Raw genomic sequence first — 142,199 nt, 5'->3', positions numbered from 1 at the left:
ACTGGTTTAGAAGCAGGATGACTGGGACAATCTCAGGTATTTGCTAGGGGGTCCTGTGCTCCAACCTGAGACTAGGAATGGGCTGCTACCTCTCTGCAACTCTGACCCCAAGAGACTCTCATCTCCAGCAGCTGTCCAGGTGGCATTTGCTGCTTGGCCTTCAGGGAACCAGGGAATCGTGAGCTTTTAAAGAGAGTTCAGCCCTGCTTCAGTGAAAGTGACATAGTTTCCCCCCTCCATACCCTCAAGATCCAGCCATTCCACTCTTGATGGGAGGAAATTCTCCTCCTCTAGGTCCTCAGGCAGGTGAATTCTGTGAGGATCCTTTGCCTTACATTCTACAGCTGCCAGGGGGGCAAAGAAAAGGAGCATGCAGGAGATGAGAGGGTGGCCTTAGAGTTCATTCTAGCCCTTCAGGTGTTTGTTTGAGACAAAGTCTCACTATGTTGCCTTTGGTAGAGTGCTGCGGCATCACAGCTCACAGCAACCTCCAACTCTTGGGCTTAAGCGATTCTCTTGCCTCAGCCTCCCAAGTAGCTAGGACTACAGGCGTCCGCCACAACGCCCGGCTATTTTTTGTTGTTGTTGCAGTTGTCATTGTTGTTTAGCTGGCCCAGGCTGGACTCCAACCCGCCAGACTTGGTGCATGTGGCTGGCGCGGTAACCACTGTGCTAGGGGCGCCGGGCCTAGCCCTTCAGGTTTTAATGTTAGTAAGTTTATACTGAGTACCAGGGCACAGCAATGTGCTGTGGCAGACCCGGAGGAAAGGAAAGGGAAGAAGGACAAACTTTTAAAAGCACTTAGTATGTTCTCAGCATTAGGCTAAATTACTAATTTATGTTTTATCATTTTTTGCCTTTAAGGATTTGGGTGTCTAATACACTTGCAGAAGTTTATAATATACTTTCACTCAGATTTTTCCTTTACTGCCCCCCCGTCCCCCCCCCCCACACACACACACGGCAGGTAAAGAAGATGGGCAGCGTTACAGTGTCTCTGTTTTCCCCACCTGGCGTGCAGGTGGAGGAGACGGAAGCAGCCGACCTGCTCTAACAACGCCAGGCCTGACGCGGAAGGTGCCATGTCCAGGCCAGACCGCGGAGCGGCGGGGACGCGGCCTCACCCGCCCTCCAGGTCCGGGTCAGTCCAGCCTGCTCCCCGCCTGCTCTACGCCACTCTTGCTTTGCCACCGGGTCTTTTTCTGCCGGGTCAGTGTATCAAGAGATTCTAGGAGCTTCGGCAGAGATGTTTCTGCTCCGGAGGACCGTGGGATGGAGTTTTTTCTTACGGTGAAGACAGCTATCCTCTCTTGGCCTTGCGCCTTCACGTGCACTATCTCCACCTTCTGCTGTTAAGACCTGGATCTCGATCGATCTGCCTCTGTGGGAAGAGGGCCGTTTGGGCTGTGCTGAGAGATTTCTGGGCCTCATAGAGCCCTCCAGGTCTCTCAGGAGAGCCGGACAGGCCTCTAGGTGTAATTATGTATACCCACCCCACCTTCCCTTTCCAAACGGGAGCGGGGTGGTTCTGGGAAGGGAGAAATCTGAAGACGTGACCTAAAAGGGAAGGACTTTTATTTTAATTAATTAATTTATTAATTAATTAATTTATTTATTTTTAGACGGAGTCACCCTGGGTAGAATGCTGTGGCGTCACAGCTCAGCAACCTCCAACTGTTTGGCTTAAGCCATTCTCTTGCCTCGGCCTCCCAAGTAACTGGGACTACAGGTGCCACTGTGCTATGGGTGCCCAGCCTGGATGTTTGTTATTTAATGACTGTGACGACTATGTAGATGGTGCTCTATTTTAGAGTTATCAAAGAATTCCTACACCCTCCCCTCATCTGTCCTACCAACAACTTTTAGAAATGTTTTGTTTGCACCATTTGAAAGGTGAGGCGCCTGAGGCCCCCAGAGGTAAAGTGATTTCTGGAAGGTTGTACAATAAACTCAGGAGTCTAGACTTGAACCCAAACTTCTGAGTCAAAATTCCACATCCTTTCCACTCTTTATTATGCCTTAATTCCAACAGGCAGCAGTTCTCCCCAGACTCAGATCTTTGCACCCTCCTGTGCCTAACCACGAATTTCCTGCTCAAGTGCTCACCGCGAGGAGGTAACAGTTTCCAGGAGCTCCCTGAACTCACCAGCTGCGGGGTCCAGGGAAGTAAGCCCACATGCCCACCTGATAATTCTGAGTAGCTTCTTCTATCAAGCTGGCATTATGGGATTTGTGGTCTTTGGACTCACGACACAGAACACAGAGGAACATCCTGCCCACAGAAGTAATGGAGCCTCTCCTGGTGCCTCAGACACATTGGCTTTTCCCTTTTGGGCTGTGTCTTAGAGAGATCTAGAGTTTGGATTTTCTCTACAAGATTCACCAAAAGCCAGTTGGACTTGAATATGTTCTTCCTCATGGAACTGTTGTAAAAGGGAAATCTGAAAAAAATTGCCTGACCCTTCCCCACTCCAAGTGATGCATCTGAGCCAGAAATTGTGCCTGCAGTGGACGGTGACAGGGTCCTGCAGAATGTCCAAGCAGATGGGGCAGATCACATCCTCCTGCAGTTTGATGGCAGAGGATTGACTGGCCATGACAGAGCAGCAAGGCTGTTTCAAGGTTGTGGGAGGATAGGCGACTGCTGTGAACTGTGGTTCTAAGGGAAAGGGAAACAGAGGAGGTGGAGGTCAAAGATTCTACCAATTAGTTGGGGTGGAGGGAAGAAGAGGAAGAAAAAATTAAAGAAATTATAGAAAAGAATTAGAATGTAGAAATATTCTAAAGAGGGGAAAACAAGTGGGCAATTCTACCTGAATGTGCTGCTTTGAAAATGAGGTAAGTTGTGTTGAACCTTGGACTAAAGATATGTTTGTAAGGCAATTCACTGACATGAGAATGACCAAGGTACCAAAATCCACTCACAGAGGATTTCTCATCAGCTTCAGGTAGGGAGTGAGATGTATGCGATGCCTGCTGAAATGTCACAGCTAAACTTCACCAGCAATGCCTCTGGCATCTTGTATGCAGAGCTTAAACCTTGCCAGAGAATATAGAAATGAAGGAAAGGGTAATTTTCAACCTCAGGTACCTTTTTTTTTTTTTTTGAGACAGAGTCTCACTATGTCATCCTCAGTAGTGTGCTGTGACATCACAGCTCACAGCAACTTCAAACTCTTGGGCTCAAGTGATTCTCTTGCCTCAGCCTCCCAAGTAGCTGACACCACAGGTGCCTGCCACAACACCTGGCCTTTCTTTTTTTTTTTTTTTTGGTTGCAGTTGTAGTTGTTTAGTAGGCACGGGCAGGGCTCGAACCTGCCACCTTTGGTGTATATGGCTAGCACCCTACTCACTGAGCTACGGGCGCCCAGCCAATCTCAGGTACTTTGACTCAAAAAATTTTGCAGAAAGGCGGGGTGCAGGGGCTCATGCCTGTAATCCCAGCACTCTGAGGCGGGTGGATTGCTTGAGCTCAGGAGTTTGAAACAAGTCTGAGCAAGAGTGAGACCCTGTCTCTAAAAATAGCTAGCATTGTGGTGGTGCCTATAGTCCCAGCTACTGGGGAGGCTGAGGCAAGAGGATCACTTGAGCCCAAGAGTTTGAGGTTGCTATGAGCTATGACACTACAGCACTCTACCCAGGGTGACAAAGTGAGGCTCTGTCTCAAAAAGCAAAAAAAAAAAAAAAAATTGTAGAAATGTGGAAGATATAATCACCACCTTGGGGAATTTTCAATCACGAGGAGAACTAGTCATCCTTAGTTCAGTGGGAGAAGCAAGGAATTTCCTTTCTAAGAGGTTGTTCTCTGTTTTTGTACATTGACCCTGGTGGGTCTTCTGCTTCCCCACAACATCTGTAGCAATCTGTCCTCTCCTGGGCTTTTTTTTCCCCTGCATGTCTTCAACACTAATGTTTGCATGCCCATTCTTAGTTTTGCCTATTCTTTGTTTATCTGTGTTTCTTCCTCCTTCTTGTTATATCTCTGATCCCTGACTTAACTTCCTTCATAGCTTTTGTTCTGACTAGGAAAATGTCAGCTAGTGTCATCTATACTCCCTTCAGTAGCTCAACACATTTATGTCTTAACCTTAACTTCATTCTTCTTGTCTTACCAAAAAAGGTTCTTCTTCCCTATGTCTCCCTCTGCATCCCAGCTTCCTGCCTCTCTCCAGCGCCAGTAGTTTGTCCCCACCAAGAAGAATACCGTTAATTTTTTCTTTCTTTCTTTTTTTTTTTTTTATGAGACAGTCTCATTTTGTTGCTCTTGCTAGAGTGCTATGGCATCGTAGCTCACAGCAACCTCCAACTCTTGGGTTCAAGCAATTCTCTTGCCTCAGCCTCCCGAGTAGCTGGGACTATAGGCATCTGCCACAATACCAGGCTATTTTTAGAGATGAGGTCTCGCAGCTGCTCAGGCTGGTCTTGAACCTGTGAGCTCAGGGCAATCCACCAACCTCTGCTTCCCAGAGTGCTAGGATAACAGGCATGAGCCACCATGCCTGGCCCCAATACCCTTAATTTTTATCTGATCTTAATCTTAAAGCAAATGGGGATTGTGAGTGATTTTGCCAGAGTAATCATACATCTGCTTTGCCTGGAATAGTCCTGTGTTTCACTTTGTCCTGGTGTGATTATTAATAGTGATTCCTTTCATCTTTAGAAGTGTTTGGTTTGGATGGTAAATTATATGGTTACTCTAATTATAGCAACTGTTGTAAGCCAAATACTTTCAGAAATGTTATATCTCCAGGCTTTTCTGTTTGCTTGCTTTAAGGTCAATGAACATAGTCTAACATTTGTATAGCGCTCTGCAGTTTCAACACCTCTTAAACTGCTGGCCCCTGCAGGCAGAATTTAATTTTTGACAGGTTTTGTTTGACTGGCATGATGATTTAAAAAATAATGATAATTTGAATTCCTTTAGAGAGGGTAGCTATTTTCTCCACCACTCCCTATTAACTAATGTCTCCCCACGCAGGGCATTTGACCTTGTGACCCTGATATACAGATTTCTTTTGTTTATATTACTTCATTTAAGTTTCACCTACAAGAAATTATGTTTATCCATTCTCAAACAAGGAAATGGAGTATGCTTCAGAATCCCTTGGAAAACTTGTTAAACACAGATTGACTGAGTCTCTGTTGGCAGAGACTTTGTTTCTATAGGTCCAAGGTGGGGACTTGATAATTTATATTGTAAACAAATTCTCAGGGATGCTAGTGCTGCTTAAAGGTAGCCCGCACATGGAGAACAACTGATACAGAGACACCACAAAGTGTTTCAGTTCATCCAGCTCATAAATGCCAGAAATTCCACCTGTTTGGTTGTAGTTGTCATTGTTGTTTGGCAGGCCCTGGCTGGATTCAAAGTCACCAGCTCCTGTGTATGTGGCTGGCACTCTAGCTGCTTGAGCTACAGGCGCAAAGCCTATGTTATATTCTTGTAACACAGAAATATTTTGCCCAGAGCCCAGCACAGAACTCTTATAACGCCTCACTCTGGGAACACATTTTAATAAAGATACATAATGGGCTGCCTTGAGAGAAGGCCACTCAGATGCCAAACTACTTTGAAATCCCAATTCAGGAGGTGTGGCTGAAGCTCTGGTGTTGGCCCTGAGAGACTCTGGAATACAGGAGAGCTGCCTTCCAAATGCCAGGAGGTCTGTGGTGGGGCTCTGTCCCTCCTATATTCTCAATACTTCTGTGCATACTGTTGTGGGCTGAATTGTGTCCCTCCCCAATTTTCTATGTTGAGTACTAGCCCCTAGCACCTAAAAACGTGACTGTATTTGGACATAGAGCCTTTAAAGAGGTGATTAAATTAAAATAAGGCTGGTAGGTGGGCCCTAATCCAGTCTAATTTATGTCTTTACAAGAAGAAGAGATTAAGACACAGAAAGGCATCAGGGATGCTCCAGTTGAGGAAAGATCATATGAAGATGCAGTGAGAAAATGGTCATCTGCAAGCCAAGGAGAGAAGCTCCAGAATAAACAATCTTGATCTTGAGCATCCATCCTCCAACTATGAGAAACGAATTTCTGTTGCGTCCTGGCAAACTAATACACAGGTGTACTCCCATATCCCAGTGCAGCGAACAAACTAGAAAAATTTCTACCCACTGAGAAGAGCCATACAGTAAATCAACTAACCAAATGAGTCATAGAAGATAATGCTGAGATAAAAAACAAAGCAGGACGGCCCGGCGCCTATAGCTCAAGCAGCTAAGGCCCCAGCCACATACACCAGAGCTGGCGGGTTCGAATCCAGCCTGGGACCACCAAACAATAATGACAATTACAACAACAACAACAACAAAAATAGCCGCGCATTGTGGCGGGCGCCTGTAGTCCCAGCTACTTGGGAGGCTGAGGCAAGAGAATCGCTTAAGCCCAGGAGTTGGAGGATGCTGTGAGCTGTGACGCCACAGCACTATACTCAGGGCGACAGCTTGAGGCTCTGTCTCAAAAAAATAATAAATAAAAATAAATAAGTAAATAAAGCAGGAAAGGGACATGAGAAGCCCTGGTAAGGTTCCAATTTTTAACAGTGTTGCCAAAATGGGCCTGAGAAGATGAAAATGCATCAACTTGAAGGCATGTAACAGCAAGAAACCAACAGTTGTTACTGCTAATTGAAGGAATTGTTTTTATACTTTCCTGTCCTTTCCAGATATATTACAAGGAACATACTTGTTTTTACAATTAGAAAAAACCCATAGTAAATCTTACTTTTAAAAAACCTCACACCTTTGATTAGCCCTCGTTTTCTACAGAATAAAGGCTAACCTCCTCCTCCACGTGGCTCCTGCTTTCCTCCTAAACTTATCTTTTCTTCCTCAAGACTATCTTTTCCAGTTGGAATGATAGTTTGTGACCCTGATTTCCCAAGGAGGTGTTGCCAAATTCAGCAAATAAAAGGACAGGACACTATGTTAAATATTAATTTCAGAAAACAATGAATAATGCAATATTTGAGACATGTTAAATTATTTGCTGTACATCTGAAATTCTAGTTTACTGTGAGCATCCTGTATCTTATCTGGCAGAGCTATAAATGATCCTCCTTCCCCATGTGCTAGAATAATCTCTTTTCTACCTTCCCCAATTGTTTCAGGTAACCAGAGGGTGGGGAGGAGGGGTGAGTGTGGGTAAGAATGAAAGACGAACCTATCAAATCTTATGTTAGTGTGAGATATCCTTAGGAGAAGGGTGCAGCAGGTGTAAGGGGCATGGTTGAAAGGGTTCTTATTTGACCTTGGGTTGTGACTTTCCTGTAGATAAAAATTGCACCTATAATTTGAGGACCCTGACCCAAGTGTCAAGTATAGGTGAATGTCCAAAGTTTTCCTAGAAAACAAACTCTATTTTATAATAGTTATAGAGGACATTCATCCAAATTTTCCAGCTATTTTAATTCTGGAAAATTCCCTTACTTAATGTTTTTAAACCAAGAGTGTTTTTAAATTGTTTTTGTTGCTCTTAAAATATCTTTTTAAATAATGAACAATTTAAGGAGGCTTTTTAAATGGACAGCTTTTGTTCCAAATGATACCTCTTCATCCATTTGTCTGACCTATTCTGCTCCGATGGTCCCCTACCCCATTCTTTAGCTCCAGAGCCCTGACAGCAACTTAAAGCTGATCCCTGAGTCAGACTTGCAGTCCTGTCACAAGATCATTCATCTCTGAAATCAAGCTTCTGCTGAGTCTGCAGGGTGGGAGACCAACATTCCCCTCTCCCCTGCAATACAGCAATGTGCTCTCGTCCAGAGCAGGCACAGAAGAGCTGCTGGGCCCAGGCTGCCAGAAAATCATGGGCTGACATCCAACCATTCTAATGCACAAAACTGGCAGCAGTAGCCAACCATCCCAGCGAGTCCATGTTACAGATGGACAGCGGCAGTGCGACATGGCACCCAGGGGCACTAGTCTAATTCCCTCCTGGAACCAAATTCTAGAAAAAATTTCCACTTAAAACTGTGAAAATAAAAATTCTTACCCATGACCATGGTTTGCCATCTTGATGTCCTCAGCACTTACCACAATACTTGGCACAAAATAACTAATTTTTCAGTTGTCATACTAAACTGAGCCATTTTTTACAGGCTTTCTATTTACCAGTGTGACAGAAATCTTCAGACAGTATTGTTAGGTGAAAAACAGTGTTTGGCATGCAAATTTTTGCTAAATAAAAGGGAGAAATGCTGATATATATGTATATATATACATACATACACATACATGTATTTAGTTGAACTTACAAAAACATTGAAAGGATGTACAAAAAACTAACATGCTTACCTGTGGGTCAGGGATGAGGGGTAGTGGAAGATGGAGTGAATAAGGGCAAGGTGGTTGCAAATCTTGATGTACACTTCATATATTATTTTTTGAGCCAAGTGAGTATACCACTTTATATTATATAGCTAATGGAAGGGGTTCAGCAGTGTACCCAGAAACAAGACCAGGAAAGGTTCAGGCCAAGTTTACTGAAAGGGGACTAAGGCCACCTGGGTAAAGATGGCAGCTGCACCAAGAGTGGTTCGGGGCTTGTTTTTATACTGGGTATAAGGGGAGGAAGATTTGACAGGTTGCTGGAAGGCTTTGGCAGTGAGGGTCTTTCCAGGGGAACTCTTGGGGAGGAGCCAGGTGGGCCTTTTGTTCTGGAAGGGAGGTGGTGAAAGAGTTTAGGCACCCAACAATTAAAATATACATAATTTTGGCTCGGTGGCTAGGGCGCCAGCCACACACACCCACCAACCACATACACCACAGCTGGTGGGTTCAAATCCAGCCCGGGCCTGCCAAACAACAATGACAACTACAACCAAAAAATAGTTGGGTGTTTTGGTGAGTGCGTGTAGTTCCAGGTACTTGGGAGGCTGAGGCAAGAGAATCACTTAAGCCCAAGAGTTTGAGGTTGCTGTGAGCTGTGACATCATAGCACTCTACGCAGGGTGACAGCTTGAGACTATCTGAAAAAAATAAGTAAAATATACATATTTTTGTTTATTTGGGTTATATCATTTTGTGGTGGCAAAAGCTGAACTGGGAGCTATTTTCTCCATTTCTCCTTTATTTACTCCTAGTATCACAAACGAGCCAATAGGCCACTATTTTTGAGTTTCCATGAGTTTATAACTCTAGTGCCCATCACGTCTCAGTCTAGATTTCCTTTTGTTTCCCCAAGTCTGCTTTGCCACTTGTTATAGTTTCTAGTTCTTTGCCAAATTCTTCAAGCGTGTCTTTTATCTTTTTAAACATACATAGTTGTTCTATGGTCTGTGTAATAATCCCAGAGTCTGGAGGCCCTGTGGGTCCCCTTCTATTGCCTGTTTTTGCTGCTTTTCTTACCGGTCATCTCTCGCCTCTTTGGTGCTTGGTTACCTTTGCTTATTGGCTGGATGTATTTGAGAAAGTACTTGTAGAAATAGTTTGAAGCCTAGGATGATGTTATTTTCTTTCCAAAAGCATTTTTGTTTTTGACACTAGCAGTTTAGAGTCACTTTAAACAATCAGTGCTTGCTTGAGATATTCTGGCTTGAGACTCAACTTCTAGTTCACTTAAGCCTTAAAATGCAGCTTGGATTCTCCAACTCTTTGGGATCAGCAAATGTCCCCAGGACAGAAGCAACCCTAAGTTTCAGGCTCACCTCCATGGATTCCTTTCCTTCCCCAAATTTTGGCTCAGCAATTCCTCACTAGCCCTTTGAATTTTTTATTTTATTTTTATTTTGAGAGAGAGTCTCACTCGTGTCACCCTGGTAGAGTGCCATGAAGACATAGCTCACTGCAATCTCAAACTCTTGGGCTTGAGCAATCTTCTTGCCTTAGCTTCCCCAGTAGGTGGGACTACAGGCTACAGCTAGTAGCCCACTACTAGTGGCACTACTACTAGCCCAGTAGTAGTGCCACCATGCCCAGCTAGTTTTTTGTTTTTCAATTTTTAGTAGAGATGGAGTCTTGCTCTGGCTCAGGCTGGTCTCCATCTCCTGAGCTCAGGCAATCCACTTACCTGAGCCTCTGAGAGTGCTGGGATTACAGTCATGAGCCACCTTCCACCACTGTTTTGAGTTTTTTAGAAAGATACTTTTAAGATATTTTATCTAGCTCTTTTAGTTGTCTTCACTTGGAGACTTGGTCTGAATTAATAAGTCCATGAATGGAAGCAGAAATCCTTCTGATCCAGGCCTCAGTTTTTCAGTAGTTTGCTCTTCTCTGGACTTTTCAGAAATCTCTCTCCCCCTTCCTCCCTCCCTCCCTTCTCCCCCAGTAGTAAAGTCTGAAGTGGACTTTTCCTGCATACAAGTACACTGTTCCCCTCATCCTCATTCCTAGTTGGATGAGAATCCTGCATCTCACACGTCTAATTTTCTGCAAAGAGCTGGAGTCAGAGCAGTCCTCCTTACCAGGCTCAGAAACAAAAAGCCTGTCTGTACATCTGTTCAGGCCAGGGCCTCTAAAATACACACACCAAAGCTTCGAGAATTGCAGCTCTAGTGTGTCGTCAGTGTAAGGAGTTCCTCTGTGTCACAAAAGCCCCTGATAGATCTCAGTTTGCAAACCGGGATGTGAAGAGATTGGAGCTGCACAAAGAGGCGGAAATGGCGTCTAAACAAAGCTTTTTCATTCCATTGGTTTTGGGTGAACTGCACTTGGAGATTTTGCTAAATGGATCGGTATGGGGTGACTTGAAGGACTGGAGGTCCGCAGAGAAAAGGTTTGGAGGCCGTTTTCTGAGGCTGTCTCTTGTAGAAAATCAAATACAAATCTTTCCAGAGTCACTTACAAAAGTACTTGGTTTCGGTGACCACTTTCGGGGCCTTTGGGGTCTCCCTTTCAGGGTCCTGGGCCTCAGTTACAGTAGAATGGAGATGGCCCTTCTGTAAGAAGTCGAAGGCGCGGAGGACCCAAATGAGCTGGCAACCCCAAGTCCGCTGGGGCAGGAGAGGCCAGAAGGAAGCCGCACTGAGACTCCACAGAATAGTCCGGTGGTGGAAAGAGGACAATCCGGCCCTGGCTGCGGGCTCAAGAGCTGAGATAAGCTTACGGCTCTGAGGGCCAAGCAAAGAGTGGGGCCTCTGGGAGGCGGTTAGGGACAGTTGGGATGGTTGCCGCGCGGACCACGCGCTGAGCACGCTCCGGAACTAGCCCGGCGCGCGCCCCTTAGCGCAAGCGACCCACGGCCTCTTAGAAAGCGGCATTTGAAAAGCAACCGATGCAGGGTAGAGGAGGAGTGATCCTTACTATATTGCCCCGATTTTATTTGAGAAGGACCTTTTCTTAAATTCTAAAGCAAATGTTCAATCATGAAAGTTACACAAAAGTTGGGAGAGTGGGACTGGAAACACCCCAGGCTTAAATGCACGTTGAAAGTTTCCTGCAAACTACCGAGTGCAAGCCTTGCCCCTGGAATTCTGAAGCCGCTGGGAAGAAAGGAACTGAAAACAGCCTGAGCACTGGGAGCCACAGCCCACACCGCCACCACTCCAGGACGGTTAGGATCTTTCAGCAGGGACGTGCAAGGGAACTGACCGCTGAGCACACAAGGCCGGGCCGGGTCTGGGATTCTGCGTTGCAACAGTCCCTCCTTCCGCTGAGCCCTGCTTCCAGCGCTACTAAGCAACTTGTCCTCGGTTGCAACCTTCTTCAAGGCTTACCATAGGAAATCCGTTGTATCTGGAGCGCCCGCCAGCAGCGCATCCCCACTGCCCAAAATCAGTTCTGGAGGAGCAGGGGAGACGGTCCAGGTTTGTGGAGTTTTAAGCTTACCCAATGCTGGGCGTTTTCAAGTCAGAGGACACAAAATTTGACAAATAAAATTAGAAACCAAAGTAAATTTTAACTTAGAATGAGAAAAGCAGTGACAAATTGTAAATTTTAAAAAGCTGGCAAAAAGGGCGGCGCCTGTGGCTCAGTGAGCAGGGCGCCGGCCCCATATGCCGAGGGTGGTGGGTTCAAACCCCGCCCCGGCCAAACTGCAACAAAAAAATAGCCGGGCGTTGTGGCGGGCGCCTGTAGTCCCAGCTACTCGGGAGGCTGAGGCAGGAGAATCGCCTAAGCCCAGGAGTTGGAGGTTGCTGTGAGCTGTGTGACGCCACGGCACTCTACCGAGGGCAATAAAGTGACACTCTGTCTCTACAAAAAAAAAAAAAAAAAAAGCTGGCAAAAAGCTTGGTGCCCATGCTCAGTAGTTAGGGCACCGACCACATACACCGAGGCAGGAAGGTTCGAACCTGTCCAGACCTGCTAAACAACAATGACAACTACAACAACAACAACAACAACAACAATAGCCGGATGTTGCGGCGGGCGCCTGTAGTCCCAGCTACTTGGGACTACTTGGGCTGAGGCAAGAGAATCGCTTAAGCCCAAGAGTTTAATGTTGCTGTGAGCTGTGGTGCCAGAGCACTCTACCCAGGGCAACATAGGGAGACTCTGTCTCTTAAAATATAAAATAAAATAAAGTCAATCTCCTAATCAATCCACCGAAGCTACTCTTTAGGATGGGAGCTAAATTTATAAAACAGTAAGAATGGGAGACCGGAGGTAAAGGTAACTTAGGACTAAACTAACCAGACCAGCTGTGTCTTGTTAGTCCACCAGTCAGAACTGACTGATTCCATCTTATCATCTTATCCTCACTACACGTGCTTTCAAGGTCAGACGCAGCTTGAGCTGGGAAGTTCAAGGTTTCAGTGAGCTATGATTCAGGAGACAGAGCAAGAACCTGTCTGAAAAAAAAAAAAAGAAGGAGGAGGAGAAGGAAAGAGAAAAGCTGACAAATACCACAAACATCAAAAAATCCAGAAAAATATCTCTAAGTGCCTAAACCACTTTTTCTAATATTTCTATTAGAAATATTAGAATTTTTCTCTTAGAAAAATACTTCTAAGTGCCTAAATTTCTTTTTCATTTGACAACACTTTCTAATACATTTTCTTGGATAAGAATGAATAATTTGGCATTTCCTTTAGCATGTTAACCAAAATCTGTTTCTTTTTATTATTGAAAGCTTAGAAAATTAATATTTGTTCACAATCATTATTGTGAATAACATGCCAATTTTTAGTGCTGTTAATTTGGGGGAAGACTGTCAAGAGTTTACTATGGGAGTCTAAGGTTTTAGTGCCTTTCAAGTTTTCCTGGGCAGTGACTAACTTTATTTTTATTTATTTATTTTATTTTGTTTATTTATTTATTTATTTATTTATTTGGAGACAGAGTCTCACTATGTCACCCTTGGTAGAGTGCTGTGGCGTCGCAGCTCACAGCAATCTCAAACTCTTGGGCTCAAGCGATTCTCTTGCTTCAGCCTCCCAAGTAGCTGGGACTACAGGTGCCCGCCACAATGCCCAGTTATTTTTCAGTTGCAGCTGTCATTGTTGTTTAGTTGGCCCGGGCCGGCCTCGGTGTATGTGGCTGGTGCCCTACTGACTGAGCTATAGGCGCTGAGCCAACTAACTTTAAATACTCCAATTGCTAAAGGTCATTGACCTATTTATTGCTAAGTCCTTGTTGTATAGGTATATGATGAGATCATCTTTGTAGATGCCAATATTTTATGCTAAAATGAGGAATTTATATAAGTTTCAATGTGTTCAGATGGTTCATTCTTTTTTTCTTTTTTGCAGTTTTTGGCTGAGGCTGGGTTTGAACCCGCCACCTCTGGCATATGGGGCCGGTGCCCTACTCCTTTGAGCCACAGGCGCTGCCCTATATGTTCATTCTTTATCGAGTAATTATCAAAAAATCTAGGCATCTGGGCTTGGTGCCTGTAACACAGGGGTTACGGTGCCAGCCTGGTTCGAATCTGGCCCAGGCCAGCTAAAACAACTGTGACAACTGCAACAAAAAATAGCCTGGTGTTGTGGTGGGTGCCTGTAGTCCCAGCTACCTGGGAGGCTGAGGCAAGAGAATTGCATAAGCCCAAGAGTTAGAGGTTGCTGTGAGCTGTGATGCCACGGCACTCTACCAAGGGCAGCGTAGTGAGATTGTGTCAAAAAAAAAATCTAGGCATCTGTTTAAAATGTATTTCTTTTCTTCAAAAGTTACTGGTTTGGGCTAGAACTAACAAAATATACTCAAGTTTATTTTTTGATGCTAGAATAACTTATATTGACTTGACTTCATATAGAAATATGTAAAAAAAAATCATTTTATTTCATGATGTTTGTATAATTCTATATGTTCCATTGTTAAATATATTCCAGAAGAAAACTTTCATTTTGATTGGATTTTGATGATACCAAATTCTACACTTATAATGTTCTACATCTAGGAGTTAAAAGGATTTATTGGCTCCACTGTCCATAGACTTCTGGTACCTCATGTCATAGAATACATTCTTATCCTGATAGGTCCTTCTGACCTTGTACTTTAGGCTCTGGTGTCAAGTGAGTTACCTCAGTTGGTGGTAGAAGTTGTTCCCAGAAGCCATTTCTATATCAAGACAGCTAGCAATGATGGCAGCCACTGTTACCCTAAATATCCATTACTATAAGGCACTGCTGGACAGGCTCCAGTGAGGCTGAATGAGCCTACGTGCCGACCTCTGGAGATTGTTCACTTCCAAGGCCTCCTGTCATTGACAAGTTGGGGAACTGGACTCCATGGTACTGGTCAAGGACCCAGGGCACTCTGTGCACTCAGTGAAGCATTAACTGACTGCAAATTTAGTCTAACTAGAAATGCTTTGAAGATACAGCCACCTTGAAAACAAAACATATTTTGACTTTGTGACCTGCAGGGGGGTGGGGGCATCTGTTTAAATGTCTATACTATGCTGATTAATAACATTAGTTGATGTATACTTTTGCTGTGAGGGTATAAAAATGACAAAGAGAAACTGGAAACTAGAACAGTTCTTTGAGATATCTTCACTGTTTTCTGGAATTGCTGGTTTTTCTGTCAATAAAAGTGTAGCTGTTGATCTCTCATCCACTTCTCAGTTGATTGGCTTCAGTGACAGGTGGACAGCATCCTTGGTCAGCAACAGCAATAACTTGACTATATATGGAAGTGCTTATGAATCACATTTCTTGATAAGTGTAAGCTGAGATCTTAAAGCTGCGGCCCACTAAGAACAGACAAGGGCACTGTCAGGAGTCATGCCTCTCTTTGATATACAGAAAAGGTCGGGCCTTAATTTAAATCTCCAGTTGACAATCCAAAGTGCTGAACAACCCTACAGGAATCCTGCTCAATGCCATGCTTTTGAAAAAGAATGGATAGAATGTGCATATGGAATTGGTACTATCCAGGCAGAGAGAGAGTGCAAATAGAATTTGATGATTTCACAGAATGTGTAACTCAGCTGAAAACAATGCAACGCATGAAAGCCATCAAGAAACAGCGGGATAAGCTAATAAAGGAAGGGAAATATACCCCTCTGCCTCACCACTTGGGCCAGGTGGAGCCTAAGCCCTAAACAGAGAGCAGCAGCTGATGGCTCGAGGCTGATTTTCATTCTCCACTGGAAAGATTATTTATTGAAAACTTCTTTATCACAGTATGTAAAAAATAAAGGATTGTTCCATAAAAAATAAATGTAAGTTGAACTCAATTTCCCCTTAGCTAGATCAATGCCACCTGATAGAAGAAAAACTATGACAGAGAGGAGGTGGAATAGAAAGACACCAATCCTAACTGTGGTTAAAATATGTTACATTTAAAAGTTTTATAAAATACTTAGTATTTTATATGAACACATTGCTAGAGTCTGTTGCAGGACTTTGGAAAGGGCCAGTGCAAGGGCTGAACTTCATCATACATCTCTGCTCACCCCACTATGCAGAAGGGTTGTCTCTGAAGTCTTCTCTGCTGGGATCCCACTTCAGGCTGACTCTCACTCTGCCTCACTGTCATCACTCTCTGCATTTGCTTAGTCCTTTTGATTCTTCTCTATGCTTCAGTGAGTTTGGAGTTGGAGGCTCATAAATTCCCTTATTACAAGAAAATGATTAATTGTGTGACCCAATCCTTTTGTGTGTCAATCTAAGTACTTACAGTAAACAAGCCCCTCATACACGCTCCACTCAGAGGAAGGACGCATTCCTTTCTAAAACCTCTCCATCCAAACATCCACTGTTCTATCCGACAGCTATTTTTAGGACTCAAAATAAGGATTATCAACTTGGTGAATGACTAATAGCCTCAATATATTTCAGGCTAGTTATTTTTGTTTTTATTTCAGATTAATATGAGGGTACAAATGATGAGGTCACATTGTTTGCATCTGTTAGGTAAAGTCCCTATTGTGATTGTGTCTCACACCCAAGAGAGACATATACCCTTACATTGTGCCCATTAGGTGGGAGCGCATCAACGCCCCTCCTTTCTCTCCCCTCACCCTCCCGCCAGCCTGAATTGAATTGAGTTTTTCTCTTGTGTGGGCATATATTAGTTCATCTACTGGCTTCCTATTAGTATTGAATATATTGGATACTTGTTTTTCCATTCTTGTGAATTGAGTATATTGGATACTTGTTTTTCCATTCTTGTGATACTTTACTAAGAAGAATGTGTTTCAACTCCATCCAGTTTTTCATTTTGTGGTGAGAACACTCAAACCCTACTCTCTTAGAAATTTTCAAAAATCCAGTACATTATTATTAACTCTAGTCATACACAGTAGATCTCTTGAACTTAGTCCCAGCTACTTGGAAGGCTGAGGCAAGAGAATCTCCACCCCCGCCTTTGGTAACCACCATTCTACTCTGCTTCTATGAGTCAACTTTTTTGCACTCCACATATAAGTGAAATCATGTGGTTCTTGAGGCTGTTTCATCCATGCAATGGGGTCAAACTCAGAGGTTTCCACCAAGAACTTCCTGCGTTTACTAGCAACTCTCCAGAGTTCTGCTGAGTTCTTTACATCTCTTGAGTCTCAAGTCTTGAACCCCTGCCACTGCTGTATCCTGTTTTTCTGAGGACCATAATTGTCAAACATAGAGCCCAGCAGCTTTTCTGTGATTTCTGTAAATTGCCTTTCACTCAAGGTAGACTGCTTGTCCAAGAATAGATGGGGTAGAGGACAGATTTCATCAAAGGACACATTTGCAGAGCAGATAACCTAAAATTCACTATTAGGCATTTCTGTTTTTAAAAAATTCTTTGGCTACTTCTGCCACAGGACATATTTTTGCTGCCAAGTTTTCCTCTTAGTCCTCCTGCCTTCTGCTGTCCTGTGGGCTCCGTCTCTCTCCTGGGCTAACCCTCTTCCTCTTACACAGTTTTATGCTTTTTCTTTCTTCCCCTATCCCTGATCTACAAATTCCAGGCTAACTTCCCACAGCCAGATATTTCTTCCTCTGAGAAATTACACTGCTAGTTTTAAAGGAAATAACCCAATGCCCTGGAGTTTTGGCAGTTCCAGTCGGCCTTCCAAAGGTGAAAGGGAGAAGCTGTGTCCTGCCCGCTGGGAGACAGCGCCACCTACTGCTCACTGGAGACGGCTGCCCCAAACACCCAACCAAACATAATCCAGATACTGGAAAGGCCAAGGATGCCCCGGAGTTTAAATTTAACAGGGAGATCAAGGCCAGGAATAAGGATCTGGGATGGCTTTCATGCTGAGGAAGTTTATGGCACCTGCATACGGTTAACAACTGTGCAGGAGCAGAGGGGGGATCTGAAGATTCCCTTCTGCCTTCGAAGTCCATTTAGTTCCACATCCCGGTGCTAGGAATGAATGAATATCCCTTTAAGGATGATCAAAGAAGTGAGAGGGAACCCAGGAGCCAATGCAGAGGGTATTTTCAAGGTGAGGACTGTTGCTGATCTAACGTTTGAGTCATCAGTTTGGATGTGGATTGAGAAAATAATCGCTAGCATTTGAGTTTAGGATTTACTTGGAGACCTTTAAGAGAGTGGCTTAAGGTGCCCAGTCCTGGGCTAGGCATAGGAGTATATAGAAAGATGGAAAGACAAAATCCTGTCCCTCAAGGAGACAAGTATGAGCCAAAGGCAGGGAAATTGGCAAAAAACAAATGTTAATAAATGAGATGGTAGTTTAGGAAAGACAGATGAACATGGACCTGCAAGTTCCTCCACCCCTTTGTGTAAATTATCATGGGCCCCTCCTCTTCTTCCAGGCCAATGCTACCCCTGAGGGAGGGTCTCAGCTCCCACTCACTCACCAGCTGCTATTCTTGTTTTGTTGTTGTTGTTTGTTTTTGTTTTTGTTTTTTTGAGACAGAGTCTCACTATGTCACTCTTGTAGAGTGTCGCGGCGTCACAGCTCACAGCAACCTTTAACTCTTGGGCTTAAGCAATTCTCTTGCCTCAGCCTCCCAAGTAGCTGGGATGACCGGTGTCTGCCACAATGCCTGGCTATTTTTTTGTTGCAGTTGTCATTGTTGTTTAGCTGGCTCAGCCTGGGCTCGAACCTGCCACCCTCAGTGTATGTGACTGGTGCTGTAACCACTGTGCTATGGGCGCTAAGCCCAGCTTCTCTTCTTGTGCAATGAACAGACTGCCCAGCTGTAAGTGGAGGCCTTGGGATGAAGAATGAAGGCTGAGTTGCCAGGAAAGTTTCACACAGGAAACTGGGACTTGATCTGGGCTTCAACTGATGTGAAGGATTTAGAGTAGCTTCAAGATGGGTGGCCAGTTAGCTCAGTTGGTTAGAGTGTGGTGCTGATAGAGTAGCTTCAAGGAAGAGGTAGGAGGCCTTTTCTGCTGGGAAGAGGCAGAACAGAGGCAGGAAAGTAGCATAAAGGAGAGGGAGAAAATGAAAATCACCTGTCTCTTGATATATATATATTTATACACACATACATATATATAATTGTTTTACCACATGAAAAGATACTTCTCTCTGTTTGTTTTGTTTTTTTGTTTTGTTTTGTTTTTGAGACAAAGTCTCACTTTGTCACCTGTGGTAAAGTGCTGTGGCATCTTAGCTCACAGCAACCTCAAACTCTTGGGTTCAAGTGATCCTCTTGCCTCAGCCTCCCAAGTAGCTGGGACTAAAGGCACCTGCCACAAGGCCCAGCTATTTTTTAGAGACCAGCTCTGGCTCAGGCTGGTCTCAAACCTGTGAGCTCAGGCAATTCTCCTACCTTGCCCTCCCAAGTGCTGGGATTACAGGTGTGAGCAACAGCACCTGGCCCCGTTTAGGATTTTGAAGATTCCATTATGTAGGGCAGCACCTGTGGCTCAAGGAGTAGGGCACCAGCCCCATATACCAGAGGTGGTGGGTTCAAACCTGGCCCTGGCCAAAAACTGAAAAGAAAAAAAAGAAAAAAAAAACTAAAAAAAAGAATGCTTTAAAAAAAAAAGAAGATTCCATTATGTAGGCACAACTGATTAAATCACTGGCCACTGGTGATTAACTCAGTTCCCAGGCCTCTCTTCCCTCCTTGGAAGTCAGAGGTGGGGTTGAAAGTTTCAACCCTCTAATCACAAGGTAGATTCTTCCTGCAACCAGCTTCCATCCTCCAAGGTCACCTCATTAGCATAAACTCAGGTATGTTTGAAAGGGGCTTAGTATAAATAATAAGAGATACATTTGCCTGAACATAACCCCATTATAAATTGAGGGGCATACGGACTTAGGATGGATGGATTTTTAATTTTTGACTTTGTGATGGGTTTACTGGGATGTAACCTCATCATAAGTGAAGGAACATCTGTTCAACAGTTTCAGAAACTGAGGACCAAATATATGGTGTATATTTTTAAATTATATCACAATATTACACAACCCTACAGCAAACAGTGGTGAAATGGGATTGAGGTAAGAGGCCATGGAGAGAAGTTTTCAACAAGAATCTTGACTCTTTGGCTCGGCGCTCATAGCTCAGTGGTTAGGGCGCTGGCCACATGCACTGGGGATGGCAGGTTGGAACCCAGCCCAGGCCTGCCAAACAACAATGACACCTACACCAAAAAGTAGTCAGGTTTTGCTGTGGGCGCCTGTAGTCTCAGCTACTCGGGAGGCTGAGGCAAGAGAATCACTTAAGCCCAAGAGTTGGAGGTTGCTGTGAGCTGTGACACGACGGCACTCTACCAAGGGTGACCAAGTGAGACTCTGTCTCCAAAAAAAAAAAAAGAATCTTGGGTCTTTAAAACCTTAAGTGGCAGCCCTAAATCTGACTTCCATGGAAGGGAGAGAGGCCTGGGAACTGAGTTAATCATCAATGGCCAGTGATTTAATCAATTGTGCCTATATAATGGAATCTTTTTTTTTTTTTTTTGAGACAGAGCCTCAAGTTGTCTCGCCCTGGGTAGAGTGCTGTGGCATCACAGCTGTCAGCAACCTCCAACTCCTGGGCTCAAGTGATTCTCTCGCCTCCATCTCCCAAGTAGCTGCGACTACAGGCGCCCACCATAACGCCTGGCTATCCCTTGGTTGCAGCCGTCATTGTTTGGCGGGCCTGGGCTGGATTCAAACCGACCAGCTCAGGTGTATGTGGCTGACGCCTTAGCCGCTTGAGCCATAGGCGCTGAGCCTATAATGGAATCTTTAAAATCCATCCTGTGAGCTCACCCAAAGTCAATGCCAAGACCAGCCTAACTGGAGGGAAATTGGAGGACAGTGAGGTGGGCAGCTGACATTCCAGCATCATGAATAGGTGTTACAATTCTGTGATGCTTGGATCCCAATGTTCCCTAAGCTGGGGTTCTAGGGTCCCCATTCCACAAGTCTAGTCTTAGTTCCCATCATGTTTACGTCAAAGGTCCAAGACTTGTCTCCTCCCCATGAGCAAACAAGCCACACCCTGCACCAACCAAAGTCCATCTCTCCTTCCCACTACCCTAGATCATGGGAAGTTTTATTTTCCTGGTAATTCAATGTTTCCAGGAACAGGCAAGTCTCTCTACCTCCTCCTCCCCAGGTTTACTGACATACGAACGTACACATGTATAATTGGCACGACTTAAGAACCACTCGCCTGCTGGCCATCTTCCCAGGTCTGCAGCCTGAGGAAGTTGAGGTAAGGTACTAAGAGAGGTTTTTGGGAGGAGGACCAGGCAAGAGATGTAACATGAAGCAATGAGAGTGAATGCACAGTATTTGAGGGAAGTGACAGGGGGTGATTTCTTCTTTGGGTTATCTTTGGAGGTGGTTTGACAGGAAGAAACAAAGTGGCCTCAAACATTATATGAGTCTCCGGTCTGTTCTATGTCCTGTTCTCTTTCTCTTCCTTTTGTTATGGAATCCATATGACCCTGGAAGGGATGGATTTGGGAAAATGATTAGCTGCTAGAGATGCTGCAAATGATAGGTAGTAATAATGGACAGCCACATAGTGTGACAGTGTGGGAGAGAACAGCCACAGACTCCTGCCAAACTCTCTCAACTGACAGCAAAACAGAGGAGAGTCAAATTGTTAAGTTTATGACAGTCTGGCTGGCTTTTGGACATGACCGTGGCACTCTTGCCTTGTAATTTGAGGCCATAAAAATATTCACAGAAAGCTCTTACGAGGGAAACAGAAATGATTATTGGATCACCTGCTTCCCCCAGGTGTATGAAAAATAAAGACTTCAAACTTAGCAAATACGGAGAAACCAGAGGGTGCATGTCAAAACTGACAAGGTATTTCTGAAATTTGTGCAGAATCATGGTTTGTGTGGTCCATGCAGCTGCTCCCTTGATGGAACTTGAACAGTTGCCTGAAGTTGGAGGCTAAATCCTGTCCGCCAGGCTGCTCCAGGGCTGCCTTCTGCCTATGACAAGACATCTGAAGACCCAGCAGAGGAGTCCTGTAGACAGGAGGCTGGTGGGGTGAGGAGGAGGCCATGCTCCCTTTATGCAAGGAGACCCAGGAGGGAGGAATCTGCCCTATTTGCCAAGAGTGCCTGAAGGAGGCGGTGAGCACCGACTGTGGACACCTCTTCTGTAGAGTGTGCCTGACCCAGCACGTGGAGAAGGCCTCGGCCTCCGGAGCCCTCCCCTGCCCCGTCTGCCGGAAGCCCTATTCTGAAGGGGTGCTGGGGACAGGCTATATCTGCCTCAGCCACCAGAAGAGGGTGCGCATGTTTTGTGAGGAGAGGGGACTGCTTCTGTGTATGGAATGCCTAGTGTCCCCTGAACACAAGTCTCATCAGGAGCTGGCCATTGAAAATGCCACCAGCCACTACAAGGTATGACTGGATGACTGCGGCCAGCCCCTGTCCCTGTGTCCTTGAGCCGATCCTTCCTACATGTTCATTATGCCTGACCCCTCAGAGAGGGTCCACAACTGACCCCTTTCTTTGTTTCTTCTGCTTTATCCTCTTTTGGACCCTTGTCTCTCTTTTTCTGTGTGTATTTTGCTACTGACGTTAGAGTTTCAGTGCATCACTGTGAGTCTGTCTAAAAGAGGATACTATCACTGTGGTGTCCGAGATCCAGGGAGCAGAGGCCACTCTCAGTCTGCTCATCTGTAGAATCAAGTAGATGGACTGGATGACGCAGATAATGTAAAACTCTTTTAGGACTAAGACTATTTGGCTCCCAAGTTGATAATACTAGAAACTTGGCTAGAAATGTAATCAGATTTTACACACACTAGTAATTCCTGTGAATCTATTGAAACCTGGAAATTAGTGCGTGATTCTCTTTTTCCTGCATTTGTCTTTTCTTTCCTTTTCCTTTTTTTCTATAATGCTTTTTATCTTATTTTATGAGGTGTTTATCATAAAAGTTGCATATTTTTAGTGATAAATTCAGTAACACTGAAAGGTATAAAGTCAAAACTAAACATCTTTCTTCCTCTCTCCTTCCACTCTCAGCCTCCAGAGGTAGCCCTTGTTAGATTTTTGTGTATCCTTCCAGAAAATTGTGTGTGTGTCTAAATGTACTCTTTAAAAAGAAAACTACACAAAGAATTACCTCTATATTTTTTTCTGTAACTTATTTTTATCATCTAAAAATGTCTTGGACATGTCCTCACTTTCTATCAGTATGTATAGATCTCTTGAATTCTTTTCCACGACTGCCTGATACTGAAGTGTATGAATGTACCATGAATTGGCAAACATTGCATTATTCCAGGTTATTGTTTTTTTGGTAAGATTACACACAGTGTTGCAATAAATATCCTTCAACATATATTTTGGAGGACTTAGATTTTTCTGAGATATATTTTTGTGAAAGCATAAGGGAGGAATTTAACTTTACTGTTTCCAAGTTACAGTCAATTTGTCCTATCAGCATTTATTGGATAATTCATATAGTTTCCCTACTGATTTGGATGCCAACTTCATAATATGCCATCTATTCATTTTTGCTTGAATATTTTCTTGACTCTCTATTTTGTTATATTCTATTTCTACCAAGGAGTCAATCATTTTAGACATTGTACTTTTGCAATATGTTTTTTTATTAAATCATAGCTGTGTACATTAATGCAATCATGGGGTATCAGGTGCTGGTTTTATATACAATTTGAAATATTTTCATCACACTGGTTAACATAGCCTTTCTGGCTTTTTCTTAGTTATTGTGTTAAAACATTTATAATCTACGCTTAGTAAGTTTCACATGTACCCTTTGCAATATGTTTTTTTTTTTTTTTTGTAGAGACAGAGTCTCACTGTACCGCCCTCTGGTAGAGTGCCGTGGCGTCACATGGCTCACAGCAACCTCTAACTCTTGGGCTTACGCGATTCTCTTGCCTCAGCCTCCCGAGTAGCTGGGACTACAGGCGCCTGCCACAACGCCCGCCTATTTTTTTGTTGCAGTTTGGCCAGGGCTGGGTTTGAACCCGCCGCCCTCGGCATATGGGCCTGCGCCCTACTCACTGAGCCACAGGCGCCGCCCCCCTTTGCAATATGTTTTAATGTCAGTTATTGTGATAGAATCCTCACAATACTTTTACTTTTCAGATTTTTTTACGAATATTTATGTATTTTTATTTCAATTAGCTTTAGAATTATTTTTACCACCTTTCCCCCAACCCCAATCTAGTTAACAGTTGATCAGTTGGAATATTGGCAATATTTTTGCTTGATGTCTTTTTAGCCAATAATAAAAGCTGAATTTCCAGAGAGAATATGCTATGATACAGGAAGAGAAAGAGGGAGTCCAGATTGGAGGTAACTATGAAAAGATGGAGAAATAAAAAGCCAAAGAGACAAAGTTCGCTTTGATTCTAACATCATTCCCTCAAGGTGCAGTGTCAGCAGGAGAGTTGGGACAGGCATGAGATAGAGAAACCTATTCACTCACTAAGTGATTTTTTTTTTTTTTTTTGAGATGGAGTCTCAAGTTGTCACCCTGTGTAGAGTGCCATGGTGTCATAGGTCATAGCAACCTCCAAATCTTGGCCTCTTGCCTCAGTTTTTTTATTTCTAGTAAAGACAGGGGTCTCGATTTTGCTCAGGCTGGTCTTGAACTTGAGAGCTTGAGCAATCCATCCACCTTGGCCTCCCAGAGTGGTAGGATTATAGCATAAACCACCGTGCCCAGCCACTAAGTGACTTTTTCAAGTCTGTAGTTTGTGCTGGATGGTAGGTATGCTAAGTACTGTGGGAAGTAATCCTTGTCAAGTCTGTCCTTAAGTAATGACAAGAAACCTAAAACAAGTAAAATAACAATATTTTTTAATTAAAGCAAAACTTAATAATTCTTGCTGTGTGTTAGGAATTGTAGTACAAGCTAGGAATCCATGAGATGCTGCCATCCCTACTGCCGGGAACTTGTGTTTTAGTAAGAGAGATAGACAAGAAATAAAATGAATTATAAGTGTTTAACGAGCTAGGGGAAAGAAGAAACAAGGCTCTGAGATGGAGAGCAATGGGTGACCCATGTGAGTGTGGGCAGCGAGTGCCTGATGGAGGAGTGACAGTGAAACTGAGACCTGGAAGAAGAGGAGTGCACCAGTGTGAAGACTGGGAGGCAGGGAGCACGTGCAGAGGCCCTGGCCTGGAGAAGTCTTGTTGCACTTGAAGAATTTATCATTAGAGTTTGAATCAACAGGATTTACTGATAAACTAGAAGTGAGGTGAGGGAACGAGGAGGATCAGAGATGACTTCATGAGTTTCTGGTTTGAGAAACTGAGTGGATGATGTGAAAGATAAGGGCTTAGGAGAACAGGTTTGAATGAAACACCAGAGTTTCATTTAGAACAAGTTAAGTCCAAGTTGAGACACATCAAAGTAGGATCTTAGATATGCAGGTGGATATAAAATCTAGATTTCTAGTATTTCCAGAACGTAGAACAGGGATCTATCTTATCAGAATAAAGATATTACTTAAGTCCAAGAGAATTGATGCTCTATCCTCAGGAAAGGAGTTCTGGGGCAAGATCCTGGGAAAGGCCGTGATTTAGATGTAGGTAGAGGAGGACCAAGAAAAGGAGACTTAGGATAAGCCACAAAAAAGGCAGGTGTAAAATAAGGGGAGTGGTGTATTTTAAGCAGTGGTAATAGATTGTGTTGAATGATGCTGTGCACAGTAAGATGATGGCTGAGAAGTGAACCTTGACTGGGGATACACTGTGTCACTATAACAGCAGGAACAAAAGGAGGTGTCTGCAAGTGGAAGGAATTTTGCAGTTTTGGAGATAGTTTGGGTGTTCTGGGGTTTATTTCCTCAATAATATACATGTGAGGAAGGAACATTACCAGTGTGGGTAGAAGTCTGGATGTGAAAGGTTTGAAAAGAGAGATGACTGTGTGATAGAGTTTGGAAAAGCGAACCTTTGAGAGACACTGGCTAGTGTTGGCAAGCAGTTTGAGCACCAGTTTGAAGCTTGAAACTAAGGGATTTAACATGTTTCAGGAGGATACTTGAGGACAGTCAACCAAAAAGTAACGGCATATTTTACCCAAAGATAGGGAATTGTGTGAAAAATAATACAGAGAGGGAGAAGCAAGAGAGTTGAGGGTGTTTCTGAAGAAGCGATTATAATGGGGGATCCAGCGTGTGCTTGATGTTGGCAGCATAGTTTTGTAATTAAGGGGTTTTTAAATGAGTTTTTACTATGTGTTTACTTCTCTGATGTAAAATTTGTAAATTAAATATTATAAATTATATTCTTTTTAAAGGAATTATGTAATCCCTGGCTGTATTCTAGAAAGACAGAAGAATTTATAAATCTAGAAAGTCATATTTGTGTATCTGTTTCCTCACTGACCAGTGTTGATGTCAATCATTTTAATGTGTTTTGCTGATTTAATTAAGAGTGTAACAGTGACTTACATTGTTTTACTTTGCTTGATTATAATGCTGGTGATAAAGTCTTTATCTGTGAAGACTCACTGGCTACATTTTCTCCTAGCATCAGGGAATAAATTCTACACGATTGCATCAAAGTACTTTATCTTTTGGATAATAAGCCACATTAGTTATGTTTCACCTATGTTTTTCATTCTGTTATTTCTCTTCTTTATAATTGTAATTTTGGGGCAAATATTTTAGAAATTTGCATTTATGTGAGTTCCATTAATTTTAACAACATAAGCTCCACATCTTTTTTTCTTTTTCTTTTTCTTTTTTCTTTTTATTTATTTATCTATTTATTTATTTTGAGACAGAGTCTCATTATGTCACCCTCAGTAGAGTGCTGTAGCATCACAGCTCACAGCAACCTCAAACTCTTGGGCTTAAGCGATTCTCTTGCCTCAGTCTCCCAAGTACCTGGGATTACAGGCGCCCACCATGACGCCTGACTATTTTTCATTGTTGTTGTAATTGTCCTTATTGTTTAGCAGGCCCAGGCCAGGTTCGAAACCAGTCCTGGTGTATGTAGCTGGTGCCCTAACCACTGAGCTACAAGCGCCAGCTCCATGTCTTGAATACTCAGAAATTTATGTCATATGATTATACTGTTCTGTTTTATTTTTAATTCAATATAGTGTGTTGTATGAAGAATGAATCCATGTTAATTTTTCCTTATTCTGGTATCCAGTTGTCCCCAAATCCTTTTTGTTACAGTGAATTCTTTCCAAATTTATGTGGCGGTGTTTGTATTTTTGTTTCTGGCTTGACATAAAAAATTCTTATGATAAACGATTTTTTTTTTTTTTACTCCAGTTCATTAATTTTTTTTTTTTCTGTTTTAAGGTTATTATTAATGTAAGGGGGTTTTGTTGTTTGTGGGGTTTTTCTTTGTTTTTATTTTTAGAGAGAGATAGGATCTTGCTCTATCACCGCAGGTAAAGTGGAATGGGCTGGTCATAGCTCAGTGTAACCTTAAATTCCTGGGCTCAAGTGGTCCTCTCAACTTTGACTCCCAAAGTGCTGAGATTGCAGGCAGGAGCTGCTGCGCCCAGCCATTATTATATAGTTTTGATACTTGTTACTTTATGGCTCATCTTTAAATCTAGCAGCATCTTTGCAATTTAATTTTTTTTCTCTTCCACAATGATTAACAGGTTTTTATTAATACCTGATATTTTTGTTGACTGTTCTTTCAGATGAGTGCTCTCAGACAAGGTTGCTAAGCCTTATAGAGCATTCCCTAAGATTTTAATGGTCATGGCATTAAATTTGTTGGTTACTTTAAGAATCGTGACTTTTGGGGGGTTCTTTCATTTTCTCAACCAGTAGCTGGATATATCACAAAGAGTTTTCCTTTACATATCTGAATCATGTTAACTTGTCTTTATTTAAACCTCAGGTGCCCTAACTCTATTTAAGAGTACCTGTATATTTTATAACATTGTTTTTTACCAGTTTGGACTTGTAGATTCAAATAAGACTCTTTGTTGAGGTCATATATTTATGCATATATCCTTTAAGTTAATATTATGACATTTTCTAGATCACATTCATGAGGGAAATATCATTTTTATCCACATTGGGAAGCTATTTGTTCTGTAAGGAGCGTACATTTTGAAAGTTGGTAATATTGTTTAATGTGTCAGAGATAGATACTTTTCATCTAACAACTTTTATTTGTTAGTAAGTTGAGAACAAATGTATGTTGATGTTGCCAGTTTCTCATGTTTCACTGTTATTTAATGACTTTTTTTTTTTTTTGAGACAGAGTCTCAAGCTGTTGCCTTGAGTAGAGTGCTGTGGCATCATAGCTCACAGCAACCTCCAACTCTTGGACTCAAGCAATCCCTTGCCTCAGTTTTCCTATTTTTTAGAGAAAGGGTCTTACTTTTACTCAGGCTGGTCTTTAACTCATGAGCTCAAGCAATCTACCTGTCTTGGCCCCCCAGAGTATTTAATGACTTTTTATGAAAACAAATTTTTTAATGTGATTTCAAGTGTGAAATCACAATTTATCTGCTATCTGACAGAGTGACAAACTTTTAAAAATATTCTTTAAAGCAAGACAGGCCTTGGACTACTTTCTATATTTCAATTTATCTTTTTTTTTCCTCTAAGGAATGTCTTTTTTTTTCTCTAAGCAAAAAGTTAAAGAATTTTGCTAGGATTTTGGTTTTGTTTTTTGTTTGTTTGTTTTTTTTGGGGGGGTTGTTTTGTTTTGTTTTTTTGAAACAGAGTCTCAACTTTGTTGCCATCAGTACAGAGCCATGGCATCATAGCTCATAGCGACCTCAAGAGATCCACCCACCTCGGCCTCCCAGAGTATTAGGATTACAGGTATGAGCCACCATGCCCGGCCCCAAGAATTTTGCTTTTTAATTCCAATGAATGCCTTATTCTCATGATATAAACCCATCAAATATCATTTTAATGAAAAAAGTTGATGAATTAAGTATTTTTTTAAAACAAAAGACTTCACCTTATTCATTTTGAATACTAAAAATGATACGTTTGTGTTATCTACGATGGTTCCATGTGTTTATCTTTATTGCCGTTATGCTCTCTCTCTTTGTTTTCGTTTCTTTGCACAGCATCTGTAGTTGAATGTATTAAACTTTAAACTTCCAGATGATAGGACTGTGGCTTTTTGAACTGGACCTTGACAAGCCTGATTTTGACAGGCAGAAAAAATATTCCTGGCAGGGGGAAGTAAGAGATAAGCCATAAGGAGGGTGGCTGCACAGGTGTGTTCAGGAAACGGAGACAACCCTGTGAGCTGGTGAAGAGAGTCTGGAGCAGCAGAGAGAACACTGGAAATATAAATTAGGCAAGACCCACAGCGATGCTTCTGTTGGCCAGTTATTACCTCCCACTCTGTCTATGAGTTTTTTATCCTCTCTCTGATGGGAAATGCCTGCAGGTAAAACCCAGTGACATGGCACATTTTTAATACCTTTCTGGTGACATCATTGTCTCCTCTGCTTACAGAAGCTGTTTCCTGAATGCCCTCGCTGGCCTCTCACACACAGTCCTGGGATCTTGATTTCAACAACAGTATCTCAGACCATCTTCTCCATCCCTTGACTTCTACATGTACATCTCCAAAATATAAAAACAAAAATTTTTTTGACATGAGGTGGGAAGGATTTAGTTAATGAAACATACTCTTCAGTTAATAGTTTGTCCTTATCTTTAGTTCACAAGTCCTTTTCTTGTGTTATTTCTTTTCCATTTTATCACAATTCCTCTCCCATCCTCCCTCCATGGACAACCATTAAAGTCATTTGTTCTTTTTTTTATATGTAGAAGATTTGGCAAAACACATATTGCTGTATTTTGTGTTTGCATATTTAATTCACAAAATAGCATGATATTGTAGGCATCATCTTATTTCTTGCTTTTTCATTACACACCAAATCTTTGAGATCAATCCATGTTTTGTGTCAAACAGTCTTTGGCTTCTGACAGCTTCACAGTATCCCAGAGAGGGATCTGCCACATTTTACTTAACTATTTCCCCAGGAATGGACTTTACATGACCCTAATTCTGCTGCCACAAAAAAATGCAGTAGTGTGCATGTCCTCTCACGGCCTAAGTGAAGAATTCTCTAGTATTTATTGACCCAGAAATGGGACAACTGGATCACAGAAGGAGCACACGTAGGTGCCTGGGACCCTCGGTGGAAGGACTGAGCCAGCACACATCTCCAAGCCTGGGGTCCTCATGCACCTCCCCTACTCTGGGCATATCCAGTTGTCCAATTTTTATTAATCTGAAAGATGTCAAATAATATTTTACTGCTGTGTTAATTGCCATTTCTCTAATCTGACGGTTCTCAACCTGTGGGTCACGACCCCTGTGGACTGTATTAAAAGTTGGCAGCATTAGGAAGGTTGAGAACCACTGTTCTAATCACTGATGAGCTTGGGCATCTATTCATCTGTATCATATAGCCTTTTGCAGTCTCTCTTCTGTGAATTAACTGTTCAGACTCGGTAGATTTTTCTGTTGGGCTTCTATCTTCTTGTTGACATAATAGGTTTACCTTTCTCTATTCTGCATATAACTTTCTTGTCGATTAAAGACATTGAAGATATCATCTCTTAACATCTCATTTCTCTGTTAATTTTCTCCATAGTGCTGTCATTAAACACAAATACTCAATGTAATCAAATTTTAAAATTCCCTCATGGTTTGTGTTTTGAGGGGATTGTTGAAAACAACTTTCTCTACACTCAGGTCTCAAATCTATACACTAACATTTTTTTTTATTTGTTTTATAATTTTACCTTTCACACGTAGGTCTTTAATCCATCTGGAGTCCACCTTCTCATATAGTTCTAGGTAGGGAACCAGTTCTACTGCTCTATGATTGGAAGGCTGTTTTCTCAAGTCCATCTTGTACAGATTCTGTCCTTTCACACTGATTTGTATGCTGCTTTTTCTTTTTAAATTCCTTTCGAAAATGAGTCTGAGCTCTCTCTTTCATTTTCTGTTTCTTCTTGCACCAGTACTATTGTTGTTACTATGACTTTGAATGCTTTTTTATCTGGTAGGGCAAGTACATTTTGCAGCTCATTTCACAATGGATTTCAAGAAGAATGTTTCCAGGGTCTTTTGTTGACATCCTCCCCTTTCTTCCACCTCGATTCATTACAGGCCTATGCTGATATCAGGACTAGCTTTGTTTATGTTTGCTTCTCTTATAGTTTATCAAAAACCTGAAAGTGAACCTTTTTTAAGAAATTCAAATCATCCACTCTATCCATAGTTCGGGGACACACTGACCTTTCCAGATACTGATTTAAGATTGAGAGAGAGAGAGAGGCCAGGCTTGGTGGTTCGCACCTGTAAACCTAGCACTCAGGGAGGCTGAGGTGTGAGCATCTCTTGAGCTCAGGGTTTGAAACCAGCATAAGCAAGAGCAAGACCCCATCTCTACTAAAAGTAGAAAAATAGCCAGATGGGGTGGCAGGTGCCTGAGGTCCCAGCTACTCGGGAGGCTGAGGCAGGAGGATGGCTTGAACCCAGGAGTTTGAGGTTGCTGTGAGCTAAGCACATGCCTGCCTGGGGCTGTGGGTTTGCACCTAATCAAGGGTTCTTGCTGGCCTTGCTGGAGAGCACCAGGGAGGAGTGGTACCAGAGATTTGCCACCTCCTCTTTAATGCATTTCTCTCCAGACTGGCTTCACTTGTTAATGTGAAGTAGTAAGAAGTGCCAGAAGATTGTCATGTAACTTTTATATGTTGGGAGAAAAGCACCCTGAAGTCAAGAAGAAATGGTTCTGATACTGTTGTTTTGGTGTAGTTTTAAGACTTAAAAAAAAAATTATTCATTACCTTTTTCTCATAATTATCCTTTAAGTAAAATCTCAAGTTCCTTACACCAAGCATGACACCTGAAAGGCACTTATTTTTAGGCAGAATGTTATATTTGCCTCATCCTGGCTTTCAGAACCCCACTGTATTCCGTCGTCTCCTCCCCGTGGGTGCCACCCTCACCCCCAGTCTGACAAGCAGGTGTGTCTGTGTCTTTAGGAACGACTCAACCGCCGGAGCAGGAAGCTGAGAAAGGACATTGGAGAACTTCATCGGCTCAAGGCTCAGGAGGAGGAGAAGCTGCAGGCTCTGCAGGTGGGTTTCTCGGCTTCCTGGGGAGGACCACCTTGAGTCCTCAGGGGCCCTTTCCTGTTCTGCACGTCTGTCCCCGGAGCAACCCTCTGTGTGGGGGGCTTGTAAAGGCTGAAAATCGGGGTGTTGGCCTTGGCGTCAGGCTTTGCCAGCCGAGTGACATCTGGCAAGATAAGCCCCTGATCTCCATGTGACTTACATGCTAAATGAAAACCAATCCTGGTAGAGCCTGCTATACCTGGCTCACAGTAAGGATCAAAGGAGGCAAGCGTCTCACAAACTGAAAATTACACCAGCCACAGCTCTCCTTTCTGTCTCGAGAATATACCTTTCTTTTCCTTTTGCTCACTTGAGCATGACCTCTCTCTCCTTACCTTATCACCTAAAAAGGGCTAAATGCAGGCAGTGAGAAGGTGTGGCCAACTGACGTGTGTGTCCGTGTGTGTGTGAGTGTGTGTGGCTCTGTATGTGTCCTTGTGTGTCTCTCTACATGTACATGTGTTATATATGTGCCGTGTGTCTGTATGTATATGTCTGCATGGGTCTAGGAGTGTGTGTGCTTCTGGGTGTTACACGTGTATGTATGTATACATGCATGTATGTGTGTCCCTTTAAGCATGTAAATGTGTGTGTTGTGTGTAAATGCATGTATGTGTATGTATGTGCATGTGTCTGTGTGTTTGCATGTGTATATATGTGCATGTATGTGTGAAAATGTGTATATCTGTGTGTGCTTAGGAGTGTGTATGTATGTGTGTGTGTTATGTGTATCTGTGAGTGTATGTGCACATGTGTGGTTCTCTGTGTGTACATGTGTAGGTGTCTGTGTATATATGGATAAATCTATGTATGTTGTATATTATGTGTATTGTGTACATGTGCGTATGTGTGTATATCTGTATCTGTGTGAGTTGGTGTGTGTACATGTGTATAAGTACATAAGCATGCATGCGTGTTTCTCTGTCTCTGCATGTGTGTAGGTGTGTAGTCTGGGTGTGTATGTATGTGGGTTATGTGTGTGCATGTGCGTTCATGCATGTGTTCCTTTGTGTGTATTTGTATGTATTAATATATGTCTGTCTCTGGGTACCTGCGTATATGTGTGTGTGTTGTGTGTCTGTGCACGCATGTGTGTACCTGTGTGTATTAATGCATGTCCGTGTTAGTGTGTGCCTGTGTTTGTCTCTGTGTATGTGGGTATGTGTGTCTCTGTGTGTGTGTGCATAGGTGTGTCTGTGTGTCTGTGTTTCCCTCCAGGGTAAGACATGGCATCTGTAGATGTTCACAGGAGTGTGAGGTGGGAAGGAGAGCTGTCCCTGCCTTTGTGAGGAAAGCAGCTGCCTCTGCAACACCTACACACGCAGAGGGAGGGGAACGGAGGAATCTGCACCCGCACTCAGATTTTCAGAGACTGGCAGGAGGGAGCCGTCTGACACTGAATCTTGCCCGTTCTGTTGTTTCAGGTAGACCATGAGAATCGCAGGCTGGAGGCTGAGCTGAAGAGCCAGCACCAACTCAGCGGACAGCTGGATGCCCTCCCTCAGCAGCAACTGGACCAGCTGGAGGAGATGTCAGCAGAGGTGGTCAGAATCCTTGACATCTCCAGGGCAGTAGCACAGCTCAGCAGCCTGGTCACTGATCTGGAGAGGACAGCCAAGGAGCTAGATGCCAACACACTGCAGGTGCAATCCTGAGGCGTTTCCCAAAGGCTGGGATTCTCCCCAAATACTAGGTGTAAGAGGGAGGGGCTCATGTGATATGTGGTGACATGTGCTGGTGGTGACTTATCTCAGACCACATAGTGCTTCTGCAGCAGAGTGGGTGCAAAAGAGGGGTGATATCACCTCATTTCTCAAGGTGGCACACCAGAGTTGCCTCCAAGAGTGAGTTGGGAAGGGCATTTGGAAATGATGGGAACTCGTGAACTGATTGTGATCCTTACTCTCTTTCTCTCTCTCCTAGAATGCCAGTGACTTACTGAAAAGGTATGAGCCGTCCTTTATTCCTTCCCACATGTGGACACATGTACAAACCCACGCAACATAGATGCACACAGGGCCTCATGAGGTCAAGGAGACCACTTCTCCATTAGCTTTTGTATCTTCATGCTACATGGCCAGTGGAAAATTCAATGGAATATCTGAATACAATGAATTTATGAAGGATTTCTTTGTTTCTAGGAGTGCTCCAGAGAAATTAGAGGTTATTTATCCCGAGCTGGAGAAAAGAGTCAATGAATCACTTCTTCAGCCATCCTCTGCAGCTCTGACCTGTTCATGCCTGGGCCACCTCATTTCAGACTCACCTCGGACTCCTCTCTGTCCTTCTTCCAACCTGTCCTGTCCCCGATTAGGTGTACCCAGTGCATCTTCAGGAACGCCATCTCCTGAATGCTTCCCCATTTCCTCATACCTACAGACGTCACCTAATGCCTGACCCTCTGACTCTTGGATAATAGCCCCTGCCTCCTTCCTGAATCAGGTGATGGGTGGGCCTGCCACTGTGGCAGTCAGAATCCATGATCTCCAGGACCATTTGCAAGGTCACCATTTTACCTGTGGACTGGTGGTAGTGCCCACATCTCACGATCTCATATTAAAATAGGAGTGCCCAGACATCTGACTGGCATGAGCCTACAGGTGGTGATGCCACCTCAGCACAGTGAGCCCAGCAGGTGCATTGAAAGGAACATTCCTCTTGAGCTCCTGTAGCATCTGTCATCTGTGCCACTCACCCAACACTCAACCATTACTGTTGTGACAGATGGACTCAAAGACATCCACCCCACGAGCCTTGCCTTTGGTATTTGTGCCCCATGTGGTCCCCTCTGCTTCAGTGTGAGTGAGATCTGTGACTTGCTTCTTATCAATGGAACATGGCAAAGGTGATGGGGTGTCCCTCTGGAGACTGCATTTCTCGAATTGGACTCCTCTTTGCTAGCAGAATCACTCTACAGACTCTTCTTTCTGTCTTGATGAAGTAAGTGGCCCCATGGCAAGGACCTGAAGGCAATGCCTAGGAGCTAAGAGCAACTTATAGTCTGCAGCCTCCAGCCAGCAAGAAGCAGAGGCTCTCAGGCTTGTGGCTGCAAGAATTTAAATCCTGGCTAGGCGCAATGGCTCATGCCTGTAATCCTAGCATTCTGGAAGGCTGAAGTGATGGATTGCCTGAGTTCACAGGTTCGAGACCACACTGAGCCAAATCAAGACCTTGTCTCTAAAAATAGCCAGATGCTGTGGTGGGCATCTGTAGTCCCAGCTACTCAGGAGGCTAAGGCAAGAGAATCAATTGAGCCCAAGAGTTTGAGGTTGTTGTGAGCTATGATACCATGGCACTCTACCAAGGGCGACGAAGTGAGACTCTGTCTCTTACAAAGAAAAAAAGTCGGGCAGTGCCTGTGGCTCTGGGAGGGCACCGGCCCCATATATTGAGGGTGATAGGTTCCAACCTGGCCCCAGCCAAACTGCTACAAAAAAATAGCCAAGCGTTCTGGTGGGCGCCTATAGTCCCAGCTACTTGGGAGGCTGAGGCAAGAGAATTGCTTAAGCCCAAGAGTTGGAGGTTGCTGTGAGCTGTGACGCCACAGCCTACTACTGAGGGCGATAAATTGAGACCCTGTCTTTAAAAAAAACTATATTCTGTCAACAACCCGAGTTGAAAGTAGATTCTTCTCCAAAGCTATGTGCAAATTTCTGAACCATGGGAACTTTGAGACAATAAATATGTGTTGTTTTAAGACAGTAAATTTGTGGCAATTTTTAGGGATAGGTAGATTACTAACACCATTGTATATCAGTAATTTGTACATATGTCTCACTTCTTTGGATGAAGCAGTGCCTGACTCATCCTTGGTGTCCAGTCAAATTTTAAATGGATACATGAATGAATTAATAGAAAGTCTAAGGGCCCTTGGTGATCTTCCATATTGAGCCGTCAATCGTCTTTTAACTAGATTTATTGAGCTCTTGATGAAGTAGTCAGTACTATATGAGGCACTGAGGGATATAAAGAATAAAACATGCCCACAAGATGATACCATGTGGTAGTGCAAAGAGTGAAAACCCAGGAGCCAGACTTGAGTTCAGGTCCTAGTCCTGACACCTAAAACCTCTGAAACCTTGGGCAAGTTACTTAGCTTCTCTGAACTCTGCACTACTCCCTCTAAAAGAAGGATAATGGTACCTATGGCCTAGGATTGTTGTCAAAATTAAATATCATATTATGCAAGCTAGGTGTCTGCTGCAGTACCTAACATACTATGATCATTCAAATATGTTAACTTGGTCTTTTATTTTTTTGAGACAGAGTCTCACTTTGTTGCCCCTAGTAGAGTGCTGTGGCATCAAAGCTCACAGCAACCTCAAACTCTTGGGCTCAAGCAATTCTCTTGTCTCAGCCTCCCAAGCACCTAGGACTACAGGTACCTGCCACGTCTGGCTATCTTTAGAGATGGTCTTGCTGTGGCTCAGGTTGGTCTCAAACTTGTGAGTTCAGGCAATCCAACCAGTTCGGGCTCCCAGAGTGCTAGGATTATAGCCTTGAACCACCGTGCCCAGCCCTTAATTCAGTCTTCAAAAAAATTGCACCACCACCCCCATCCACAAAGTATAATCTAGATGTGGAACCAGGACAAACTCAAATGGAATAGTAAGAGAAAGTGTGTCTGCATTAAGTGTCACAGATTCTAGGCACTCTGGGAATTCAGAGGAGAAACACAAGGCTGGAAAAGTCAGGGTAGTTTTTGTAGGGGACCTGGGGATTGGACAGGTGAGAGAGAACATTCCATGCCAGGATAACCACACAGACGAAAGCAGGGAGGTAGGAAAAAGCCACAGCATGGTGGTGCCTGTATCTCAGTGGGTAGGGCACCGGCCACATACACCCATATTTGCGGGTTTGAACCTGGCCCAGGGTCAGCTAAACAGCAGTAACAACTGCAACAAAAAAATAGCCGGGCGTTGTGGCGGGCTCCTGTAGTTCCAACTACTTGGGAGGCTGAGGCAAGAGAATCGCTTAAGCCCAAGAGTTTGAGGTTGCTGTGAGCTGTGACACCACAGCTTTCTACTGAGGGTAACATAGTGAGACTGTCTCAAAAAAAAAAAAAAAAAGAAGAAGAAGAAGAAGAAAGAAAAGAAAGAAAAAGCCATAGCATATTTGCCCAAGTGTGAGGAAACTGATCTGGTTAGTGTGGAATTTTCCGGGATTGGAAAGACCAGAAGTCTACAGGGTGGTTGGATGATACCACTGACAAAGTGAGTCATCAAGGTTTTTGAGTCAGTAGTGAAGGGAAAAATAGTGTTTAAGAAAAATCAGTTTGGGCGGCGCCTGTGGCTCAGTGGGTAGGGTGCCGGCCCCATATACCGAGGGTGGTAGGTTCAAGCCCAGCCCCGGCCAAACTGCAACAAAAAAATAGCCAGGCATTGTGGCGGGTGCCTGTGGCCCTAGCTACTTGGGAGGCAGAGGCAGAAGAATTGCTTAAGCCCAGGAGTTTGAGGTTGCTGTGAGCTGTGATGACACAGCACTCTACCAAGGGTGATGGCTTGAGGCTCTGTCTCAAAAAAAAAAAAAAGAAAAGAAAAGAAAAGAAAAAGAAAAACCGGTTTGGAATCTTTGTCCAAAATGGACTGGGGCGGGAATTGGGGATTGGAGTGAGGGAAAGAGTCTAGTGTTCATGAAAAAAAAGGTGTAGTTGCTAGGCAGGAAGCTGTAGACTCAGAGAAACACGAGACCCCAAATCTACAAGCTCTGACAACTAAGTTCACAAACTTGCCATTGTGCTCTGATGTTAGCAGCATTGTACAAACAACTTGGTAAGCTTCTCACAGCTGTGTTCATGTCAACGTGTGGTGGTGTCTTGCTGAGTGGCATTATTGTTGCGTGTTTTTGCGTGGTGTGGCGAGAATGTCAAACCTTGAATTAGAGCAACAAACATGCATAAATTTATTTCTTGTTAAACTTGGCAAGAGTAGAAGTGAAATCAGGGACATGTTAGTCCAAGTTTATGGAGTTAATGCCATGAAGAAAATAGCAGTGTACAAGTGGACTAAATATTTTTCTGAGGAAAGAGAATGTGATAAATTCACATTGAAATCGAATGATAAAGAGAGATCAGGGCAGCCAGTAATTAGCAGCACTGATGAAAACATTGTAAAAATTTGTTGAATTATGTGTCAAAATCATTGGCTGACTGTGAGAAGCACAGAAGATGAAATAAACATCAACAGAGCAACAGTTAGGAAAATCTTAACTGAAAATCTTGTCCAAGAACTCATGGCTCTTGCATCAGGACAATACATCAGCTCATATGGCACCGTCTGTGAGGGAGTTTTTAGCCAGTAAACAAATAATTGTTTTGGAACATCATCCCTACTCACCCGATCTGGCCCCCAATGACTTTTTTACCTGAAGATAAAGGAAACTTGAAAGGAAGACATTTTAATCAGGACATCAAGGGTAATATGATGACAGCTTTGATGCCCATTCCAGAATAAGAGTTTTAAAATTGTTTTGAAGGGTGGAAACTAGGCACTGGCATGGTGCACAGCATCCCAAAGGAAGTACTTCAAAGGTGACTGTGGTGAGCTCGCCCGAGTTTTGTTCTCTCCTCTTCAGACATCATGTCCTTCACTACTCGTTCCACCACTTTCTCCAGCAATTACCAGTCCCTGGGCTCAGTCCAGGCACCCAGCTACAGTGTCCGGCCTGCCAGCAGCGCAGCCAGGGTCTATGCAGGCGCCGAGGGCTCGGGCTCCCGGATCTCCGTGTCCCGCTCCACCAGCTTCCGGGGCGGCTGGGGGTCCGGGGGCCTGGCCACAGGGATGGCTGGGGGTCTAGCAGGAATAGGGGGCATCCAGACTGAGAAGGAGACCATGCAAGAACTGAACGACCGCCTGGCCTCCTACCTGAACAGAGTGAGGAACCTGGAGATCGATAATCGGAGGCTGGAGAGCAAAATCCGGGAACACCTGGAGAAGAAGGGGCCCCAGGTCAGAGACTGGGCGCATTACTTCAAGACCATCGAGGACCTGAGGGCTCAGATCTTTGCGAATTCTGTGGACAATGCCCGCATTGTTCTGCAGATTGACAATGCCCGTCTTGCTGCTGATGACTTTAGAGTCAAGTATGAGACAGAACTGGCCATGCGCCAGTCTGTGGAGAGCGACATCCATGGGCTCCGCAAGGTCATTGATGACACCAATATCACTCGACTGCAGCTGGAGTCAGAGATCGAGGCTCTCAAGGAGGAGCTGCTCTTCATGAAGAAGAACCACGAGGAGGAAGTAAAAGTCCTACTAGCCCAGATTGCCAGCTCTGGGTTGACTGTGGAAGTAGATGCTCCCAAATCCCAGGACCTGAGCAAGATCATGGCAGACATGCGGGCCCAGTATGACGAGCTGGCTCGGAAGAACCAAGAAGAGCTGGCCAAGACCTGGTCCCACCAGATTGAGGAGAGCACCTCAGTGGTCACCTCACAGTTTGCTGAGGTCGGAGCTGCTAAGACAATGCTCACAGAGCTGACGCGTACAGTCCAGTCCTTGGAGATCGAACTGGACTCTATGAGAAATCAGAAGTCCAGGTTGGAGGACAGCCTGAGGGAGGTGGAGGCCCGCTACGCCTTGCAGATGGAGCAACTCAATGGGGTCCTGCTGCATTTGGAGTCAGAGCTGGCACAGACCCGGGCAGAGGGGCAGCGCCAGGCCCAGGAGTATGAGGCACTGCTGAACATCAAAGTCAAGCTAGAGGCTGAGATCTCCACCTACCGCCGCCTGCGGGAAGACGGGGAGGACTTCAACCTTGGTGATGCCCTGGACAGCAGCAACTCCATGCAAACCATCCAAAAGACCACCACCCGCAGGATAGTGGACGGCAAAGTGGTGTCTGAGACCAACGACACCAAAGTTCTGAGACACTGAGGCAGTACAGCAGCATGCCCTTATGCCAATAAAGAGTTCAGAGGTCACTGGAAAAAAAAAAAAAGGTGACTGTGGTGATATTCAGCAATGAGGTATGTAGCACATTCCCTAGGATCAGTTTGGAAACTTACTTGTCAGATCTCATAAGAACTAGACATTAGCCAAGGAAGGAACACCCACTCCTGAAGGTGACAGCTAACAATCCTTGCCTCCCAGGTGGGGCTAATGTTGCTTGTTCCAGAACTGGAAGGAGACTGACAGCTTCGAGGGTCTCTCAACTGGAGAGAAGTCCATTAGTGCACAGGCACTGCCAGACTTCCCTTGGCCATCCTCTGACCAATAGGCCAGGATTGAAACAGAAGATCAGGCTGGGGCTGGACATCTGATCAGCAGATGGTTGGCCAATCAAGTCTATGAGGTGGCCAGTTGAGAAAATTCTTATCAAAGAGAGACAATGATAATTAACTGAAACCGTTGGGTTCCCTTGGAGACTCAGAAGGGAATTGTGAGGAAAGTGCTATTAGCTGGCTGGAAGACAGGTGCAGAGGGAATTGGAGCTACACACAGGGCGTGTTCTTGAGCAGGTGTTCAAGATCCATGCTGCTGAGAGGCCACAGGATAATCCAGTCTCCACGCTTCCTTGGACCTCAAACCCCCTTCCTACCCATTCTTGAACATACAACATACAGCGTAATGGTCATGACCACAGACTAGAGAGCTGAACCACCCGAACCCGTATGTCTGCTCTGCTACGTATTACCATTGGTTGTTTTGGAACTGGTTACTTGACCTCTATGTCTCAGTTCCTTTATGTACAAAATGGGGATAGTAACAATAGCAACCGCCTGATAGGGTCTCTAATGCCAGTGTTCTGATTCAGAAAGAAACTCAGGCATGGCGGGCAGGTGCAACATGCTTTATTCAGCTCATGGGTGGCTGATAAGCAATGTGGGAGGTCTGCCCTTATCCAGCTCCTGGCGGCCAGGGAGCTGAGTTACACAAAAAGTCTACATTCTGTGATACACAATCCAGACATACAGAAGGTCTTGTACACCTTTATACCCAGGAGAATAGTGGCAACCTGCCAAATAGCAGTTACATCTGCATGCCTTCACTGTACACAGTTATGGCCATGAAAGAATGCAAGGCTCTTTCCTATGGGTAACAAACCCTAGACAACTTTATCTTGTCCCATTCCCACGGCCATGGGTGAGAAACCCCCATGTCGGTGCCCGCTGTGTACACTCTGTAGCTGCACGAATAAAAGCAGCCAGGACCACGGATTGAAGGTACAAAATGCCTGCAAGAGATAGGCTTCCCATATTCCAGGGAGAGCCCCGGGCAACCTCTGCCGTGGCCTTTTATTGAAGCATTATACAACAGGTGTGGGGCCCACACATAAGAGCTACGTGCTTAATGATCACTAGTGCTCTTTCTCCCCGGGCTTGACTCCCACCCTTCTGCACCAAGAATGTCTAATGTATAACACCTGCTTGCTAACGAGCAATGGACCTTATCTCATTATTATATGCATCTGTTTGAGGGCTTGTCTCTGGGCGGCCAAACGTCTCCATGCCAGTTAGGAGATTGCTCCACTCCCAGCACTTCCCTCAAGAGTCAGTGACTGCTTCCACAAGCTTGGTGCAGGGTCTCCTACACCCCAAACCATTTTTGTCTGTTCCTATAGGGTCATTGTGATTAAATGAGTTAGTATATAAATATTTATTGTGATGTCTGGCCAAAATGAGTTCTATGTGTGCATGTTATTATCACCAGCATATTTTTTTCCAGACAGAGTCTCACTATGTTGCCCTGGGTAGAGTGCTGTAGTGTCATAGCTCACAGCAACCTCAAACTCTTGGGCTTAAGCGATTTTCTTGTCTCAACCTTCCAAGTAGCTGAGACTACAGGCACCCACCACAACACTCGGATATATTTTTGTTGTGATTGTCATTGTGGTTTAGCAGGCCTGGGCCAGGTTTGAACCTGCCAGCCCTGTTGTATGTGGCGCCCTAACCACTGAGCTATGGGCGCCAAGCCATCACCAGCATTTTTTGCATCTCTAGCTCTTCCTACAGAAACTGGTGGTGTCCCTTACTGCCCCACCCCACCCCTGCCATAACTTCCCTAGAGGCCTGGCTAATGATGGAAAATCCAATTTTCCTCATTTCTGTATCTGTTCATGTAATAAATTTTCCTGTTATTTGAACAAACTTGAATGGTTCTCTGTTTTTGCAATAGAAAGAGTTGCTATGATGTAAGCTGTGAATAAATCAGGTGTTAACTTGTGGATGTTCAGAGTGCAATAGTTTTTTGGCATCTTGGAAGGGACAATAAGGGAGCACAGGAGCCTCTAGAGCAGTGGTTCTCAACCTTCCTAATGCCATGAACCTTTAATACAGTCCAAAGGGGTCGCGACCCACAGGAACTATATTAAAGGGCCGCGGCATTAGGAAGGTTGAGAACCACTGCTCTAGATTTTGGCACTGCCTAGGGAGGGAACTGGGAGCCCTGCCCCTGGAGGGCAGAACATGGAGGTTCATCCAGCTGCCTTTGTCTTGAAGCTCTAATGTTTCAGATCTATCTACTTCCTTTGCTGACTCTACATTCTAAAAGTAAGTAAGCTTCAAGTATTAAATAAAAGTACCTAGGGGAGGAGCATTTTCACTTGCTGGAAGTTTTATTTTTCAGTGTAAGAAATGTAAATTGCCTTTCTGAATCCAAGTCACTCATTGGGAGTGTAGCCAGCCTTCAAATATTCACCAGGACCCACCCAGGCATCTATTTCTGAATAAGGCAGTACAGTATAATGGTTAAGAACTCTTGAGGCCAGGTATGGTAGCTCACACCTGTAATCCCAGCACTTGAGGAGGCTGAGTCAAGAGGAGTCCTTGAGGCCAGGAGTTCAAGACCAGTGTGAGCAACATAGTAAGACTCTGTCTCCACAAAAAATAAAAAATAAAAGAGCTCTGAGTCAGACATAAATTAAAAATCTGGCTGTATGATATCAGCTGAGCAAATAATCAAAACTCAGTAGGCCTCAGCTTTCTTAACTTTAAAGTGAGATAATAAGAGGATCTAGCTGAATGTAGTGGCATAAGCCTGTAATCCCAGCTTCTTGGGAAGCTGACACAGGAGAATCACCTGAGCCCAGAAGCCCGTGACCTCTGGGAAATATGGCAAAACCCTGTCTCTTTAGAAAAAAAAAAAAAAATAGGATATACTTCACAGAGTTACAGTGGTTAAGTGACATAAAGTGTGTAAAGCCCCCCAACAGCAGGCCAGGATCTTCATACACATATGCAGTATAGGCTAATAGTCATTTTTAAAGACCCAGCTAAAACCAGTAAAGGTGTCAGCCACATACACCTGAGCTGGTGGGTTCGAATCCAGCCCGGGCCTGCCAAACAACAATGATGGCTACAACCAAAAAATAGCCAGGTGTGGCAGGCACTTGTAGTCCCAGCTACTTGGGAGGCGGAGGCAGGAGAATCGCTTGAGCCCAGGAGTTGGAGGTTGCTGTGAGCTGTGATGTCACAGCACTCTACCCAGGGGAACATCTTGAGGCTCTGTCTCAAAAAAAAAAAACAAAACAAAAAACACACATAGAAAAATATAATTCACTTTTTAGTAGAATCTCAGGTTTTGGAGTTTTAGATATGTTTTATAATATAGGCACTTGTATGTGTCTATTTTATTTTTTGGAACATATAACATTTTATATGAAACAATACTCCTAGGGAAAACAATACAATCTCCCTCCAATGCCTGGCTCTTGCTCTCCAAGGTTTTTTTCCTCAGATGAATTCTAAGCCTGGGCCTTAAGCACTCTGTGCCCTGTCCCTTTGAGGTTACACTCAGGATAGTTCCCATCCTCCAAGAGGACAGAGTAGGGAAAAGGTAGAACTTCGTAATTTATGTCTAACCAGAGTAAACAGATAATGTTAAAGATGCTGTGAGTGAAGGGCATGATTACAAAGAATAAAATACAACATCAATAAAAACTAGAAAATAAAATGTGGTCACTCAGTACAGTTAAGATAATACTTTAATTATGTGTAGGATTTACAATCCCACCTTGGGACGACTGATAGCATTTTCCAAATTCTAAGCAACCATGTATGAGTGAACAGGCCTGTCCTTCCAGCACCAGGACGGGGGATTTCCAACTGACCAATAGCCAGCTTCTTCACACCATGCCCACCCTGGCCTCCCCAGCACCACCTGGCTTCCTGTCTCTCATAGAGCTGTCCATTCCAAATCTACTCATCTTCTCCAAATCCCTAATCTTTCCCTTCTTCCACCCCACTTCTCAGATGTCACATTTTTGTTCAGCCCTACAGCAGTCTCAACTCTTTAGGCCAGCAGTTCTCAACCTGTGGGTCACGACCCACAGGAACTGTATAAAAGGGTAGCGGCATTAAACTGTATAAAAACCACTGCTTTAGGCTAAAGGTTATAGGTCATTCGACTTATCCCCCTGACCTCCTGAGATTTTTTACACAGTACAAGGGTGCAGATGGTGCCATTTCTGCTCCCACAGCTGAGCTCTTTGTGATTCATTTGCTTCCACCATCTCATTTCTTGACCTCAGTCATCAACTGATGAGAAAGAACAGGGTTGAATGTGGTCCTTGAGTTGAGGTTTACGGCCATGCCTCCCCTAGGCCCTGCACCTTCATCTCAGCCAGAAATGGCACCACCAGGTTGGGGGGAGGGAGCGAGTGGAGCCAGAGGGAGGATAGCACACACCTGCTCATAAGGGCAATAAAGATGTTCCACTGTTCCATGGTCATAGGGCACCCAGCCAGTTCTCTGATGTTCCCTCTTCCTAAGATGCCCTTTCCCACCTTCCCTCATTCACCTTGTTTGTCCTTTAGACCCATCCCCACCAGAAACCCATCACCGACTCACCCTCTCACTCCAGGCTGGAGTATGCCTCCCTTCTCTGAGCACCACCATGCCGAGGTCAGACCCCTGACACAGCACCCACCACACTGTGCTGTAACTCCCTCTTTGTGTCTCATCTCCTCCCAGGATTGCTGTCAGATACAGAACAGGCATTTTTCTTTTTATTTTCACATCACCAGTGCCGACCACACCACATGGTTCACAGGTAGCACACAATAAACGTTTGAGAATGTGAGTATATAAACCCAATAATATTTTTTGAAGAAAAGATGAAGATAGGTGAGATTCCTTGCTTAAGGTCATACAATTGCTTGGTTACAAGGCTGATTCTAGAACTCAGGTCTTCTGACTCCAAATCCAGTGCTCTCTCCTGGACACAGCTACCTACTTCTGTGCCTGGTGGGGATGTCAGTGAGGAAAGCTGGGAGCAGCCTGGATCCTTGGGTACCCTGGTCATTCACTGGGCACAGGGCAAGGGGCTTGATCAGCAAGCAGATTCAGGGTCAACCTTTGACCCTGGCTCCAAATCATTGTCTAAAGTAGTCATTTGTATTCCAAGTCTTCAGGTGACCCAGCCAGGGATTAAGTCCACATAGTACTTGACATGAGACCTGTACTTAGAGGAGGGTAACTGCACCCTCTCAGGAGCTCAGGGAGAAGCTAGACCTCCGGCCCCAGAGCCCAAAGAAGGGGAAGACCCTCCTAGTGAAGGAGGCAGTGAAGGTATAGATGGGCTCGCGGGTGACAGCGTTGGCAAAGGTCACCCAGCCCACCTCATAGTCGAGAGACACCCGCACCTGCTGGGGCTGCTCCTTCAGCACCAGCCTCATGGGGAAGGAGCCTAGAGCCGAGACAAAGCCCCAGGCCAGCCTCACGGCCCACACCCCCTCTTCTGGCCTCAGACGAAGCTCCCCCTTCCGCGACATGTCCTCGCTCATCACCCCCACGGTGCAGCTGCCCCCGTGGGCCAGGTCTACACTCACCACCCACGTGTGTCTCCCCCCCGTGAAGCCATCCTGGGCCAGCACACAGGTGGCCCGGTCGAAACGCTGAGGGCTGTCTGGTGAGTTCTGCCATTTGTAGGAGAACTGCGCACGCCGGTGGTCCTCGGACAAGAGGAGCTTGGGGTGGGAAGTCTGGGGGTCTAGAGAGATGTGTGCTGTGGGGAAAACCAAAAGGGACATGGATGTCAGCATAGGAGGGCCTAAAATCTCCCCCTGGTGTCCCCGTAAGCACTATTGTTACCAACAACGTGTGCAGCGCCTATGTGGACCAGCAGTGTGGCATCACCTGGGAACTGGTTAGAAATACGGCCTCTCAGAACGTGCATCCTAACAAGATGCCCCGGGGATAGGTGCACACGGTAAGGCCTGAGGAGCCTGCCTCAAGGCGGCAGCAGCTCTCATGTGGGCCTGTGCGGTCCACTGGACAGCTGTTTTGCTCACCGCACCCTGGCTGGCTTCCAAAGCTGTGAGTGCCCGCTGGGGCCTGCTCCTGCTGCTACGCTTCACCCTCCCATCCCTGTGGCTCTGTCTCAGAAAGAGGAGACAATTCCTCCATCCAAACTTCGTGGTACCCACCTGCCTTCCTCCCAGGGCACTTGCAACTCATCTACTGTCCATCCCGCAGGCTCTCTGGCTCACTCACTCTGCCTTTGTCATTCTAAAACTGTCAGAGTCTGAGGACCAAACTCTTCTGCAGACCCCTGCATATTGGAATTTTTAGTATTCATAAACTGAGAAAATATCATGCATTTGGATACATCCATGGGTTAGTGAGCCTCTTCTAACAATTCCATGACTCCCCGGGGTCTTTGGCTGATTCATTGGGAACAACTGCCTTGAAGGGATCCATTCTATTCATTCCTTTTCTACCTACAGGCCATCCTCCTTCTGTCACCTGTGAAATGACATCTTAGAAGAAGCAGGGGCTTCTGACAGTTCTAAGAATATGATTTTAAACCCAGTTTAAAGTTCCCTTTATCCAGAAAGCCTTCCCTGACAGACTTTATCCCATTCAGTTTAATCTTTCTATCCACCCAAGATGCACAGACCAGGATGTGAGCTTCATACCACACAGGCTATAGATGTGTGTGCCTGTCCCTTCTTCATGGTTCTCCTGAGTGCCTTGCAAAGGCGGTGACATGTGTATACACTACATGTATACATGATATACAGACACACATGTGTACATACGTACGATGCATATACACATCCATGTGTGTACGTATATGAATATTGTGGTGCCCAGTGCAGAACCCTGCGTAACTGTCTCTCCTTTTCAGGGACTCATCACTCTCTCTCATCCTGATGTAGCTGCTTACCTGGCTCATAGTCCAACTCAAAACAGAGTTTTTCTGTAAAGAAGAAATAAAATAGGATGACATTTCATTAGTCTCACAAGACCACAGAACTTTTAGTGATGAGGCACATAAGAGGGGAGGAACAAAGAGAAGGTAGGGGCTGAAAATCTCCACTGTGAACACGTTCCAGGGGGTCTGATGCTGCTGGGTGGGCCCCCACTCTGAGCCCCACTGCTCTAGCTCTGAGCGGGCAGAGACTACATCTGCCTTTCTCACCTCCGTATCCACAGGACCCAGGACATAGTAAATGCTCAAGAAACATCTGCCTAATAAGGAGATGAGTGGGTCCATTTATTTCTTGTCTGCTTGGAAATTATTCTGCAGGTAGTCAAAAGTGAGCCTTTGCTTAGGTAAACTTTCCTTCACTGCCTGGAAGTGGACTTATGGGGAAAAGTTCTTCTCAGGTGACAGTCTTGTGGGTGAGTCATTGAGAAACAGGTGGCAGTAGGAGGTGATGGCATAGAGGCCACATTCCATTACCATCTGTCATCTCAAACTCTCCCCCCACCCCTTTCCCATCACCATTCCCTGTTCCAGAAAAGGGAAGTGGGCAAGTACCTACATGGGCAGTCCAACTCAGAGAGCTAGAACAACAGAAGGAAAGTGGGGGGGGGGGGGGAGATCAGATACCATAGGATAAATACTGTGACAGTTACTAATTAACAATGTTCATTATCAAACACTTATTACATATTACAAATGTTGCCATGGGCTATTTAACTTATTGAGAATGACAAACATTGTTAATCAATATCTTTTATATTATTTAATGCTAACTGATCAAATTTGTGTAATTATTTTTTAAATCGGTTCGATTTTTTTCCCAAAAATCTTCAACTTTATTATCTCTCTTCATAATATTCTAACTGGCAGTTAGATTCTTTTTATAAGAATCTGCAAATAAGGAAATCAAGGCACCAGAAAGGGATAAACCTTGCCACAATACCATTTGGCTGTGGAGCACAGAAGCCATTCCTAAACCTGTGCTTCATGCCCACCTGCGCTCTGTGGGGACCTGTGATTCTCTTACCCAGAAACATCTTCATCTCCCTCTGCAGTGGGAGGGCCTGCTGGGGGAAGTCCCGAATCTTCTGACCCAGCTCAGGGGACACAGCCTCTGGTTTCCGGCACTTTCTTGTTTCACATCTAATGGCACAAAAATGGTGGGGTCTGGGAATTAACCTCCTTAATAATGCCTTAAATCAGCCTGTCATCTTGTTCTGCCACTTCCCATAGACCAGCGGTTCTCAACCTGTGGGTCGTGACCCACAGGAACTATATTAAAGGGTCGTGGCATGAGGAAGGTTGAGAACCACTGCCACAGACAGATATAAATTCTCCAGGATTGCCCAAGAGTGGTCAATGCTGGCTATGTATGGATGAGTATCTACAGCTATACATGAGAATGTGCCTGTGTATGTGAAAGTTTACATGTGAATTTATGTCCCATGTGAGAATGTTATATGTTTATATGGCAATACCTAGGCATGTGGTCCATGTATGTATACTTCCGTGGGAAAAGAGGAACTGTATCACTTACCTTATTAGAGTGCTTCTGATATCCTACAGGAGAGAGTAGACAGAAGCATTCAGTTTCTAGTTTCTCCCTCCCACTTTTCTTAAGACTAAAAAATACCACATTCCTATCCCTGGACAGAAAAAAGACACCAGATCTGTAGAGTCACAGAGTATTAGAGTTTACTAGGCTTGGGTTTCAGAGCCCAAAGATTTTATTTTATAGACCCACGTAGTGAAGTGATCTGCCCCTGCTTGTTAGAGGCAAAGGTAAGTCCCATACCAAGGTCTCTTGTTTCTCAGGCCTGAGGGTATCCCCCTAAATCATGGTGCCATTCTGATGCCTTGTTGATACCCTAATATTTCTCCTCCAGTGCCAGGAAGTGAAATAAATGAGGACAAACTTCCTGACCGGCCAATGGTAACATTTAGGTTATAGAGAATGGTTTTGGAAATATCATCAGACATTCATTTGCAAAGTACTTGATACTTTCCAAAGTGCTACTTCAAATTCCATTTTACTATTGTATCCTCACAAAAGCTCTGTGAGATAGTTAAGGAAAGTATCTTCCCTATTTGATGGGTGGTGGGATGAAGAGATGGAGACCAGAGAGCCAGATGTCCAGGGAACACTTGAGGAAGCATGGACCAGAATTGAGTCCTGTGATCCACCTCCCATCTGGGACAACAGAGATGTGTGAGTTAAGGAGACAGGGCTTAGACAGGTACAGATGCAATGGTCACAGGAGGACACAGGTGAAGCAGGGTTCCAGGCTCACCGTCAGGAGCTCCCCTGCCGGCCTCTCATTCTTCTCTTCCAGTTCTTCGATCAGAGCACTAAACCGGCAGATCTCCCCAGTGACCAGGAAGTCAAACTCATCCTGTTGCTTTAAGATGTCCCCATCTAGGCTCTCCAGCTGCGCTAAGAGGATGCTCTGCTGTTCCTTCAGGAACTGGCTCAGGTGTGCAAACTCGGAAATCACCTGTTGCCTCTTGATGGACACCTGAGTCTGAAGGGGCAAAAGGAGAGCAGCGGAGGAAGTTTTCAAGCTTTTCCCTTACTTTGCTCCCATCTCCTTCCTGGTCTAGATCAACATCTTCCAAAATTTGGAACAACCCTACACACACACACACACACACACACACACACAGAGAGAGAGAGAGAGAGAAAGAGAGAGAGAGAGAGAGAGAGAGAGAGAGAGAGAGAGAGAGAGAGAGAGAGAGAGAGGACTGTTTCCTTTCCACCCACACCCCACTCCTGGAAACTAGACTACACAGCATTGCCTCAGCATGGTCTGCTGGAGCTTCTAAATGGGGTAGGACTCAGACAAGGTGAAGGGGGGTGCTGGGGATGCTCTACCTCCTGCCTTTTGTGAAGTGCACACTTCATGTATGGCCCTAAGCTACTTTACAGGCACAATCTCATTTAATCCTTACTGTAGTTCAATGAGATTGTGACAATTTTTACTCTCCATTTATAGATAAGTAAACTAAAGTTAGAGAATTGTGACTTCATATAGTTAGTGTCAGAGTCAGGATTCAAGCTCAGAATGACTTCAAAGCCCTATATGCTTTGTTGCCTTGGTCAGGGACACACCAGACCCTGAGGAAGGGGAGGGACTTAGAGAAGGAGCGATGACCTACCCGGAGGACTTGTATTCTTTTCTTTTCCCTTGACTGGATTTCTTGAATCTCTTCTCTTTCTTTTCTTAGACACTTAAGACATTTTTGTATTTGTTCCTGGGGAGAAGGAATATAAAATACCTAAGATGGAAAACATTATTTGTGCAGGGGTGTCACCTCATCCAACCCTTTACTTCCAGGAATGAAATGGCTCCAGGAAAGGGGTCTCTCCCTTAGCTGACAATGCCTGACCCTTCTCCATCCTGACAGCATAGCTTACTCTCTTTGGGTCTAATTCCTCTTGTTTTGTGCTCCAAAAATTTTGATCAGGGCTTTCTCTGTCTTGTGACATTAGAGGTTATGACATGGTTTTCCCATTTGAACCTTTTTTCAGGGTAAACATCCTAATTCGTTGTTTTTTTTGTTTATTTATTTTTTTTAGAGCCTCTAGCTGTCACCCTGGGTAGAGTGCTGTGGCATCACAGCTCACAGCAACCTCCAATTCTTGGGCTCAATCAATTCTCCTGCCTCTGCCTCCCAAGTAGCTGGGACTACAGGCACCCGCCACAACACATGGCTATTTTTTGGTTGCAGCCGTCATTGTTGTTTGGCGGGCCCGGGCTGGGGATTCGAACCCACCAGCTCAGGTGTATGTGGCTGGCGCCTTAGCCGTTTGAGCCACAGGCGCTGAGCCCATTTTGCTTGTTTTAAGTGGTATCTGGGATCTGTCCTGAGTTTGATGTGCACTTCACTGAAATTAGTCCAAGTTTCTGACATATCTCAAAGGGAACATGTGCAAATGACAACCCTCCTTTCTTACTAGAATCAATAACCTGTGTATGAGGCCGGGGTGGTGGCTCACCCCTGTAATCCCAACACTCTAGGAGGCCAAGGCTGGTGGATTGCTTGAGTGCACGATTGAGCACACGAGTTTGAGACCAGCCTGAGCAAGAGGTAGACCCTGTCTGTAAAAGATAGCCGGGTGTTGTAGCAGGAGCCTATAATCCCAGCTACTTGGAAAGCTGAGGCAAGAAGATCTCTTAAACTCAAGAATCTGAGGTTGCTGTGAGCTATGATGCCATAGCACTCTACTGGGGGTAAAAAAAGTGAGACTCTGTCTCAACAACAACAACAAATCTGTGTATGATTCCAGAGGGGAGAAGACACTTGGATAACACAAAATTAATAGACGAATTGTTTTAAAAATTGTTTGTTCTAGAATAGAGTTAGAAGCAGGTAACACACATAAATGTCCAAACATGTATGTTCAAAAACACATATAGAACTCTCAACATCAAATGCTAATTAACTAAGACATCCACACATACTTGTATTATACTAAAACACAATATATAAACAACTAAAACCAGCACACACCAATGTAATGACAGATAAAATGACATGCCACCCAAACATAAACTCTCTACCAGTTACACTTAAAACATTCAGATACATACACACTTAGACTTCCACTCAAACACACCATACACACCTAAAAACATGAAAACATTAATGCACATACACACTGTGTAATCATTCCTCCTTCCTGAAAACACACCTGATACAATGCAGACACATGCACGAATGTTTTGGCCACTTGTTCACTCAACAAGTATTTACTGAGCTCCCATTATTCTTCGGCCAACACAAAACACATCAAAAACATAAAACATAGGGCAGCGCCTGTGGCTCAGTCGGTAAGGCGCCGGCCCCATATACCGAGGGTGGCGGGTTCAAACCCGGCCCCGGCTGAACTGCAACCAAAAAATAGCCGGGCGTTGTGGTGGGCGCCTGTAGTCCCAGCTACTCGGGAGGCTGAGGCAAGAGAATCGCTTAAGCCCAGGAGTTGGAGGTTGCTGTGAGCTGTGTGAGACCACGGCACTCTACCGAGGGCCATAAAGTGAGACTCTGTCTCTACAAAAAAATAATAATAATAAAAAACATAAAACATAAACACATGATGTTCTGTGCCTGAGTCTGTTGCCTGGTTAATCTTATTAGCAAGGAGAAAGAACTGGGCCTCAAGCTGGCCTAAATAATTCACAACTCTGCTCTGCTCCTCTTAGTCCAGTCCAGTCCCACACCTGCCCTGGGATCTCCCGTCCCCTTTCCTACCCTGTAGGGAGCCGCTGCGTCCTCCAGGAAGCGCAGGGTGTGTGCCCTGTGCTCCCCGGCCTCCCGGCACAACACGCACAGCTGCATCTCATCATCCTCACAGAAGAAGTAGATCTTCTCTCCATGCTCCTGGCAGACGTCCTTCTCTTCCGAGCCCAGCATGGACACCAGCTGGAGGTGCTCAATGTTCTCCACCACGTTGGCCAGCTGCCAGTTGGGCCGGAAGCTCCCAGGGCGGAAGGGCTCCTTGCAGAGAGGGCAGGTAGGAGACTCCTCTGGGTCTGGGCCTGGGATCTCACAGTACCGGGTGAGGCAGCTGCGGCAGAAGTTGTGGCCACAGTCGATGGTGACCGGCTCCCTGAGGGTGCCTTGGCAGATGGGGCAATTGACCTCTTCTGCCAGGCTGGTCACAGAGGCAGCTGAGGCCATGTTGGTGCTGCTAGGCCTATGGCCTCCTCAAGGTCACCCTCTTTGCTTGGTAGAGGGAGAAGGTCTGGGAGAACAGTGAGGACACACTCACACACCTGCACGTGCTCATGGCCAGACACAAGCACATCTTAAATACGGACCAGTACCCCCATCCTCATACGCACAGACAAGGACCCCCTCTGGCAGCCAGGGTTCTGTTGTCCTGCCAATAGCACAGGTGGAGAACAGCAGAGGAGGAGCAGGACGAGGGGCTCACAATGCTCCAGAGATGACCTCAGTTACTCTCTGGACTGGAGACCATCATGGGACCTGCTGTTCTGTTCTGTGCATCCAGAGACACAGTGGAAGGAAAGTGGTGATAGCTCCACCATCCACTGTTGAAAGAGATGTTCTTTTGGATTCAGGAGGGAGACTGGGTAACACAGTGGAAATGCCACCCAGCCTCCCTGCAGTGACTAGGCCAGCTGTCTCCAGGGAGATTGGAGATATCAGCCAGCCCAGAGCTTGCCCATCAGTGGGCAGGAGAGTGTGGAGACTCAGATAAGGTCCTTGTGCCCTGGTACACACGGCATCACTAACTTCAATGGTAATCCCCCAACTGTCCTACCACAGTTTCGAAAGAGGTTGGAATATTCCCTGTGTGGGGGAGGTAACAGCCAGCAATTATTCGTAATGATTATAGGCCATACAATAATAGAAGCAATTTAAATGTATGATCTAATTTATTTCTCCTGCCTCTTCTACACCATCAATGCTATTAGGATCTCTGTTTTATAAATGAGAAAGCTGAGGCTCAGTTAGCTTATTTATATTGCCCAAGGTACACAAGTAGGAAGGTGAGTGGCCATAACGTGCAGCCAGATCTACATGTCTTCTGAGCAGTGCTGTCCAATAAAAATGCAATGTGCATTTAAACTTACAATTTAAAATGTCCTTGTAACCATATAGAAAGAGTAAAAAGAAATAGGTGAAACTAATTTAGTAATGCCTTTTATTTAGCCTTATATTTGCAAAATATTATCATTTCAAAATATGATCCGTATAACACACTATTAATATTTTACATCTCTTTTTATTTGTGTGTGGCGTGGTCTTTGAAATCTGGTGTGGATTTTACACATACAGCACACCTCGATTCACACTGGCCACCTTTCAATGCTCAGTGACCCCATGTGGCTGGTGCCTCCTGTATGGGACAGTGTAGCTCCAAGGCTACACTCCAAGGGGGACGTGCAGGTGGGAAGGGAAAGTGAGTAAAAAGGGAACAACCAGAGGGGCTGGGTTGATCACTCAGGGGAGGACAGAGGGAGGCCTGGCTTTATGGGCAGATGCAGGTGAGTGGATGAAGATCCGTAGTGCTGGATCTCAGTCCTGCTATGGCTTGTGCAGAAGAGGACAGGCCGTAAAGCCAGGAGCCTGGGATATGAGGCTTTCTAGCTCTGTGACCTTTGGAAAGTCATTTTACCTTTCACTTTATAGTTCCTTCTCTGTGAAATGAAGGCAAGGATACCTTCCCAGAGGGTAGTTATTAGAATGAGATATAATAATATGAAAACACTAAACCCTAGATAAATGTGATTGACACTTTTTCTGATTGTTTTCTAACATTTAGCAACATAAATCATTTGCATTTTGATTTCTTGCCTTCTCCCACCTACAGTAAAAAAAATAAAATTAAAGTCCATTGTTACCCCAAATCCAGTGGGGACTGTGGTGCTGGGTAGGAGGGTATTTAGGAGCACAAGAAAAGGCTAGCACGAGCAGATGAGGTGGGCAGGAAAGGAGAGCAGAGGAGACCCGGTAAGCAGTCATCACATGGTGACGTGCAGTGTCTTAACAGCATCTCCACCCTAGAGTCTCCGGAAGTCAACACCTCCCACTCCAGTCTGGACTTTGATGCTGTGGGCACTCCCCAAAGCCAGAAGTTTATGGCTCCCACCTGCTCAATTTGACAGGAAGCGTCTCCTCCCCATTTCTCCCCACCCACTGTGGACAAGAGATTCCCAGAAACCCCATCTCCCTGTGACCTCATGGTGTGCTCTGCTCCCCACCCCAGGGACAGAAGGAGCCAGAAGGAGTACACAATCAGCTTACTTGCCCCCCACTGGGAAATTCCAGGTAATTCGAGATGCCCTGGAGTTTGGACCCACTCAGCTGATGGGTGGTGGCCAAGGGCTCTGCACGAAGAGTCCAGAGGTGGAGCTGGTGGCTTCCCTGCACTGACATTCCTGCCTTCCTCTCTGTTGGCCTCCTGGTCCTTTTCTTCTGTGACTCATTTAAATGCAACTCAATTTCAGGGAAAGGAAATTCGTGTGGACGAAGGCAAAGGCCCGAGTGGACAGGCTGGGGAAGGCATTGTGATGCCCTCAACCCCCACCCTGCAGGTGGTTCATGAGGGGGCCAACTGTCCTGCCTGCACGAGGCGCCGGGAGGATGCGGTGACCACCACCTGTGGACACACCTGCCAGCTCTGCCTCCTGCCGCCCTCCCAGATGGGGGCTCAGCCCTCAGGCAAGATCCTACTCTGCCCACTCTACCAGGAGGAGGAGCAGTCAGAGGCCCCCATGGCCCCTGTCCCCCTAGGCTCACTGGAGGAGACTTACTGTAAGGAGCACGGTGAGAAGATATACTTCTTCTGTGAAAAGGATGCTGAGTTCCTCTGTGTGTTCTGCCGGGAGAGTCCTTCCCACCAGGCCCACCCTATGGGGCTCCTTGATGAGGCTATTCAGCCCTACCGGGTAAGAAGTGCAGCTCTACCTTGGACTTGTTTAGGGCGGGACAATGTTCTGTTGTGGGTAGAGAGAATGGGATAGGAACCTGGATGAAGGGCCTGGCTTCCATGTCAGAGGACCCTGAGGCTGAAGGACACTAGGGACACTCCCAGACTAAAAAGGGACATGGCTCCTCTTGGATATGTAGGAGGTCATTGTCTCAGGGGGACTTTAGAGCAAGCCCTCAGAGGACCCCACAGCCCAAAGAATTGCAGCCGTGGTTTTGCTCACTAAGGACAGACAGCCCCCGTGCAGAGTAGGATCTCCTGCAGGTTATAGACAAGATGAACTTGTTCTCCCAGGGCCTAGACTGGATATGGGATTAACAAGACCCTGATCTCTGGAGATCAGAGGAAAGAGAGGAACAGACAAGGGCAACCGGCAAGCGCTGCTCTTCTTGCTGAGAAGGGGAAGGTGGCAGTAGTCCAGCATTATGAGAATTTCCCACCTGGTCTTGGGGACACTATCTTGCCTGCCTCTCAGATCTCTCTCTTATCATCCAGTCACTTGGTCTGAAAGTGGTTTCCTCAGAAACATCTTTAGAATCTTGAACTCTGCTTTATTCCCACAGCCAGGCTCTCCCCATCTCTGACCCCTGTTTTGAAGTCTCTAGTGCATTCCTTGTCTCCATTTTCACCCTTTCCAGTTGCCCTCCAATCTATCAGAGGGAGATCCTCTGAAAACACGAAGCCAATCCAATCATGTCACTTCCCTTCTCAAAATCCCTCCATGGATCCCTAGTGCCCAGAGAAAGTCCACTGTCTTAGCAGGGCACTCAGGCCCTTTGCAGTCAGGCTCCTGCCTCGCTGTCCAGTCTTCTTTCTCAGCCACCCTCCTCAGCGCCATGTATCCAGCCAGACTGAGCTGCATCTGCAGCTTATTTGTTCTGTTTCTAATCTTTTTTACACAGTTTCTTCCTCCTAGAATGCTTTCCTACCCACCTCCCACCCCTTTTTTCTCTTTTATCATTTTAATCAGTTTTAAGTATACAGTTCAGGAGCATTTCTGGCCAACTGGAAATTATTCTTTCAAGGCCCACTGTAAATGTATTCTGGTTCCCTTAATCCTCCAGGCAGAACCATCCTTCTGATTTGACTGTGCACACACTATGACTATTACATTTTTCTATCTATATTTTAATCACTCACAACCTACTCCCGCCTGAGATGGAGATATCTTTTATCTCTGAATCCCTCAGCACTCAGTGGTGTGCCTGGAATGTGGTAGACAACTCACGTCTGTGAATTGAATTATTAATGTACCTCTTTCTGCCCATTCTCCTCCCCACAGGATCGTCTCAGGAGTCGGCTAGAAGCTCTGATTGTAGAAAGAGATGAAATTGAGAACATAAAGTATCAAGAAGACCAGAAGCTTCAAGTGCTTCTGGTAAAGGCCACATTATTGGCCACTTTCTCCTTTGGGGTTTTCTTAACAGACTCTGGGGAAGCCTGTTGGTTAGTGCCTGTTGTCTGGCTGGAAAGAACTAACAAACTGTTCTCATTCACCTTCCTGTCATTGTACAAGGGCCTTTGGGATCTCAGAACATCAGCACTGGAAGTAGTTCTGACATCTTCTAATTCAAGATCCATCTTATTTGCCATTTTTTACAGAATGGAAAAGTCTAGGAAAGTGATGCTCCCAAGGCCACATGCCAAAGCCCAAGTTCATGATGAAATGACTAGCACTTGTGTCTCCTGACCCTTAGTCCATTGCTCTACCTGCCCAAGTCTGTCTACCTGAACACACCATCTGCAGATGGGAATCTTAGGATCGAAAGGTGTATATTAATGTCTGGATTCTAATCCTGACCTCAAGGCTGACCTCGAGAACAGGGGGCAGATAGTGTGGCTATATCTGGCTCCCTCTCACTTTTTTCTTCATGCTACACAATTATGAAGGAGGAAATTCAATGTGGGAATCTCTGGTACCTTGACCAAGAGACAGAGTGTGGGTCCAGGAAGATCTCTCCAGCATCCCTTAACTCCTGTCAAAGTACCCATGGATGCCCTGTACATGGTGACCTTCATGGCTAAGACCAATCTCACACTCTTCCACTAAGTTGTGTTGGTTCTAATTACAACTTCCTTTTGCCTCAATTGTTTTTCTGTTTGTTTTGAGACAGAGCCTCAAGCTATCACCCTGGGTAGAGTGCCATGGCATCATAGCTCACAGCAGCCTCCAACTCCAGGGCTCAAGCGATTCTCCTGCCTCTGCCTCCCAAGTAGCTGGGACTACAGGTGCCCACCACAACGCCCGGCTATTTTTTGGTTGCAGCCATCACTGTTATTTGGCAGGCCCAGGCTGGATTTGAACCCACCAGCTCAGGTGTATGTGGCTGGCATCTTAGCCATCTGAGCCACAGGTGCCAAGCCGCCTCAATTGGTTTTTAAGAAATGACTATAGGTTTTCTCACTCAAGTCTATGAAGGCATGGTAGGGTTAAGATGGTATCATAGCTGCAGAAAGATTTTTTAAAAGTGAAACATGGCTCTTAGAGGATAATATGGCATTATTATTAGAAACTCTAGTTCAGAAAATAGCCCAGCCTTCATCATTAGTAAGTTCACCTTACAATCTACCTACTTTTCCATAAGGTGTCTTGGAACAACTTGTTCCCTATCTCTTCTAATGAATAATAATATAGATGATCCTCCCAGAAGCTAGCTCTGAGCCCCTTCCTAACCATGTCTGTCCTACCCCTGCAGGCTAAGATTGAAAACAAGAAGCAACAGATAGAAGCAGCTTTTGAGAGGCTGGAGCAGGACCTGAAGGAACAGCGGTGTCTCCTGCTGGCCAGGCTGAGAGAGCTAGAGAAGCAGATTTGGAAGGAGAAGATTGAGTACATGGCAAAGGTCTCTGAGGAGGTTGCTGAGCTTGGAGCCCAGGTCACAGAGCTGGAGGAGAAGTGTCAGCAGCCAGCAAGTGAGCTTTTACAAGTGAGAGACACCCCACCACTTCAGAGGATAGAGAAGGACTCCAGGGGAAAGGGGTGCCGTGTGATGGGCTGGAGAGAGGCAGGAGAGGGAAGTGGAGATTATTTCTAAAGGAAAGGACTGATAGTTATCTGGCCTAGAGAGGTTATGGAGATATGGATCCAGAGGGCCTGGAGACTTGTCCAGGCCGAATACTGTGGTCATGCTAAGGGTTTTGGGATCAGACAGTCTTGGGTTTGAGTGTCAGCTCTTCTAATAGTGTGTCTTGGGTAAATCTCTTGACCTCTCTAAACATGGGGATAATAATAGCATCCCTGTCCATAGGATTATCGTAAAAATTATAAGAAACAATCCATATAAAATGCTTAGCAGGGTCCCTGGTACACAGAGAGAACTCAATAAATGGTGCCTACCGTGGTTATCATTATGTGATATTACATCAGACCCAGCTGATAACTCAAGGCTGACCCCTGTTTACCTTTTTTTTTTTTTTTTTGAGACAGTCTCACTTTGTTGCCCTCAGTAGAGTGCTGTAGCATCACAGCTCACAGCAACCTCCAACTCTTGGGCCTAGGCGATTCTCTTGCCTCAGCCTCCCAAGTAGCTGGGACCACAGGTGCCTGCCACAATGCCTGGCTTTTTTGTTGCAGTTGTCACCGCTGATTTAACTAGCCGGGGCTGGGTTCAAACCCACCATCCTCAGTTATGGGGCCAGTGCCCTACCCACTGAGGCATAGGTGCTACCCTTTACCATCACTTTTTAAAGGTTCGAGGCAGTACCCATCCACAGGATAAGGTTAAGACAGAGAAATCAGCATAAATTAACTTACCACAAAGTCCCAAATTAGTAAGAAAGCACGATGTAAAAGAGTGGTCTAATGAGTAGGTAATTAAATAGATATAAATCTCTAGAGGAGAGTTTTGAGCTGATATTTCAAGGAAGAAAGATTGTACAGAATCCCTGACAGGAGGACATATGGAAACTAAGTGCATGTTCTTGTCTTCTTTTGTAGGATGTCAGAGTCAACCAGAGCAGGTAGGACCCACCACCCAGTCCTGCCTCCTTTATGTTCAATGCAGAGAGTGAAGAGGGAGGGGCTCTCACTGCCACCCACCTCCTATACCCCAGAAAGGCAAAAGCACTCTGACAAACACACTGCCTCATTCACTCACATGCACATTCACACATATACACATACACAGTCCAAACTTATGGAAAGTTCATTTTTAACCTGATCAAAACTCTCAGTATTATAGACACATTTTTTTCTCTTATAATTGAAGTTATAAGCAATAATCATGCTTTAAGGCTGATCCAGGAACATCTATTTAGTCTGTAAAATTATTAGTACCTAACACTATTTAAAATATTATTTGAAATGGAAATATTTTCTGGAGAAAATAATAAGTATGGCTGGGCGTGGTGGCTCACACCTGTAATCCTAGCACTCTGGGAGGTGGGTGGATTGCCTGAGCTCAGGAGGTTGAGACCAGCCTGAGCCACAGCCTGAGCCTTGTCTCTAAAAATAGCCGGACATTGTGGCAGATGCCTATGGTCCTAGCTACTTGGGAGACTGAAGCAAGAGACTCACTTGAGCCCAAGAGTTTGAGGTTGCTGTGAGCTGTGATGCCACAGCACTCTACTAGAAGCAACAAAGTGAGACTCTGTCTCAAAAAAAAAAAAAAAAAAGAGAAAAATAGAAAGAAAAGAAAATAATAAGCATGGAATCTGGGAAAACTAGTCTGTTCTTTCATTCATTTTTCCCACTCTACTTCTCCTGTTTCCTTAAGCATTTTCTGATGTTGCTATGAAAGGACCAGCCACCAGGAGCTGGGAGGTATTATAAATGCATGCCCCTGCCCTTTCCTTTCTGCTGTAAGCTTTAGGCACTGCACTGAGATGAGAAGAGACATATAGCTAGGGAATGCTTGTCATGTGCTTGTGCCTACTGGTATGTAGGAGGTATAAAACTCAGGTGCCTACGAATAAGGAAGGCGCACACACTTTTCAAAGAGATCTGTAAGGGAGTGAAAAGCTTGCTCTCGGTCATATAGCCAATGCCTAACAAGGACTAAGCTGGAACCAAAATTAAGGGCTTTTTCATTCCAATATATTTTTTCTTTTATCTTCCCCAGCCCCCCACCTTCTCTTCTAGCCTCTTTCCCTTTATAAACAGCACACTGTTTTTCACTGTATTTCAGATAGAGGTAACTGATCTCTGCCCCTCTCAGCCCTCACAAACCCAAACATTCTCCTACAAAGCCTACCTCCAGTTCTTAAAGCGTGATTACATGATTAGTTCCTTTTAGGTCTAATTAAAGTGCCTCTTACTTTAGTCACTACACATTTCCAGCAAAGGTAAAGAAATGATACTCAACCAAATTATTCATTGCAGACAGAAAAATCATTCCCTAACACGATTTTAGCCTCATTTGATCTATATCACCCAAACATTATTTTTGTAATTTGGACTTAGCTGGTTACCAACTTGTCTGCAGGCGTGAGATAAAGACTGTTGTGAGGACAGAGACCATTTCTCATGAACTTGTCAAGAAGATCCGCGATCTCCATAGGAAAACACTCGCCCTCCCAGAGATGATGAGGACATTCTCAGGTGAAGAGGAAAGGGCCACAGCTTTCCCCACTCGCAATAGTTGCTCTTCTGCATGTCACCCATCTCCATCGTTCCCCACCTTTGAGGTTGGCTCAAGACATTATCCCTCCCCAAAGTCTGCCCTCAGTGATCTCAGTTTACTCAGGGGCACCATTTCCTAGAGTATCTCCTCTGCTCCCTAAAGACAGGCACTGGACTGGGAGTCCAGCAAAATGAAGACCACTTCTCTTCCATTAGAACATAATAGAAACCAAGCCTTCTCCTGTCCCTGTCCTCATCCTGCCTTTAGAGGGGCCTGTAAGAAATAATAAGTCACAGATCTTTCTATTTCTGCTTCCCCCAGAAAACTTGGCGCATCATTTGGAGACAGATTCAGGTAAACAGAGGGGGATTTGGGGAGCTGTTCTTTCAGTCATCTATTCAATCCATGGCAGCAAACAGAGCAGTTAAATGCATGCATCCTTGAGCCCGAGTGCTTGGATTCCCTATTCTAGCTCTTGCTAAATATGAGACACTGGGGAAAATATTAAGCTTTTTTTGTCCCATAGTTTCTTCATCAACAAAATGGAAAAAATAGTAATAATAGTACTGGACCTACTCCATATTAAATAGCTGTGAGGATTAAATTAATTAATACATGCAAAGAGCTTAGTATAGTATCTGGTATACAGTAAATGCTCAGCTAATGTTAGTTGCTTGTAACTAACATTACACAATGGTAGATTCTTTATTGATATGAATAAATACTGTATGATTTTTTTTAAGCACTTACTTTAAATTGGCCCTTAATTTAGAAATTGTTCTTACAAGTGTCACCTCATTCTGATATAAAACAGTGCTTCTCAAACTTAAATGTGCAGAAAAAAATCACTTAAGGATCTTGTTAAAACACAGATTCTGATTTAGTGGGTCTGGGATGGAGCGCAACAATTTGCCTTTTTAACCGCCTCCCAGTAGACAGGGATGGGTGCTGCTGGTCCACCCACCGCCCTCTGAGAAGCAAATCCTTACAGCACCACCTGCCAGTCAGGTAGAAGAGCGAACGTTGTCTGTCCTCATGGAACAGAAGGGGAAACTGAGGCTCACAGAAGCCGGCCAGGGGCAGGCTGCACACGGCGGTGCTCTTTCTGACCCCACTCACGTCGTTACCTGCTCTAGGGACATTTTTGGTTGGCTGCTGTCAGCTGTTGATGTCCATGCTATCCTCCCTCTAGGGGTCATCACTCTGGACCCTCAGACCGCCAGCCGGAGCCTAGTCCTCTCCAAAGACAGGAAGTCGGTGAGGTACACCGGGCAGGGGCGGAACCTGCGCGGCAGTCCCCTGCGCTTCGACGGCCTCCCCGCGGTGCTGGGCTCTCCGGGCTTCTCTTCCGGGCGCCACCGCTGGCAGGTGGAGGTGCAGCTGGGAGACCGCGGCGGCTGCATGGTGGGGGTGGCCGGGGAGCAGGTGAGGAGGAAAGGCGACATGGGCCTGAGCGCCAAGGAGGGCGTCTGGGCCGTGATCTTCTCGCACCAGCAGTGCTGGGCCAGCACCTCCCCCGGCACCGACCTGCCGCAGAGCGACATCCCGCGCGGCGTGGGCGTTGCCCTGGACTACGAGGCTGGGCGGGTGACTCTCCTGGACACCCAGACCCAGGCTCCCATCTTCACTTTCACCGCCTCTTTCTCAGGCAAAGTCTTCCCTTTCTTTGCCGTCTGGAAAAAAGGTTCCTGCCTGACTTTGAAAAGCTGAGGTGGAGTGGAGACCCGAGTGTCCTGAGACCCAGCTCCTCCCCTCGCCCTCAGAAAGGCCTTGGGCAACTCCTTGTGCCGGAGTGAGGTGGGAGGGCAGGTGATCTCTGGCCTGGAACAGGACAGTGATGTGTGTGCTTATGTATCTTAACGCCTTTCAGCTCTCTAACCCCCAAAGCTGCCCTTGACCCCCAGCCTTCTCTGCATGGCGAGAGGAGGACCAGAGGCAGGGGGGCTGTGCCTGGGACATCAGCAAACCTGAGAGTCAGTGGGCTTTGGGGAGCGGGGTGGGATCTAAAATAAAATCTTTAAAGCTGAAAAGTATTCATCATAGGAAAAACCAGGACCTGCTTGGGCTTGCACAAGAAAATTGACTTTTTACACACCTGGAGACTCCTTCACCTGTGCAGGGTTTAGGGCCTCTTCATCAGCCCTTTCTTTCTGCTCAGGTCATTCCTCTAGATCTGTAGAGAATGTCCTAATAAAGTGTGACCCCCAGACCTCTGCATTTCATGTGCCTAATCAGTGCTGATGAAGCTGATGGGAAGGCTTAAATGCAGTGGAGTGTGTCTCTGGCAACAACTTGGGGGTAACAAGGGTTGGGGGGCCTGAGGGGATATTAGGCTCCGACAGGATGAGTCCTGCTTCTTCCATGGCCAAGACACAACCCTGCCCTTTCCTTTACACAGGACTTCCCTGATGACAGTGGGACAGTCACCAAGCATTACAGAAGGCTATGAGGTTAAAAAAATTGTTTTTTAAAACATGATATTCATATGATACATCTGTGAAATACATAGAACTTTGGTTTTTCTCTTTCTGTGATGGATAAAACTAGTCCACAGTTAACTTAACTAACAGCTGGTCTGACCTGCTAAGGTAGAATCTGGTCCTGTGCCAAGTCCCTCAGTGCAGTTGTTAAGGTGAAAGAGAAGCAAGCCTAACTCCGTTTTGATATAATTCTTTTCCCTGAGAATCACTGGGAAGGCAAAGCAGGCCTGATTCCATTCTGTTGTTTTGCTACATTTTATGGCTTTTAAAAAAAAAAAACATGGAGGGAGTATCAGAAAGAAAGGAGTGATGTTCTTTTCTCCTGCTTGTTCTGATAAAGCGTTTAGTGAAGAGTATTAACAAGAGCATCGCAGTTTTGGATACAGAGTTGTGTGGCATAATCTTAACTATCCTATTCTGTTTCCTGCTGTCATAAAACTGTTCTTGCGAGGGTGGCACCTGTGACTCAGTGAGTAGGGCGCTGGCCCCATATACCGAGTGTGGTAGGTTCCCAGCCCCGGCCAAAATGCAACAAAAAAATAGCCGGGCATCGTGGTGGGCGCCTGTAATCCCAGCTACTCGGGAGGCTAAGGCAAGAGAATAGCCTAAGACCAAGGATTTGGAAGTTGCTGTGAGCTGTGACACCACGGCACTCTACCAAGGGTTAATAAGTGAGACTCTGTCTCAAAAAAAAAACCAAAAAAACAAAAAAACTGTTCTTGTGAATGTTATTTGTGATAAAAGATTCTTTCATGATTCATCAACTTCAGCTATTATGACAATGCTCTGTAGAATCTGGTAAAACTTTTGGTCTGTAAAGTATTTTCTTTGCTAAATGATTTTCTTTCTAAATAATAATTGCTCTGATAATAATTTGATAAACATGCTTCCAAAGGTATAAATCCTTATGAGACTTCCTGCTTATTAGCAAGAGCTTAAAAAATTAGCTGTCTCCTCCCACCTCCATGCAAAATAGCATAATAAAGTCATGATTGGCAGGATTCTTTTTTGAAAAAAGATGTGAAGTGATTTTTATCTTATCATACAGATGATGATCTCTGACCACAATGTAAAAAAATTAAAATAAAGAACAAAAATAATTTAAAACCCTGTATGTTTGCAAACACATTCCTCAACTATTCACAGAACAAAGAGGAAATCATGACTTCTAAAATATTAGCACTGAAAGAAAAGAAACCTCAAAAGTGCTTGATGTGGCTTGGCACCCGTAGCTCAGGGTTTAGGGCAACAGCCACATACACCAGGCTGGTGAGTTCGAACTGGTGAGTTCGAATCCAGCTCAGGTCTGCTAAACAACAATGACAACTACAACAAAAAAATAGCCGGGTGTTGCGGTGCATCTTACAAAGGTACATGTGAAACTTAGTAAATGTAGAATATAAATGTCTTAACACAATAACTAAGAAAATGCCGGAACGCTATGTTAACCAGTGTGATGAAAATGTGTCAAACAGTCTATAAAACCAGTGTATGGTGCCCCATGATCGCATTAATGTACACAGCTGTGATTTAATAATAAAAAAATAAAAAAAAATAGCCGGGCATTGTGGCAGGCACCTGGAGTCCCACTACTTGGGAGACTGAGGTCAAGAGAATTACTTAAGCCCAAGAGTTTGAGGTTGCTGTGAGCTGTGTGACACCACAGCACTCTACCAAGGGTGATAAAGTTAGACTCTGTCTCTACAAAAAAAAAAAAAGAAAAGATTATTCAAAACAGAAAATCTTTGGCGACTGATCAAAAAAAAAAAAATTACAAATAGGCCTGGTGTGGTGGCTCACATCTGTAATTCTAGCACAGCACTCTACTGAGGGCTCCAATCCAAAGTGAGACTCTCAGCTACTCAGGAGGTTGAGGCAGGAGGATCAGGAGTTTGAGGGTGCTATGAGCTAACCTAAGGCCATGGCACTCTAGGCTGGGAGACAGAGTGAGACTCTGTCTTAAAAAAAAAAAATTACAAATAAACAATGTTAAAAGTAAAAAACAAGACAAAACTTTATCTTGAAGAACTTTGTCAATAACTTTGAAAACAGATATAATAAATAATTTTATGTAATATTTACATTACATTTAACATACTCAAACTGACTCCTAATGACATGGAAAATCTGAAGAGATATATAAACATTTATTCATTAAATCTAATGAAAATTTAAATTTTAAGTCCTCTTTTCCTGTCCCCTCCCAAGAAAAATAAATAAAAGGTCCATTTCAGTTTTACACAAGAGTCATATAACACACTCAAAAAAAAAGAAAGGCAATCCTTAACACAACTGAAATATTACAGAAAGCAGGGAATCCTTCCCAAATTATTTGGTAGGCCTAATATAAACTTGGTATTAAAACTAAATGTAGGGCGGCGCCTGTGGCTCAGCAGGTAGGACACCGGCCCCATATGCCGAGGGTGGTGGGTTCAAACCCAGCCCTGGCCAAACTGCAACAAAAAAATAGCCAGGCGTTGTGGCGGGTGCCTGTAGTCCCAGCTACTTGGGAGGCTGAGTCAAGAGAATCGCCTAAGCCCAAGGATTTGGAGGTTGCTGTGAGCTGTGTGACGCCACGGCACTCTACCGAGGGCGATAAGGTGAGACTCTGTCTCTACAAAAAAAAAAAAAAGAAAAGAGCTTTGGGCAGTGCCTGTGGCTTAGTGGGTAGGGCGCCGGCCCCACATACCAAGGGTGGCAGGATTAAACCAGCCCTGGCCAGCTAAAAAACAGCAATGAAAATTGCAACAAAAAATAGCCGGGCATTGTGGGGGACATCTGTAGTCCCAGCTACACAGGAGGCTGAGGCAAGAGAATCACTTAAGCCCAAGAATTGGAGATTGCTGTGAGCTGTAACACCATAGCCCAAGAGTTGGAGATTGCTGTGAGCTGTAATGCCATAGCACCCTACTGAGGGCAATAAAGTGAGACTCTGTCTCAAAAAAGAAAAAGAAAAAATAAAAAGGCCAATTTTATTATGACCATAAACATAAAAATCCTAAATAAATAAAATTAATAAACAGAATCAAATAGAAAAATATTAAATGAGTTTTCTCAGGAATATAAAATTGATTTAACATAAAAATTCATTAATGTCACTCATTAGAAGTTTAAAGGAGGGAAAAAATAATTTGATATCACTCAATACCCATTCCTAATGAAAACATTTAAACTAGAAATTGAATTTTCTGATTCTATAAAGACTATCTACAAAATCATACCTCAAACACAAAATTTAACATACTTAATTCTAACTAAAAAATAAAACCATCCCTTAAGAATCAGAAACAAGACAATGATGCCATCTCTGTCTCTATTCAATCCTGCACTAGAGGTCCTAGATACTTATTTTGCCATGTATAATATATACTTTTTACTTTCTTTTATTTTTATTTTTATTTATTTATTTATTTATTTATTTTGAGACAGAGTCTCACTAACCCTTGGTAGAGTGCTCTTACATCACAGCTCACAGCAACCTCAAACTCTTGGGCTTAAGCGATTCTGTTGCCTCAGCCTCCCGAGTAGCTGGGACTACAGGCACCCGCCACAATGCCCGGCTATTTTCAGAGACAAGGTCCCACTCTGGCTCAGGCTGGTCTTGAACCTCGGAGCTCAAGCAGCTCAAGCTCCTGCCTCAGCCTCCCAGAGTGCTATGATTACAGGTGTGAGCCACTGTGCCTAGACTTTAGCCTAAATTTTTATTTTATTTATTTATTTATTTTTGCAGTTTTTGGCCAGGGCTGGGTTTGAACCCGCCACCTCTGGCATATGGGGCCGGCGCCCTGCTCTGTTGAGCCACAGGAGCCACTGCTTTAGCCTAAATTTTTAAGGGAAAAATAAGGATGGGAATTATACTTGAGTTCACTATTTGTTACTGGTACATAAAATTTCTTGTACCTTGTATCTGTTCTTGTGTTTTGTAACCATTTGTTACATAAAATTTCTTCTACCATACCATAATAAGTTACAAAATAAATGCTAAAATTTCTTTATACACATAATACAAAGAAAACGTACCTAAATATAAACAAATAAAATTTTGAATTAAAAAATGAAAGTAGGCTGGGCACCTGTAGCTCAGGGGCTAGGGTGCCAGCCACATACACTGGAGCTGGCGGGTTCAAACCCAGCCCGGTCCTGTCAAACGACAATGACAATTACAACAAAAATATAGCCAGGTGTTGTAGTGGGTGCCTGCAGTCCCAGCTACTTGGGAGGCTGAAGCAACAGATTGCTTAAGCCTAAGAGTTTAAGGTTGCTATGAGCTGTGATGCCAGAGTACTCTACCAAGGGCGACATAATAGGACTCTGTCTCAGGCTCAGCGCCTGTGGCTCAAGCGGCTAAAGCATCAGCCACAAACACCTGAGCTGGCAGGTTCAAATCCAGCCGGGGCCTGCCAAACAACAATGACGGCTGCAACCAAACAATAGCCGGGCATTGTGGCAGGTGCCTGTAGTCCCAGCTACTTGGGAGGTGGAGACAGGAGAATCGCTTGAGCCCAAGAGTTGGAGGTTACTGTGAGCTGTGATGCCACAGCACTCTACCCAGAGCAACAGCTTGAGGCTCTGTCTCAAAAAAAAAAAGAAAGAAAGAAAGAAAGAAAATGAAATATTTTCATTCCTGAATGCCTGGGCCTAAAATGTGGGTGTGCATTATACACTGGAGTACATTATATACAGCAAAATACAGTAATTAAAGAAAGAGAAATTAGAAGTATAGGTTCGGTGCCTGTAGCTCAGCGGCTAGGATGCCAGCCACATACACTGGAGCTGGTGGGTTTGAACCTGGCCTGGGCCTGCCAAACAACAACTACAAAAAAAAAAAAAAAGCTGGGCACCTGGAGTCCCAGCTACTTGGGAGGCTGAGGCAAGAAAATCACTTAAGCCCAACAGTTTGAGGTTGCTGTGAGCTGTGATGCCATGACACTCTACCGAGGGCAACAGAGTAAAACTCTGTCTCAAAAAAAAAGAAAAGAAGTATAAATATTGAGATGAAGGAAAACAGATCTTTCACAAATTCTATCATCATACCTGCTCTCCAAGCTCTCTCTCCACTCCGTCCTCTTCATCACACCCCTGAGGAAACTACCTGAATAATCAACATCTTATCTTAGGGGCCTTAAGATATAGTAAGATAAGATGTTACAATATTTTAACTCCCTACCCTCCCCCCAGATAGGTGTGTAACAATGCAGTCCTCTGGTTCCACCAAGAAATAGCACCCCGAGCAGCATCTCATTTCCTCCCTTCCTCTTCTTCCCCCAACTACCCACATAGTGATTTGCTGTCACTGTCACTATTCATAAGGAGTAATTAAAGAGAGTTTAATGGGAGGGCTATTTAGAAAAATGTGTGTAGGGTTAAGGCAAACCAACAAAAAACGGTGAAGCATTCTTGGTCTGATAGGAGTCACTACCTCTCACCCTAAAAAGGCAAGGGAAGGAGCAGTGCTGACCCTGGAAAGAGCTGTAGCCCCACAGAATCTGTAGTGTAAGATAGGAGAGAGTAGGCTCGGTGCCTGTGGCTCAAGGGCTAAGGCGCCACATACACTTGAGCTGGCGGGTTCAAATCCAGCCCTGGCCCGCCAAACAACAATGATGGCTGCAACCAAAAAATAGCTGGGCGTTGTGGCGGGTGCCATCCCAGCTGCTTGGGAGGCTGAGGCAGGAGAATCGCTTGAGCCCAGGAACTGGAGGTTGCTGTGAGCTGTGCTGCCACAGCACTCTACCCGGGGCAACAGCTTGAGGCTCTGTCTCAAAAAAAAAAAAAAAAAGTAGGAGAGAGTAGCATCAACCAACCCATGGCCCAGGAGGGAAGGCGAACTATTGTTCTCTCTCTGCTCTCTCACAGGGGCCACCTGTTGGCTAAACCCAATTAGAAGTCAGAAGGCAAGAAAGCCTGGCTGATATACCCCATAGCAGCCATCTTTCTAGAACACAGAGAAGCATGGCAAGTACCTGCTGTGGCAAACATACACTACCCAATACATTCATACTCTTCCTATCTAGTGTCCCAGTGATTAGCACCCCTTTTCAGCTAAACTTCTATTAATTTAATTTAATTTAATTTCTTATAGACAAATCTTGCTCTGTTGCCCAGGCTAGAATCCAGCTGCATGATCACAGCTTATTGGAACCTCTAACTCCAGGGCTCAAGTGATCCTCCTGCCTCAGCCTCCCAAATGGCTAGAACTACAGGTATGCATCCCCATATCTAGATAATTTTAAATTTTATTTATTTATTTACTTGTTTCAGATTAATTTGAGGGCACAAAGAATTAGGTTACAATGTTTGCATTTGTTAGGTAGTCCCTCTTATAATTGTGTCCCACCCCTAAGAGGTTTGCCATACACCCTAACATTGTGCCCATTAAGTGGGAGCACACGCATCCCCCTCCTTCCTTCCCTCTCCCTTGTTTCCCCACCCCTGACCTTGAATTGATTTGAGTTTTTCTCTTACGTGGGTGTGTATTAGACCTACTAGCTTCATATTAGTGTTGACTACATTGGATTCTTATTATACTTTACTAAGAAGAACATGTTCAACTCCACCCAGGTTAATACAAAAGATGTAGGCAGGTGCAGTGGCTCACACCTGTAATTTTAGCACTCTGCACTCTAGGAAGCCGAGGTGAATGGATTGCTTGAGCTCAGGAGCTTGAGACCAGCTTGAGCCAGAGTGTGACCCCATCTCTAAAAATAGCCAGGCATTGTAGTGGGTGCCTTAAGTCCCAGCTACTCGAGAGGCTGAAGCAAGAGAATCACTTGAGCCCGAGTTTGAGGTTGCTGTGAGCTGTGACACCATAGCACTCTGCACTCTACCGAGGGTGACAAAGTGAAACTCTCTCTCCAAAAAAAAAAAAAAAAAAAAGATGTAAAGTCTCCATCTTATTTATTTTTTCCGTTTTTGGCCAGGCCCAGTTTGAAGCCACCTCTGGTATATGGGGCCAGCGCCCCACTCCTTGAGCCACAGGTGCCACCCTTATTATTTTTTTTAAGAGGCAGAATCTCACCTTGTCGCCCTTGTGTGATGCTGTGGCATCACAGCTCACAGCAACCTCCAGGTCTTGGGCTTAGGTGATTCTCTTACCTCAGCCCCCAGAGTAGCTGGGACTATAGGAACCTGCCACAACACCCAGCTATTTTTTTGCTGTAATTTGGCCAGGGCTGGGTTTGAACCCACTACCCTCAGTATATGAGGCCAGCACCATACTCACTGAGCCACAGGCACCACCCTCCATCTTTTTAAATGGCTGTGTATTATTCCATTGTATACACATACCACAGTTTGTTAATCCAATCTTCCATTCTTGGGTTGGTAGGCATTTAGGTTGTTTCCACATTTTGGCATTATAAATTGAGCTGTAAATAAACAATCTAGTGCAAATGTCCTTATGATAAAATTATTTTTTTTTCCTTCTGGGTAGATTCACAGTAATGGGATTGCAGGAGGTCTAATCTGAGTTCTTTGAGGATTCTTCATACTTCCTTCCAAAGAGGTTGTATTAGTTTGCCATCCCACCAACAGTGTAAAAGTATTCCCTTCTCTCCACACCCATGCCAGCATTTGCAGCTATGAGACTTTGTAATGTAGGCTGTTCTCGCTGGGGTTAGATGATATCTCAGGGTGGTTTTTAATTGCATTTTTCTGATGATTAAAGATGAGAATTTTTTCTTTTTCTTTTTTCTTTTTTTTGCAGCTTTTGACTGGGGCTGGGTTTGAACCCACCACCTTCAGTATATGGGGCTGGCACCCTACTCAATGAGCCACAGGCACCACCCTGAGAATTTTTTCTTTTCTGATTTTTTTTTCTTTTTTGTAGAGACAGAGTCTCACTTTATGGCCCTCGGTAGAGTGCCTTGGCCTCACACAGCTCACAGCAACCTCCAACTCCTGGGCTTAAGCGATTCTCTTGCCTCAGCCTCCCGAGTAGCTGGGACTACAGGAGCCCGCCACAACGCCCGGCTATTTTTTGGTTGCAGTTTGGCCGGGGCCGGGTTTGAACCTGCCACCCTCGGTATATGGGGCCGGTGCCTTACCGACTGAGCCACAGGCGCTGCCCGAGAATTTTTTCAAATGTTAGCCATTCGTCTGTTTTCCTCAGAGAAATTTCCGTTCCTATCTCCCTTGTTGATTTTCTGTCTAAATGATATGTCTAATGCTGAGAGTGGGGTGTTCCCTGTTATTATTGTATTGCAGTCTCTCTCTCTTTAGACCTGGTAACATTTGCCTTCTGAATTTGAGTACTCCAGTGTGGGATGTATACATTTAAAACTGTTAAATCCTCTTGCTGGACTGATCCTTTTATTACAATATAATGACCTTCTTTTATTTATTATTCTTTGTTTTTGTTTGGGAAAAGGTCTCACTCTGTCACCTAGGCTAGAGTGCAATGATGTGATTATAACTCACTATAACTTTGAACTCCTGGGCTCAAGTTATCCTCTCCTGCCTCAGTGTCCCAAGTAGCTAGATTAGAGGCACTTGACACTGTGCCTGGTTAAGTTTTTAAGTTTTTGTAGAGATGGTGGTCTCACTATGTTGCCCAGGCTGGTCTTGGACTCCTGCTCTCAAGTGATCCTCTCATTTTGGCCTCAAAATGTGCTCATTGTTCCCAGCATTTTTTATTATCTTTGACCTAAATTTGTTTTATCTAAAGTACAGCTACTCCTGCTTCTTTTTGGTCTCTGTTTGCACGGAATACTTTTCCTCATCCCTTCACTTTCAGTGTATATTTGTCTTTACTGGTGAGTTTCTTGTAAACAGCATACAGGCGGATCATGCTTTTTAATTCATTCAGCCATTTTATATCTTTCAAGTGGAGAATTTAATCAGTTTACATTCCAGGTTATTATGGATATATGATGCTTTTTTCCTATCAAGTTGTTAATAATTTGCTAGTTATTCTGTATGTTCTTGTTCCTTTCTTTTTCTCTTGCTGTTTGTTGTTTTGGTTTGGTGGGTTTCTGTACTATTTGAGTCCTTTCTCTTTCTTTGTGTAATTGTTTTACCAGTGAATTTTATACTTTCATGCATTTTTATGATGGTAAACATAAAAATGTTTATGATGGTCCTTTCATTTCTAGTTTTAAGACTCCCTTGAGCATTTCTTGTAGGGCCAGTCTAGTGGTAATAAATTCCCTCAGCATTCGCTTCTCTAGGAAAGACTCTTCATTTCTCTTTAATTCATAGTGGTTAATTTTGCTGGGTCTACTATTCTTAATTGCCAGGGTGTTTGTTTTTTTTCTTTCAGTACTTTGAATATATCATCCCATTCTTTTCCGCCTGTAAGATTTCTGCTTAAAAGTCCACTGTTACTCTGATGGGTTTTCCTTTATAGATGCCTAGGAGCTTTACTCCTGCTGTTTTAGGATTCTTTGACTTTAGACCGTCTGATTATAATGTGCTGTGGAGAAAGCCTTTTTGCATTGCATCTGCGTAGGGCAGGAGTCCTCAAAAGACCGTTGGAGGGCAGGACTATAGTTTAAAAAAAAAAACAAAACTATGAACAAATTCCTATGCACACTGCACATATCTTATTTTGAAGTTAAAAAACAAAACGGGAACAAATACAATCACACCGCCTCATGTGGCCCGCAGGCCACAGTTTGAGGACCCCTGGCCTAAGGTATGTGAAGCCTCCTGTACCTGAATGTATAAATCTCTTATGAGATCTTAGAAAATTTTATCTATTACTTTGTTAAATAGATTTTCTAATCCCTTCATTTTCTTTTCACTCTTTGGATGAATAATTTATATATTTGGTAACTTTATATTGTCCCAAATGTCACAAAGTCTTAGATCATTTCTTTTCCATTTTGTCCGACTAGGTTATTTCAAAAGACCTGTCTTAAAAGCCCTGAGATTGTTTCTTCTGCTTTATCTAGTCTATTTCACCTATTTATTTATTAATTTTTGAGATGGAGTCTTACTTTGCTGCCCTCAGTAGAATGCAGTGGTGTAATAGCTCACAGCAACCTCAAACTCCTGGGCTTAAGCAATTCTCTTGCCTCAGCCTCCCAGGTAGCTGGGACTACAGGCACTAACCACCCCACCTGAGTATTTTTTTTTTTTTTTTTTAAGAGATGGGGTCTTGGCTCTGGCTCAGGCTTGTCTCAAACTCATAAACTCAGGTAATCCATCTGCCTTGGCCTGCCGGAGTGTTAGTATTACAGGCGTGAGACACCTCACCCAGCCTTTATCTACTCTATTGTCACAGCTTTCAAATGTTTCACAGCTTTCCTTCAATAAATTCTTCTATTCTAGAATTTGTATTTGGTTGTTTGTTGTCTTTTTTAATCTTTTTGGTAAATTTCTCCTTCTATCCTGAATTTTCTGATTTCTTTGTATTGTTTTTCAGAATTATGTGTATCACTGAGTTTCTTTAAAAATCAGAATTTTGAATTTTTTTTTTTTTGAGACAGTCTCTCACTATGTTGCCCTCAATAGAATGCTATGACATTACAGCTCACAGCAACCTCAAATTCTTGGGCTCAAGCAATTCTCTTGCCTCAGCTTCCCAAGTAGCTGGGACTATACCGGAACTCACCACAATGCCTGGCTATTTTTTGTTGTAGTTGTTATTGTTGGTTAGCTGGCCTGGGCCGGGTTCAGGGTCAGGTTTGAACCCTAACTTTGGTGTATGTGGCTGGTGCCATAACCACTGTGCTATGGGCGCCAAGCCTGTATTTTGAATTCTTAAGATTTTGTTAATTTCTTGATTGGAATCTGTAGCCTGAAAATTGTCTTCCTTTGTTGGTGTCATATTTCCTTGGTTTGTTTTTTTCCTGTGTCCTTACATTGATAGCCAAGCATCTGGTGCAATAGTCATGTCTTCCAAGTTTTCAAAATTGTTTTTGTAGAGGATTTTGTGTGTGTATGTTGAAATGTATACACTGGTTGAATAGGACACTTTGGTTTTGATTGTGAGTGCTTACAGTAGTGTGATCTCTGTAATTTGCTTACACTTATGTCTCAATAGCAACTTGCAGCAGTGGTTGAAATTGTCCCAGGGGGTTTTGGGAGCACCTGGTTTCCCCTCTTACTCTTCTGTCTAGTAGCAGCAGTAGAGGTTGCACCAGTCCAGCTTCAAAGCAGGATACCAGACCCTTAGCATCCAGATTCTCAGAATGGCACTATGCAAAAACTACTCTAGGCTTGGATGCCTGTGGGACTCCACATGAATACCCTTACTGGAGCAAGGTCGATGTGTGATCTCTAGGCATTTCTCTATGTTAGGGTTGAGGCCTAAGACATTCTCTTGTAGCTAAGATTGTATTAGGTTATTAAGAATGAAATGTCCAATTTCCTTAAGTACTAAGTTTGACAGATGGTATCTCTGACATTTCACTTTCATACTTCCTGTTTTATTTTCATTGTTAAGGTACATTTTCATTTTTTCAAACACATGGCGTAACTTGTGATTATCTGTCAAAAAAGAAATTTTTTTTTTTTTTTTTGTGGTTTTTGGCCGGGGCTGGGTTTGAACCCGCCACCTCCGGCATATGGGACCGGTGCCCCACTTCTTGAGCCACAGACGCCACCCCTGTCAAAAAAAATTTTACAGCAATTTTTGTGAAACTATGGATAATTTGTGGGGGTTTTGTTTGGGGGGTTGTTTATTTTTGTGAGAGTCTCACTTTGTCGACCTTGGTAGAGTGCAGTGGTGTCATAGCTCACAGCAATCTCAAACTCTTTGCCTCCTGATTAGCTGGGACTACAGGCGTCCACCACAAAGCCCGGCAGAGACCAGGTCTCACTCTTGCTCAGGCTGGTGTCAAACTCTGAGCTCAAGCAATCCACCTGCCGTGGCCTCCCAGTGTGCTAGGATTACAGGTGTGTGAGTCACCACACCTGGCCTTGTGTTATTCTTGAATATGAGTTCTGTTGTGGAACCGATCCAGTGCAGACAGCTCAAAATATCAATGAAATGTTTGGGAAGCATGTCGCTAACACTGCAGAATTTAAACAACTTGGAATCCAAATTAAAAATTCAAGCAGATTTTACCAGAAATCTGAACGCCCAGTATGTTCGTGTGCTTTTGTGCATACATTTCCCCAGTGCTCAGGACACCTATATGCTTTGTTCATTGTCAGAAGCTGTAGTGAAAGCATTTTGTGTGATTTTCGCTGCTAATTTTATGTTTTTATGACTGTTTTTTTTTTTTATGTAGTAACAACTATGTGCATCCACCATGGGTCCTAAGGTGTAGTGAGGAAAATAAGAGTAAGAGGGAAGCTGTTGGGCTGCGTCTGTGGCTCAGTCGGTAAGGCGCCGGCCCCATATACCGAGGATGGCGGGTTCAAACCTGGCCCCAGCTGAACTGCAACCAAAAAATAGCTGGGTGTTGTGGCGGGCGAATGTAGTCCCAGCTACTCGGGAGGCTGAGGCAAGAGAATCGCTTATGCCCAGGAGTTGGAGGTTGCTGTGAGCTGTGTGATGCCATGGCACTCTACCGAGGGCCATAAAAAAAAAAAAAAGAGGGAAGCTGTTAGAGCTACAATTGAAGGTAGAAAAGATCTTATCGCTAAGCATGAAAGCGTACACATGTGGCTGATCTCACCACTATGTTTCGGATGCCTAAATCGATTGTTTGTACAATTTCGAAAAATAAAGAAGCTATCAAAGCAGCTCATGTGGTGAAATGGGTTATGACATTGACCTCTAGGAGATCGAAAAGTATGAAAGAGGCTCAGCGCCTGTAGCTCAGCAGCTAAGGTGCCAGCCACATACGCCGGAGCTGGTGGGTTCAAACCCAGCCTGGGCCTGCCAAACAATCACAACTACAACCAAAAAAAAAAATAGCTAGGCATTGTGGCGGGCGCCTGTAGTCCCAGCTACTCAGGAGGCTGAGCCAAGAGAATCGATTAAGCCCAAGTTTGAGGTTGCTGTGAGCTGTGACGGCACAACACTCTACCAAGGGTGACATAGTGAGATGCTGTCTCAAAAAACAAAAACAAAAAAAATGTGGAAAAGATGGAAAAACTCCTCTCAGTTTGGATTAATGAAAAACAGCTGGTTGGTGATGTGCTTTCTGAAATAATTTGTGAGAAAGCCAAGGCCCTCCCGGATGATTTAGTGAAAGGTATGCCTGCTACCAGTGCTCAAAAGGAGGAGTTTAAAGCTCGTAGGGGGGTAGTTTAAGAACTTTAAAAAAAAGGACTGCAATCCATGGTGTTGTTATGGGTGGAGAGACTGCCAGTTCTAATCTGGAAGCAGAAAAGTTTGTAAAGGAGTTTAAGGAGTTTGTGAACAGTGAGGAGTATGTTTCGAAACAAGTGTTCAATTGTGATGAAAAAGGCCTTTATATTTTTAGGTATTAATATTTTTAATTTTATTAATTTACATTTTTATTCAAATATTTTTAATATTTTACCTTAAAATCCAATTTACTGTTAAAATCATTTTGAAAATTTGAGTTTGTGGGACCCACAAATGGATTAATCCAGTTTCTATAATTTTAAAGGAAAAAAACTGTCTTGGAATTCAAATGATTTAGAACTTGAGCGGGGTTCTAGAACAGATTAAGTTCAGATTCCAAGGTATCCCAACATTATACATTGTTCTGGTGATTTTAATCTTGAAAATGAACCGTGTGGGTGACCTAAGACCAAGGTTGATAATGATGAGCTGAAACCTGTTCATGGAAGTGAATGCATCTCGAAATATACGTGAATTAGCAGCAAGGTTTGACGTTACTATTCCAACAACATTGAAGCATTTGAAACAAATCAGTGAGGTAAAGAAGCTGGATAGGGCCAGGTGCAGTAGCTCATGCCTGTAATCCTAGCACTCTGGGAGGCCAAGGTGGGTAGATTGCCTGAGCTCATGAGTTCAAGACTGGCCTGAGCAAGAGTGAGATCCCACCTCTAAAAATAGCTGGGCATTGTGGCAGGTGCCTGTAGTCCCAGTGACTCCCAGCTACTTGGGAGGCTGAGGCAAGGGGATCACCTGACCCCAAGAGTTTGAGGTTGTTGTGAGCTGTGGTGCCATAGCATTCTTCCGAGGGTGACATTTTTCACACTCTATCACACACACACAAAAAGCTGGAGATGGGTGCCTCATGAATCAAACAAATGTGAGAAGACTAATTGTCTCAAAGCTTGCCTTTCTTTGCTGTCACAGTATAAAGATGAACCATTTCTATACTGTATTGTTACATATCATGAAAAAAATCGATTTTCTTTTTTTGAGACAGAGTCTCACTTTGTTGCCCTCAGTAGAGTCCCCTGGCATCACAGCTCACAGCAACCTCAAACTCTTGGGCTTAAACAATTCTCTTGCCTCAGCCTCTCAAGTAGCTGGGAGTACAGGCGCCCGCCACAATGTACAGATGTTTTTTAGAGATGAGGTCTCGCTCTGGATCAGGCTGGTCTCGAACTCATGTGCTCAGGTAATCCACCCGTCTCGGCCTCCCAGAGTGCTAAGGTTACAAGCATGAGCCACCATGCCCGGCCAATTCTTTTTGACAAACACAAATATGCAGTACAATAGTTGGATAAGATGAAGTGCCAAAACACAATCCAAAGCCAAATATTCATCAAAAAAAGTTAATGGCAGCTCAGCACCTGTGGCTCAAGTAGCTAAAGTGCCAGCCACATACACCCGAGCTGGCGGGTTCAAATCCAGCCCGGGCCTGCCAAACAATGGCAGCTGCAACCAAAAAATAGCCGGGCATTGTGGCAGTTGCCTGTAGTCCCAGCTACTTGGGAGGCTGAGGCAAGAGAATTGCTTGAGCCCAGGAGTTGGAGGTTGCTGTGAGCTGTGATGCTACGGCACTCTACCCAGGGTGACAGCTTGAGGCTCTGTCTCAAAAAAAAAAAAAAACCTAATGGCATCTGTTTGGTGGTCTAGCACTGATGTTATCCACTACAGCTTCATGAAACCTGGTCCATCAATTACTGTGGTTGTCTAACGCAACCAATTGGATGAAATGATAAGAATGCTGGCAATTAAGCAGCCAAGACTGGTCAATAGAGACAGGCCAAACCTCTTTCAAGACAATGCTTGACCACATGTCACACAAACAATGCTGCTCAAACTATAGGCTAACTTGGAAACTGTCATTTACTATATTCACCAGACTTTCCACCAACTGACTACCACTTCTTCCAAACTTTGGATCACTTCTTGCAAGGAAAAATATTCAATTCTGAACAAGCTATGGAAAATGCCTTTTGCAATTTCATCACCACTCACACTCCAGGCTTCTTTGGTACTAGCATAAACAAGCTAAGATGGCAAAACTGTGTTGCTGGTTTGGGCTCATACTTTAATTGTACTGGTTCCTGAGATATAATAAACTTTCGATTCATAATGGAACATTTCATATTTAATAACTCAAACGAAAATCCAAGGAGGGAGTGTGGAGTCCTGGGTGTTTTCTTCTTTCACCCTTCCCCCACATCCAGAGCTTCTCCCAGCTGCCAGCCAAGCAAATCACCTTTCTTCATTCTCCTTACTTGCTTTGGCGCTCCCCATCATTTCTCTTTTGAATTCCAGTGTTTTCTCTTAAACAATCTATTCAAAATGTGAATATCTACTTACTATTTTGATTCCTCTCCATAGAGGAAGCCCATACTAGCTTCATCTAGTCAGTCATCTTGACTTCTTCCTTCCTCCAAATAGCTATCATTAAAATGTAATTACATTTTATTTTTGTCTGTTGCAGTTTTAAACATACTATACATTTTGTATTGCTCTGTTTATTTTTATTGTCTCTCTCTTCTAGAACATAAGATCCTAGAGAAAAGGAACTTTAAAAAGAAAAAAAAACCAATGCATCCCAAGTTGCCAAGAACAGTGCCTGGCAAATAATAGGTACTCAATATTTGCTTACTGAATTGCATCATTACTCCTCTGGTTATAATACTTCAGTAGCACTTAGGAAAAAAATCCAAACTTTTAAATATAGTCCACAAGACCCCACGTGATTTGTCTCTGCTTTCCTCTCCACCTTCATCTCTGTGGCTCTGCTTGCTCATAACCACATTCTAGACACGGTCTTTCTGCACCCAGCTTGTCCCTGTCTTAGAACTTTGCCATTCTCTCTGGCTGGTGTGATCTTAGACATCTCTCACCATTCGGATTTCAACTTTAAAGTCATCTTCTCAAAGAATCCCTTTCTGATCACCCATCATAAAGGAGATACCAGGTCATTTTCTGTTACAATCCTATTTCAGTTCTTTGCATAGTGCTAATTATTATTTTATTTATTATTTTAACTTATTGCTTGTCACTCTCCACTCTAATAAAAATTCCATAAGTGCAGGAACTTTGTTAACCTTATCACTGTTGTAGCACAGAAACCTCCTGGCACATCACAGGTTCTCAATAAATGAATTGAGGCTGGAGATAATAGATTTGAGAGAACACAGAAAATGAAGAAGATAATTCATCAAGAAATAATTCAATAAAATTTCCCAGAATTGAAAAGTTATTAATCAGTAGAATGAAAAAATCCACTGAATTAATCAGCACAATGGGGAAAAAAGCACAAAAAGCACATCAAGAAATCTAAGTGTAAGAACATAGATAAGACTCAAAAACTTCCTGTGAAAAGATACACAGATAAACCACATACCAAGAATTGGAACAGTATCGCAAAAATTCCAACAGCAACAATAGAAGCTGGAAGGTAGTAGAAAAATATCTTTGAAATTTCCAAAGGAAAACTATTCCTAACGAAGAATCCTATACCTAGTGAACCTATTAAATAAGTATAAAAGTGGGATAAAAATATTTCCAGATATTCATGATTTTAAAATTCAACTTCCATGCACCATTTCTCAGGAAGCCACTGGATAATGTCTCACCAAGGTGAAATAAACTAATAGGATAAGAAATAGAAACAAGGCAGGAACCCCAGAATGATGGAGATCCAGGAAGCCGTGCACAGTTGAAGCAGCAACCATTCCAGATTTATGGTTGGATTCCAGAAGAGATTAAACTTTAAGACAAAATTGGTAACAGTACTTGGTGACTTACCATCTTGAGATTTTGGACAACTGCTAAAAAGTTTAGGACATAGGAAATGAAACAAAATGGGGGGGGCAATTATTAACTCTGTGGAAAACAAAACATTATGCAAAAAGAAAAAATAATCATGGCCACATTCATACCCAGGTGTAACAGCTTTTACATACATAGTAATATCCATACTGAATACTTATTTAATGTTAGGACCACATTGAAAAAATGAAGACAGGTGGAAAGAGAGTGTTTTGAGTGTATGCTAAGGGACAGACAACAGAAGGCTAGACCTTCTTTCTCCACAGCAGGAAATCAGAGGATAAGGCCCCAAACGCAAACTATTTAGAAAACATAAAGGTAAACACCAAAATAGTCTACCAAAAAGGATGAGGAATGGAGCAGGAGAATGTTCTTTTTTTTTTTTTTTTGAGACAGAGTCTCACTATGTTGCCCTCAGTACAGTGCTGTGGTGTCATAGCTCACAACAACCCTCAACTCTTGGGCTTAAGCGATTCTCTTGCCTCAATCTCCCAAGTAGCTGGGACTACAGGTGCCTGTCACAACGCCTGGCCATTTTCTTGCTACAGTTATCACTGTTGTTTAGCTGGCCCAGGCCAGGTTCTAACCTGCCAGCCCCAGTGTATGTGGCCAGTGCCCTAACTACTGGCCAGGCATGTTTTTTGTAATAAGCTTTGTAGAAATAATTGCCTATATGTGCAAGTATAGTTCATAAAAAAACTAAAACATATGAATATAAAAGATACAGACTTTAGATGAGTCCACAGGGAGGAAATAGGCTCTTTGCCTCTAGCATAAGCTTAGAGGCAGTTTCATACAATCTTCCTTTTCCATCTTTAAAATGGTAATTTTGAAATATCAAGACAAGAAATGGTTAAACAGTTGACATGTTAGTAGGCAAGACTGAATCTCTGTAGATTTTATTTCCTTTGGGACACTCATTTTTTGAGGTAGGATTTTAGATGTGCCATGCTGGACATCATCCCTATCATCGAGCCTCATCATATGCTCCAAGATGCAGGACCTCAGCTCAGGGGCACCACTGCAGGAGGAAGAAGGTAGAGCCACATGATGGCTGGTCTGTGTCCCATGGGAGGCTCTTTTGTGGGACACCCAGAAATGACAGCATGCGTGTAAACGGAAGACAGAAAGCTGAGTTCTAGACATATGTGCAGAAGAAAAATCCTAGGCTACTGCTATCAATGGAACCTCTTTGTATCCAGTTGAGGTTTAGTTACATCTGACATATATATATATGCACACGTCTATCTCCAGGCTGTTCATTCAACAAGTCTTTATTGAGCACCTACTCTGTGCCCAGCACTGCACTAGGTGTCATGAAGAATACAAGATAAGGTGTCCTCCCTCTAGGACCCATGGTTCTCAACCTTCCTAATGCCGCGACACTTTAATACAGTTCCTGTGGGTCACCACCTACAGGTTGAGAACCGCTGTTCTAGGAGCTTACAGAACTAGAGGCAGAGATAAGATGTACACGTGACTCAGGCAGCATGTAACACATACCAAGTGGGCAACTCCTGAGACAATGTGGTGATTAAGAGACCACTAAGACCCAGAGCCACTGGAGCAGTCACTTAAAGGATGGGGGAAGAGTTAAAACTTTGATTAGCAGGGGATCAGCAGAGTACTTGGAATGGTTAAGGACCAGACTAGGAGATCAACTTGGTGGAGCAGGGGGCTCACCTGTCCAGAGGCCAGGCCATGGATTGGGTTTGTGGGCAACAAGGAGATGCCTCACTCCCTCTGACACGGACACTGCCTTCCCTTCCTCTCCCCGCACTGCCCTGGCTTTCTATCCCTGTTCCCTCTTAGGAAAGCAGAACCAGGATGCTGAGAAGGACGAGAGACAGAAGCTGAATACTCTCCTGGAGGCAGAGTAGATTTTGCTTTGCTGTGGTGTTCCTAGATGTGCTGATCAAAATCTGTATGTACTATACTTTTTAAAAACTCCCCTCAAAAGGAGCAATCCAGAGAGATAATTTATTGATCAGTGATCACAACTGTTACCCCAAAACCACATGTATCTAGATCCTTCTCCTAAGACCATAGATGGTTCCAGGGAGTCCCCCTGCCTCCTTGGCTATGGAAATCTCATACACTTGGCCTTGGTTTCAGAGAAGCATGAACTCTGCTCTGGACCTCATGAGATGATTTCTACTGATACTTCAGACCTTAAATGGTCCCAGAAGTTCAGTCAATTTTCCCTGTTTAATTTTTAGTATATTCACATATGCTTAACTCTGAGTTGGAATGGGAGGGTAGATCTGTTTAAAATGCCAGGGAAGGTGAGCAGCAGAGTAGATTTGGGCAAGGGGGAACCTATGGGAATAGCAAAATGGTCTTAGACATAATTGGTCTTTCCCAGGCCTTGCTATACTGGGCAAGAAAATGCTGCCTCGGCTCCTTATTCAACAAAGAAAGTGCAGAGCCTGGGCCAAGACAGTGATCAAAAGGAAAAAAGCCCTCATAGTCTTCAGAGTCAGAAGTTCCCACAGGGAATCAGCAGGTGGGAAAAGAATCCAATTAGAGCAACAGCACTGAGTGAGGTCTCTGGGCCACAGCAATGGGGAGATGACCGTTAGTGGACGGGGGGTCCCACCTCTCACCTATTCCAGTTGCTCAGGCCAGGGACCCCTTTCTCCCAGTCAGAGAGATCTGGAATCTGTGAATATGAGGCCAGGGGGCAGTTGTTGGAGCTTAAGGTCTCAGCAGGAGGCGCGTTCCTGGCCACTTAAGCCACAGGAAGGGGACCAGGCGACGGGTGAAGGTGGCAGTGAAGGTATAGATGAGTTCCTGTGACTCTGCATTGGTAAAAGTCACAGTCCCCCCTTCATAATCCAGGGCAATGCCCACTCTCCGGGGCCGCAGTGCAGGGAAGAGCTCAGCCTCAGGGTTCGTGTTGGCCCAGATACCCGAGGAGGAGAGGCGCAGAGCCCATACCCCATCCTCCGGCCGCAGGGAGAGGTCTCCCTTTCTCTTCACAGAGTCTCTGGCCACCCCCACCATGCAGCTTTCCAGAATGTCCTCGTCTTCCTCTTCCTCCTCCTCCTCTTCATCACCCAACGACTCCTCGTCCTCGTCTGTTTCCCAGTCATCGTATCCATCCCCATAGCCAGCCTCCTCTTCCTCCTCCTCCTCTTCCCCTTCTTCCTCCTCATCCCCCTCCTCTTCATCCTCAGACCAGCCCTCCCTCTCCACCTCCACTTCCCAGTAGACCTTGCCCCAGGTGAAACCCTTGCTGCCCAGCACACCTGGCTCACAATCAAATTGCTGGGGGTGCAGGTAGGCACTCTTGTACAGGCTGGTGTAGGTCACACACTTCCAGTCCTCTGACAGCTGCAGGTACCCACTGGCCGATTGCGGGTCCAGGGTGACACTCACTGTGGGGACAAGCAAAGAAGTAACAGCATCACTGCTTTTCTTTTTAAGATATAGGGAATAAAGTTTATTCTGACAAAATTAAAGTAGCATCCCTTAATTAGTAATATAACATCCTTAATTTGGAGTTAAGCATGACACATTTCCTTGCTCTCCCATAGTTCATTAAATCACCATAATTAAACTGCTTTATAAAACTGATGCTAAAATAGCTTTACTGTTTTCGCTTACACTGATTCCAAATGAAACTTTTTCATAAGCTTCTTCTATCTCTGAGTCCACACCATCATCAATCCGATTCAAGTACAGATGACTAGCCCCTAACATATCTGTTCTATTTTCTTCATAATCTGGAAAGAAATCCTCTTTTTCTTTTTTTTTGAGACAGTCTCAAGCTGTTGCCCTGAATAGAGTGCTATGGTATCACAGCTCACAGCAACCTCAAACTCTTGGGCTTAAGCGATTCTCTTGCCTCAGCATCCCAAGTAGCTGGGACTACAGGCGCCTGCCACAAAGCCTGGCTATTTTTTGTTGCAGATGTCACTGTTGTTTGGCAGGCCCAAACTGGGTTTGAACCCACCAGTCTCGGTGTATGTGGGTGATGTCCTAGCCGCTGAGCTACAGGCACTGAGCCGAAATCCTCTTTTTCAAGTAATTCTTGTTATTCCTCTTGGTAAAAGTAACACCATCAGATGTATAAAATGTTGGTTCAATTATAAAGTAGTGAGGATCATTTTTGGGAATTGTCTTACATCTCTGCTGCAGTTTGCATCTAGGACATTTTCAAGTCTCTGAATAATTTCTTCCATAGTAGTTTTTTCTTTTTTCTTCCAAGTACTTTTCAAAGCTGATCCTGTTGACTTCAGTAATTTCACTGCACAAATTAAGGTATCATTCATAGGATTAGAAAAGAAGGTATTCTGCAACTTCAGACCAGCCTGAAGAATATCTGTTCCTAGGCCAGGCCTGGTGGCTCACACCTGTAATCCTAGCACTCTGGGAGGCCAAAGCAGGTGGATTGCTTGAGCTCACGAGTTTGAGACCAGCCTAAGCAAAAAGTGAAACCCCATCTCTACTAAAAATAGAAAAACTGAGGGAAGAGAATCACTTGAGCCCAAGAGTTGGAGGTTGCTGTGAGCTATGACAATCTACCCAGGGTGACAGCTTTAGACTCTGTCTCAAAAAAAAAAAAAAAAAAAGAAAAGAGTATCTTCTTGTAACTTGTCCACTTGTTATTTTGGTTAAGATAAAGTTCTCCCAAAGAGTACATATGAAGAAATTGTTTTTGTGTAACTTCATCCCCTTGATCTTTAACTTCATATTCAGTCCAACATCTTTGGAGTAGAAACTGCTGGAAGGTATCAACTGTTAGCTACTTGCCTGGTACTGGTATGGGTAATTATCTGTTGTAACCTAACCATTCATGGTCTCCACAAACTGTTCAGTTTCAAACTAGACTACTCTGCTGTGTAAGACAACTCAAAAAGTCCTAAGCACATTCCAATAGAACCTCACAACCATCCTAACAGAATTAGGATGTATAATCCTCACAACCATCCTAACAGAATTCTGTATAATGAGAGGAATACCTTGATGCATAACATTCTGGGGGATTCACAGATAGCTTAGCCATTATTAATACAGGGGCTACAACCACAACCACCTAGGGTTTAGCCATTGCTGACTCCAAGTTCTGCTGTAAGATTTTATCATGTGAACCTAGGTGGAGCTCTCGGGTGCTGGACCCACTCCATACTTCTCAGGAGATCAAGAGTGAGAGTGGGCTGAGAGGAGGCCACCAGTCTCCACAATCCAAGGGGTGCCATTCACATCTTGGTCTATATGAATGGTGCCCCTGAGTGGTATGCAGTAAACAACCTTAGGCTACCACTTCTGTTTGCTCAGAATGCAGGAGCCATGAGGCCAGGCAGATGAGAGGAAGCTTAGGTACAGGGAAAGGGCTGGTGGTAGGACCTGCAAGGATTGAATAATCAGACACGGGGCAGAGAAGGGTCAGACTAGCAAGGGGAGATCTCTATTCCAGACTAAAGGGTAGATTGGACAGAAAATGTAAGGAGGGGAGGAAACTTCTGGTTTGCAGCTAAAAAATTCTTCCTGTTACAAAAGGGGCTCTTTGGGGGCCAGGGAGCAGTGAGGAGAGGGAATTTTCTGTATTTGATAAAATGGTGGGAATGACCCTCTGGACACTCACCTGTCTTATATTCCAAGTCTCTCAGCAGCTTCCCTGAGGAGAACAAAGGACAGCAATGACCCTCAAGCTCAGAAAACTTATGGGCCCATTTCTTTCTCAGGTGGTATTAATTTCCTGATAGGGCTCTGTCCCCAAGAAAACAAAAAGACCCTTTGAAGAGGTTGGAGAATATGATATAAAGGGCCTCTCTCTAGGTGGTGGCCCCACTGTGATTCCCAGCTTATCTCAACCCTTACCTTGGAATTCTCTCAGGCCACGCTGCAGGGAGAGGACTTTATCTGAGAATTCTCCCGTCCTTTTTTTAACTACCCGAGTGATGGGTTTCCCAATCCAGAACTTCTTCCGCGGATACCTGAGAAGATGGCAGACTTAACAACCTATTGTTTAGCTCTTCTTACTTTTCTTCATATTTACCTCTCAATCCTCACAACAATTATGAAGTAGGTGGTAAAAATATGATTTCCAAACAAGTGGCAGAAAAGCAGGCACCCAAAACACCAGCTAAGATAGGACTGAAGAACATCAGCAGACTCCACTTCCATAGCTTTGTCTACTAAGCCACATTTCTACTCTCTCTACTCTGTCCCACTTCAAACAAGGATGGTCGGGGCAGCGCCGGTGGCTCAAAGGGGTAGGGCGCCAACCCCATATGCTGGAGGTGGTGGGTTCAAACCCAGCCCCAGCCAAAAACTGCAAAAAATAAAATAAATAAATAAATAAAATAAAAGTCTCTGACTGTCACTTAGACATTGGGTAATCATTCTTTAAAAAAAAAAAAAAAACAAGGATGGTTGGCCAAGGAGCCAGGATTACACAGAGAACTTTGTCAGGTATAGGGCAAGTGTCCAGTTCTTGAGAATATGTTCCTACTTCCCAGAAGGGCATCAGGATAAACCGCGCCATTTAGAAACCTCTGGAACCATATCACGCCCTATTAATTCAAATGAACCTGGTCAAGAAGAGGTGAGGAAACATAAGCGCAGAGGAATGAGGCACAGTATGGGGACAAAATGCTTTTTACCTGTTTAGGAAGTCTCTGGTATCCTCCTGGAAGGGAAGAAAGCACAAGCATAAATGTGAATCAAATAAGACTTAAATTCTTATGCACCAAACTGCGTTAGAGGTGGACGATCAGTGAACAAAACAAATGTGACCCCTTCCTTATGGGGCTGACATTCTAGAGAGAGCACTGGATAAAATAAGAAAACAAAGCCACTAAGGGTGGGGAACAAAAGAGTCAACCTATCGGGGAGACACTTGTGCTGAGAACACAAGAAAGTACTGGCCAGGTAAAGAGTGGTAAACAGGTGAAACAGGAAAGGAATTGGTGAAAGAAGCAGGGGCCAGATCATGCAGGGCTGTATATGCATGGTGAGGAGTTTGAAATTTGTTCCACGGACAGTGGAAAGCCACTAAAAGATTTCAATGATATCCATGATCTGCTTTCCATGTTGTGGAGACTGCTAAGTATCCTCCAGAATCCATTCTCCCCTTCTTTTTAAGAATGGAACCCCTGGAGTTATAGATGATCAGATGGCCACACCAAGGAAGACTGTATTTCCCAGATTCCTTGCAACCAGTTCTCATCATGTGACCAAGTTCCAGCCAATGGAAAGCAACTATAATTTCTGGGGCTTTGTCCTATTGAAAAAATGGCTTTCTACTTTCTCTTTTCCCTCTGGCTGAATTTTGGACATGGTGATGGTGAGCCTGACCTTGACCACATCCCTAGAAGTTAGTGGAAGTAACTCAGCTCCCTGGATGACCATCCAGACAGAAACCTTGACAGCTCTAGACCCCACCCCCTGCCACCTCTGAACTGTTACTGAGCTAGAAATAAACTTCTGTTTTGTTTGAGTCATTCTATAGAAGCTGGCCCAAATCCTAAGTGACCGATCACTTAGCTGACTAGTAGAGAATGGAGTAAGTGAGGTAACACAAGGGCAGGCCAGTCCGGAGGCTGTTGCTGCAGACCAGAGGAAAGATAAAGATGCCCTGAACTAGGTGGCAATGGAGACAAAAGACAGAAGCAGCACATCCCAGCTATGTTTTTGAGACAGATTCAATTGCACATATTGGTCAAGGATAATCAAGGACAGGTCATGGCTTGAGTAGAAGGGAAGATGGTGGTGCTGTGTGACAAGGAAGACGGGGTAGGACAGGGTGAGTGTGAGGGGATTCTTTGAGATGCTGCTTAGATTTCCTTTTGTGAGTCAAAAGCCTCAAAAATACTCTGTATTAATTGATTTTTGCCTTCCTTTCACTGGTTCCACAGATATTTATTTATTTTCATTTATTTATTTTGAGACAGAATCTCATTATGTTGCCCTCGGTAGAGTGTCGTGGCATCACAGCTCACAGCAGCCTCATACTCTTGGGCTTAAGTGAGTATGCCTTTGCCTCAGCCTCTCAAGTAGCTGGGACTCCAGGCACCTGCCACAATGCCTGGCTATTTTTTTGTAGCAGTTGTCATTGTTGTTTAACTGGCCTGGGCAGGGTTCCAACCCACCAGCCTCAGGGCATGTGGCTGGCACCATACCTCTGTGCTACGGGCGCTGAGCCTGGTTCCACAGATATTTATTAAGCACTTCCTATGTACCAGGCACTAATCTAGACAGCAATGAAAAAAAAAAAAAATAGACACACAAACCCTGACCTGCACAGAGCTGACATTCTACCAAGGGGAAACAGACATAAAACAATCAATGTAACAAATACATCATAGTATGTGAATGATAAGCACTATGAAAAAAAGAGTTAAGTAGAATGAAGGGGGAGGGAGCAAGTTGGCATCCCTGAGAGGGTGAGATTTGGGAATCTAATAGAATCACCAAATTGTGGCTGCTGCGGATGGCTTCAGAAAGTTTAGGGAGAACTGCAGGCTTTGCTCCACAGGAGATAAGAAGCCAGAACTACATTCTGCCCCCTACCATAAAGCAACTGCCCAGAGCCTGGTTGCAAGTTTCTGGCAAATCCCTCTAATGTGCCCATCAAACACGTAAGCCCAAAGCAGCATCAGGGGACAGGGTAACAAGGCAGGCCAACAGCTGTGCTGAGAAAGGTGGCATAAAAGAGCAAATAAATAGAGCAGTAGCTGGGGTGGGGGCTGGGGACTCAACCAGGCATATTTCCTGAAATGGGAGTTGCTAGAAAGGGAGAGAATCATACAGGAGAAAGAGGATCCTCTAAGAGTTAAAGGTTATGAGCAGCCCAGAGAGGGTGGGGTCCAGGGCAAGGATGGACCCTGCTAAGAGAAGGGGCAGGAAGACTGGGGAGTCCCTATCTGACCATACACAGGGCCTCTGGAGGGAAGCAATCTGCCCAAGGCTCTCAGAGGACTGCTCTCACCCCTGAGACTCCTGGGGCCATCATGAAATAGAAGATCAGAGCAGAGTAGCAAGGCTGGGACAATTTCTCATGGCAACATGAGGCATGGGACGTGCCTGGGTATTAACAGATAGCATCAGGAGAGCTCTTCATGGAGGTGGGCAGTGGGAGGGGCAGAAGTGCAGGCCTGCCACCTGACCATGCAGGGTTCAGCCAGAGCTCACCAGGGGAGGATGCAGTGTCTCGCTGAGCCTCTCCTATCACCCAATCCCTTTAACATCTCCCTGATGCTTCTAGCACAGAAATCTTTCTTTCCTTTTCTATCACCTTCATCAAAAGGCCTCTTCTGTTTTGTTTTGTTTTTTTGAAACAGAGTCTCACCTTGTCACCCCTGGTAGAGTGCCATGGCATCATAGCTCACAGCAATCTCAGACTCTTGGGCTCAAGTGATTCTGTTGTCTCACAGTCTCCCAGTAGCTGGGACTACAGGCCACAACGTCTGGCTATTTTTAGAGACAGGGTCTCACTCTAGCTCAAGCTGGTCTTGACCTTGGCCTCACAGAGGGCTGGGATTACAGGTGTAAGCCATCATGCCCAGCACCTTGTTTTGCATATTTTGTCCTGCTGTTTCTCCCTCGCACCTGCATTTCTCTGTTAGATTTTTGGACCCTATTTTGGGTCTTTCCTACTGTCCTTTAATAGCCAAATAATCTCTGGGAAAATATTAATAACAATTAAGGAATTAGCTGGCTGGTACTCGTGCAGCAAAATCAAACTTTGTAACAAACACACAAAACCCAACAGTTCCATTCTTCTGCATATGAAGATCTGGTTTTCCCAGGACTATTTATTAAAGAGACTGTCTTTTCCCCAATATGTTCTTGATGACTTTGTCAAAAACCAGTTGGCTCCTACAGTGCATCTTACAAGGGTACATGTGAAACTTACTAAATGTAGAATATAAATGTCTTAACACAATAACTAAGAAAATGCCAGGAAGGCTACGTTAACCAGTGTGATGAAAATATTTCAAATTGTATATAAAACCAGTGCATGATTGCGTTAATGTACACAGCTATGACTTAATAAAAAAAAACAGCTGGCTATAAATATATAGATTTCTGGGTTCTCTATTTTTTTTCCATTGGTCTATGTGTCTATGTTTTTTTTTCTTTTTTTTTTGTTGCCCTTGGTAGAGTACCATGGCATCACAGCTCACAGCAACCTCAAACTCTTGGGCTCAAGTGATCCTCTTGCCTCAGCCTCCCAAGTAGCTGGGATTACAGGCACCTGCCACAATGCCCAGCTATTTTTAGAGATGAGGTCTCACTCTGGCTCAGGCTGGTTTTGAATCTGTGAGATCAGGCAACCCACCCGACGTGGCCTCTCAAGTATATGTGTCTATTTTTATAACAATATAATACTGCTCTAGTTACTACAGCTTTGTAGTCTATTTTGAAGTAAGGTAGTGTGATGACTCTAGCTTTTGTTATTTTTGCTCAGGATGGCTTTTGTTATTCAGCCTCTTTTTTGGCTCCATTGTGAATATTAGAATGTCTTTTTTAAAATCAATGTTTATAGTTTTTATTGTAGAAGTCTTTCACCTTCTTTAGTAAATTCAACTCTAGGTATTTCAGTTATTTTTTTTAGTAGTGACTGTAAATGGGATTGCTATCTCAATTTCTTTTTCAGCTAGTTGGTTACTGGTTTATGGCACTACTAATTTTTGCAAGTTGATAGTGTATCTGGCAACTTTACTGAATTTGCTTTTTAGTTCTGAGGGTTTCCTGGTGAAGAATTTAGGTTTTCTCTATATAAATACAGGCAGTATGGAAAACATATGGAGGCTTCTCAAAAAACTACAACTATGGCGCAGCGCCCATAGCTCAGTGGTTAGGGCACTGGTGGGTTTGAACCTGGCCAGGGCCTGCTAAGCAACAATGACAACTACAACAAAAAAAATAGCTAGGCATTGTGGCAGGTGCCTATAGTCTCAGCTACTTGGGAGGATAAGGCAAGAAAATTGCTTAAGCCTAAGAGTTTGAGGTTGCTGTGACATCACAGCACTCTACCGAGGGCAACGCAGTGAGACTCTGTCTCAAAAAAAGAAACAACAAAAAAAAACTACAATTAGAACTACCATATGATCCAGCAATCCCACTACTAGCTATTTATCCATAGGAAAGGAAATCAGTATATCAAAGGGATTCCTGCATGCCCATGTTTATTGCAACACTATTCACAATAGCTAAGACAGAGAACCAACCTAAGGGTCCATCAACAAATGGATAAAGAAAATGAAATACAGGGTAGCGTCTATATTTGGCTCAGAGGCTCAGTGGGCCCCGGCCAAACTGCAACAAAAAAATAGCTGGGCATTATGGCAGGTGCCTGTAGTCCCAGCTACTCGGGAGGCTGAGGCAAGAGAATCGCCTAAGCCCAGGAGTTGGAGATTGCTGTGAGCTGTAACGCTATGGCACTGTACTGAGGGTGATAAAGTGAAACTCTGTCTCGGAAAAAAAAAAGAAAATGAGGTGTGCATGTATATATATATATATATATACACATAGTGGAATAGTACTCCTATATAAATGGTGGAATACTATTCAACCATAAAAATGAATAAAATCTAACATGGATGAGCCTTGAGGACATTACTTAGCATAGAAATATAAATACAAGATGTTCTCACATACGAAAGCTAAGAAAACATGAGCTCATGAAAGTAGAGAATAGAATGGTAGGCTGGGAAGGGGGTTGGGGAAAGAAGAACAGGGAGAGTTGGCTAACAGATACTAAGTTATATTTATATGGGAAGAACAAATTCCAGTGTTTCACAGCACTATAGGGTGAATACGGTTAACTATAATTTATTGTACATTTTCTGTTTTTTTTTACCTTTAGGCTAGTTGATTCAGCAGGTGAGTTGTTACATACTCCTTTGGAAAGCAGATACCGACTTCCACAGTGACTGCCCTGCTTATTGTGTATTTTCAAAAGTCTAGAGAGGCCAAAACAATGGCTCATACCTATAATCCCTGCACTTTCAGAGTTTGAGGTGGAGGACTGCAAAAACAGCCTGGGCAAAATAGCCAGAAACTGTCTCTACAAAAATAAGAAAAATTAGCCAGCTGTGGTGGTGCACACCTATATTCCTAGCTACTTGGGAGGCTGAGGCTACAGGATCATTTGAGCCTAGGAAATGGAGGCTGCAGTAAGCTGTGAATCCCGCCACTGTATTCCTGCCTAGGTGACAGAGCAAGAGCCTATCTCAAAAAAAAAGAAAGGGGCCAGTGCCTGTAGCACAGTGGCTACAGCACCAGCCACATACACCAAAGTTAGCAGGTTCGAACCCAGCCCAGGCCAGCTAAAACAACAATGACAACTGCAACAAAAAATAGCCAGGCGTGTGGCAGGCGCCTGTCGACCCTGCTACTTGGGAGGCTGAGGCAAGAGAATCACTTAAGCCCAAGAGTTTGAGGTTTCTGTGAGCTGTAACACCAAGGTACTCTACTGAGGCCAACATAGTCGGACTGTCTCAAAAAAAAAAAAAAGGAAAGGAGGAAGGAAACCACCAACAAAAAAGCTAGAAGAGAGGAATTTTTTTTTTTTTGAGACAGAATCTCACTTTGTTGCCCTCAGTAGAGTGCCGTGGCGTTACATCTCATAGCAACCTCAAACTCTTGGGCGTAAGCAATTCTCTTGCCTCAGCCTCCTGAGTAGCTGGGACTACAGGTGCCAGCTATTTTTAGAGATGAGGTCTCGCTCTAGCTCAGGCTGGTCTCGAACCCATGAGCTCAGGCAATCCACCCACCTCAGCCTCCCAGAGTGAAGAGAGGGTTTTGAATGTTGACAACACAAATGCTAAAACGTGTGAGGTGACAGATGTGCTAATTACTGATTTGATCATTAGGCATCATATACATCAAAATTACTCTTATCCATAAATCTGTACAATTATTATTGTGTCAACTAAAAATAAACGAGAAAAAACAAAAAAAACCCACTAGTAGCACAACATTTCCTGCACTCGTTTTAAGCAAACACCCATTTTTCTCTCCTTTCCCATCACTGAAGCTCTCCCAAGGACAGCTTCAATTTGAGTGCTGAGTCACTGAAGGCAGAACCTCTGCTTTGAGGGCAAATCCTCCGGGTGGATTAGGAAAAGGTGCCCCTCAAAGCAGATACAACTGGTTTAAGCCTCTACCTTAGCCTCTGCGCTGGGAGAGGAAGGGTGTGCATCCTTGAAAGGGAAGGAGAGGAGAAAAAAAGTCAAAAGAGAGGCAGCAAGTAGCCCAGTTAAAGAGTCTGATGAGAGAAATGTGAGGAAGCAGGAGAACATCTGGAGGAAAGGAGTAGGCCAGACAGATATTCTGGACAAAATGAGAGAAAAGACCAACAAGAATCTGGGGGTTAGGACGAGTGTGCTGAAGCTTCTGCCTGATTCCTGACCTGTCCCATAGCCTGGGACAAATCCCTTCCACTCTCTGGACATCTGTGTCTTCATCAGTAAGGGATAGATTGGAAAAGCCTAAAATCCCTGCCAGTCTTTATTCTGTGGAGCTGTACCACAATGGTAAGAGGCAGGCAGAGGCCACGCCCTTACGCAGTCTGTGCTGGCACACATACAGGAAAAATTTGCCATCTCTCCCCACTTCACTGTCACTTTGCCCTGCTCTGGTCTGTAACCCCACTTACCTACAGATTATGGGTGTTTGTGCTGCTGACAGTCCCAGCCACCCTCAACAGTGCAAGTTGGGGAAGACCATCAGATAGCCCCTCCTCTCCTAGCCTATGAGGGCAGGAAGAACGAGCCCTCTAACCCTCAAAAGGCTGCTGAACCCAGCTCAGGGCAGTGTGGTCCTTGAGAGGCTCCAGGGGAGGGAGATGGCGTGTTATCTCAGCGTCACTGCGTGTTCTCCAACCCAAACCCCTCCTTTCTCAGCATCAAAGCCCTTCTCCAGGAGGCATTCCAAGGCATCTTGCCTGTTCTCTAACTCACTGTGGGCAATTCCATGCACCATCCCAGAGAAAACCTGACCATCCCCGTCTGCCCTCCACAGCTGCCCATCTCCCCCAGACCCTCCAGGTCTTTGAGAGGAGCCACCAGTCCATTTTCTCTCAGCCACCCCCAACTATGACACCATAAAAAGCTTCCACCAGACGGTGTCTGCCAGTGACCTGCTAGATGGCAGTGATCAAAAGGAAGGACAGTAAGATTAGCAACTTTCCCTCCATTTTTACCAGACTGAAACTTAGTATTTTAAACATTTTTTGTAGATAATTTATTTTTATTTTTCAAGACACAGTTTCACTTTGTTGCCCTCGGTAGAGTGCCGTGCCGTCACAGCTCACAGCAACCTCTAGGTCTTGGGCTTAGGAGATTCTCTTGCCTCAGCCTCCTGAGTACCTGGGCCTACAGGTGCCCGCCACAATGACCGGTTGTTTTTTGTTATTGTTGCAGTTTGGCCAGGGCCAGGTTTGAACCCACCACCCTCGGTATATGGGGCTGGCGCCCTGCTCACTGAGCCACAGGCAACGCCCGATAATTTATTATTCATTTTTATTTTATTTATTTATTTATTTATTTTTTTTGTAGAGACAGAGTCTCACTTTATGGCCCTCGGTAGAGTGCCATGGCCTCACACAGCTCACAGCAACCTCCAACTCCTGGGCTTAAGCGATTCTCTTGCCTCAGCCTCCCGAGTAGCTGGGACTACAGGCGCCCGCCATAAGGCCCGGCTATTTTTTGGTTGCAGTTCAGCCGGGGCCGGGTTTGAACACGCCACCCTCAGTATATGGGGCCGGCACCTTACCAACTGAGCCAGAGGCGCCACCCTCATTTTTATTTTTTTTTTGAGACAGAGTCTCAAGCTGTCACCCTGGGTAGAGTGTCGTGGTGTCATAGCTCATAGCAACCTCCAACTCTTCAGTTCAAGTCATCCACTCACCTCAGCTTTTCTATTTTTAGTAGACAGGGTCTCACTTTTTGCTCAAGCTGATCTTGAACCTGTGAGCTCAAGCTATCCACCTGCCACGTCCTCCCAGAGTGCTAGGATAACAGGCATGAGCCACCATGCCTGGCAGATAATTTATTTTTTGAAGTGACATATCAGTTACTTCATTTTATGCTTATGCAATTTTTGAAATAAGTGGGGAGGTTAAGGATTATCACCCCCATACTTCAGAGGACAAAATAGGCCTCAAGAGGAAGTGACTCTCCCAAGGTCCTACAACAGAGTATCAGGGCTGGGACCCACTGCCCTGGAGGGTCTCTCACCTGCATGAGCTCCGCAGCGGGTTGCTGCGCCTTGCCCTCCAGTTCGGAGATAACCAGCGTCAGCCGAGCGAGCTCCCCGACACCCCGGGTCTTGAACTTCTCCCTGCCCTCTGTGAGCTCCTGCTCCAGCTTTCTGAACTGGTCCAGCAGATGGTGCTCCCGCTCCCTCAGGAACTGATGGCCCTGCTCAAACTCAGCCACGATGCACTCCCTCTGCTCCCGGAGCTTCTTCTGCAGGGGGAGGAAGGAGAGGAGAGCTGACACCTCCATCTGTGCAGGACCAGGACCTGGAGGGACACCAGGATGGCCCCTTTTCTTTGTTATTCCCATTTGGGAATTCTGCAGCATTTGGGGTGTTTGGGGTGGGAGGAGCTATCGAGGGCTCCTGGCTTACCCCTCCTTTTCTCAAAGAAGACAAGAGAAGTGAATTCATTCAGTATACTCAGCCACTGCATGATCAGGACCCTGACTCTGCCTGCCTGGTCAGCCAGAATCTGCTCTAGGCAAACCAGCATATTCCAGTGACCCTGGAGGAACTCTGCAGGTCTCACTCATGAGCCAACACACTTTTCCCTCCTAGGAAAATCTCTGTATCACCTCTTCCAGAAAGCTTTACTTAATTAATGTCGTACAAACCTGATCAATCCTCCCTTCAGTACCCCATTTATTAGGTCTAAAATATCTATGTGAATCCCATCCCTGCCACACAAGACTATACCCTGCTTCCTCAGGGAAACTGTGGACCATCTGTGCTCAAGGACCATGTCTTTTCCCGCCTCCAGCTCTCCCTGCCCACACTGGGGTCTGCCTGCAGTTCTTAGTTCCCCAGTTGACTGATACTGGGCTGGAGGCATCCACGCACAACGAGGCCTGGAGATGCTCCCTAGAGCCTTTATCTTTCTTTCTCCTTGGACCTAATTACTCACTGCTGGGCCAGGCCCCAAGATGCCTCCACTGCCCACCTTCCCAACAAACAGAGTCCCCCAGAAAGTTAGAACTAGCTTATCAGTTTTTTCCCTCCTGATGTTCTCCTCTAATCAAGCACACAACTTGCTGCTGGGTTAATAACTACAGTTGTCCCTCGGTGGTATTGGTGGGCAACTGATTCCAGGACCTTCTTTCCCCAAGGAAAGATCTGAGGATGGGATGGGTGTGGTCACTCACTCCTGTAATCCTAGCACTCTGAGAGGCCAAGGCAGGTGGATTGCCTGAGCTTACATGTTTGAGGTCATCCTGAGCAAGAGAGAGACCTTCTCTGTAAAAATAGCTAGACGTTGTGGCTGGCACTGGTAGTCCCAGATACTTGGGAGGCGGAGGCAAGAGAATTGTTTGAGTCCAAGAATTGGAGGTTGCTGTGAACTATGACGCTATGTCTACCGAGGGTGACCAAGTAAAATAAGATTCTGTCTCAAGGGGCGGTGCCTGTGGCTCAGTGAGTAGGGCGCCGGCCCCATGCCGAGGGTGGCGGGTTCAAACCCAGCCCCGGCCAAACTGCAATAAAAAAATAGCCGGGCGTTGTGGCGGGCGCCTGTAGTCCCAGCTGCTCGGGAGGCTGAGGCAAGAGAATTGCGTAAGCCCAAGAGTTAGAGGTTGCTGTGAGCCGTGTGACACCACGGCACTCTACCTGAGGGCGGTACAGTGAGACTCTGTCTCTACAAAAAAAAAAAAACTGAGGCCACTCAAGTCCCTGATACAAAAATGCCACAGTATTTACATATGACCTATGCACAGCCTTCTATATTCTTTAAAATTCAGGGGTGCCCAACTTTTTCTTCTCTGCTACAAACTGTAAGAATACCAGTGGTTGGGCCACATATTAAATACACAAACACTAACAAAAGTTGATTAGCACACAAAAAAAGTCCATGCATACTTTTTGTTATATCCAGCACTACCAATAAGCAAAAAAAAGTCCTCACAAAGTCAGCATGCAGCCTTCAGCTTACAAGTTGGACACCCCTGTATCATTTCCGATTACTCATAATACCTAGTACAATGAAAATGCTACTCAAGTATGTAAATAGTTGTTATACTGTATTGTTTAGAGAATAATAACAAGAAAGTATACATATGTTCAATAGAGATATTTTCCTTTCTCTGAACATTTCCAATCTGCAGTTGGTTGAATCCATGGGTGCAGAGTCCACAGATATGCAAGGTCGACCCCACAGGCAACCATGGGCAGGGCCCAGGCCTCATTAGACATGGCACTACAAAGAGCTGCTCGGGCCTACCATGCCACACTCCCCCAAGTTCTTGCTCTAGAGCCAGCTCCCTCTTGCCAAACCCTCTGGCTTCCATCCACTCTCAGCAAATCATGTCTTTCTCCCCCTCTTAAGAATGAAAGCCAGGCCTCCTCAGCCCCCTTCAGAAGAATACCAACTGCCAGACACAGACTCTGCAGCTGAGGTGAGAGCCACAGAGAAGGGAAGGGACCCTAGATGACATCAAGGCAACCCCTCACTTCTCTGCTCAAGAGAAATAGGCCCAAGGCCACGCAGCTCAGATGTACAGAGCTTGGGCTAAAATACAGGTCAGCCACTGCCAGTCAGATGTCTCTCCTCCCTGTGAGGGGCTCCTAGAAACAGCTCAAAGCAGCCATCTACTTACCCAAGCTCTAAATGGGCAACCACCTCAGGGCTTCCTCTAACAGCCTTGCTTACCAGTGTAGCCAGGATATCAGCTTCTCCCTTGGCCTGGAAGCCCTGAATTTTTTCTCTGTCTCTCCTTAGGGTACTCAGATGATTAAGGATTTTTTCCTGCGGAAAGATAAGCGGTAGAAAGTGGAAAGATAAAGTGGGGCGGCGCCTGTGGCTCAAAGGAGTAGGGTGCCAGCCCCACATGCCTGAGTTGGTGCGTTCAAACCCAGTCCCGGCCAAAAAAAAAACTGCAAAAAAAGAAGAAAGATAAGGTGGATACTCTGGGCTGAGGCAGAAGGGTGGACTCAGGTCACTAGAGGAGCAGCCCAAGGAAGGCAGCAAGGCCTCTGCAGGGGTGCGGAGGGCTTACCCTGTGGGGCTGGGCGGCCTTCTCTATGAGCACAGCTGTGTGGGGCCTGTGCTCCCGGGACTCCCGGCATATCACACACAACAGCTTCCCATCATCCTCGCAGTAGTAATGCAGCTTCTCCCGGTGCCGCTCACACAACTTCACATCCTGTTGCTCCCGGGCCACTTCTCCTGGCTGCCTGCCTTTGTCTACCTTCAGCCGCTCAATATTCTCCACCAAGCTGGCCAGCTGCCACACAGGTCGGATGTTCTCCTTCTTAAAGGGCTTCTTACAGAGCGGGCACACAGGGCGGCCCCCTGAGATGGGGCGGACATCAGTGGTGCAGCTCCGGCAGAAGACGTGGCCGCAGTCAATGGTCACAGGATCCCGCAGGTAATCGAGGCAGATGGAGCAGGTCACCTCTTCTTCTAGGCTCCGCAGAGGAGCTGATGTGGCCATGGTGCCCTTAGCTCAGAGGGGTCTCCGTTCACTTCTGGGGACTTCTCCTTGGAGACCAGACACAAAGTTAAGGGCAGGCACAGCAAAGGGGCAGAGGTGGCAGCTTTGCATAGGGCTGTCGGCCCCTGCACTCAACCTACAGACACCACCTGCTCCTACAAGGCTCCCACAATGTCAGAGTCAAAGGGACCTTACTGATCTAGTTCAACCTCCCCTCGTTTTACAAACGAGGAACTCAGAGCCAGGAGAGAGCAGCTTGGTAGAGTGAAGAGCAGCACTGTCACTCACTCGTACCGTGCTGCTGGGAAAGCAGTCTTATTAACATCCTTTCCTGCCTTCTGTTGGAAATCACTCTAATGTACCAATTGTCAAAGAATAATCGATCACTAGCTGCTAGAAACTACCATAATACATCCGTAAAACCACAGTGTCTACTATGTACATGGTGCTCCCTTAGCTGTGCAGTACACAAGATGTACAACCAGTCATCGGGGCCCTGACAGAATCAAGAGACTCTTTTAGTTTGCTCCTGTAGACTTCAGGTTTCAACAACCAAGAGCACGGAGATGCTTTACCAAAACTCAAGAAGCATAACCAGGCTAACTACTGATACTACATACTTCCTTTAGTGTGTTTCCCTAGACTATTCTGTAGCTTTGTTTTTTTATTTTTGTTTGTTTGTTTTTTGAGGCCGAGCTCTACTATGTCATCCTGGGTGGAGTGCTGTGGTATCACAACTCACTCCTGGGCTTAAGCGATTCTGTTGCCTCAGCCTCCCAAGTAACTGGGACTACTGGCATCCACCACAACACTGGGCTATGTTTTTGTTTGTGTTGTTGTCATTGTTGTTTAGCAGGCCCAGGCTGGGTTCGAACCCTTCAGCCCTGGTGTATGTGGCCAGCGCCCTAACCACTGAGCAACGGGCACCAAGCCTGTTCTGTAGCTTTGATTTCGTTTACTTCCCTTAACAGCTGGACTCTAAATTCGGTGCCCCAGATAAGCACAGGCTGGCCATAATAAACTCATTCTCAACTGCAACTCCCCCATCTAGCTTAGCTCAACAGGGAAACCAGCATGGAAGAACTCAGGTAGCTGTGGCTGTGGCTATGGTTGTGATGTGCTGAGGAGGCCTTCGCCCTTATATAGGGAGCATAGAAGCTAAGCAGATAAAGGACTCTGCTCCTGTTTACCTTTGCAGTCCTGGCCTAGTGCCTGTGTGAGATTACAACCCTCAGCACATCTGACCCAAGAGCAACCCCTAACTGTGACAATAGAAGTTAATTTAGGGCGGCGCCTGTGGCTCAGTGAGTAGGGCACCGGCCCCATATGCCGAGGGTGGCAGGTTCAAACCCAGCCCCGGCCAAACTGCAAAAAAAAAATAGCCGGGCGTTGTGGCGGGCGCCTGTAGTCCCAGCTGCTCGGGAGGCTGAGGCAAGAGAATCGCGTAAGCCCAAGAGTTAGAGGTTGCTGTGAGCCGTGTGAGGCCACGGCACTCTACCCGAGGGCGGTACAGTGAGACTCTGTCTCTACAAAAAAAAAAAAAAAAAAGTTAATTTAAGTATGGCGCCTCAGTTTATTCATCTATAAGATGGGAAGACTAGTATCTTCAAGAGTTTCTATTCAGGTCATGTGAAAGAACTCTGTTGAAAGTGCTAAACCCGGCACACAGAAAGAAATCCAGGAAAATCTAGAACCTTTCATCAGTGAAGGGAAGACAGCCAGCAGGGCACAGGGGCGACTGCCAGGCTGGAAGGAAGCAACTAGAACCACAGGCAAATCAACACTTTAATGATTACTTATGGTGAAAGTCCATTACAACCAGAGTTCAGTGGCTTTTGTCAGTAGTGACATTAATGGGGCAGAAATAAAACCTTCAGTCTATAACACCCAAGAGAAGACAAAACAGGAATGTAATGTCTACTCCTTGATGATTTAATGCAATAATATATAAAAAGCACTTTATAAAGTGAAAGGACTATATAGATTTAAGAATTACAGTGCTAAGCTAGGCGCAGTGGTTCACGCCAGCACTTTGGGAGGCTAAGGGGAATGGATCACCCAAGCTCACAGGTTCAAGACCCCATCTCTAAAAATAGCTTGGCATTGTGGCAGGCACCTGTAGTACCAGCTACTCAGGAGGCCAAGGCAAGAGAATAGCTTGAGCCCAAGAGTTAGAGGGTGCTGTGAGCTATTATGCCAGGGCACTCTACCAGAGGTGACAAAGTGAGACTCTATCTCAAAAACAAAATTATAGTGCTATAATAAATTCCAATAGGAAACACTACTGCATCTAGATATGTGTGACTTTAAGAGATTTGAGAACAGGCTCGGTGCCCATAGCACAGTGGTTACAGAGCCAGCCACATACACCAAGGCTGACAGGTATGAACCCAGCCCAGGCCAGCTAAACAACAAAGACAACTGCAATAAAAAATAGCCGGGCGTTGTGGCGGCCACCTGTAGTCCCAGCTACTGGGGAGGCTGAGGCAAGAGAATCACTTAAGCTCAAGAGTTCAAGGTTGCTGTGAGCTGTGACACCAAAAAAAAGATGTGAAAACATGTATTCTCATGTAAAACAGAGATGTGAAAACATGTAAATCTCAAATGAAAGGATTAAGAATGTAACTATTGGGCGGCGCCTGTGGCTCAAGGAGTAGGGCACCGGTCCCATATGCCGGAGGTGGCGGGTTCAAACCCAGCCCCGGCCAAAAAAAAAAAAAAAAAAGAATGTAACTATTACATGAAGGTAATATGGAGTTGTTGGGATGTTAGTAAGGCTGGTAGAAATGCTACAAATGAATTGCTTGGCTCAACTCTCTGGTTTTGCTGTTGAGGAAATAAGTGTGGCCCAGCACACTATCATGCCACTTTGTTGAATGGCCTGGAAGTTTATGTCAGTATCTTGTATTTTTTTTTTTTTTTTGGCCGGGGCTGGGTTTGAACCCACCGCCTCCGGCATATGGGGCCGGCGCCCTACTCTGTTGAGCTACAGGCGCCGCCCCTGTCCTGGAAGGGGCTGAATTTAAAAGCTGAATTTTGTTTTGTTGTTGTTTGGGGACAGCATTTTTTTTTTTTTTTAATTGAGACAGAGTCTTACTTTGTCTCAGTAGGGTGATATGGCATCATAGCTCACAGCAACCTCAAACTCTTGGGCTTAAGCAATTCTCTTGCCTCAGCCTCCCTAGTAGCTGGGACTGTAGGTGCCCACCACAATACCCAGCTATTTTTTTGTTTGTTTAATAGGCCCGGGCCAGGTTTGAACTTACCAACCCCGGAGCATGTGACTGGCACTGTAACTACTGAGTTACGGACACCCAGCTTGGGAATAGCATATGTTATCTTTAGGGTTAGGAAAGCATTTTGCAATTTCCTAGAATAAAAGGCCTATGAAGAGCTTGGCCACAGGATCCCTTGCACACAAAATAGGACACTATCATCACTTGGAACTGACGTTAGTCTGGGCTCAATGCTGAGCTTCAGTGGTTTTAAACCTGCTAAAACTATGTAAAAAATGTTATGTATATACTAGATGAAGAAAATTATCTAGGAGATCACAGAAGAACACCAGCTAATAAGGACAAGAATAACAGAATTAGAAAATAATTTTGCAACTGCCATTATAATAGCACAAGGATCAACAGATGCTAAAACCATTAGGTAAAAGGTTTTAGGGGCCAGGATAGTCCCTGTGGTGCCAAAGTACCACCTAATGGATTATTTCCTAATGCACCTTGACAAGGTGAGATCTAGTTGTCACCTCAACCAAAGGACCAAACCCTACATTACTAACAGAGGAGAAAAATGGCACCATTTTTGGTGCGACACCATACGAATTACACGGCATTACCTATGAAGTGTTAATGCCAGAAATGTTTGACTTAAATGGGTGTGGTGGCTCATGTCTGTAATCCTAGCACTATGCACTCTGGGAGGCCAAGGCAGATGGGTTGCTTGAGCTCAAAAGTTCGAGACCTGCCTGAGCCACAGTGTGACCCAGTCTCTAAAAATAGCCAGGCAGAGGCAAAAGGATCACTTGAGCCCAAGAGTTTGAGGTTGCTGTGAGCTATCATGCCATTGCACTCTACCCAGGGCAACAAAGTGAGTCTCTGCCTCAAAAACAAAACAAATAAGTAAAAATCTGACTTAAATGCATTTACTCAAGCCTTTAGATCTAATTTCCAGTTTAGAGAAAATATGAAGGATAAAGGAACACTTTGCAGTATGGTACAAATAAAAAACTGCTGAGAGGGGAGTTAAATCACACCATGGGGAAACAATCAGATAAATCCAGAATGTAGGACATCCCACAAAACAACTGGCCTGGTCTTTCAAAAAGTCAATGTCATAAAAGATTGAAAAAGGATTGTTCTTGATTTTAAAAGACTAAAGAGAAATAATAATCAAATGCAACATGTGGACTGTGATTAGATTCTGGAGGCCCTGGTGTTTTTACAAAGGTTAAAAAATATTCTGGGGACTATTAGGAGAAATTTGAAAATAGACTATTGGATCATATTAAGAAATTAATTTATTTGGCTCAGCACCCGTAGCTCAGTGGTTAGGGCGCCAGTCACATAACACTGGGCCTGGCAGGTTCAAACCTAGTTCAGGCCTGCTAAACAACGACAACTGCAACAAAAAAATAGCTGGGCATTGTGGTGGGCACTGTAGTCCCAGCTACTTGGGAGGCTGAGGCAAGAGAATCACTTGGGGGCGCCGGCCCCATATACCTGTGATGGTAGGTTCAAGCCTGGCCCCAGCCAAGGCTGCAAAAAAAAAAAAAAAAGAAAGAATCACTTGGGCCCAAGTGTTTGAGGTTGCTGTGAGCTGTGACGGCACATCACTCTACCGAGAGCAACATAGTGAGACTCTGTCTCAAAAAAAAAAAAAAGAAATTAATTTATTAATGGTATTTATTGAGGTTATATATGAGAATGTCTGTACATTTAGGCAACAGATGCTGTAGTACTTAGAGCTTCATGACTAATTTAATTTGAAATGGTTCAACAAAGCAAAATAAAAAGTTAGAAGTTTTCTGGTAAGGGGTTTATAGTTTTCTATCTACAGACATTCTTACAAGGGTCTGTAACCATCAAAAATGGTTAAACTGATGATCACATTAATGTACACAGCTATGATTTAATAAAAAAAAAAAATGGTTAAATTGGGCAGCAACTGTGTCTCAGTGATTAGGGCACCAGCCCCATGTACCAAGGGTGGCGGGTTCGAACCCAGACCTGGCCAAACTGCAACAAAAAATAGCCAGGCATTGTGGCAAGTGCTTGTAGTCCCAGCTATTGGGGAGGCTGAGGCAAGAGAATCTCCTAAGCCCAAGAGCTGAAGGTTGCTGTGAGCTGTGATGCCACAGCACTCTACCGAGGGCAACAAAGTGAGACTCGGTCTCAAAAAACAAAAAATAATGGGCGGCGCCTGTGGCTCAAAGGAGTAGGGCACCAGCCCCATATGCCAGAGGTGGCAGGTTCAAACCCAGCCCCGGGCTAAATTAATAATAATAATAATTATTATTATTATTGTTAAATCACTGATACAGACACAGTGCTTGACACCTTATAGAAAGAAGCTCAAAGCACATTTGAACAAATTAATGGAATTAGAAGAACTGAAGTCAATTATAATTATATAGAACCATTTGCTTTGGGGAGTCTGCCTTAACTAGACAAATGAAACAAAGTACCAAAGTACTATATTCAGTCCCAGTCCTTGGTTATGCAGACTCTATCCTAACATATTATGGCAGGTATATTGAAAGATGATTTACTGTGGAACTGCTGAATGCAGATAAAACCCAAGATATTAAGTCTATGGGCTGAACAATCCAAGTTCAAGTTTGAACTCTGGAACCTAATAATCAGGTGATTAGCAACTTCTTGGCAATACCATTTATTTAGGACTCATCATATATATATTTTTTTTTTTTTCCCAGTTTTTGGCCAGGGCTGGGTTTGAACCCGCCACCTCCGGCATATGGGGCCAGTGCCCTACTCCTTTGAGCCACAGGCACCAAGACTCATCATATCTGCCATTTATATCTCTTAAGATATGTCATACATAGGATACTCTCCTGAGGAAACTGAGGCTCAGTGGAGTTAAGCAACTTGCCCAAGAGCACAAGGCTAGGATGCAGTGTTTGGTGCCAAGGCCTCTGCCCAACCCATTACACTCTCTTCCCTATCCAAATACACTGTAAAATGGGGTCTAATACCAGCTCCTTTGTTAGGAAGCTCAGATGAGGTCATCTACATGGAAGGGCTTTGTAAGCTGAGTAGTGCTGACAAAAGAAAAGGGGCATGTATTCTGCTGATACTGACCGAAAGCACCCCAGCCTTAGCTATGACAAACTTTAACACATGAGGTGAACAATAAAGCACCCCCGTTGGATAGCAGTTTGCTTTTTAGTGATGGAAGGAAGATCTTAAGATTTCAGAATTAAGGGAAGTGAGGGTGGGTGAGTATGAAACATGGGCAAACTAGGATAACTGCTCCCTTTCCCCATATGTAACTCTGCCAGAGCCAATGCAAACCTGCACCCTCTTTAAAACCTCTCCCCAATTTAGCACACTCCCCTATGGCTTCGCCCTTTCAATTATTGATGCCTTCAGTACATTCCCTCTGATTAACTCAATCATTTTCTACAATAAGGGGCAACACCATTCATCTCCTCTCCATTCCTGGCTCTTGGGCAGACAGAAACCATGAAAAGTCAGAGCCAGACATCTTAGAGATGACACAGTCCATCCTTTCCCTTTACCCAGAAGTGAATTCTGAAACTAGAAGAAATCACTTGTGAATTGCTTTGTATTAGAAGTCCCACACCCCTGTTGGGGGAGAGGGTCAGTTATGCATCTTCAACAAACCAGAAACTAGTGGCATTTCTACAGATCCAGAAAGATACTCCAAAGGACAAGCCCTGTGATATCCTGGTAGCCTCCTTGCAGACAGGGCTGGAGATACTTCCTATCTTTCTCTAAGAGGTTCTCCTTATCCCCAAGATCCACCCACCCCTGCATATGTAAATAGATTGGCCAAGGTGCCATGAGGTAATTTCAGGAGGTGGATGTATGCACAATTTTTCACTCTAATAATCACCATGGGGCCAGGCTCGGTGGTTCACACCTATAATTCCTAGCACTCTGGGAGGCCAAGGTGAGTGGCTGGCTTGAGCTCACAAGTTTGAGACCAGCCTGAGCAAAAGCAAAACCCCATCTCTACTAAAAATAGAAATACTGAGCCAATGGGCAGCGCCTGTGGCTCAAAGGGCTAGGGCGCTGGTCCCATATGCCAGAGGTGGTGGGTTCAAACCCAGCCCTGGCCAAAAACCAAAAAAAAAAAAAAAGAAAAAGAAATACTGAGCCAAGAGAATTGCTTGAGCCCGAGTTGGAGGTTGCTGTGAGCTATGACACGACAGCACTCTACTCTACCCAGGGCGATAGCTTGAGACTATCTCCAAAAAAAAAAAATGAAAAATCACCATCAGCTGCATAAACTAGCTGAAGCGTCACTGTGAGCATCTGCACCCTGGGGACACTCTCACACCTCTCTTCTACCCCTGCCCTGGCCTAATTCTAAGGGAAAAAATCAGAACTGTAGCCTCTTGCTTAAGGGCCACTAAATTCTGCTCCTGTAAGTGCTAAATTCTCCTCTACATATGCGGCTTCTGCTGCCCACATCTAGCACTTAGGGCATTCAGTGTTGGCCTCCTGCTGCCTTAGGCTCCCAGAAGCCACTCAGAGAGGTGCTGTAGAAGATACTGAATCCCAATGTGAGAAGCCAGTGAAAGGACCTGGGCTTGCACCCTGGCCTCCGGGCTACCCATCCAGGGCTCTCTTGAGTACCCCAGACTGCTTCTCAAGCCTGTGCTTAGGTCTCCAAACACAAGCACCTTCCAGTAATCCCAAAGCACTTAGTCTAAGGCTCCATTCCATGTGGGAACCCATTTAAGGGTTCTTGGGGATCTAGATTAAACTCTATTTCTTAATCAAAATAAGCAATTTGAGGCCAGGTGCAGGGGCTCACACCTATAATCCTAGCAACTCTGGGAGGCCGAGGCAGGTGGATCGCCTCAGCTCACAGGTTGGAGACCAGTCTGAGCCAAACCGAGTCCTCGTCTCTAAAAACAGCCAGGTGTTGTGCTGGGCACCTGTACTCCCAGCTACTTGGGAGGCTGAGGCAAGAGAATCACTTGAGCCAAGAGTTTGAGGTTGCTGTGAGCTATGACACCAGGGCACTCTTCCGAGAGTGACAAAGTGAGACTCTATCTCCAAAAAATAAATAAACGAATGAATAAATAAATTAAATAAGCAAATTCTCCTAGAAGTTTTCCATGAGATATTTAATCTAAAGAGAACAGAATTCAGGGCAAAAAGCAAGTGACCTGGATGTGCGTACTAGAGGAGGAGTGGGTGCACTCTTGTTGACCAGGCCAGAGGCCAGGACTTCCCAAATTTTACAACCCTGGTTGTGGCTGTGAGCTGGGCACACAGGAGATCCCAGTGCCCATGGACAGTGCATTCCTGTGATCACATGTGCGTAACTTTTCCCCATACAGTCAAGCATTCGTGGTATCCTGAAGCACAGTGAAGGCAATGGAAACCACCAGGGCCAGACCCCTGACATGCTCTGAACAGTGGAAATCCCCACAGGGCTCAGAGAGGAGCAAGAGGCAGCAGCCCACTGGGAGGCAAATAGGGAAAGGCTGTAAAGGCCCTTATCCTATGGCTGACCCACCAGGGAAGCCAGTTCTCCATGATTGTGCCTGGTTATTAGTCTGATGCTGAATCATGAACCAAGCTCTCTCTTGCCTAAAATACTCCTAAGTATCCTTTGGTGCTTTGGGGTGTTTGCGGGGGGGCTGGGGGTGGTGTGGGGTGGGGTTGTTTTTGTTTTTTTATACAGGGTTTCATTTTGTCACCCTCAGTAGAGTGTGTGGCATCATAGCTCATAGCAACCTCAAACTCTTGGGCTCAAGCAATTCTCCTGTCCCAGCCTCTGGAGTAGCTGGGACTACAGGCGCACACCACAACACCCAGCTATTTTTAGAGACAGGGTCTCACTCTTGCTCAGGCTGGTCTCCAAACTCCTGAGCTCAAATGATCCACCTGCCTTGGCTTCCCAGAGTGCTAGGATTATAGGCATGAGCCACCGCACGCAGCCCTTGTCCATTGGTATTTTGTTCAAGAGGATATAAGAAGGAATCCTTTATCATCTTACAGAATGGTTGCAAACCCTGGCTATGCATAAGAACCACCTGAGGAGGCTTCAAAACAGACCCAGACCAACTGAATCAGAATCTCTGAAGGCAGCCCGGGTTTGAGATTTAATAAAACAAACTACACAGGTGATTCTAATATCTCACCAAGCCTACAACCCTAGCCAAATCCCCTTATTTACAGCCAAGGTAAATGAGAGCCAGAGCCTCAGCTTCATTTGTCCAGTGGCAGAGCTGGCTGGCAGTAGGCCAGGACTGGTGTGCACGGGGGTGAGGGATCCCTCCCATCTCAACTCCTTCCACTCCACAACAATAGTGCACTTTGCCTAAAAGATGAACTTTCCCTCAGCGCTAAGGATGATGTGGAGGGTGGGCCTCACAGGCACAGGAAACCCAACTGCCCAAGACAGACAGGGTAGTGATGAGTCTGAGGAATGGACAATTGACCAGATGTAGGGTGTGGCAGGGCAGACTGTTGGGGCTTGAGCAGAGGGAGGGTGGAGAAGTAGGAGGAAACAGATTATGCAAGACTCTGTGGCCCATGTTAAGAATTCTGGACTTTGGGGGCGGCGCCTGTGGCTCAGTGAGCAGGGCGCAGGCCCCATATACCGAGGGTGGCGGGTTCAAACCCAGCCCCAGCCAAACTGCAACAACAAAAAAATAGCCAGGCATTGTGGTGGGTGCCTGTAGTCCCAGCTACTGGGGAGACTGAGGCAGGAGAATTGCCTAAGCCCAGGAGTTGGAGGTTGCTGTGAGCTGTGTGACGCCATGGCACTCTACCAAGGGCAATAAAGTGAAACTCTGTCTCTACAAAAAAAATAAATAAATAAAAATTTAAAAAAATTAAAAAAAAAAAGAATTCTGGACTTTGGCCAGCATGGTGGCTCACACCTGTAATCCTAGCACTCTGGGAAGTCCAGGCAGGTAGACTGCTCAAACTCAGTAGTTCAAGACCAGTCAGAGCAAGAGTAAGACTCCACCTCTACTAAGAATAGGAAAAACTATCCAGGCATGGTGGCACATGTCAGTTCCTGCTACTCAGGAGGCTGAGGCAAGAGGATTGCTTAAACCCAGGAGATTGAGGTTGCTGTGAGCTATGATGACACCACGGCATTCTATCCAGGGTGACAGAGCGAGACTCGGTCTTTAAAAAAAAAGAATTTTAGGGTGGTGCCTGTGGCTCAAGGAGTAGGGGTGCCAGCCCCATATGCCAAGGATGATGGGTTCAAACCCAGCCAAAAAACTGCAACAACAACAATAAAAGAATTTTGGACCTTATCATAACAGCCCTGGGAAGCACTAAATATAAAGCACTGAGGTTACAGCAGGGAACAAGAATGGCGAAATCCTTACTACAGCTTACATCTAGTGACATAACTGAGGAATCCTTTAGGAGCTGAAATCAGATCCAACTATGGAGATTATCAAACCTTCAAGGTTTCCTGATTTACCTAAACCTCTCTCCTGTGCTCTCTCAGTGATCCAGTCATCCTGGCCTTCCTTTTGTCCCTCAAATACACTTGCTTCTGTATTAAAATGCCAATCTGCTCATGTAACCACCCTGATTAAACCCTTCAATGGCTTTCTGGTGCTCCAAGATTAAAGTCAAAACTCCTTCCCTTTCTCAGTGAGGCTGCAGATAATCATGGCCCAGCCCTTATCTCCACACTCATTTCTGGCCACTCCCCACCTCAAATTTGATCTCAACCCCACAGCCAAACTGAATCCCTCTCCATGCCTTTAAGTGCCATGCTCTTTCCTATCCAAGCTCCCTGAAAATGCTATTTCCTCTGCCTAGAACACTATCTCTTTACCATGTAGCAAACTCCTTTTCCAGCTTGAAGACAAACCTTTCCTGACCTGTCAGACTAGGCCCACACATGTTCTCCCTCTTACAGCCCCAAAGCACCCCACCCCAGCCCTGTGCTTCTCGGTACTTGTAAGTCCTCAATTACCAGTATAATTACTATCTTAAGACCTGCTTTTCAATGCCAGGAAGGCTATGTTAACCAGTGTGATGAAATATGTCAAATGGTATATAAAACCAGTGTATGGTGCCCCATGATTGTATTAATATGCACAGCTATGATTTAAAAAAAAAAAAAAAAGACCCGCTTTTCTCACCCAACAAGGACAGTGACTGTGTCTTATGCCCAGAATGTAGCACAATAACTGGCTCAGAGCAGACAGTAAAAATTGGTTTAGTAAAAGCACAGACACAAATGATGTATCTGATGCAAAGATGCTTCCTAGATTTCTGAAGGAGTGCAAGCAAACTTAGCCACTTGTCTTTTCCCTCCAGCAAGATGACAAATTACTAGAGAGAGGTCATTTCTTTATACTCCCTGTAGCAGCAGGAACAGTGGGCTGCACATCATCCTCAGGGCACCATGACCCAAGGCTCAACTCTAGGAACTTATAAAAACCAAGAGGGAAGAAAAGGCTGCGTCTGAAAGATGGTTGTGGAATAAGTTATAATGGTGATAATCCCTTCTTCCTTTTTCTTTAGTTTTAGACCTAGGTATACATCCATAAACAATATAGTTTATTTTTCCAAGTTTTCTTTGTTTTTTTTCTTGAGACAGGGATTCATTCTGTCACCCTGGCTGGAGTGCAGTGGCATCATTATAATTCACTGCATCCTCAAGTGATACTCCTGTATCCCAAGTAGCTGGGACTACAGGGGTGTGCCAGCATGGTCAGCTAATTTTATCTATTTTTCATAGAGATGGGGTCTCACTCTTGGAGTGGTCTGGAACTCCTGGCCTCAAGCAAACTTCCTGCCTTGGCCTCCCAAAGTGTTAGGATTGCAGGCATGAGCCACCATGCCCGGCTTTTTTCCATGCTTGGAGCCTCAAATGAAAGGAATCATACTGCATGTACTATTTATATAGCCAAGGGAGCTATCCACATCACAATATTTGTGAGGTTCAAGTGATTGTGAGCCGATTTTATTTCCATTGCTTTTTTTTTTTTTTTTTTTGAGACAAGAGTCTCACTTTGTATGCAGCTCTCAGTAGAGTGCTGTGCTGTCATAACTCACAGCAACCTCAAACTCCTGGGCTTAAGTGATTCTCTTGCCTCAGCCTCCCAAGTAGCTGAGACTACAAGGACCCACCACAATGCCCAGGTATTTTTAGAGATAAGGTCTCGCTCTGGCTCAGGCTGGTCTTAAACCTATAAGCTCAGGCAATCCACCCACCTTGGCTTCCCAGTGTGCTAGGATTACAGGCATGAGCCACTACACCCAGCCCTATTTCCATTGCTCATCTATAACTGTATGATTCTTTAATGTAGTGTACTAATGGCCTTCTAGGTTGTTTCTAGTTCAAAACAATTACAAATACTCCTTTTGTAAATATTTCTGCACACATGTCCTAGCACACACAGGCAGGAAGATGCATCCTCAATTTGACGAGTTCAGGCCATACTCTTTCCAAACTGACTACAATGCTGTATGCTCTCCCCAACAGGCTACCAGGATTCATGCTGCTCCACTGCCTTGCCAACACCTATATTGTCGGCTTTAAAATTTTTGCCAATCTGGCAGATGGAAAATAGAATCGCAGTGTGTGTGTGTGTGTGTGTGCATTTAACTCTAAAATAACGAACATGAGAGAGGCCCAGTAACAGGCCAAGGAATCCTACAGCAGCTGACCAGATATTGTGTTCCTTTACTCAACTAGTAAGTGCTGTAAACGTTTATCTTTTGGAGAAAGGGAGAGGTGGGATAGATCCTACCTACCTTCCCTTCTTCCTTCCTTTAGTAACTTAGTATCTTCATAGATCAGCGGTTCTCAACCTGCAGGTTGTGACCCCTTTGGACTATAATAAAGGTTCACGGCATTAGGAAGGTTGAGAACCACTGTCATAGATGTTAGGGAGATGGAGATATTCTAACCATTCATATCCAGGAGGAGGAGCAATCAGCTAGGGAGTTACTGTTTTTTCATCAAATGTAAGACACTCATGACATCACACTTTAGCATCTCTGAAGTATGACTGACGACATGTCATAGCTTAATTGGCAAAATGTTTTTTCTATATGGAACATAAAATAAGGACACATAAAATAATTGATGGTGCTATGGTGTCAATGTATCCCCCCAAAGTTCACATGTTGGAAACTTAATTGCCAGTGTGACAATATTGGGGCCTTTAAGAGGTGACTGGGTCATGAGGGAATGGAGTGCCTTTCCCAGAGGCAGCTGTTATAAAAGCCAGCCCAGCTTGCTGTTAATGGTCTCTGTCTTGCTTGCTGACTTTCACCTTCCACCATGGGATGACCCTTCCAGATGCCGGCACAACATTCTTGGACTTTCCAGTTTCCAGAACTATGAGCCGAGTAAACATCTACTGTTTATATAATTTACCAATTCTTTTTTTTTTTAAGACTGTGAACAGCACTGTCATTTATTTATTTATTTATTTTGCAGTTTTGGGCTGGGGCTGGGTTTGAACCTGCCACCTCTTGTATATGGGGCTGACGCCCTACTCCTTGAGCCACAGGCGCCGCCCTAATTTACCAATTCTTTTTTTTTTTTTTTTTTTTGTAGAGACAGAGTCTCACTGTACCGCCCTCAGGTAGAGTGCCGTGGCATCACACGGCTCACAGCAACCTCTGACTCTTGGGCTTACGCGATTCTCTTGCCTCAGCCTCCCGAGTAGCTGGGACTACAGGCGCCCACCACAATACCCGGCTATAATTTACCAATTCTACTGTACTCTGTCATAGCAACAAGAAACAGATTAAGACAAATGGTATTGTAGATTTTTTTTTTTTTTTTTTGAGACAGTTTCACTTTGTTGCCCTCAAGAGTGCTGTGGTGTCACAGCTCTCTTGCCTCAGCCGCCCAAGTAGCTGGGACCACAGGTGCCCCCGGCAACTGCATTTTTGTTGCAGTTTGGCCGGGGCTGGGTTTGAACCCACCGCCTTCAGTATATGGGGCCGGCGCCCTACTCACTGAGCCACAGGCACTGCCGGGCATTGTAGATTTGGAGAGATGTGGCATACCTCCTACAAAGGGCCACCAGGATCATTTTCCTAGCACACAGGATCTCATCCTGTTATTGTCTTGCTTCAAAACTCCTAGCTGGCTGGACAGTGGCTCACACCTGTAACCCTAGCACTCTGAGAGATGAGGTGGGAGGATCCCTTGAGTTAAGGAGTTCCAGAAAAGCCTGAGCAAGAACAAGAACAAGAGCCTCATCTCTCCAAAAAAATAGAAGAATGTGCTGGGTGTGGTGGCATGCACCTGTAGTCCCAGCTACTTAGGAGGCTGAGGCAGGGGGATCACTTGAACTCAGGAGTTTGAGGCTGCAGTGAGCTAGGACACTACCACCGCACTCTAGCCAGGGTGACAGAGAGACATTCTGTCTCAAGGGAAAAAAACTTCTAGCCGAGGCCAAAACTGCACAGGAGGGCCCCCCACAATCTGGCCCCAACTTATTTATCCAGCCCCTGGACAAGTCAGTCTGCCTCACTCTAGCTAATTCTCCAGCTATTAGATGCACTGAGCCAGGAAGACAGCATCTCCTTCACCGCCCCACTCTTCATGTGTGCCTTTATACATGTTCTTCTCTCGAGCCCAGCTCATGATTGAGGGCTTCGTCTCTTACCTGTGAAGCCCTTCCTGTGTCCATCCCACCCCTGAGTTGAATGAACTTCTCCCCTGGTTAGCTCCTGCAGCTCTGTATACACTGCATTTCTATAATAGCAGTATCACAATGCTTCATACAGTAGCTCCTCCCTTATCTGCTATACATATGTTCTAAGATCCCCAGTGGAAGCCTGAAACTGCAGATAATCCCAAGCCCTGTATATACTATGTTTTTTCCCATACATACACACCTGTAATAAAGTTTAACTTATAAATCAGGTATAGTAAGAGATTAACAGTAACTAGAACAATATACTATAATAAAAGTTGTACAAATGTGGTGTCTCTCAAAATATCTTATTGTACTGTACTCACCCTTCTTGTGTTGAAGGGACAGCAGTATGACACAAGATTTTATCATACTACTCAGAACAGCGTGCAATTTAAAACTTACAAATTGTTTATTTATGGATTTTTCCATTTAATATCTTTGAACCAGTATTGACCATCGGTAACTAAAACCATGGAAAAGGAAATCACAGATAAAAGGGGACCTAAAAATTAGAGACAGAGAGAGAGTGCATGTGTGTGTATGTATCAGGGCGTCCATAAAGTTTGCGTGCAATTTAAACTATTAAACTGCTTTATGGTTTTTTTTTTTTATTAGTCCTCAGTAGAGTGCTCAGTAGAGTGCCATGACATCACAGCTCACAGCAACTTCCAACTCTTGGGCTTAAATGATTCTCTTGCCTCAGCCTCCCAAGCAGTTGGGACCATAGGCAACCGCAACAACGCCTGGCTATTGTTTTGTTGCAGTTGTTTAGCTGACCTGGGCTGGGTTCAAACCCACCACCTTTGGTGTATGTGGTTGGCGCCATAACCACTGTGCTACAGGCGCTGAGCCTTAACTATTAAACTATTTTAAATTGCACCCAAACTTTATGGACACCCTGTATACATAAAAGGGACTACTATAACTAAGATTTTTACCTATCTCTCCCTACAACAAAAATGTGAATCCAAAGGCCATGCCTCATTGGTCTTTACTTCCAGAATCTGGCACAAAGTAAGGGGTTCTGTGTTAGTAGAATTAATGTCATCATCTGATTCCAGAGCTCCGTCATCATTTCCATTCTCTCTCCTCTCACCACACACTCCTTTCCCACTTTACAATTCTGCTTTAGCATTAGGCTGCCAGGGTCCTCTTTCAATTAGACTTTCTTGGCCATGAACATTACCCAGATCTCCCCCTGCCTACTCCACAGACACATAATTTTGAGGGGAAGGTCAACTAAAGTCTACTAAGGGCTGGGCACAGACACTCACACCTGTAATCCTAGCGCTTTGGAAGCCCAAATAGGGAGGAACACTTGAGACCAAGGGTTCAAGACCAAACTGACAAGTTCTAATTCATCTTGATGCCAAGCCTAATATGCTTTTGTTTACCAACACCAACTCCTTTCCATTCTTCATGTCTTTTCTATTCTGATCCTAGAAGTCCAAGTCTAAAGTCACCCCAAGAAGCCTCAATCCAACCAGAGGTACTCTTCTGAGGTTTGCAGTGTCTTCTGTGATAGTCAGATCCAGTCTGAGTCCAGTCTCTTACTGTACTGCTATGACATTTAAGAAGTCACTCACTGCCCTGGGACTCAGTTTCTTTACTTTTTTTTTTTTTTTTGAAATTTAAGAATTTCTATAATTGAAGCATCATCAAAGTACAGAAAAATCTTAAAATGAGATTATAGGCAATTTAACACATGATGAAAAGACCAGCTTAATGGGCTAGTTGATCTTTTTTTTTGAGACAGAGTCTCACTATATCGCCTTGGTAGAATGCCATGGCAGTACAGCTCACAGCAATACCCAACTCTTGGGCTTAAGTAAGTCTCTTTCTCAGCTTCCCAACTAGCTGGGACTACAGGTGTCTGCCACAATGCCTGGCTATTTTTGTTGTAGTTGTCGTTGTTCAGCAGGCCCAGGCCAGTTTCGAACCCCACAGCCCTGGTGTTTGTGACCGGCGCCCTAACCACTAAGCTATGGGCGCCAAGCCTGATTTGTCTTCTTGGGAAATTATTTTATCTAGTGTAAAATAATGGTAAAGAAAAGCTCTTAATGGGATAGAGAAGTGGAAAAATGTTTGTTTAAATAAGGTTTACAAAATCAATAATGTAGCCCATTAAGCCCATTTTCCCTTTTTGTAATCACAAAAAGGGAAACTCTGGTTCTTTTTACTTTGTCAAAGTTGTGCATCTGTTCCCGATTGGTAAGCCAGGATTCCATGTCCTGGGCAGTCTGAATCACGAATGCTTCATAATCTGCAAATATCTGTGTAAAGCGGTTAGCAAGGACCTCTCGGAGCTGCACATTGAGCTGGTAGTCCCTTAGCTCTGCCTTTTTTTTTTTTTTGAGACAGAGTCTCACTTTGCTGTCCTCAGTAGAGTGCTGTAGCGTCATAGCTCACTGCAACCTCAAACTCTTGGGCTTAAGCGATTCTCTTGCCTCAGCCTCCCAAGTAGCTAGGACTAAAGGACCCGCCACAACACCCAGCTATTTTTAGAGACAGGGTCTCACTCTTGCTCAGGCTGGTCTTGAACCCGTAAGCTCAGGCAGTCCACCTGCCTTGGCCTCCCAGAGTGCTAGGATTACAGGCATGAGCCACTATAACCAGCCAATTTCTTTACTTCTTAACAAGGAGAAAATGCTATCTGAAGTTCAAGCAAGGTCACATAAGTAAAAGCATTTCAATAAGAAAACGCTATACAAAACTACAGGCTAGGAAGGAGCACATGAGCCAATGTGAAAGAGTTCCCAATGGCCAAAGCTGAAATAATTTGAGCAACAAAATAAAGTAATACTGGATTATAACCCAAAGCATAAAATAAATATCCCTGAGTCTACACCGATATAAATGACTGAATAAATTAATAAATGGGGGGGAAAGAGAGAAAGCTTCTGTGCACAATAATTCCAAATAATATGTGTAGATACTTACCCTTAAGGAGGGGGAACGTAAGGAATGGGCTGCACATGGTGACTGTCTGCCAAAGAGTACAGTATGCAAAGAGTAGAAAATAGAGTACTTTATAGTGGAGAAACCTGACAAATACTATTTCAGCCAAGTGATCAAGATCGACATTAAGCCAAGTTGACAGTATGTGCACTTGAATGGTATGATAAACAGGGCAATCTACCTCTGTCGTCTTCTCAATAATGCTTAAGCCCAGTCTTAGGAGAAAAACACCAAATTGCAATAGAAGGGCATCCTATAATATATAAGTCCAGTATTCTTTAAAACTGTCAAGGTCCTCAAATGAAGTAAAGTCTGAACTGCCACAGCCAAGAGGAGCATAAGGAGGTAAGACAACTAAATATAATATGGTAAACCTGGATAGGATTGAGAAACAGAAAAAGTACTTAGGTTAAAAACTACAGAAATCTTAGCCGGGCGTTGTGGTGGGCACCTGTAATCCCAGCTACTTGGGAGGCTGAGGCAAGAGAATCTCTTAAGCCCAAGAGTTGGAGGTTGCTGTGAGCTGTGACGCCATAGCACTCTACGGAGGGCAACATAGTGAGACTGTCTCAAAAAAAAAAAAAAAACTACAGAAATCTTGCAACACCAAGGACTTCAGTCAATAATAATGTATCAATATAGGTTTATTTATTGCAACAAGTGTACCACACTGATGTAAGATGTTCATAATAGGGTAAATAGTTTGGGGTACATAGGAACTCAGTACTATCATCTGAATTTTTCTGTAAATCTAAAATTGTTCTAAAAATAAAATCTATTTAAAAAATAAAGACACAGATTTGGGAACATAAAGCCTATTTTTTAAAAATGTGATTTTTTTAACTGGTAAAAAACATGCTAGGGTTATGATTTTTAGCTAACGGTTAAAATAGGAGGTTCAGGCATGCATGAAAAATGTCATTCTCACCACTTTTGGTGCACACACAAATCGTGGGGTCAAAATCTGGAATCCACTGGGAATTTGCAAGTGTTTCCCTCCCATTTACTCCGCAAAGTTAAATTTACACTCTTTTCCTAAGGTCAAATAGGAAGAAAATCGGCAGGAAAAATGCTAATGGGCTGGAGGAGGGAGCGAATGCACAGCTCCAAATATATGCGGCTAAACCGGTTTACTCCGACCAGTTAAAAAAAAAAAAAGGGAGGAAAGGAGAAAAATCATGACTTCATGACTTTGGTCATGGCGCTGGACTGGCAGTCTATCTACCAGGCTCCAAGCAACCGGACGGTCATCCAGGCCCCACTTACTTCTGGTTCTGGAAACCAGAATGTATCCGACTCTGAGCTAGACAACGGAAAGCGAGGAAACCCAAGAGGAAGGGGAGAATGGAGGGTCAAGCATGCAGGAGAGACAGGGCTCCCAGGGAAGAAGCAGCGAACTTGGCCCCCTCCCCGAGCCCGCCGGGGTACTTGGCCCTGCTCCGCCCCCGGGCCCCACGGCCGCGTTTGGTTGCCCCAAAGCTGGGGCCCGTGTGTGATAATGGTGCTACTGCATCTCGCACTGGACACCCCCTACTCACCGGTCCCGAGCTCCGGTCCGCGAATCCGGGGCTAAGGCCCCTCCTAGCTCGCGCCGGTCTGTTCCGGGTCCCGCTCCTCCACTAGAAACCAGAGCGTCAGCTCGTCCCCGCCCGGTAATCTCCCGGCTCTTCGGGGCCCTTCGCCGAGATTTCTCCGGACCAGCCCCGGGATTGGCCCCTGCCTAACTCTGCCTTCCAATGGGAACCTTAGCCTCCTTTTCGTCACTGATCACTGGGCAAATCCCCAGGCAGCCGCCGGAGGTGGGGTAGCAGGGGCGGAGAAAAGGAAACTGAAATCAGGTGCGGCCGAGGCTGTTCTGGAGCCGCAGCCGGAGTTTGGCGCGTAATCCGGGTGATCTGTTACAAGCTCTAAGAGAGCTAAATTTTGAGGTCTAAAGAAGCCCATATGTAGTTAGGACTCTGGGGTGCAAGAATGTCCTCTCCTCCTCTCGAGACTCCTCCACCGCCCAACTCCAGCCTCGCGCTGGATCAGGGTCGCAGGCACTTTGAGACGAAATGGCTCTCTCCAGGTGCTCAACACTATGACTCCCTGCCCCCAACATGACCTAAATTTGCTTCCAGGACAAGGCAGGATTTTAGCGAGCAAACATTTTCAGGGGTCTATTTACAAATATTATCTACCACTTCCTAGGTAAAATAATGTTAAACCAGGCAGGCATTTTCACCCTTCTATAGAAAGAAAAAAATGAGGTTCTGGGAGCTTAAAGGTCTGGGGCCAGCTCAGTGGGGCTGTTTCTGCTTCTTGGCAATGAATTTAGAAAACACTAGGGCTGCAAAGCGGCCAAGACTCTGGTTCCCGGGGTCCTTAGTGGGGAGATATGTAAGAGGCTCTGGCGGCCGGAAGCTGGAGGCATACATAGAAGCTTAGCCGGCGGCCCAGCCTGCGCCCGCCTCTTGCTTTGCCTGCAGCCGCCTGTACCTGGTCCAGTCGCGGGGTCATCCCCTGTGCTGCCATTGGCATTTCCCAGGCACTGCCGCGTAAAAATCTTGCAGTCTTTTCACGATAGGCGGGCAGCTGCTGCGTTAAGCCCCTGGGGTTAGTGCTGGGGAAGAAGTAGCCAAGGCTCTTCGGGTCTGGCAGTACGATACTCCTAAGGGTGGAGATCTAGCTGGGTACACAGGCCACCCTCCAAAGCAGGGGTGAGGGAGTGGACTGCAGTTGGGGGGTATTCATGGTCCTAGACCCTAAAACCTGTCCAGCCTCCATCCCTCCCCCTTTGGGGTGGAGAAATTCGGAGCGAATACTCAGGGTTTAGCCAGTGGTGGAGGAGGTGAGGCAAACAGAAGAAATCCACGCCGACATTTTACATCCTGCCTCCCTCTCTGCCTCCCTCCTGGTCTTTTTTCCCTTCGTCCAGCGGTGCAACGGGCCTTGTCCCTCTTGGGGGAGGGAGGCGCACCTCACCTACTGGCACAACTCTCCTGAGCCTGTTTTCTGAATGTGTTCTCAGCACATCACCTAGACTCTTCTTATAACTGCTCTGCTAGTTGATGTTGAGAGAAGAAATTGTTTAAGACGCTACTTAAATAATTTAATGCTACTAAACCTTATCTCCTTGTCTCCGCGAGGAGATTCTTGGCCCTTTCGCCTGCTATTCTGTGGATGCTCCAGCTGTAAACGCCACAACCCCGCCCCTTAACATTTTCTGATATCGTCCCAGCATACTTAGAAGGGCATGGAAGGCCCTTGCAGGGCCTGGGGTAACGGACATGATGATAGATAAAAGACAGTGACACAAAATTAAGAAGTCACTGTTAGAAGACAATGCAATTGCTGCTACAAACTCACATTGGATGAAATACCATTGCATAGTACATCAAAAAAATTTTTTGGACAAATTGTAGTATACGTACACCATGGAATACTAGGCAGCCATAAAAAAAAAAAAAAAAAAGATCGAGGCTCGGCGCCTGTGGCTTAAGCGGCTAAAGCGCAAGCCACATACATCTGAGCTGGTGGGTTGGAATCCAGCCTCAGCCCGCCAAACAATGACGGCTGCAACTGAAAAATAGCCTGGCATTGTGGCCGGTGCCTGTAGTCCCAGCTACTTGGGAGGCGGAGGCAGGAGAATCACTTGAGCCCAGGAGTTGGAGGTTGCTGTGAGCTGCGATGCTACAGCACTCTACCCAGGGCGACCGCTTGAGGATCTGTCTCAGATAAAAAAAAAAATAAAAGATGGAGAATGGAGACTTCACATCTTTTATGTTTACCTGGGTGGAGCTGAAACATATTCTTCTTCGCAAAGTATCTCAAGAATGGGAAAAAAGTATCCAATGTACTCAATACTACTATGAAATCAATATAATAATCACCTACACATTCATATGAATGGTAAAACATAACTATAGCCCAGAAAGTAGAAGGGAAGAGGAGAGAGAAGGGAGGGGGTAGGCAGGAGGAGGGAGGGTGTTTGGGGGCACCTCCCCTAATGTGCTTAATGCAATGGTACATTTCAAAACTACTAAGAAAAGAGTATGATTGTCTTACCATAACAAATAAGTGAGGTGATGGATGTGTTAATCAGTTCCATGTAAGCGTTTCACATTGTATATCAAATCAGTACGCTGGTGGTGCCCATAACTCTGGTCACATACACCCAGACTGGCAGTTGGAAACTGACCAAGGCCAGCTAAACAATGACAACTGCAACAAAAAAATAACTGGGCGTTGCGGTGGGTGCCTGTAGTCCCAGTTATTTGTGAAGCTGAGGCAAGAGAATCACTTAAGTCCAAGAGTTTGAGGTTGCTATGAGCTGTGGCACCTCCTCACTCTACTGAGGATGACAAAGTGTGACTCTGTCTCAAAAAAAAAAAAAAGAAAGAAAATTTTTGGTTGGGCATGATGGCTCACACCTCTAATCTTAGCCCTCTGGAAGGCCAAGGTGGGTGGATTGCTTGAGCTCAGGAGTTTGAGACCAGCCTGACCAAGAGCAAGATCCTCTTCCCTGCTAAAAATAGATTGTGGTGGATCCTGTAGGCCCAGCTACTCAGGAGGCTGAGGCAAGAAGATTGCTCAAGCCCAAGCGTTTTAGGCTGCTGTGAGCTAGGATGTCAGTGCACTCTACCTGGGCCAGAATGAGACTCTGTCTAAAAGAAAAAGAAAAAAAAAAAAAGAAATTTATGCACAAAAGCTTTAAAAATGAATAATGTCATATAACTCATCATCAAGACTGTGAATATAATAAGGGTCAAGGAATTAAATCATCACCAATTCCAGGAATTCCTTTAAAGCACTGATGCCATGGCACTCTACCCAGGTCAACAAACTGAAACTCTGTCTCAAAAAAAAGAAAAAAACAGATTTTGGCCAAAAGTTGACGATAAAAATTGACTTACAGATACAGCATTTTTAATGGATTTAACTGCTCATTTAAATGAGTTAGACATGTTTGTCTTCAAGATGAAAACTGACTTATCAATACAATGTTTCAAACCATAGCATCATTCCAAATGAAATTGAAATTATAGCAAACTCAAATTAAGGCAAAAAAATTTATGTGTTTCTTTTTTTAAATGACATATGCATCTTTATTCCACTATAGCTTTTCTGAATACAGTGCCTTAATATTTCTTTTTTTTTTTTGAGACAGAGCCTCAAGCTGTCGCCCTGAGTAGAGTGCCGTGACGTCACAGCTCACAGCAACCTCTAACTCCTGCGTTTAAGTGATTCTCTTGTCTCAGCCTCCCAAGAAGCTGGGACTACAGGTGCCTGCCACAACACCCAGCTATTTTTTGGTTGTAGTTGTCATTGTTTGGCAGGCCCAGGCTGGATTTGAACCCGCCAGCTCTGGTGTATATGGCTGGTGCCTTAGCTGCTTGAGCTACGGGCACTGAGCCCAGTACCTTCATTTTTTAACATGTTCCTGCCCTCACCCCCACCTCAGAAAAAAGAAGAAAAGAAAATATGAGGGCGGGCGGCGCCTGTGGCTCAGCGGGTAGGGCGCCGGCCCCATATGCTGAGGGTGGTGGGTTCAAACCCAGCCCCGGCCAAACTGCAACAAAAAAAAAATAGCCGGGCGTTGTGGCGGGCGCCTGTAGTCCCAGCTGCTCTGGAGGCTGAGGCAAGAGAATCACGTAAGCCCAAGGATTTGGAGGTTGCTGTGAGCTGTGTGATGCCACGGCACTCTACTGAGGGCGATAAGGTGAGACTCTGTCTCTACAAAAAAAAAAAAAAAAAAAAAAAAATATGAGGGAAAGGATTCCTTATTGTTTACTTTTGGTTTGGCCCTCAAGGCTCCATGCTCTGGCTCCAATCTACTTTTCCTATCCTACCTATTTTTCTCTGTTGGACTACAAGAACCCTTAATTCCAGCCAAGCCAGTTTATTTATCCTCCTCCTGACACCATCTGTGGGCTTGTGGTCTACCTAAAATATTCTTCTCTTGGCCGGTTGCAGTGGCTCAACACCTCCCAGCACTTTGGGAAGCCAAGATGGCAGATCACCTGAGCTCACGTTTTCGAGACCAACCTAAGCTAGAGGGAGACCCCCATCTCTAAAATAGTTGGGTGTTGTGGCCAGCGCCTATAGTCCCAGCTATTCAGGAGACTGAGGCAAGAGAATCACTTGAGCCCAAGAGTTTGAGGTTTCTGTAAGCTATGACGCCAGGACACTACCAGGGGTGACAAAGTGAGACTCTGTCTCAAAAAAAAGATAAATATAATATAATGTAATATTCTTCCCTCTACCTAAAAATGATCCACCGTGAGATCCCAGTTTACAGTCCCATTCTGTCCTCATAAACAGAAGCTCAAGGGAGCTTGTTTGCCCTTTCTGCCATGTGCGGACACAGAAAGAAGGTGCCATCTATGAAGCAGAGAATGAGCCCTCACCAGACACCGAATCTGCTGGTGCCTTGATCTTGGACTTCTCAACCATCAGAATTTCGGGCAATAAATTTTTGTTCTTTATAAATTACCTGATCTAAAATATTTTGTTATAGTAGCAGGAATGGACTAAGACAGGTTTAAAATCCAAATCCTCACCTTACCATTTCAACCCTCAGAGATAGCTCCCTTCTGTATAGCTGCCTTGTTTCCTTTAACAGCTCCATTATTTTCAAAGTCAGAGCTATAGGCATCCATAAGGTATCAGTGTTTCAATAATATGATTTATATACATTTTTAAATTTCAAAATCTTACAGGGGCACTAATTTTTTGGTTACATGAATTGGTTTTCCAGTTTTAGTGAAAGTTTTAAGTGAGTGTCTTACAGAAAGGTGATGCTTATTTAATATATCCCTGGTTCTTAGGCTCATGGGCACAATACTGCATCCTCCACAGTCTTATAAGAATGCACTGGTTTACTAACTTGGGTACATTTATATGAGTTCGGAAGGCCCCCATGTTGCAGTAGAGACAGCCAGGGTGAAGTTTTCTTTTCTTTTGGAGCTTGGTGCCTGAGATTCCTTTGGATACACTGATACCTTATGGATGCATATAGCTCTGACTTTGAAAATCACCTTTAGAAACAGAACTGGCCAGGTGCGGTGGCTCAACCTATAATCCTAGCACTCTGGGAGGCCAAGGCGGGTAGATTGCCTGAGCTCACAAGTTCAAGAGCAGCCTGAGCCAGAGCAAGACCTAGTCTCTAAAAAATAGCCGGGCGTTGGGGACACCCATAGCTCAGTGGTTAAGACGCCACCCATATGCTCCGGGGCTGGTGGGTTCAAACCTGGCCTGGGCCTGCTAAAAAAAAAAAAAAAAAATAGCCAGGCGTTGTGGCAGGTGCCTGTAGTCCCAACTACTTGGGAGGCTGAGGCAAGAGAATCACTTAAGCCCAAGAGTTTGAGGTTGCTGTGAGCTGTGATGGCATAGCACTCTACCAAGGGTGACATAGTGAGACTCTGTCTCAAAAAAAAGAAAAGAAAAGAAACAGCACTGTGTTTATTTTTTGTTGTTGTTGTGTGAAAAGATTTGGAGACAATCTGAAGTAACCTGAAAAGATTTGGAGAACATTCTCCTAAGTAAAGAATCATAAGAATGGAAAATCAAGCATACCATGTACTCAATATTAAGTTGGAACCTGCAGATTAACAACTATCAGCCCACCTGACAGAAAAACTCAGTTAGGTTCAAGAAGGGATGGGGAGGGTTTGGCAAGTTTCCACCCAAAGGGAACAATGCATGAGTGTATGGCACACTTCCTGGGTGAAGGGAAGAACCACAACTTGGACTTGCCTTACAAATGCAAACAATGTAACATAATCATGTATACCCTGTATTAATCTGAAATAAAAACTAAAATAAAATTAAAATAAGTGCTAAAGAAATATTTGTGCCAAAAACAAAAAGCACTTCTGACATTTAAACAAATAAATAAACACACGAAGACACTTTAGTTATAACATACGTGAATATCTTCAATATTTGTTCCCCAGCCATTTCAGGTTTATTCAATTCCATTTCAACAAATAAACACAAATCAATACATTCATAAAAAATAAAAATAAAAAACTGTTTTCTGGGGGTTTAAAAAATTTAAATACGTGGGCTGGGTGCAGTGGCTCACACCTGTAATCCAAGCACTTTGGAGGCTGAGGCGGGTGGATTACTTGAGCTCAGGAGTTCAAGACCAGGCTGAACAAGAGCGAGACCCCATCTCTAAAAAATTAACCAAGCATTGTGGCAGGCGCCTGTAGTCCCAGCTACTTGAGAGGCTTAGGCAAGAGGAGAATCGCTTAAGCCCAAGAGTTTGAGGTTGCTGTGAGCTGTAATACCACAGCACTCCACTGAGGGAGACAAAGTAAGACTCTGTGTCAAAAAAAAAGAAAGGCTCAACACCCATAGTTCAGTGGTTTGGGCACTGGCCACATGCACGGGGCTGGCAAATTCAAGCCCGACTGGGCCTGCTAAAAAAAAAACAATGACAACCACAACAAAAAAAGAGCCGGGCATTGTGGTGGCAGGCTGAGGTAAGAGAATTGCTTGAGTCTGAGAGTTTGAGGTTGCTGTGAGCTATGATGCCACAGCACCCTAGCAAGGGCCACATAGTGAGACTCTACTTCAAAAAAAAAATTATTTTTAAATCTGTAATATACTCTGTGATTTTCCTGAAAGCTACTATACCAATTTTCTTTTTGGCACTAGGCAACCAATTATAGCATTTAAAATTAAAAGTTCGAATTCCTTTGAGTTTTCTGCTCAGCTGCAATTAACTTTGAAACTCATGTTCACAAGGGTATATTTTTCTCAAATCTCTTAGATACCAACTAATTGTATAAGCACCATTATCCATTGTTTGAGGTAATCTAAGGCACCATTTTTTCTTTGTGAACACTGAATACTTTTATTAGCAGATATCACATTTAGAATAGTCTTTGGCTAGTGACATTGTCAAAAAAAAGAAAATAAAAAGAAAGATGGAATATTCGCTGAAAAACAGGAAACATTCAAAATCCATACATTTTCAAGTTTTCCAGTGTGTTTGGAAAAAAATAGTTAATTCTTGGCTCTGCGCCTGTGGCTCAAGCAGCTGAGCTGGTGGGTTTGAATCCAGCCTGGACCCACCAAACAACAATGACGGCTGCAACAACAACAACAAAAAAAAATAGCTGGGCATTGTGCAGGTGCCCCGTAGTCCCAGCTACTTGCGAGGCAGAGGCAGGAGAATCACTTGAGCCCAGGAGTTGGAGGTTGCTGTGAGCTGTGATGGCACAGCACTCTACCCAGGGGGACAGCTTGAGGCTCTGTCGAAAAACAAAGACAAAATAGTTAATTTTCTTGCTTTTAAAAGATAATACCGAAAGGCTGGGCGTGGTGGCTCACACTTGTAATCCTAGCACTCTGGGAAGCCCAGGTAGGTGGATTGCCTGAGCTCACAGGTTCGAGACCAGCCTGAGCCAGAGTGAGATCTCGTCTCTAATAATAGCTGGGCATTGTGGTGGGCACCGGTACTCGCAGGTACTCCGGAGGCTGAGACAAGAGGATTGCTTGAGGTTCAGCACCCGTAGCACAGTGGTTACAGTGCCAGCCACATACACCAAAGGTGGTGGGTTCGAACCCGGCCCAGGCCAGCTAAACAACTGTAACAAAAAAATAGCCAGGCATTGTGGTGGGCGCCTGTAGTCCCAGCTACTCAGAAGGCTCAGGCAAGAGAATTGCTTAACCCGGAGTTCGACACCACAGCACTCTACAGAGGGCGACAAAGTGAGACTCTGTCTCAAAAAAAAAAAAAAGGATAATGCCAACCAGGTGCCCATGCTCAGTGGTTAGAGCACCAGTCACATGCACCCAGAGCTGGTGGGTTCAAACCAGCCGGGGCCTGCTAAAAAAAAAAAAAATTAGCCGGGCATTGTGGTGGGGGCCTGTAGTCCCAGCTAATAGGAAGGCTGAGGCAAAAGAATCGCTTGAGCCCCAGAGTATGAGGTTGCTGTGAGCTATGATGTCACCTCTCTCTACTGAGGGCGACGAAGGGAGACTCTGTCTCAAAAAGAAAAAAAAAAAAAAAGGCAAACACGGGCGGCGCCTGTGGCTCAGTGAGTAGGGTGCCGGCCCCATATGCGGAGGGTGGCGGGTTCAAACCCAGCCCCGGCCGAACTGCAACAAAAAAATAGCCGGGCGTTGTGGCGGGCGCCTGGAGTCCCAGCTGCTCGGGAGGCTGAGGCAAGAGAATCGCTTAAGCCCAGGAGTTGGAGGTTGCTGTGAGCTGTGTGAGGCCACGGCACTCTACCGAGGGCCATAAAGTGAGACTCTGTCTCTACAAAAAAAAAAAAAAAAAAAGGCAAACACTACTTGGGAGGCCAAGGCAGGTACTGAACTTACAAGTTGGAGACCAGGCTGTAGTCTGAGCCAGAGCAAGATCTTGCCTCTAAAAATAGCTGGGCGTCATGGCCATCACCTGTATTCCCATCTACTCAAGAGGCAGAGACAACAGAATCACTTGAGCCTAAGAGTTTAAGGTTGCTGTGAGCTATGACGCCAGAGCATTCTACTGAGAGTGACAAAGTGACACTCTGTCTCAAAAATAAAGAAATAAATAAACAAAAAATAATACCAGCAACAACTGAAATACGGCTTTAAATACTAAAGCAGGTATTAAGCTATGCCCTTATCTACGAAACTTGTTTTACGGGCTGTGCCTGTGGCTCAGTGAGTAGGGTGTCAGCCCCATATACCTGAGAGTGGCCAGTTCAAACCTGGCCCCGGCTAAACTGCAACAAAAAAATAGCTGGGCATTGTGGCGGGCGCCTGTAGGCCCAGTTACTACAGAGGCTGAGGCAAGAGAATGGCCTAAGCCCAAGAGCTGGAGGTTGCTGTGAGCTGTGACAGTACAGCACGCTACTGAGGGTGACAAAATGAGACACTGTCTCTAAAAAAAATAAAAAAAGAAAGAAACTTGTTTTACATGATTGCTGATAAACACAGTGCTGCTTTTTCTTTTTTGTATTTCAAATTTATATGAGGTTACATATGATTGGGTTACATTGCTTGTGTTTGTAAGATAAAGTCCAATATGTGGTTGTGTCCTTCACCCACGAAGTGTGCCATAAACCAGCACATTGCACCTGTTAGGTGGGAACTTGCCAAGACCTTGACCTCCCTCTCCCCTTTTGAGTTTAATTGAGATTTTCTCTTAACTATATGCATTTTGACGCACTGGCTAAACACAGTCCCATTAACAGAAAAAATATGCACCCTTGTTTTTCAACTTGACACAGAATTTGAAAACAGACTTCAAGATTTCTGGAAAAATAGGGCAGCGCCTGTGGCTCAGTGAGTAAGGGCGCCGGGCCCATATGCCGAGGGTGGCGGGTTCAAATCCAGCCCCGGCCAAACTGCAACAAAAAAAAAGCCGGGCGTTGTGGCGGGCGCCTGTAGTCCCAGCTGCTCGGGAGGCTGAGGCAGGAGAATCGCATAAGCCCAAGAGTTAGAGGTTGCTGTGAGCCGTGTGACGCCACAGCACTCTACCCGAGGGCGGTACAGTGAGACTCTGTCTCTACAAAAAAAAAAAAGATTTCTGGAAAAATAAATATTTTCGTGCAATTGCAACTTCATTTTCAGTTGACATAACTATGTTACCTGCCAATTTTCTTTTTTTGTTGACACAGAGTGTCACTTTGTCACCATAGAGTGCTGTAGGATCACAGTTCACAGCAACCTCAAACTCTTGGGCTTACCCAGTGGTTCTCAACCTTCCAAATGCCGCAGCCCTTTAATACAGTTCCTGTGGGTCGAGACAGGTTTGAGAACCGTTGGCTTAAGCTATTCTCTTGCTTCAGCCTCCCAAGTAGCTGGGACTACAGGCACCTGCCACAACGCCTGGGTTTTTTTTGGAGAGCTCCCTCTGACTCAGGCTGGTCTCGAACTCCTGAGCTCAGGCAATCCACCTGCCTTGGCGTCCCAGAGAGCTCAGATTACAGGTGTGAGCCACCTTGCCTGGCCTGCTGGATGATTTTAAAAGATTCTCTAAATAGGCCGCTAGATAATTAGGATTGTTATGTGAGGACTTTTTGCTTCTCTTTGGTGGCAGATATCACTAAAATTTGCATGGACTTTTTTTTTTTTTTTTTTTTTTGAGACAGAGCCTCAAAGCTGTTACCGTGGATAGAGTGTTATGGCATCACAGCTCACAGCAACCACCAACTCCTGGCTTAAGGGATTCTCTTGCCTCAGCCTCCCAAATAGCTGGGACTACAGGCATCAGCCATGACGCCTGGCTATTTTTTAGTTGTAGTTGTCATTGTTGTTTGGCAGGCCAGGGCCGGATTTGAACCTGCCAGCTCTGGTGTATGTGGCTGGCGCCTTAGCCACTTGAGCCACAGGCCCCGAGCCTGCGTGGACCTTTTTTTTGCTCATCAGCTTTTGTTAGTATTTGTGTATTTAAAGTGTGGCCCAAGACAACTCTTCTTTTTCTTTCTTTCTTTTTTGAGACAGAGCCTCAAGCTGTCCCGCTGGGTAGAGTGCTGTGGCTTCACAGCTCACAGCAACCTCTAACTCCTGGGCTCAAGTGATTCTCCTGCCTAAGCCTCCCAAGTAGCTGGGACTACAGGCGCCTACCACAATGCCCAGCTATTTTTTTGGTTGCAGCTGTCATTGTTATTTGGCAGGCCTGGGCTGGATTCAAACCCTCCAGCTCAGGTGTATGTGGCTGGTGCCTTAGCCGCTTGAGCCACAACTCTTCTTTATCTAATGTGGCTCAGAGAAGCCAAAAGTTTGGACACACCTGGACTAAAAGGAATGATGAAAGTTACAATATAGTCTTTTCTTTTGTCTGCCAAACATCAACATCTACCTTACTTCCCATATATAAACATCCAACAAACAAATGGAAAAAATTCTTCCATCTAGCATCTTGTATACAACCCAAAACATACTCTCTCCTTCTCCCTTATGGAAAGACCAAAGTTTCATCAGTTATTGTCTATAACTCAAAGGTCAGGATCTTGGGATAAAGTCTATTCTAGTAATTCTATCATAGTTATACACCAAAATTCTTGAACTTATGTATTAGTGTGTGCTATGGTTTGGATGTTTGTCTCCTCCAAATCTCATGTTGAAATTTGATCCCCTGTATGACAATGTTGGGAACTGGGGTATGATGGGGGTGTTTAGGTCATGGGAGCAGATCCCTCATGAATAGATTCATGCCCTCTCTCAGATCTTAGTTCCTCCAAGAGCTGGTTGTTAAAAAGAGCCTGGCTCCTCCCCATCTAGCTTCTTCTCTCACTATGTGATCCCTTTGCATATGTTGGGTCCCCTTGGGCGTTCCACCATGAGCTAAAACAGCCTGAAGCCCTCACCAGATGCAGGTGCACATTCTTGAATTTTTCCACCCTCCAGAACCATGAGCCAAATAATCTTTCTTTTTGTTTGTTTTGTTTAGGGTTTGTTTTTTTTTTTTTTTTGTACAGAGAGAGTCTCACTTTATCACCCTCGGTAGAGTGCCGTGCGATGGCATCACACACAGCTCACGGCAACCTCCAACTCCTAGGCTTAGGCAGTTCTCTTGCCTCAGCCTCCCGAGTAGCTGGGACTACAGGCACCTGCCATAATGCCAGGCTATTTTTTGGTTGCAGCTTGGCCGGGGGTGGGGGCTGGGTTTGAACCTGCCACCCTTGGTATATGGGGCCGGCGCCCTACTCACTGAGCCACAGGCACCGCCCAATCAACTTTTTTTTTTTTTTATAAACTATCCAGTCTTTAGTATTGTGTTATAGCAACAAGAAAGTAAGACAGTATATATGATATAAAGTTAACATAGTCTATGTATAAAATAGTAGAAAAGGGGCATTACCTGTGGCTCAATGGAGTAGGGTGCCGGCCCCATATGCCAGGGGTGGCGGGTTCAAACCCAGCCCTGGCCAAAAACTGCAAAAAAAAAAAAAAAAAAAATAGTAAAAGATGAAGAAAGGAGAAAATGAATTTTTTAAATAGATGAACTTATTTCATTAGGGACACAGCAAAGATGAAAATATGAGTTGAGGGGGGTGCCCGTGGCTCAGTGAGTAGGGCGCTGGCCCCATATACGAGGGTGGCAGGTTCAAACCTAGCCCCGGCCAAACTGCAACAACAACAAAAAAAAATAGCCAGGCATTGTGGCAGGCGCCTGTAGTCCCAGCTACTCGGGAGGCTGAGGCAAGAGAATTGCCTAAGCCCAGGAGTTGGACAAGACTCAGTAAATTTGAGTTGGACCACTTGAGCCCAAGAGTTTGAGGTTGCTGTGAGTTGTGACATCACAGCACTCTACCGAGGGTGACAAAATAAGACTCTGTCTAAAAAAGGAAAGAAAGACAGGAAGGAAGGAAGGAAGCAAGGAAGGAAAGGAGGGAAATGACTGACAAGAAAAGGTCATCTACCAACGGTCCCCAGACTTTTGGGCACCAGAGGCCAGCTTCGTGGAAGACAATTTTTCCATAGACCAGGCTGGAGGTGGGGACATTAGATGTCCAAAAGGAGTGTGCAACCAAGAACCTTCCCATGCACAGTTTACAGGAGGCTTCATGCTCCTATGAGAATCTAATGATGCCCCTGATCTCACAGGAGGCAGGCCTCAGGCAGTGATGCCGGCAACGGCCAGTGGCTGTAAATACAGATGAAGCTTCATCGGCCTGCAGCTCACCTCCTGCTGACTGGTTATGGCTCAACTTTCAGGCAAATTGAGCAATGAGATGAACCTTTCAAAGATCTGCCCAATGTAATATTTTGATTCTCTGTTGTTCTTTAACCATAAAAGTGAGAGTACCAGTAGAAACCCTATTCCTCCCACCCACCCCCAAATCCCTGGACCCAGGAAATTTCTTGAGAACGTTTTATGAAACAGAGAAGAAATAGTTCCAATCTTTCACACATTCCTCCAGGGATTCCTCCTAGAGAAAAGAGACAGTGTTCCCCAGCTCCTTATTTATTTATTTTTTTAGACAGTATCTCATTTTGTCACCTCAGTAGAGTGCTGCAGAATCAAAGCTCACAGCAACCTCAAACTCTTGGGCTCAAGCCATTCTCTTGCCTCAGCCTCCCCAGTACCTGGGACTATAGGTGCTTGCCACAATGCCCAGATATTTTTAGAACTGAGGTCTCACTCTGGCTAAGGCTGGTCTTGAACCTGGGAGTTCAGGCAATCCACCCGCCTTGGTCTCCCAGTTTGCCAGGATTACAGACTGAGCCACCTCACCCAGCCTTCCCCAGCTCATTTTCTATGATTAGCATACCCTGGATAACAAAATTGTCACAAAGGTATAAGAGGAAAAGCCTGGAAATTGTCCCTAATGAACAAATTCCTAGGAAAAATGTGAGCACAATGAATTTTGCAATATACTTGAGGATAAAAATCACATAGCTATTACCCCAAGATTCAGTACTTGGGGTACTATTAATATATCACAAATAATATGAAATTACTTGGCTTATTTTTATTTTATTTATTTATTTATTTATTTATTAGGGGTCTTCCAGTAGAGACCGGAAAACCTGCTAGACAAATTCTAAAACAGCTGTAACACTTACTTGACTTATTTTTAAGGAACTCATAACAATTAAGTAAAATTTGGAGCACAATTAAAGAGTTAGTAATCCAGTACCTCTGCCCAGCTTTCTCTCCCACAAGGCAAGTGGATGATTCAATTTCTTTCTTTTTTTTTTTTTTTTGTAGAGACAGAGTCTCACTGTACCGCCCTCGGTAGAGTGCCGTGGCGTCACATGGCTCACAGCAACCTCTAACTCTTGGGCTTCCGCGATTCTCTTGCCTCAGCCTCCCGAGCAGCTGGGACTACAGGCGCCCGCCACAACGCCCAGCTATTTTTTTTTGTTGTTGCAGTTTGGCAGGGGCTGGGTTTGAACGCGCCACCCTCGGCATATGGGGCCGGCGCCCTACTCACTGAGCCACAGGCGCCGCCCAAAAAGATTATTATTATATGTCTGAGTGAATTTCTCTTTGGAATGAATTTGATTGGTAATCTCTGAGATTCCTGTACCTTAATGTTGTTGTCTTTTTCCAGATCTAGAAATTTTTCAGCAAATATTTCCTTAAATATGATTTTTTTTTTTGTTTAGGAAGGAGAAAGAGGGGGCCTTTTTCTTTCTCATCTCCTTCATTATCTCCTAATTTGTGAAGATTATATTAATTTGATAATATAATTCTGGTAGGTCTTCTTCATTTTTTTTCATCCTTTTTTCTTTTTGCTCCTCTGATTGAATAATTTCAAATGTTCTGTCTTTGAACTCACTGATTCTTTCTTCTGCTTGATCAAGTCTACTGTTGAAAAAATAAAAAAAGGGTGGCGCCTGTGGCTCAAGGAGTAGGGCGCTGGTCCCATATGCCGGAGGTGGCGGGTTCAAACCCAGCCCCGGCCAAAAACCACACACACAAAAAATAAATAAATAAATAAATAAATAATTTTAAGTCTGCTGTTGAAGCTTTCTATAAAATTTTTCAGTTTAATTATTGTTTTTTTTTTTTTTTTTTTGGCTGGGGCTAGATTTGAACCTGCACCTCCGGCATATGGGACCGGCGCCCTACTCCTTGAGCCACAGGCACCGCCCTTAATTACTGTAATCTTTACCTCTAGGATTCCTGCTTTTTGTTTGTTTTTTTTGAGACAGAGTCTCACTATGTCACCATCAGTAGCGTGCTGTGGCATCACAGCTCACAGCAACCTCCAGTTCTTGGGCTTAAGCGATTCTCTTGCCTCAATCTCACAAGTAGCTGGGACTATAGTTGCCTGCCACAATACCCGGATAGTTTTTGGTTGCAGTTGTCATTGTTTAGCAGGCCGGGGCCGAACTCGAACCTGCCACCTTTGGTGTATGTGGCTGGCGCCTTACTCACTGAGCTATAGGCGCCGAGCCAGATTTCTATTTTTCATTACTTTCATTTATTTGTCAAACTTATAATTTTGTTCATAAATTGTTTTCCATGTTTTATTTAATTTTATACCTGTATTTTCTTTTCTTTCTTTCTTTTTTTGCAGTTTTTAGCTGAGGCCAGACCTGCCACCTCCGGCCGGCGCCCTACTCCTTTGAGCCACAGATGCTGCCCCATACCTGTATTTTCATGTAGTTCCCTAAACTTGTTTAGGATAATTATTCTGAATTTTGCCAGTTATTTCATAGCTCTCTATTTCTTCTGGGTTCATTACTGGTGTTTTCTTTTTTTTTTTTTTTTTTGTAGAGACGGAGTCTCACTGTACTGCCCTCGGGTAGAGTGCCGTGGCGTCACACGGCTCACAGCAACCTCTAACTCTTGGGCTTACGCGATTCTCTTGCCTCAGCCTCCCGAGCAGCTGGGACTACAGGCGCCTGCCACAACGCCCGGCTATTTTTTTGTTGCAGTTTGGCCGGGGCTGGGTTTGAACCCACCACCCTCGGCATATGGGGCCGGCGCCCTACTCACTGAGCCACAGGCGCCGCCCAATTTTTTTTTGTTTTCTTTTCCTTTTATTTTTTGAGACGGAGTGTCTCTTTGTCGTCCTCAGTAGAGGGCCAGTGTCAGAGCTCACATCAACTTCAAACTCTTGGGCTTAAGTGATTCTCTTGCCTCAGCCTGCCAAATAGCTGGGACTACAGGTGCCAGCCACAACATCTGGCTATTTTGTTTTTTGTTTTTTGTTTTGAGACAGACTCTCACTATGTCACCCTCGGTAGAGTGCCCTGGTGTCACAGCTCACAGCAACCTCAAACTCTTTGGCTTAAGCGATTCTCTTGCCTCAGCCTCCCAAGTAGCTGGGACAAATGCCTGCCACAGTGCCTGGTTATTTTTGGTTGCAGTTGTCATTGTTGTTTAGCTGGCCCGGGCTGAGTTTGAACCCGCCAACTTCAGTGCATGTGCCTAGCACCATAACCACTGTGCTGTGAGCACCAAGCCCCACCCAGCTATTTTTAAGAGACAAGGTCTTGCTCTGGCTCAGGCTGGTCTCAAACTCCTGAGCTCAGGCAATCCACCTGCCTCAGCTTCCCAGAGTGCTAGGATTATAGGCGCGAACCACCACTGGGGGCCCTGATTATTGTTTACTATGGGTCATGGGTTCTTATGGTTTAAGATAAGGGTTAACAAGGTCTTCATTTTGAACTTAAATGTATAAACTGTAATGTTGGAAATGGAAAATCAGAACAGTCTTGAAGAGGTTACATTCACTGTTCTCCAGAATCCTGGCCTCCTGATATAGTTTGGTGGACCTATCCCTATCTCTGTATATTGGCTGACAGTGACTACCAGCCAGACCCTCTTTATCCAGTAACAAGTGTTTAAGAAAAATGGTTGCTGGGCGGCGCCTGTGGCTCAACGGAGTAGGGCACTGGCCCCATATGCCGGAGGTGGCAGGTTCAAACCCAGCCCCAGCCAAAAACTGTAAAAAAAAAAAAAAAGAAAAGAAAAATGGTTGCAATGTGAAATAGTTACATGATGGTACAGATAGTGCCAGTGTATGATGTAAAGAAATTCAGGGTCTCATGTCAGGTACAGTGGGTCACATCTGTAATCCTAGCACTCTAGGACACCAAGGTGGGTGGATTGCCTGAGCTCAGGAGTTTGAGACCAGCCTGAGCAAGAGACCTGTCTGTACTAAAAATAGGAAAACTACCTAGGTGTTATGGTGGGTGCCTGTAGTCCCAGCTACTTGGGAGGCAGAGGCAAAAGGATCTCTTGGGTCCAGAAATTTCAGGTTGCTGTGAGCTATGATGTCATAGCACTCTAGACTGGGACACCAGAGTAAGACTCTGTCTCAAAGAAAAGAGGGTGGCATCCATAACTAAGTGGGCAGGGTGCCAGCCACGTACACCCAGGCTGACGGGTTCAAACCGGGCCTGGACCAGCTAAACAACAATGACAACTGCAACAACAACAACAAAATATAGCCAAGGGTTGTGGTGGGCATGTGTAGTCCAGCTACTTGGGAGGCTGAGGCAAGAGAATTGCTTAAGCCCAAGAGTTTGAGGTTGCTGTGAGCTATGATGCCACAGTACTCTACACAGAGAGACATAGTGGGACTCTGTCTCAAAAAAAAAAAAAAAAAAAAAAGAAGAGAAAAAGAAAAGAGGAGAAAAAAAAAGAAAAAGAAATTCCCAGTCTTGATACAGGATTCCCCAACTCAGGATGAGACAGGGATTCCCCCATTCCTGGCTCTAGGTCCAGGTGAGCTCAGAAGTCAGACCCCCATTTCCAGGACAAACACACTGCCCTTTCCAGGCTACACCCTCTGGGCTCTAACAAGATCATGAACAAAGCAGCCTAAGACTTTTTTTGGGTGGTTTCACCTTGAGTAGGGAGCACACACCCCAATCCCTTCCCTGAGACAAAAACTGCAAAGACATAAGAACCATGGACTGTATTCAACTTTGAAAGAATATCTTTTCACCTACCAAATCCTAGCCAAAATGTAATTCTCCAGAAAATATATACCCCCTAAACAAAGGATCTAAGAGAGGGACTTTCAATTTGGCAGAAGATCTGGTGCTTTTCAGTTCTTCTGTATTCTCTTCTAATAAAAATCCTGTCTTACCACCGATCTGTGGTCCATGGGTTCATTCTTTGAATCCCCGAGACCAAGGACCAACTGAGGAAGAAATTCCAATAACAGTCTCACCAAAATTTTAGAACAATTTCTGAGTTTTTAAATTTGGAATATGATAGAAGTCATGTGAGTTTCTTAGGGTTATACTTTTCCACACTGAGACCCTGCTAACCTGTCCATGTGGGACTCTCCATATGGGGAACAGAACAGACTCCGAAGGTTGCATAACTATACTTCTTCTTTGCCTGTGTTTTCATGAAGCCAAATCCATTGTTCCCTTTGCTTGCCACCACTAGTTCTGTTACTGGGCTGCAGAGGTGTGGGCAGATTTCATGAAAATAGCAAATTCCTTAAGCAGCTTGAAATGGGGGAAGGAAAAATGGGAGATTCACTGAGCCACTGACTTACTGAGCGACTGACCCAGTAAGATTCCCAGGCAGCAGACAGAACTAGTTAGGAAAGGAATCATTTCCTGACTGCCTGTGGGGAAAAACAAACTATTCTTCAAATAGATTAGTCTGGAAGGGCTCTCCCAGTAAAAGGAAAGGGAAGGTGGCACATTCCGAAGAACAGCAGACTGGGGCATCTGCATCCCACAGCGGGGTTCTCTGGCATTCCCGGCAGAAGTCCCCAGTCTCCCAGAGTCTACTCCACCTCTTGCTGTCCCCACCCTGCCTGAAAGAGGTGAGGAGGATGGGGGAAGGAATCAAACAGGCTGGGGGATGGGGGCAGTGAGATCGCTGGCCCAAATGGTTTCAAGAGCAGAATTAACACAGGGGCAATACCAATTACTTAGTCCAACATCCGGCTAAAACTGTAGGGAGGGCCCCGAGGGAACAGCATCGTTTTCAGTTTCAGAAGAGGAAGTATTAACTTTAGTGTGGCTAAAACTCTTCTTTCCTTTCTTTTTTCTTTTCTGTCCTCCCCATCCCCCAGAGTGTAACACTCCATGCTGGAGGAGATGGAGGATCCCAGGCAAGACCCAGGCTTTCCCCCTCCTTTCCTCTCTTCTTTATCTTGTGTACATTCAGGAAGAATTCTCTTGGAATTAAGTTTTGGGAGGAAAAGGGCAGACAGGCTCTGACCTGAGTTTCATTCACATATCTGCACATAGTACCTGAGGAGATGGGAGAATCGCAAAGGGGAGGGGAAAATTAATATTGCTTGATGGGTTGAGAATTAAAGACAAAATTATTTCCAATCTTTTTCTTTTACTCAAGTTCATTCCAACTTTTTTCTTTTCTTTTCTTTTTTTTCGTGAGACAGTCTCAAGCTGTCACCCTGGGTAGAGTGCCATGGCATCATCATAGCTCATAGCAACCTCCAACTCTTAGGCTCAAGCAATCCTCTTAACTCAGTTTTTCTATTTTTAGTAGAGATGGGGCCTCAGTTTTGCTCAGGCTGGTCTTGAAATTGTGAGCTCGGGCAATCCACCCACCTCGGCCTGCCAGAATGCCAGGATTACAGGTGTGAGCCACCTCACCTGGCATTCTAACTTTCACTTCAATTTTTCTTCCAACTTTCTAAAACAATGACCAATACTATTTTTATATAATGAGAAGCTACGTGGGGGTGTCAAAGGCTCAGTGTTACCTGTATTCAGTTTAATACACTATTAAATAAAATAATTCCTCAGTCAGTTTCCAAAGCCATTCTTGTTTGTAGTGGAAGAAAACAGAGAAAAAAAACAGTATGATTATTGTGTTAGCTTGTGGGATTGCAGGTGAGTTTTTTTTTTTCATTAAAAAAATTCTTTTGTTGGGGCAGCGCCTGTGGCTCAATGAGTAGGGCACCAGCCCCATATATCAAGGGTGGCGGGTTCGATATAACTGCAACAAAAAACTGCAACAAAAAATAGCCAGGCATTGTGGCAGGCACCTGTAGTCCCAGCTATTCGGGAGGCTGAGGCAAGAGAATCGCCTAAGCCCAGGAGTCGGAGGTTCCTGTGAGCTGTGTGATACCACAGCACTCTACTGAGGGCAACAAACTGAGACTCTGTCTCTAAACAAAACAACAACAACAAAATTCTTCTGTTGGCTCGGTGCCTATAGCTCAGCAGCTAGGGTGCCAGCCACATACACCAGGTCTGGTGGGTTCGAACCTGGCCTTGGCCTGCCAAACAACGACAACTACGACAAATAAAATAGCTGGGCGTTATGACGGGGACCTGTAGTCCCAGCTACTTGGGAGGCTGAGACAAGAGAATCACTTAAGACCAAGAGTTAGAGGTTGCTGTGAGCTGTGACGCCATAGCACTCTACTGAGGGTGACATAGTGAGACTCCGTCTCCAAAAATAAATAAATAAATAATTCTTTTGTTATTATAATGATGGAATTTTTATTTTTTATTATTTTTTTGCAGTTTTTGACTGGGGCCAGGTTTGACCCTGCCACCTCTGGTATATGGAGCCGGTGCCCTACTCACTGAGCCACAGGTGCCACCCAATGATGGAAAATTTTCTTTTTTTTTGTAGAGACATAGTCTCACTTTACCACCCTCGGTAGAGTGTCGTGGCGTCACACGGCTCACAGCAACCTCCAGCTCTTGGGCTTATGTGATTCTCTTGCCTCAGCCTCCCGAGCAGCTGGGACTACAGGTGCCCACCACAACGCCCGGCTATTTTTTTGTTGTCGCAGTTTGGCCGGGGCCGGGTTTGAACCCACCACCCTCGGCATATGGGGCCGGGGCCCTACTCACTGAGCCACCCGATGGGAAATTTTTTTTTTTTTTTTTTTTGTAGAGACAGAGTCTCACTTTACTGCTCTCGGTAGAGTGCCTTGGCGTCACAAGGCTCACAGCAACCTCCAGTTCTTGGGCTTACGCGATTCTCTTGCCTCAGCCTCCTGAGCAGCTGGGACCTCAGCCGCCATAACGCCCGGCTATATTTTTTGTTGTTGTTGCAGTTTGGCTGGGGCTGGGTTTGAACCGGCCACCCTCGGCATATGAGGCCGGCGCCCTACTCACTGAGCCACAGGCGCCGCCCGAGCTCAATTCTTTATCTCTCATACTTCTACAGAAATTAGCAATTTCTGACCTCCACATCACAAAGAATAATTCTTTTATTTTTTTTTTTTTGTAGCGACAGAGTCTCACTTTATGGCCCTCAGTAGAGTGCCGTGGCCTCACACAGCTCACAGCAACCTCCAACTCCTGGGCCTAAGCGATTCTCCTGCCTCAGCCTCCCGAGTAGCTGGGACTACAGGCGCCTGCCACAACGCCCGGCTATTTTTCGGTTGCAGTTTGGCCGGGGCCGGGTTTGAACCCGCCACCCTCGGTATATGGGGCCGGCGCCTTACCGACTGAGCTACAGGCGCCGCCCTAAAGAATAATTCTTATATAATTCTTCCAAATATTTGCAATCCCTGTAGTTAATCCCTTAATGCAAATTATATTTATTTTGGCCTAACATCTCCCAGGTGCTGGGGGCATAGCAATGCGCAGGTCAGATATTCTTGCTAGAAAGACAGGCCGTTGGACTGTAGAAGTAGGCACATACCCTGGTCTGGGAGCAGCTTAGGACATCCTCCCCGAGCAGGTGTCCTGTCAACTGAGCCCTGAGGATAATAGTAGTTGATAGGGAGCAGTGCTTCCTATAGAGAGAACAAGTTTGGTAAAGTCCTGCATGTTGGACAGTGTGGAAGGTTCCCAGACTAACCAAGCCCGGGAAGCTGGGGGCAGCTGTAGCCTGGCGCTGAAGACTGCTGGCTGCCACCTGGACCACCTTGGTTTGAGTATTTCTACATCTCCACTCAGCTGTATGGCCCTGGACAAGTTACTTACCCACAACATGCTTTACTTTGTTCATTTATAAAATGGGAAATATGTTAGGGATGTTGCAAGGATTGTTTGCGTTGATAATACAGGAAGGGTTTAGAACAAGCTTGGCTCATAGCTGATGTTCATCCCCTGTTTGCTTCATGGCTGGAGGGAAACAAGGCAGGAGAGAGGGAGACTGATGGTTCTGGCTGAGCCTTGGAAGCCCACCACAGCCTGGCACTTCAAACAGAGAAGTGAGGATGATACTAACACTTTGAGAAAGGCCACTCTGGCCACAGTGTGGAGAAGTGATGGGAGAGGGGAAGAATGTGTGTGTGTGGACCAGTTAGGAGATGACTGTAGGGCCAGCACCTGTGGCAGAGATGATCTCTCTCCATCCTGAACAACTCTTCTTCCTATCTCAAATTCTTTTCCCACTGCTGTCTACATCCTCCGTCCATCACACAGGCACAAACTGGTTGTGAAGGAATTGCCAAGCACACCTGGGACAGCAGTTATGACAACAGGGTCCATTACTGGGGACCTCCTAGAAGAAGTGGCCAGTGGTGTCTCACTGGAGTACACAAGCAGCCCTGTCAGAATCCTCTGTGGTCATAGCTTGTTTGAGTTGATAACATGGGAAGGGTTTAGAACAAGCTTGGTGAATAGCATCACTAAGTGCTGTGCCACTTTCTGATCCGTCAGGGAGCCAGGTGCTGTCCATTCTGCAAGAAGCCATTTCAAGGACCAGGTGCAGTGGCTCACATCTATAATCCTAGCACTGTGGAGAGAATCACTTGAGCCCAAGAGTTTGAGGTTGCAGTGAACTGTGACGCTGTGGCACTTAATCCCAGGGTGACTGAGAGAGAGAGGAAGAAGAAGGAGGGAGCAGGAGAAGGAGGAGAAGAAAGTCACAGGAAATGTTAGGCTTTAGGGCTAGAAGACATTGAATCAATTCCTTGCCTGGGGTTGAGTTAAGTTAATGTATTTGACCATAAAGCTTTAAGGCATGGATGACAATAACATTGTAAAAGGTGGCAGTCAAGTATCAGAAGGTTTTTTTTGTTTTCTCTATAAACAGTTCAAGCCACTTCACAAAAAGGTTATATAGAGGGAAAATGAGGAATCAAGGTTAGATGTCAAAAAAAATACTACAACCTTAAGGAAGACTAGGTATTGCAAGTCATAAAATCCTTATAGCAATGAAGATGAATTTCAGAAGGATAGTTTACCTTTCACTCAAGAAAGCTATTTAAGGACAGGATTATATGCACAAATCTAAGAGACCAATTTAAGGTTCACAGTCAACATAGGCAGCCCTGTTTCCTTCCTAGTGGCATCTGTACATCAATAAATATTCACGAATGAAATCACGGAAGACCTTCAAAGTCATGGGAAGGGTTGGAGGAGCAACTGCAGTTAAAACAGGATTGTTGGAAAACATTTAAGATTCTCTGGTTAAGTAATAATTCAGACTGAAGACGTGTTAATAAAATGATGATTGCTTAACTTCTTCTTTTTTGTTTTTTTAGAGACAGACTCACCTTATTGCCCTCAGTAGAGTACCGTGGCATCACAGCTAACAGCAACCTCTGGGCTTAGGCAATTCTCTTCCCTCAGCTTCCTGAGTAGCTGGGACCGCAGGCGCCCGCCACAACGCCTGGCTATTTTTTGTTGCAGTTTGGCTGGGGCCAGGTTTGAACCCACCACCCTCAGTTTATGGGGCCGGTGCCCTACTCACTGAGCCACAGGCACCACCCAATTACTTAACTTCTTTCAGAAGCCATAGCCACCAACCCAGAGAACACTTATACTTTTTGTGAATCACAGGTTGAAGTATCCCATCAGTCAGCAATGGCTTCTGCAGCAGGAGCCACAGAAAGTAATGAAACTCAGAAAACAGATATATAAAAAGTCCCTTTCCTTATGTGGAGAGCAAAAGAAAGAGGAAAAGTTCAACTCATGGT

The 142,199-nt window shown here is 44.8% G+C and overlaps 5 protein-coding genes and 1 non-coding gene across 9 annotated transcripts; 3 read left to right on the top strand and 3 right to left on the bottom strand.

Moving 5' to 3' along the window:
- The first annotated feature begins 20,814 nt into the window (after positions 1–20,814).
- On the top strand, positions 20,815–35,187 carry TRIM40 (tripartite motif containing 40). Its single transcript, XM_053603161.1, has 6 exons — positions 20,815–20,944; positions 21,571–22,097; positions 31,700–31,795; positions 33,256–33,474; positions 33,755–33,777; positions 33,973–35,187. The coding sequence occupies exons 2-6, from the start codon at positions 21,753–21,755 to the stop codon at positions 34,226–34,228; spliced, it is 939 nt and encodes a 312-aa protein (XP_053459136.1). The 5' UTR covers positions 20,815–20,944; positions 21,571–21,752; the 3' UTR covers positions 34,229–35,187.
- A 3,193-nt stretch (positions 35,188–38,380) lies between these two features.
- On the top strand, positions 38,381–39,752 carry LOC128594398 (keratin, type I cytoskeletal 18-like). The gene has a single exon (XM_053603160.1). It carries the CDS (start codon positions 38,410–38,412, stop codon positions 39,703–39,705), a length of 1,296 nt encoding a protein of 431 aa, XP_053459135.1. The 5' UTR covers positions 38,381–38,409; the 3' UTR covers positions 39,706–39,752.
- A 4,008-nt stretch (positions 39,753–43,760) lies between these two features.
- TRIM10 (tripartite motif containing 10) lies at positions 43,761–55,391 on the bottom strand. Of its 2 annotated transcripts, XM_053603318.1 has the most exons (9): positions 55,263–55,391; positions 52,824–53,033; positions 52,231–52,546; positions 50,137–50,232; positions 49,272–49,502; positions 48,518–48,540; positions 48,008–48,123; positions 46,939–46,971; positions 43,761–45,774 (listed from the first exon to the last, which is right to left on the bottom strand). In XM_053603318.1, the coding sequence occupies exons 3-9, from the start codon at positions 52,390–52,392 to the stop codon at positions 45,257–45,259; spliced, it is 1,179 nt and encodes a 392-aa protein (XP_053459293.1). In that variant the 5' UTR covers positions 52,393–52,546; positions 52,824–53,033; positions 55,263–55,391; the 3' UTR covers positions 43,761–45,256. The 2 variants fall into 2 exon arrangements, with proteins under 2 accessions (XP_053459293.1, XP_053459292.1); XM_053603317.1 differs by having other exon boundaries at positions 52,231–53,033.
- TRIM15 (tripartite motif containing 15) lies at positions 54,457–64,136 on the top strand. Of its 2 annotated transcripts, XM_053603315.1 has the most exons (8): positions 54,459–54,777; positions 54,957–55,397; positions 56,721–56,816; positions 58,135–58,365; positions 59,376–59,398; positions 60,862–60,977; positions 61,321–61,353; positions 62,192–64,136. In XM_053603315.1, exons 1-8 carry the CDS (start codon positions 54,556–54,558, stop codon positions 62,707–62,709), a joined length of 1,680 nt encoding a protein of 559 aa, XP_053459290.1. In that variant the 5' UTR covers positions 54,459–54,555; the 3' UTR covers positions 62,710–64,136. The 2 variants fall into 2 exon arrangements, with proteins under 2 accessions (XP_053459291.1, XP_053459290.1); XM_053603316.1 differs by lacking the exon at positions 60,862–60,977 and having other exon boundaries at positions 54,457–54,777.
- Positions 64,137–80,863: 16,727 nt separating this feature from the next.
- TRIM26 (tripartite motif containing 26) lies at positions 80,864–118,936 on the bottom strand. Of its 2 annotated transcripts, none has more exons than XM_053600964.1 (8): positions 118,512–118,936; positions 98,700–99,181; positions 98,354–98,449; positions 95,691–95,921; positions 87,105–87,130; positions 86,320–86,435; positions 86,084–86,116; positions 80,864–83,873 (listed from the first exon to the last, which is right to left on the bottom strand). In XM_053600964.1, the coding sequence occupies exons 2-8, from the start codon at positions 99,135–99,137 to the stop codon at positions 83,191–83,193; spliced, it is 1,623 nt and encodes a 540-aa protein (XP_053456939.1). In that variant the 5' UTR covers positions 99,138–99,181; positions 118,512–118,936; the 3' UTR covers positions 80,864–83,190. The 2 variants fall into 2 exon arrangements, with proteins under 2 accessions (XP_053456939.1, XP_053456938.1); XM_053600963.1 differs by having other exon boundaries at positions 98,700–99,184; positions 118,512–118,935.
- Positions 118,937–132,410: 13,474 nt separating this feature from the next.
- Positions 132,411–132,472, bottom strand: LOC128595129 (U7 small nuclear RNA). Its single transcript, XR_008382798.1, has one exon. It is a non-coding gene; the product is annotated as a U7 small nuclear RNA (small nuclear RNA).
- Positions 132,473–142,199: the final 9,727 nt, after the last annotated feature.

The sequence above is a fragment of the Nycticebus coucang genome, chromosome 9, assembly GCF_027406575.1.
Source record: "Nycticebus coucang isolate mNycCou1 chromosome 9, mNycCou1.pri, whole genome shotgun sequence".
NCBI lineage: Eukaryota > Metazoa > Chordata > Mammalia > Primates > Lorisidae > Nycticebus > Nycticebus coucang.
The sequence above is the reverse complement of the archived record's forward strand: the minus strand, read 5'-3'. Positions and strand labels throughout refer to the sequence as shown.

What these genes read in the sequence shown, in the direction of transcription:
- TRIM40 (XM_053603161.1), top strand. Translation starts at nt 21,753, where the DNA reads ATGCTCCCTTTATGCAAGGAGACCCAGGAGGGAGGAATCTGCCCTATT. An exon ending in ATGCCACCAGCCACTACAAG is followed by an intron (nt 22,098 to 31,699) that starts GTATGACTGGAT and finishes CTGTGTCTTTAG; the next exon opens with GAACGACTCAACCGCCGGAG. An exon ending in TAGATGCCAACACACTGCAG is followed by an intron (nt 33,475 to 33,754) that starts GTGCAATCCTGA and finishes TCTCTCTCCTAG; the next exon opens with AATGCCAGTGACTTACTGAA.
- LOC128594398 (XM_053603160.1), top strand. Translation starts at nt 38,410, where the DNA reads ATGTCCTTCACTACTCGTTCCACCACTTTCTCCAGCAATTACCAGTCC.
- TRIM10 (XM_053603317.1), bottom strand. Translation starts at nt 52,659, where the DNA reads ATGGCCTCAGCTGCCTCTGTGACCAGCCTGGCAGAAGAGGTCAATTGC. An exon ending in ATCAGAAGCACTCTAATAAG is followed by an intron (nt 48,124 to 48,517) that starts GTAAGTGATACA and finishes TTGTGCCATTAG; the next exon opens with ATGTGAAACAAGAAAGTGCC. An exon ending in TGAGTTGGACTATGAGCCAG is followed by an intron (nt 45,775 to 46,938) that starts GTAAGCAGCTAC and finishes TTTTCCCCACAG; the next exon opens with CACACATCTCTCTAGACCCC.
- TRIM15 (XM_053603315.1), top strand. Translation starts at nt 54,556, where the DNA reads ATGCTGTGGGCACTCCCCAAAGCCAGAAGTTTATGGCTCCCACCTGCT. An exon ending in AGAAGCTTCAAGTGCTTCTG is followed by an intron (nt 56,817 to 58,134) that starts GTAAAGGCCACA and finishes CTACCCCTGCAG; the next exon opens with GCTAAGATTGAAAACAAGAA. An exon ending in TCATTTGGAGACAGATTCAG is followed by an intron (nt 61,354 to 62,191) that starts GTAAACAGAGGG and finishes TCCTCCCTCTAG; the next exon opens with GGGTCATCACTCTGGACCCT.
- TRIM26 (XM_053600964.1), bottom strand. Translation starts at nt 99,137, where the DNA reads ATGGCCACATCAGCTCCTCTGCGGAGCCTAGAAGAAGAGGTGACCTGC. An exon ending in AGGCCGCCCAGCCCCACAGG is followed by an intron (nt 98,450 to 98,699) that starts GTAAGCCCTCCG and finishes ATCTTTCCGCAG; the next exon opens with GAAAAAATCCTTAATCATCT. An exon ending in ACCAGAGACTTCCTAAACAG is followed by an intron (nt 86,436 to 87,104) that starts GTAAAAAGCATT and finishes CCATCTTCTCAG; the next exon opens with GTATCCGCGGAAGAAGTTCT.